The sequence below is a fragment of the Thalassophryne amazonica genome, chromosome 9, assembly GCF_902500255.1.
Source record: "Thalassophryne amazonica chromosome 9, fThaAma1.1, whole genome shotgun sequence".
Taxonomy (NCBI): domain Eukaryota; kingdom Metazoa; phylum Chordata; class Actinopteri; order Batrachoidiformes; family Batrachoididae; genus Thalassophryne; species Thalassophryne amazonica.
The window spans coordinates 74771182-74878815 of record NC_047111.1 but is presented as its reverse complement, the minus strand read 5'-3'; the positions used below and the strand labels follow the sequence as shown (position 1 = coordinate 74878815).

Sequence of the window (107634 nt, the reverse complement as noted above, 5' to 3'; positions counted from 1 at the left end):
GTACAACAGGCTGGGTGCAAAATGACTTCAGCCAACAGGCAAACCAAAGAAACCACAGGCAAACACAAAACAGCTGTGTCCAACATCTGCACACTCAGAGGTAATCACAGGAAACATCACACACGGGAGGTGTTTGCCATTTGTTAAATATCAGTACAGCGGCCACTATCAAACTATGCAGGAATCAAGGAAGAATATTCTTTAAAACAAGTATTTTACTGCTATGTCACAAATACTTTCATTGTTAAGTCACTGAAGGTGCTCAAATAATAAATGATTTATTAAGTTGCTCAATGGAAATGTTCAACCATTTGATAATTGATAATATTAGTAACAATAATATGATTTAATGTTTTTATAAAACTAAATTGCCTATAGGTTTTCAGTTGATGTTTGTACTAAATGACATATTGTCTTGGGTTTTGGTACATTGTAATGGATAAATGTATTTTTACAAAAACTACATCGTTCAATGATTAATTGTGAAAAATAATATAATGTATTTTATTATTATTATTATTATTATCATTATTATTATTATTATTATTATTATTGTCATCATCATTATCATATTAGTAGCAATGCGTTTATACATTAATGATGATCATTGTATAGTACTGTTATACTTTCTGTTATTAATAGTAACAGTAATAACAGTAACAATACTAGTAATAGTCATAGTTGAACAATGATATGATCATTATTACTATTATTATTATTATTAGTAGTAGTAGTAGTAGGACTAATTGTAGTAGTGGTAGCAGTAGTAATCATATGACTAATACTGATCGTCATTTGTTATAGTTTTTACTTTATTTTCATTTATTTCTATTGTTAGTAGCAGCAGTACTAGGAGTAGCAATGCTAGTAGTACTCCTAGTAGTCTACCAATGACAATAACATTACTTATTATTATTATTATTATTATTATTATTATTATTATTATTATTATTAATAATAATAATCATAGTAGTTAGTAGTAGTTAATACAGTATGTAAAAAAGATTATCAGTTTTATATTACTATTTTTTACTGTTATTATTTATTTTAGTAGTAGTAATAGTACTGCGCTAATGTAATTTATATGTATAATAATAATAATAAATGATTACTACGGAGATATCACCACGCGCCAGTAGGAGTCTCCCGTCCCCATAGTAACCAGTCTTGCCGTACAGCAGTGTAGATACGGGTTTGTTCCGTCCAAAAATCTGTTTAATCGCTTTATTTGCATACCTTTTACAGTTTTCTTTAAGCCGTACGTTTTTTAAAGCCAACTACTGTAAAAGAGAACCCGGCGTTTTATTTGAAACAACTGATGTTTTAGGAGACACAGGCGGACAGACACTGCAGCCAAAACCTCTACTGTTCAGTGTCCGGAAGTTCTGAAGAAAAAGTGAGAAAGGCTCGAGGAAACAAAAAAAAGTTAGAAGTACTGAACGTTTCTCTACCAGCAAACTCTAACGCGATATCGTCCTAACAACCTGCCGAGGAGGTAAAACGTTCTTGTTGGTGTATGAATCTGCGTGCATTGATCATTTATCGATGGGTCTGCCGACGCTGGAGTTCACTGATTCGTTCGTGGACAGTCCGGAGTTCAGAGAGCGGCTGCAGTGCCATGAGATAGAACTGGAGCGAACCAACAGGTTTATCAAAGACCTCATCAAAGATGGAAACATGCTCATATCTGCCCTCACAGGTAAGCTGGCACTCGGTCAGCCGTTGTTGTAGAGAAAATTTGCGGGTTATTGAACCATCCTCCTGGCTTGGAGGCCATCCAGACATCATGATCTTAGCACACATGGCTTATTACATCATTATAACGTTTTTTTTGTTTGTTTGTTTCTTTTTTTGCGTGGACGAACACGCACAATACTTACACAAAGAAGGTCCTCAAAATAACTCATTTCGGTCATTTTTCAAAGAAACATTTTAATAGTTTCGAGAGCTTTTACATGACAAATATTGCTGCTTTTCTTGGTTAATTATTACAATGAAATATTTATGGGTTTTGACGTTTGCTTGCAAAAACTAAGTAATCTGTAAACATTATTTTGAGCACCGGGAATGTAATGGATGTAATGGCTGTTTTTAAAATAAATGTTAATGTGTAATACACAATTAGATAATTGATTCATTGTTAAAAATGGACAACAGATTAATAGAAAATGAAGATAAGTTGTAGTTTAGAGCCCTGGTCAGCAGCAAACAGCTAAAAGTGAACAAAACCAAGCCAGGTAGTTTACAGTAGGCCTACTGCTGTCGTGCACTTTGATCATTACACTGTACAAGCATGTGTTTCTCCTCCATCAGCTTATTGATCCATCCATCCATCCTTACATTTACTTCATCTTATCCCATGGTGGGTGGGGTTCCCACACTAGTTGGGGTGAGAACTGTGGGTGAGAGGCAGAGTACATCCTATTTTTAGCTGAGTGAAAATAGTCTTTGTCTCTTGTTTTTAGATTTTTTTTTTCTCTTTTTTATGTGATTGACAGTAGTCACCCTTGAATAAAACAAGGGTGTGTGGCTAATGGTAAAGATGCAAAGGTACCACAAACTGCTTGTGTGTTCGTGAAAAGCTAGCAGTATATAAATAAACTTCTATGGAATAACTGATCCATAAAATGTGAAAAGTGTGGAAAAACCTCGATCAGTGTTATCCAGATCCCAAGATGATGCTTGAAATGTCTTGTTTATCCATAGCCCAAATATATTCACTTTACTGCCAGATAGGAGGAAAGCAGCTAGCAAAATAAACCAGTAAAATTTCACATTTAAGAAGCTGAAATTAAAGAATTAAGACTTTTTTTAAAGACTCAAAATTCTTTTTTAACTCACTATAACTAACCCTACTCCCACCCTAACCTTAACCATAACCTATTCCTACTCCTTCCCCCCACCCTAACCATAACCACCTGACCCCCTCTCTTCACTTTTAATTTCATGCAGCATCATGGAATGAATTACAATGAATTTGTGCTGCCGTGACAAAAATGAGGCGCTTTTTGTCACAATATCACAAACCAATAGATTAATGTGTATTTCTTGCTGCTGAATCACGACTTGCTATGAGACCAGGTTGGTACTAGCACACAGCAGCCATGTAGAATATTGTCCTGGTGTCTGGTGCTACTTCGTTTTCACACAGCTTTGTATGTCAACAAATTCTTTGTCCACCTGATACTTCCAAATTCTACGAGATCACCATGGCAGTCAGTAAACATCCAATAACCATCGTCATGTTTGTGTTGCTTGATTCTTTCATTTTTCCGTCCACAGTCAATAAGCCGGTAAGCATACACATTGCTAAAACGAATGGCTGGTAGCTGTTTCAAGTCCTGTGTCCACATCACAGCTCTCCTGTTGAGATCGAGAACTTAGCTATCCGCCATTGTCACCCGCCATTACTTTCTGTCTTAGTCTTCATGATCACACTTCCCCAAAATCAGACAATTTGTGTGGCTTTCTCTGCGAGACTCACTAGCTCCCAGCATAGTTTTCCAGTGCGGGTAACACGCATTACAGCAAGACATTTTTTCAGCTGCGGGACCATCATATTTATGAAATTTTCACTCTCCTCCATGATGACAGACTTGGAGGTAACACATGTGATGATAACAGTAAACAAACAGTGGGCATAATTGCAAAATAAAGCACATTCGCCAAGCGCTGTGAAAGGAAAACTGTCGCTGTTACTGGAAGTGGGTTTATCTGCTAAAAAATAATTTAAAAACATACTATACAAATTAGACGTTTTTGCACCATACGTGGGTATGCACATATGTGTCTGTTAACGTCCAGGTCAAAGAACAGGTAAGATGGCGTCAGCATGCTACTTCTGAGTTGTGTCCCCACTTCTAGTACATAATTCATTAACATTGGGTCATGTGTATTAACCAACTTTACGAAGGCTGTCCGTAAAGTATAGGTCCTTTTTATTTTTTTCAAAAACTATATGGATTTCATTCATATGTTTTTACGTCAGACATGCTTGAACCCTCGTGCGCATGCGTGAGTTTTTCCATGCCTGTCGGTGACGTCATTCGCCTGTGAGCACTCCTTGTGGGAGGAGTCGTCCAGCCCCTCGTCGGAATTCCTTTGTCTGAGAAGTTGCTGAGAGACTGGCGCTTTGTTTGATCAAAATTTTTTCTAAACCTGTGAGACACATCGAAGTGGACATGGTTCGAAAAATTAAGCTGGTTTTCAGTGAAAATTTTAACAGCTGATGAGAGATTTTGAGGTGATTCTGTCACTTTAAGGACTTTTCACGGTGCGAGACGTCGCGCAACGCTCTCAGGCAGCGTCATCAGCCTGTTTCAAGCTTAAAACCTCCACATTTCAGGCTCTATTGATCCAGGACGTTGTGAGAGAACAGAGACGTTTCAGAAGAAGTCGGTTTCAGCATTTTATCCGGATATTCCACTGTTAAAGGAGATTTTTTTAATGAAAGACGTGCGGACGGGTCCGCGCGTCGGGACGCAGCCGACGCGGCGCGGCGGCACAGGAAAAAACACCTCCGTGTTGATAACCATTTGTTAAAATCCAGTTGGCTTTTGATGGCTTTCAGTGGAGTGAGTATATGAGAAATTGTTTATCAGCTGGAGATGTTCCAACTTGTCCTCAAGGCTTCCAACAGAGGTGTTTTTCCTGTGGCGGAGCGTCGCGGCGGCTGCGAGCCGACGCTGCAATCTGCCCGCACGTCTTTCATTAAAAAAAATCTCCTTTAACAGTGGAATATCCAGATAAAATGCTGAAACTGACTTCTTCTGAAACTTCTCTGTTCTCTCACGATGTCCTGGATCAATAGAGCCTGAAATGTGGAGGTTTTAAGCTTGAAACAGGCTGATGACGCTGCCTGAGAGCGCTGCGCGACGTCTCGCACCGTGAAAAGTCCTTAAAGCGACAGAATCACCTCAAAATCTTTCATCAGCTGTTAAAATTTTCACTGAAGACCAGCTTAATTTTTCGAACCATGTCCACTTCGTGTGTCTCACAGGTTTAGAAAAAATTTTGATCAAACAAAGCGCCAGTCTCTCAGCAACTTCTCAGACAAAGGAATTCCGACGAGGGGCTGGACGACTCCTCCCACAAGGAGTGCTCACAGGCGAATGACGTCACCGACAGGCGTGGAAAAACTCACGCATGCGCACGAGGGTTCAAGCATGTCTGACGTAAAAACATATGAATGAAATCCATATAGTTTTTGAAAAAAATAAAAAGGACCTATACTTTACGGACAGCCCTCGTATGTACATGCTAAGTATTCAGATGCAGGGTAGGTGGTGCATCAGTCAAGTTGAAACCACGTAGTGGTGGGACAAGGTGAAGCATGATGATGAAGTGTAACATTAATAATCAATGGTCATAATAGAGGATAATAAATAAGGACTTATACATTTTATATTTCCAAGCTAAATGAAAAATACATATTTAGCCTGGGCTTCCAGTGACTATGAATTGAAACCAGGTTTACATTTAGGGAAGTGGCGGCCTGGAGGTTAGGGAGGTGGCCTTGTGACCAGATCTGGATCCTCTGTTGGATTCCTCATCAGACAGGAAACTCACTTGCTTCTCTGTTGCAAAGTCCTTAATCGCCAATTTTGAGGATCTGTAACAGATGGAGAAGACCAATAGAAATGCAGTCCATATTGGTACTCTAATACCTATCCCACTGAGATACTAGCTCTGCTAGGATGTGTCTAATTACGTATTCTAATGAATTCAACTTTGAACATGTATAGTTTAATACACTATTATGAATTAATATTGCTTTTTATCTTCAGATATGTGTTGGCAGCATGTTAGCTAATTGGTTAGCACTGTGACCTCACAGCAAGAAGGTCATGGATTTAATTCCCACCTGTGGCCTTTCTGTGTGGCATTTGCATGTTCTCCCCGTGTTTGTGTGGGTTTCCTCCCACATTTAAAGACATGCAGATTAGGTGAATTGGAAATTTTTTAATTGTCCAGGTCTCCTTTGCAAAAGAGGTCTCGACCTCAATAGGGCTAACTTGGTTAAAAAAAGGAGAAACAAAATCCACCATCATTTCTCCTGATCTGCAGGTGCAGATATGTATTGAAGTCATGTTAATGGTTATATTGTTGATGTAAAAAAAAAAACTGCAGTGTGTGTGTGAATTAGTAAAGTATGTTTCACATAGGCAAGCGAATGCAATGGCAAACATTCTCTGGAATACACCTCAATTAAAAGCAAAAGCAAACAAAGTAATTCAAACCACACAAAAATATATCAAAGCTTTCCAAAGACATCCTGTCTTGCACCCGGTGCAAAGCAACTCATATCCCAGGGCACGTGTCATTGCTAGTTTCCATCTGGCAGTTATAATTTTTACACTCTGTGGCCATATCCTCTAAATCACAACTCTTGCTCTCATGTGGGTGTGTTGGTTTGCAAATGAGGTGTGGTCAATGAACAGATGGCATATTTATATTGTCTGTCCCCAGAAAGCAATTGTGCCTTAGACCAGCAAAATATGGTCTAAAGTCCAGCGTTGTCTAGTGTTGGATAGTGCAACGGCCATTCCCGTTACAAAAGGCTCTGTGTCGACATAGTGGGTGATATTTTATTTTATTTTTTCTGAGCTCCAGAATCTTTTTTTTCAATTGCTCTAAATGAAAACACAGCAGCCACCTAGAGAAAAAGCATTGGACCCAGCTGCTTCTCTCAGAGTGCACTGCCTTTTTTTTGTGCAGCTGCTGCAAGTGCTTTAAGTTGAAAATCTGTGAAATTTTCAGAAAGGTGGTGTGTTGTCACTGCATTACATTTCCAAACAGCAATCAGACTGAGCAAAGCACGTCACCCTCATGGAAAGAGCAACTTGTTTTTGCCATGATCTTTGCATTCATCTGATATGCCACACAGTCCATTACAATAGAGGCAGCAGTGATAGTAGATTGTGCAGGTGCTATGTTCCTGCAGAGGGTGAGTGCTTTTATCACAGTACACATTATAAGCTAATTGTTAGCTGTTAATAGAAACAAATTCTATGAGGAGCACCTTTTTTTAAGAAACCGCTGAGATGAAGCATTGCGGTGAGGCACTTCTCAGTGCTCTTCCAGTGTTTTACTGTCAGAAATAAACATTATATGAACACAGGGCCTAGGAAATGTCACAACGCATGTACACTCTGCTTGCCAGCAAATATTGTTGACAGTCACTTTCAGGGATGTAATATGAACATAATAATGACATACTATGGCTAGTGTAAGAAAAGAAGAAAAAAATAGAGGGAGGAGGGTGATAAAGGTTCACATATTATGAGACCTCTCTCTCTCACACACACACACACACACATTCTTTCTCACTCTGTGTCTTAGATGCAGTCAGCACTCTATGCATACAACAACAAATGTGAAATGAAACATCATGGGACGGCGCATGTGATAACAGTGCTGTGAGTCAGTTCATTTGACCATTGTTCATCACATAATATACTGTTTACAGGGTGATTTATGAAAAACAAAATAAATGAACAAAAATGAGTGCACAGTAGTTGTCCATACATACATGTTTCATTTTATTTAGAAATTCAGTTTGTGAACTATTACTTTAAAGTTGCAACAATAAATAGACTGTTTGGCCTATTTAAAGGGCCTGAACCTTGTCTCTCTTTCTCTTTCAGGACTTTCCCTTGCTGTTCAGCGTTTCTCTCAGTCTCTGCAGGAGTTCCAGTTTGAGTGTATTGGTGATGCAGAGACTGATGATGAAATCAGTATAGGTGAGGTGCTAAGCACCATAAAATGGTCACTGTTGTTGATAAATGCTGATATTAAATGACATGACTATTTTAATTACATTTTGTGCCGAAACTATTTCAGAGTTGTGTAACCTCTCTTTTTACAGCTCAGTCTTTAAAGGAATTGTCTCAGCTCTTGAGTGCCATGGAAGAAGAGAGAAAACGACTGGTAAAAATGTATTTTGGTGTGAATGAATTAGTGAGTGAGAGAGAAACATGGAATTGAGGTCCTTGTGATGTATTTTGCTAGAAATACAAAGTGAAATTTCATCTGTGGTGACGTGGTCCTTTGTACAAGTATTGAATTTTTCATGGTGATCTGCCTCAAAAGTTTAAGTGTTGTGTCGCAGACCGAACGGTCCCCACTAAAAATTGGTTCGCCCTGCCTTCAATGCGCATGAGTCATTTGGGACCACGGCAGCATGTCTGAGTCTGACTCTATACACCCAAAGTGATCAAAGGGAATAATGTGATTATTAACCATCAGATGACAAGGTAATACCTCTTAAATCATTTTAAAGTCAGTTTTAAGCAGAAACGAGGCAATAATTGCCTCATTTCGCGACTGATGCACCGAAATTACGTCGTCACAGCAGCACGGCAGATGTCTGACATGCTGTTCTCATTGGTCTGCCATCTTTTATTATGAAATAATGCTGAATTTATGTGGAAACGGTTGTTGTACAAAAGCTTCAGATATCTGTCGCTGAGATAGATGATGACTGGAGTGCAGTTTTAAGCAGAAATGAGGTGACAATCGGTGGATCACAGCTGATGCTTAGAAATGATGATGCTGATGCTCCGAAATGACGCATGTGCAGGGAAGGCAGGGTGGACTGTCTTTTTAGGGGGACCGCTCAGTCTGCGACACTGGTACATACTTCCCCAAAAGGAAAAGAATGTAGTCCAGAAAAAGCCAATTATTTTTCCTTATTTTGTGAAAATTGCTTGTTTTTTTCAGATTTTGTGTCTTTAAATGCCTTTGCAGTCTTTTTTAGATGTACCCAAAATATTTCAATAAATTTATTCCAGGCTGAACCCAAGCTTTTCACAAAGTATTGACAAAATCAGTTCTAGTGCCATTCCCTATTTTGGAATGACTATAGATACATTGAAATGGAGCTTCATCTCCCTGAAAAATTAGAGCGCAAGGTCTGTACGGAGAAAAATCAGACCGACGTGTTGTCAGTACAGTTGCATGTAAAAGTTTGGGCACCCCTGATGATTTGCATGATTTTCCTTTCTACAGTTGTATGCAAAAGTTTGGGCACCCCAGATAATTTTCCTGACTTTCCTTTATAAATTATTGGATGAGATTTCAGTTAAATATATCATATAGCAGACGAACACACTGATATTTGAGAAGTGAAATGAAGTTTCTAGTATTTACAGAAAATGTGCAATATTTATTTAAACAAAATTGGGAACGTGCATAAATTTGGGCACCCTTGTCATTTTATTGATTTGAATAAATTTGGTACTAATTATTGGAACACAAAATTGGTTTGTAAGCTCATTGACCCTTGATCTCCTTACACAGGTGAATCCAATCGTGAGAAAGGGTATTTAAGGTGGCCATTTGCAAATGTTTCCCCTCTTTGCATCTCTTCTAATGAGTGGCAACATAGGAGCCTCTAAACAACTCTCGAATGACCTGAAAACAAAGATTGTTCAACATCATGGTTTAGGGGAAGGATACAAAAAGCTATCTCAGAAATTTCAGCTGTCAGTTTCCACTGTGAGGAACATAGTGAGGAAATGGAAGACCTCAGGCACAGTACTAGTTAAGGCCTGAAGTGGCAGGCCAAGAAATATCTCAGATAAGCTGAAGCAATGGATGGTAAGAACAGTCATAGTCAACCCACAGACCTGCTCCAAAGACCTACAACATGATCTTGCTGCAGATAGTGTTTCTGTGCATCTTTCAACTATACAGTGCACTTTGCACAAGGAGATGCTATATGATGCTGTAATGCAGAGGAAGACTTTTCTGCGTACACGCCACAAACAAGGTCACTTGAGGTATGCTAAAGCACATTTGGACAAGCCAGCTTCATTTTGGAATAAGGTGCTGTGGACTGATGAAACTAAAATTGAGCTATTTGGACACAACAAGGGCCTTCTGCAGAAATAACAGCTTCTAAATGCTTCCTATAGCCCATCTTATGTCACTACGAAATTGGTGAACATGCGACGAAAGTTGCACCTGTGGAGAAGTGATTGACTGACATGTATTGGGGATATAGCTAACATTATGATCTGAGGAGCCAAGATAGACCTGTTTGGATTGTTTATTGCAACATTCTTTAAGGCCCCTTCACACATAGCATGAATGAGGCCGAATGGCGCACGAAGGAAGATTCAGACGACAGTCGTGCAAATTCGTGCTGCACTCGAATGCCTCGTAGAGCAGTCTCACAGCAGTTGGCACATCCATGCGATCAGAACACATGCATTCTACATTCGTGTTAGCTCGCATTGGAAAACAATCGAACGGCAGTTGAGTTGCAGTCGTACGGCAAACTGACTGCAGTCGCAATATTCGTATGGTAAGTTGTACGAAAGTCGAACCATTTGGACTATGGTTGAGAGCAATTGAAAAAAGGGAGAAAATAGGAAACAAAGAGAAAAGACAGAGAAGGGGTGAAAAAAGAGTAAAATGAAAAACAAAGAGAGATAGGGAGTGACACAGAGAGATGGCGAGAATGTGCGTGCGTCAGGGAGGGGATGCGGCCGCTGTGTGATGCTTTGATAACAGAATCAGCTTTATCTGTCCTCTGGATTATGTCTTTGATGATCCACTGTATGGACTGATGTATGTGAACCACGGTCCCATGATTGTGGGTTGACTGTCTGTGATGCACTTCAACACACATTCTGGGTATTCGGATGTCATTTGCCCAGCATTCATACACAGCTGGCCGAATGTCTCCCAACTGCATCTCGAACTTTGCAAATTTTGCCCATTTGGCCTCATTCATGCTATGTGTGAAGGGGCCTTTAGATTTATGATTTTGTCTTCTTCCAAAAATATGTCTTGGGGGAAAAAGAAGGGGGTGGGGTTCGTGCTATCAGGCCCATCTACATGGTTGTGCGTGCGTGTGTGTGTGTGTGTGTTAGGATACTATGTTAGGTTTTCAATAATACATTTTTTATTAACAACCGTGGTAGATGTATGCAATTGTTAAGAAAAGAAAAGCTGTCTGCTTGCATTAAACTTCTTGTTTTATTGGCAGTGCCTGAACATCATGTTGGATTAATCCACCATTACACCCAAAGCTCCTTTTAAAAAAAATTTCTTCACCTTTGATGATGTTTACGTCACCATCTCCATAAATGTATTTTTTATTTTTATTTTTTAAGATTGCAGGAGTTTCTTCTTTCTCAATTATTTCTACAGCACTTTCACTTGTTACGCCTTGATTTTTTCAGTCCAAATTGGATTTTCACAGCAGTGTAATTTAGACATTTGCAGTGTCTGCTCCGTGGTGATTTGGAACATGTCTGTGGTTTACAGACCGTCTATCAAACAGAAGCTTTTGTGTAGTGGTGTCTGGAGTCTGACACAGTCTGTGTGCATGTGAAGTATGTGCTCACTGCTCTGTGTGTGTGTGTGTGTGTGTGTGTGTGTGTGTGTGTGTGTGTGTGTGTGTGTGTGTGTGTGTGTGTGTGTGTGTGTGTGTGTGTGTGTGTGTGTAAGGGACCATGTGGAACCTATTCTGCCAATTCCCTTGTGAAACTGTGAGCTCAAGCAAGACTGTCTGGGAAAGTCCATAAAAGGGTTCAGTGTGTGTGTGTGTGTGTGTGCGCGCGCGCATGTGCGCGTGCCTATGCCAACTTTCTCTCGCTGTTTTGGTGTGGATTTCCACTTACACTCACATGATAGGTTAGAACTCTTAAAACTGCTTTCATTGTTGAGTTAAAGGACATTTCCAGAAACTGTTCCTTTTAAAGATTCCCCGTATTGAGCTCCTCATTCAAGCTGTGAAGACTATTACAAGATAAGAAAATGCCTAAAATGTATTTTAGAAAAACATGAAAGGAATGCAGACCTTCTCAATAGTAGTGGCATAACATTAAATGGATATGAAAGTGAAGTCATAATGGATGGAAGAGAAGCTCTTTGGAGTGTTAAGAAGACATCTGAACACACCTGCTCTTATCCCAAGACATCCAGTGTATAGACTACATTTCTGTAATTATACAGTAACATGATTTTGGAGGGCACTATGGTTGATCTTAACACATAGTAAGTCCCTTCAGCTGCTCCCTTGTTTTGCACTCAGGGTCACCACAGCAAATCCAACGTGGATATCCGTGTGTAATTGGCATATGTTTTATGCCGGATGCCCTTCCTGACGCAACTCCACATTAGATGGAGAAATGTGGCAAGGGTGGGATTTGAACCGTGAACCTTCTGCACTGAAACCAAGCGCATTAACCACTTGGCCACACATATTACAACAAAAATCTGCCCTACACTCGCAAACCAGCCCTCAATCAGGAGCCACCATTTCTCAGCCCCACCAATAACACACACCCATTTTGTGTTACTCTGGTGGCATGTGCAGGATTCTGATACAGGAGACAGATCATTTCATTCAACCAAGATGTCTGATCAAAGTGAGAGAGTTTTAGCCTCCCTAGCAGGGAGAATTCTACAGCTTGAGTCTCATATTAAAGTTGTGAGACACCAAGAAGTTAATGAAGAGGACACTCATGACTTAATAAAGAGACATAAGAACAAGAACACCACCAGGACAACGAAGAGTGATGTGAACTTGTTCACTGAATGGCTGAGTGGAACCAAGGAGAAGAGAGGGCTGCTTGTTCTTTCTCCGGTGGAACTTGACAAATGGAGTTGATGATAATTATATGATTCTTCTTTATTTTTGTTGTAATATGAGATAAATATCTTATTACATGTCTGTTTATGTATCACTCCCTGCATCATGCCACTCATCCTTTATTGTGGGGGTGTCTGGAGTCTGGTACAGTCTGCGTGCATGTGCAAAGTATCATCGGGGCATGATACATAAACAGACGTGATAAGGTGTACATCAGCACCCCATCTATGATTAGCAGCCCTCTTCAAGTGTCAGACTGTTAATGAAATGGAGGACTGATAATCAACCATACATTCTGGAATAAAATCATGTTATTATCATTATCACTTACAGCACACAAGCATATCCATTATCCCTCATCAAACAAAGAACACCCGTTTATCCTATGGTCAGATTAACTACAAATAAGGGTGACAGTTATTAAGCACAGGCTTCAAACAGAAGTGAATCCACAACAACATTCTCCAAACAGATAAAAGTTCAAAAAGGGGCTTAATTCAAAAGTAAACGGGTCCCACATTGTGAGCTGTTTCTTCTTCTTCTTCTTCTGCCTGTTCACTCCTACATGGAGCATAGGCCACTAATGAACGTCTTCCATCCATGTCTGTCTTTTGCTTTTCTTGCTATAGAATGCCAGTTTTCACTAGCTCCTTTGATTTGCTCTTCCAAAGAGCGTTACCAGGTGTTGCGGGATGCCCCTGTTTCTTTTTCCTTGAGGGTTCCATCTGAAAGACTGGCATGTGATATTGGAATCCGCTTTCCTTAATGTGTGGCATAGCCAGTTCCATTTTCTCTTCAGGATTTCTTTTGTTGGCGGCTTATGGTTTGTACACTCCCATAGATCTTTATTGGACATCATGTTTGGCCATCTCACTCGTAAAATTCAGACTCGGAGGAGGAGTGGAGGTGACTTGGGCTCACCTCCATGCACAGCTTGGGCTCTGGTACCCAACTCCTGGAGAGGGGCTGGATGCTCCACTTTTCTGGCGTTGCCCACGGGGAGAGGCGGAGAGCTGGGGTTACATTGCTTATTGCTCCCCAGCTCAGTCGCCATGTATTGGAGTTCACTCCGGTGAACAAGAGGGTCGCGTCCCTACGCCTTCGGGTCAGGGACAGGTCTCTCGCTGTTGTCTCAGCCTACGGGCCGAGCGGCAGTGCAGAGTACCCGACCTTCTTGGAGTCCCTGGGAGGGGTACTAGATAGCGCTCCGACTGGGGACTCCATTGTTCTCCTGGGGGATTTCAACGCCCACGTGGGCGGCGACAATGAGACCTGGAGAGGGGTGATCGGGAAGAACGGCCTCCCCGATCTGAACCCGAGTGGTGTTCAGTTGTTGGACTTCTGTGCTAGTCACAGTTTGTCCATCACGAACACCATGTTCGAGCACAAGGGTGTCCATAAGTGCACGTGGCACCAGGACACCCTGAGCCGGAGGTCGATGATCGACTTTGTAGTCATATCATCTGACCTTCGGCCACGTGTCTCGGACACTCGAGTGAAGAGAGGGGCTGAGCTGTCGACCGATCACCACCTGGTGGTGAGTTGGATCCGCTGGGAGGGGAGGAAGCCAGTCAGACCTGGCAGGCCCAAACGTATCATGAGGGTCTGCTGGGAACGACTGGAAGTAAGGAATGCCGTCAAGCTGAAGAAGGAGTCCTACTTGTCTTTGTTGGTAGGTGGGACCCCGGAGGCAGCTGACAGGTACCGGCAGGCCAAGCGTGCCGCAGCCCGTGCGGTCACAGAGGGAAAAGCTCGGGTCTGGGAGGAGTTCGGGGAGGCCATGAAGGAGGACTATCGGTCAGCCTCAAAGAAATTCTGGCAAACCGTCCGACGTCTCAGGAGGCGGAAGCAGCTCTCCACCAGCACTGTCTACGGTGCGGGTGGGGAGCTGTTGACCCTGACTGGGGATGTTGTCAGGCGGTGGAAGGAATACTTCGAGGATCTCCTCAATCCCATCGTCATGTCTTCCGAAGAGGAAGCAGAGACTGGGGACTCAGAGGCAGACTCATCCATTACTCAGGCTGAAGTCACCGAGGTGGTTAGAAAGCTCCTCGGTGGCAAGGCTCCTGGGGTGGATGAAATCCATCCTGAGTACCTTAAATCTCTGGATGTTGTGGGACTGTCTTGGCTGACACGCCTCTGCAACATCGTGTGGCAGTTGGGGACAGTGCCTCTGGATTGGCAGACCGGGGTGGTGGTCTCTCTGTTTAAGAAGGGGGACAGGAGGGGGTGTTCCAACTACAGGGGGATCACACTCCTCAGCCTCCCCGGTAAGGTCTATTCCAGAGTACTGGAGAGGAGAATTCGGCCGATAGTCGAACCTCGGATTCAGGAGGAGCAGTGTGGTTTTCGTCCTGGTCGCGGCACACTGGACCAGCTCTACACGCTCCATTGGGTGCTCGAGGATTCATGGGAGTTCGCCCAACCAGTCCACGTGCTTTGTGGATATGGAGAAGGCATTTGACCGTGTCCCTCGGGGAACCCTGTGGGGGGGTGCTCCGGGAGTACGGGGTTCGGGGTCCTTTGCTAAGGGCTATCCAGTCCCTGTATGACCGCAGCAGGCGCTTGGTTCGCATTGCCGGTAGTAAGTCAAACCTGTGTCCAGTGCACGTTGGCCTCCACCAGGGCTGCCCTTTGTCACCGGTTCTGTTCATTATCTTTATGGACAGAATTTCTGGGCGCAGCCAGGGTGTAGAGGGGGTCTGGTTTGGGAACCACAGAATCTCGTCTCTGCTGTTTGCAGACGATGTGGTTCTGTTGGCTTCATCAAATCAGGACCTTCAGCGTGCACTGGGGCGGTTTCCAGCCGGGTGTGAAGCGTCCGGGATGAAAATCAGCACCTCCAAATCCGAGGCCATGGTTCTCGACCGGAAAAAGGTGCTTTGCCCTCTTCAGGTCGGTGGAGTGTCCTTGCCTCAAGTGGAGGAGTTTAAGTATCTCGGGGTCTTGTTCACGAGTGAGGGACGGATGGAGCGTGAGATCGACAGACGGATCGGTGCAGCATCTGCAGTGATGCGGTCGCTGTATCGGACCATCGTGGTGAAGAGAGAGCTGAGTAGGGGGGCAAAGCTCTTGATTATCGATCGATCTACGTTCCGATCCTCACCTATGGTCATGAGATTTGGCTCATGACCGAAAGAACGAGATCGTGAGTACAAGCGGCCGAGATGAGTTTCATCCGCAGGGTGGCTGGGCGCTCCCTTAGAGATAGGGTGAGGAGCTCAGTCACTTGGGAGGAGCTCGGAGTCGACCCGCTGCTCCTCCACGTCAAAAGGAGCCAGTTGAGGTGGCTCGGGCATCTTTTTCGGATGCCCCCTGGACGCCTTGCTGGAGAGGTGTTCCGGGCATGTCCCATCGGCAGGAGGACCCGGGGAAGACCCAGGACACGCTGGAGGGACTATGTCTCTCGGCTGGCTTGGGAACGCTTTGGGGTTCTCCTGGAGGAGCTGGGGGAGGTGTGTGTGGATCGGAAGATCTGGGCGGCTTTGCTTGAGCTGCTGCCCCCACGACCCGACTCCGGATAGAGCGGAAGAAAATGGATGGATGGATGGATGTTTGGCCATCTCACTCGTAAAATTCAGCGGAGACATCATTTATCAAGGCCTGCATCTTTGCTTCAAAGCTACGGTGGTTTTCCAAGCTTGCAACCCATAGAGGAATTCTGAACTTTAAATTTGAGTTAAAGATCTTCAGTTTCGTAGGAAGTGCTATTTCTTGAGACTTCCACACTTTGCAGGGGAGGTTAAAAGCAGTTCTTGCCTTTGTATCCAGACTTACATGTCTTCCTCTGTAGCTCCCCCTTGGTTTGCAACACTTCCCAGGTAGGTGATGAATGTAACTTCTTTAATCCCAGAGTTGTTAATCTTGATGGCTTTGTTGCTCTGAGTGTTTGTCTTCATTACTTTTGTCTTACTAGCATTGATCTTGAGTCCCAGTGCACCTGCTGCAGTTTGAAGAGCTGTCACCTTCCTCTGCATCTGTACTTGGTTATGCAAGAGCAGTGCAAGATCGTCGGGAAAATCAAGGTCCTCTAGCTCTTGTGTCGGTGTCCCTTGGATGCCATTTCTTCCTAGTTCTGTGGTAGTTTTCATGCTCCAGTTTGTTGCCAATAGGAAAAGAAAGGGTGATAGCAAGCAGCCTTGTTGAACTCCTCTTTTGATTTTGAAGGAGGTGGAAAGGTTGCTGTAGTGGCCAAAGCCAATGAAGAATGACAAAGTCCTTGTGACAAGTTGAAGATGTTTATTGATGATATGTAATAACAGGGTTACTTGATCAAAGGTTCTCAAGGAGAGTTGAATGTCCTGATATCACATAAATGATCCACAATAATCTGTAGGCAGGTTGACTTGAATAACTGCTTATAGTCCTACTTACAGTTTTGCAGTCTTTAAATCTTCTCTCCAAATAAATATCCTCAAGCATGTACAAAGAATAATGCCTCCTTATAGTCCTTGGGGTACAAAGTCTCCAAAGTGTTGTGAACTGGATGAGAGTGAGGTAGTGAATGATCCCCCCAAGGCTGGAAACTCTTTATATAGGTACCCTCTGGGTGGTGTTCCTGCTAGAACATTCTAGCACAGAACATTGTAGAAAAGCCCAGAAAGGTCCAGGTTTTACCAGAAATATTGTCAGTAGCATGAATTTCTAGAACATTCTATCACATTCCAAAACCTTCTACAGGCTTGTAGATGTTTCTAACTAGTCTTAAGCCCAGGTTACACATAGACGGTTTTGTCGGCGGGTAGTACGTAGACCGAAGTTTGCGGTAGTTCCGGCTGTTTTCGCAGTGGAAAGGGGCGGAGCATTTCGCCGGCGTTTTGAGCGCCGTACTAGCCGCAAATATGAGGATAAAACGCCGCTAAATCCGCCGAATATAAGCGGCGTTTTGACGCCGTAGCATCCGGCACACGTCAGGCAACGGGGGTTAATACCCAGTTCTATCCTTTACAATCGCAGGTTAAGACACGCGTGAGAACGGCAGTGTTCTGCTGCCACCGATAATGCCCTGTGTTCCGGTGGATTTATCCAGGCAAATTCTGCGTTACTCCAGGAACCTTTGCATATAGGCACCGCCCCCAGAGTATAATAGGCTGAAGCAGCTATCACTGCAGGGGGAGGGAGCTCATCCTCACCCTTTATTCTCCTTCCTTTTCCCCTCCTCACGGTTGCTCGTCTCCACCACAGGGCTCTCCTCTGCTTCTGAACCAGACCTCTTGGTAAGTCCTTGCCGCTGCCAGTTTTCTTTTAGGAGGCATACTGGAGCTTCTCTGCAAAAATGTCTGGAGCTGGCCACGAGTGAGAGGCCTGCATGCAGCGTGCTAGCGTTTTTATACTGACTGCCGCCTATCGGCCGTTTGGAACGCCGTTAACCGGGAGGTGGCGTTTAGAACGGCGTACTGTCCGCTAGCGCCGCCGTTTTGTCTTCCTCTGTCGCTGGTTAAAACGCCTTTGAGGACGCCAGTGTGGGCTCTATCGCCGTTTTACACACCGTTGATTAGGGATACAACGCCGGCCGCCAATCACGGTGGTGTAAACTGCGGCACTACAGGGAGGGGCAGGATGAAATGGAGATTAAATAGTGTCAAACGCCGTTGATCGCGTTGTCTCCGTCGTCACGCGAATTCTCCGGGAGTGCTCCCAGAATTATTCGAGATGTTGAAAAAATTTTTCGACGATTCCCGGTAAAGCCGGAACTAAGCCACGCCCCCTAGTGCCGGTGTTAACAACGGCGTGTGATCCTTAAGACGACCAAAAACTCTTCCGGGACGCTTCCGGGAGCTCTTACCGTCTATGTGTAAACGGGGCTTTAGGGACATCTCAGTGAAAACATGTTTACCAATGTACAAGGACCTCTAAACTGTCTACTGAGTTCTGGATTATTCTATTACTTCCTCTTTTATTCTAACACCTTACACTACATTCCCGGCCCTTTAAATGTGAACTGTAATAGTGAACACTTACAACTCTTACACAAGACACATTCGTGAATATACAACCAAATTACAACGCAACACTTTTGGTTTTGCTCCCATTTTGTATGAGATGAACTCAAAGATCTAAAACTTTTTCCACATACACAATATCACCATTTCCCTCAAATATTGTTCACAAACCAGTCTAAATCTGTGATAGTGAGCACTTCTCCTTTGCTGAGATAATCCATCCCACCTCACAGGTGTGCCACACCAAGATGCTGATTAGACACCATGATTAGTGCAACAGTGTGGCCTTAGACTGTCCACAATAAAAGGCCACTCTGAAAGGTGCAGTTTTGTTTCATGGGGGGGGATACCAGTCAGTATCTGGTGTGACCACCATTTGCCTCATGCAGTGCAACACATCTCCTTTGCATCATCCGTGAAGAGAAACACCTCTCCAACGTGCCAAACGCCAGCGAATGTGAGCATTTGCCCACTCAAGTCGGTTTACGATGACGAACTGGAGTCAGGTCGAGACCCCAATGAAGACGACGTGCATGCAGATGAGCTTCCCTGAGACGGTTTCTGACAGTTTGTGCAGAAATTCTTTGGTTATGCAAACCGATGTTCCAGCAGCTGTCCGAGTGGCTGGTCTCAGACGATCTTGGAGGGGACATGCTGGATGTGGAGGTCCTGGGTTGGTGTGGTTACACGTGGTCTGCGGTTGTGAGGCTGGTTGGATGTACTGCAAAATTCTCTGAAACGCCCTTTGGAGACGGCTTATGGTAGAGAAATGAACATTCAATACCGAGCAACAGCTCTGGTTGACATTCCTGCTGTCAGCATGCCAATTGCACGCTCCCTCAAATCTTGTGACATCTGTGGCATTGGCTGTGTGATAAAACTGCATCTTCAGAGTGGCCTTTTATTGTGGGCAGTCTAAGGCACACCTGTGCACTAATCATGGTGTCTATCAGCATCTTGATATGGCACACCTGTGAGGTGGGATGGATTATCTCAGCAAAGGAGAAGTGCTCACTATCACAGATTTAGACTGGTTTGTGAACAATATTTGAGGGAAATGGTGATATTGTGTATGTGGAAAAAGTTTTAGATCTTTGAGTTCATCTCATACAAAATGGGAGCAAAACCAAAAAGTGTTGCGTTTATATTTTTGTTGAGTATATATTACCCAGACAAGTCATATGTATTACAACATTATCCTGTTAATTACAAATACTCAATTTGCAACATATTCATCATATGCAACTAATTAGTAATTTACATATGCAAATCACCTGTGATGGCAATACAGTATGATATCAGAGGTGCAGACTTCAAAGTCTTTATTTACAAAGTCAAGACAATTTAAATTAAGTAGCAGATTCGAGCAGGCATAGTTTATCAGCAGGTCTAACAAGCACATTTGTAGCTGTTTTGAGTTCGACAGAACGAACTAACCCATCCTTTCCTGCAAAGGTCTTAACTACTCGGCCTAGTGGCCAACTATTTCTTGGGAGATTCTCATCCATAACCAAAACAACATCATCATTTCGGACATTTTGGACTTTTTGGTTCTAACCACTTCTGTCTTAGTTGCACTGTAGGAAGATACTCTCTTATCCACCGTTTCCAGAATTGGTCTACCAAGTACTGCACATATTTCCATCTACGACCATAGATATCCTATTTTTGGAAAGTACCAGGTGGAACATCAAAACCTCTGCCCAATAGCAGAAGATCGTTTGGTGTCAAAGGTCTGAAATCCTTTGGGTCATCTGATACTGGGGTGAGTGGTCTGTGAGCTATTGACTGTACCTCACAAAACACTGTGTTCAACCTTTCATCATCTAAGACTTGATCTCTGAGCGTGGCATTTAGCACCTTACGTACTGTCTGAATTTTGCTTTCCCTGACTCCAATCCATATGGGATGCAGCAGGTGGGTTTGAACTCCCATGCACTTGTCTCTTATGAGAGAATCTCCCTTCGTCTTTGTGGTCTTCATTCCATTTTTGTATGGACTCCTGTTGCTCTTTATTTCCTCCAACAAAGTTTGTTCCATTGTCTGATGTGATCTTCTCGGGAACTCCTCACCTGGAAATGAATCTGATGAACGAATTGGTGAATTAATCAGCATCCGTTGAATTGAGCACTTCAAGGTGTATAGCTTTTGTTGTAAGACAAGTGAACAGACATCCATACCTCTTTTCTTGACTCCGGCCCCTCTTCACATAAAACGGCCCACAACAATCCACTCCTGTGTAAGTGAAGGGTGGTTTGTTTGATGTGACTCTGTTCTTGGGTAAATCAGCCATCCTTTGAACTTTTGTCTTTCCTCTCAGCTTCTTGCAGACTACACAATTCCGAAGAACTTTATTTACAAGCGGGCGTCCCTGGGTATCCAGTACTTTTCTCGAACTCTGGAAAGAACATATTTTCTCCCAGAATGCTTCGAAACCACTCATGGACATGCATCACTATGAGTTCTGCAGCATGGTGTTTCCTTGTAGAATTAAAGGATGCTTGGATGAGTCACTGATTGGGGCACCTTCAAGTCTTCCCTGCATACAAAGCATTCCATGTTCATCTTTGAAAGCTCTAACTTGAAGATACTGCTTTTGCGGAGGAAATGCCTTTTACTTGTCTCCATTGCAGAAACTTCATCAGAATAGCATCTTTTTTGGATGTATCGAGCAATGCTTTTCTCTGCATCTTGGAGTTCACTGACAGTAAGCTTATTTATTTAGCTTAGGTTTACGTTGCTTGAGCCATCTTCCAAATCGAAGCAGCCACACCACCGCCGCGACAGGCACCAGAGAACTTGCAACCACAGCTACAAGTGGCCGCATCGACAATGGAGGTGGAGAACATGGTCCACTCCGACTCCATGTCTCCATCCTCCACCGGGATCTGGGAGAAGCTCTCCCGGAGGTGGGAGTTGAAGACCTCACTGACAGAGGGTTCCGCCAGTCATTCCCAGAAGACCCTCACAATACGTTTGGGCCTGCCAGGTCTGACCAACTTCCTCCCCTCCCAGCAGATCCAACTCACCACCAGGTGGTGATCGGTCGACAGCTCAGTCCCTCTCTTCACCCGAGTGTCCAAGACACGTGGCCGAAGGTCAGATGATATGACTACAAAGTCGATCATCGACCTCCAGCTCAGGGTGTCCTGGTGCCATGTGCACTTATGGACACCCTTGTGCTCGAACATGGTGTTCGTGATGGACAAACTGTGGCTAGCACAGACGACCTGAAAGTTTAGCTACAAATTGCCAGAAGGTACATCTGAGATGCAAGCCTGGATCTGATCTGTTTTGGTGAAAGAAAATCCTTCTCTGCTCTACTCCACTATGAAGCTAAGAGTAGTGATGCAAAATGCTCCCATGACCAGTATGAAATCAAGGACCGAGATGTCGCCTGGTACGGTGGAGCTGGAGCCAGGCCTGGGGTTGGGGCTCGCGCACAAGCCTGGTGGTCGGGCCTTAGCCCACGGGGCCCGGCCGGGCCTAACCCAAAAGTGCGACGTGGGCACGCCCTCCTGTGGGTTCACCACCTGCAGAGGAGGCCATGGGGATCGGGTGCAGAGAAGACTGGGTGGCGGTCGAGTGCGGGTGGCCCGGCAGCCCGGTCCGCGCTCACAGCCTCTGGCTGTGGGGACGTGGAATATCACCTCACTGGGGGGGAAGGAGCCTGAGCTTGCGAGGTAGGTTGAGAGGCACCGACTAGAGATAGTCAGGCTCATCTCCATGCTTGGGCTCTGGTACCCAACTCCTGGAGAGGGGCTAGGCGCCCCACTTTTCTGTCGTTGGCCACAGGGAGAGGCGGCGGGCTGGGGTAGCATTGCTTATTGCTCCCCAGCTCGGTCGCCATGTGTTGGAGTTCACCCGGCATGCAAAAGTCGCATCAAAATTCTCCTGCGAATGTGAGCTTGCGAGATTACTCCAGTCAACAACAGAACAAAGAAAAATTACTCCTGTTGTCAAAACGTCTGCATCTTGGAAAATAAAAGCTTTAATATTAAAAGAAAAGGTGAAAATCATTCGATTGAATGAGAAAGGAGAAGGTTCCTGAAAGTTAGCTGTTGATTTCAGTGTTGGTAAATCACAGATCAACAACATTCATACAAACGCTGAAGATGCATTACAGGAAGAAACTCTTGTGTCATGTACTGTGTGTAATGCATGACGTTTCCAAGGTATCAGATGTTGTCAGGCAAGTTAAAGATTTTATGTGTTTAACTGTTTTGTGGACTGATCTTGTTTTGATTTTACATCATTTTAGTGACCTTAAAGGATACAATTCTTGTGCCGTGATGTTTTGAACTTAGACTGAATGGAAGACATGGTTTGTGTATGACTGTAGTCAATAAATCTGTGATGTTTTTCCACATACTTCATGCTTGTAGCAATACGTCATCAAGTACTGTACACATGCTGCATTTTGTCTCCCCCTCAACAAAGGCCACCCCTCTGATGTGGCCACTTTTAGTTTGCAGTACAGGTGGCCTTAATAGAGGGGGACCACTGCACTGCAGTTTGAGGTGGAGGCAAACAATGTGTGATGAGGAGCAGGTAAGCTTGAGTAGGTGGCAGCAAAGTGTAAACTAGGTCAGCCACGCCCAGCCCAGCACACAGACACTGATCAAGAGAGACGGAACACAGGGGGATACAGGGCAGAACCTAACAACAATCAGTTGGCATTTGTCACTTGATGAACGTTCTTGGGGCATGGCAAGCTCATGGTTGCTTGCTGTTACTCTGCACAATGTTTAATTTAGGGAATAACCCTGTTGTGTCTGATGATTTGCGGATGTTCATGTTGGATTTTATGGTTAAAAATTGAGTTTTACTGGCGACGCGTTTGCAACTGTAATCCAGCATGAATGTCCACAAATCATGAGACACAACAGGCTTATTCCCATCCTAATCCAATTCCATCATTTGCACAGTTTATTTTTCTATAAGTAATTCGGTCGGCAGATCATTGTGAAAGGGTGTGGTCGGCTCGTCAAAGCTTACCGTAGCAACAGCATCTTCATGCTAAACTGGAAATTCTGTGAGCAGACCCACAGATTTCTCCATCTCATCAGCTGCATTGAGTTAAATCCACGGTAAATCCATCAATCAATTCAGTTAAATCCATGCATTTCGGCATCATTTGACAGCGCCATTGTAGACACCTGCACAGCAACACGGTCAGGGCGAGGAGTTAGACATCAAATGTGAAACGGTCAAATATTTTGCCACCGTCTACTCGATATTTTACGATCTGAAATCTCGCAGGATTGACCAATCAGATTTGCAGAAAAAAAATGTAATTGCATTAGAATATAGATTATAAAGGACAAAGGACGGGAAACTGGACATGGTCACTATGAGCTTTTACTTTAACAACCCCAAAATTTGATTGATTTGTTTCAGCACAACGTGTGTGATGGTGATGTCTTATAAATCACCTCAGAGGTATTATCTGATGACAGAAACAGGGTATTTAGATTTAAAAGTGTTTATTTCTCACTAATCTTTACTAAGTATAAGAGAAACATGCTAAACATTAGATTAATACAGAAATACAGCTGCCTGGGAACGTATTCTGCCATCTTGAATTATTATGTTCAAGCAACCAACCAACGTACCCCACTCTGTTGTCATGCTGTCGTCATGCTGTTGTTACTTTGCTTTCAGAAATTCATGGGCTGGAGGTCTGATAGGAAGCCTGGCAGGTGCTGCTGAGCGTGGTATTGCCACATTGCGCAACACCCAATCTCACGACATTTCAAGTAAATTAATCTATGGTTTGTAATATTATCACAAAAAGCGCCACATTTTCGTGACAGCAGCAAGAATTCATTTTGTGATGGAAGCACAAAATGTGGGGTGGCGCTAGGAGTCTGTGGGGCTATGGTTAGGGCTAGGGGAAGGGTTAGGCTTAGAAATAGTAAAATTAAAAACCGTGTCACAAAAATGTGACTTATTTTGTGACGGTAGCATGAAAAAAGCGCGAGACTGGGCTATAAAAAACACTCTGTTCCAGCATGTACCAAAGTATTGAGCGGTAAGGACATTAATGGCTTGTCATTCGTTAATGACCCAACTCTTGCAAACCATTATAGAGTATGAATGTCCATGTAAAGTACTGCTAACTTCCAGAAAACACTCTAGTAAGTGATAATAATTACTCTTTATTTCCTGTTTAAATCAAGGGTGCACGTTAACCCTATCAAGTCACTTATATATAGAGTAAACACAACTGCAAGGACAGATCATTGCATGCCTAAACTTAATTGCCCCATCACACTTAGTATGAATGAGCACGAGCCAAGCTGATGCAAGCGGAATGTAAAAAAAACACAATTCATGCCACATCTGGGAGGGAATAATAACTGCAGAGGACAGCCATCCGAATACCCAGACTGTGCTCCGACCTGCCCTGACTGATTTGTGCACATACCGTGCGCACAAGCCTTCGAACGCAGTACAAACATAGGTAGAACACATTAGGATTACTCATAGAACACATTAGGATTACTCATACAGCTGTCGGAATGCAGTGAGAATATGACAAATGCATTAAATTGCTGCACGAGTGAGGTCCGATTGCGGGTGGAGGAAATATATTCCAGCAGCATTCGAGGTGCGCTGGTGTTGTGTTCAGGCACAGTCGTAACATTCGGTCAGGATCTGAAATGGTAGATCATTTCGAACGCGATCAGAATGCTTCAAATGCCATTTTCATGCCGTACGAATATTTAGATTGCAGTGAGATTGCAGTCAGACTGCACTCCGACCGCAGTTCAATATTTTTCCACCTCAACTGTGCCTCAACTGTTTTGCACATGTGCAAAACATTTGGGGCGGCCACAGGAAATTGCCCGACGGTTTAGACTGCTCTCAGAATGCTGTCCGATGTCCTCGAATGCACCTCGCCACTTCCGGAATGGGGGCCGAACTTTCATTCGGAAGGCATTCGGCCTCATTTGGCCTCTAGTGTCATGAAGCCCAATTTTACTGAGCAAATATTATACTTGAATTTTCTTTTTTAAGGGCTCCTGGTGTATGGCTTCTTATAATACAGAAATTATGTTTTATGGCAGTCGCCTTACAATTTAATAGGTCAACCGTGATGGCATTGTAAAATGACACTGTATGTGTGTTATTGTTCAGTCCGATCCCTGTTGAGGGCCACAGACTTGGATATATGTCAACTTGAGGACTGGTCTGGTTTTTTTTTTTTTTCTGTTTTTTTCTTTCTTTCCCTACCAACCGGCACCCACGAGCTGGTATACAAAAATAGGGCTGTTGACAAGCAGAGTTCCTTCTTCTATTGCTGCTTCTGTTGTGGTAGACAATAAGTGCTGTGCTGCATGCTGCTGATAACTCGGTTTCCTGAGTGTGTTTCACAATTCAGATGTTTTGATGTCACAACGGGGGCAGCTTCACAGAAGGTACAGAGTTTTACTGTTACTGTGAAAAGAACAAATTATTAAATTTAACTGCACATAATTGACAATTTTCCTATCTGAATCTTTGGTAATAATTGCAGGAGAGTGTCTGTTCATGTGGGCTTCTGCCCCTGTCCACACATTGAATAGTATCTCAGTCCCTTGTTCTCAAGTGGGGGCAAGGTGTAGTGTGAGATCGATAGATGGATTGGGGCTGCATCTGATGTTTTGCAAATGCTATATTAGACCATCATGGTGAAGAAAGAGCTGAGCCAGAAGCTGAGGCTCTTGCTTTAGAGTAGAGACTCTGCTTCTTACACTGAAAAGATCCAGTTGAGGTGGTTTGGGCATCTGATGAGGATGCCCCCTGGTCATCTCCCAGGGGATGTCTTCCAGGTATGTCCAACTGGGAGAAGCCCCTGAGGAAGACCAGGACACAATGGAATGATTATTTTTCCCATCTGGTTTAATGACACCTCGGAATCACCCAGGAACAGTTAGAGGTCTTGGCCAAGGATAAGGAAGTGTTGGCAGAGCTGTCACACGCACACCCGGACCTGTGTAAGTGGCAGAAAATGCATGATGTGATATAATTATATGACAGGCGCAAATTAATATGAAGTATTGTTAGACAAGATGAACAGATTTTCAAGTTGTTGTAGTTCTTATGAATGATTCAGGATTTTGTGTGTTTGTTTGTTTGTTTGTTTGGGCATTTCAATTGGTTTTGTTAATTGGGGCTGCTTTGAACGTAATTCCAAGGCTGCTGTTGGTTTTCAGTTTGCCCTTTTTTTTTTTACCTGCCTTTTCGGTCCCCACACCACTTCTTCCATCAGTTCTGCTTGTGGTTGGGTTCCTTGAAGTAGAAGGTTTTTCCTCCTGATCTCAATTAGGATTGCCACCATTGATCACATTCATCCCCTTCCAGATGTTTTTGGTTTTGGAAACAGATGGCATAGTACTCTCCATTTATGGTTTGGCCCTTTGGATGGTAGTCTATGACCATGATGCCAAAAGAATTCCAGACAACTGAGGCCATCACCTTCCTCTTAAACCACCTTGGCCTTCTTTGGAGGGAGTGAGGATGTGGGTTTCCATTGCATGGGTATTCTCTTTGATTCTGGCTCAAAGCGATGCATTTGCCTCTCATCTTTGCTGACGAAACTTAAAATTATCTTTGCTGTGTCTGCACCAAATGCTCCAACCTCTTTAAAATGATGAGCATGTTGCATGTTTGATCAGTGGCCAGAAGTCACAGCACCCGCTGAGTACAAACTGAACATTCCAAGTTCTGTATGCAGAAGGCTTTCAACTCTCTCAATGGATAATCTAAAAGGATTACCTATGTGCTTCATAGTCATTTGTCATGTGTTGACTGCAGTCAGCGTATTTCACTGTGGTTGCAGTTTCCAGCTGTCAAGATCTTGCTTCATTCTCTAAATTCATTCTCAAGCATCATCCTCTAATGTAGCAACTCGTTAGACAAGAATGCTCTCAGGAATTAAAACCTCATGCAGGTTGACAAGTTTTTCCATTTTGATGAATATTCACTATACTGACAACTTCTAGTGTTTTGTCAAAATATTAAGATGATCATATCTTTGGGGGGAAGCAATAGATTTAGTGGTCAAAACTATTTAAATTAATTCATGTTAATTTCAACTGATGTTGCATTATGTTTCCATGATCAAAACAAACACATTTATTAATAAAGCAGTCTGAAATAAAGAATTCAAAGTGCTAAGTTTAAAACACATGAACATGCAAGAAATTAAAACACACAAATTAAGCAAAAGAGTGGACAAGCAAACAAGAAAGTGAAAAAAAAATTGAACAGGTGGTGGAGGTGTTAGCATTCATATCTCACTGCTAGAAAGTCCGTGCTTCAAGGCCACCCACTGGCTGCTTACCAAGTCAAGAGGCGTGGCCACAAGAAGTAATACTATTTAAAAAATACTATACTAGAAAGGAGATAGGGCCCTATCTTGATGATCTACAGTGCACTGTGCATACGGCCAATACATTTGGTGTGTGTCCAGCTCTACTTTGCTGTTTACATGACAGGTAATTGAGTGCAATCTATGGCACATCACTTAATTATTCATTAGTGTGTTTAGGGCATAACATATAATAAACCAGTCACAATTATACTTGTCATTGCCTTGACATTGTCACAGCTTTGAAGTTTTTTTTTTTAAACACATTCAGGAAGCTTTGTTGGTAGCAGTTGCTTTACCCCTTTTCACTTTGACTGGAGCAACAATAACTAGCAGAACTGTTTACCTCAGCTGTCTGTTGATTTTCGCTATTTTGACAGGTTGAAAGTGTACTTTTTGAATATTTTAAGCCAAGCAGCCCACCAGAAAAAAACTGGGAGCTGCTGGGTCTGTACAATGGCAAGGTGTTTTATAGGTTAGTGTAGTGTTCTTCCACTATTACTGCCATTAAATATTAAGGAAAAAAAACTGTCCTGAAGAATTCCCTTCTGTGTTTCGTACCTTCATGTATCACCAGAATTAAGTAGAAGGGTCAAGAATTTAGTTTGTGTAAAATGAAACGGTCAGAAAAGATGAGCATTTGCAGAGTGATCAGTTCCAACTAAATGTCTGTTAGTCACAGGCACTTTAAGGCTAATTTAAGTCATTTTTATTTATATAGTCCCAATTCACATAAGACAGTCTTAAGGCATATTACATCTGGTGTGGTGACTTGTTTATAATAAGAGAACTTGGCTTCACCAAAGAAACATTGCGTGAAAAGCAAGTGTTACTCTTGTGTTTGTGTTTTATCTTTCTCAGATTCAAAATGCCGATGATGTGTTGATCTCACCACTGGAGAGGTTCCGTAAGGAACAAATTGGAGCTGTTAAGGTATACCTATGTTGTAACTGTGGAAAGGTAACTTTCTGTTTTCGACTCAGGGTGCTCATATGCCTGAGGCCGCAGCAAATATGTGTTCTCAGTAAATGAGTAGATTTGTTATCATAAATAAACTCAGTCACTTAAATTTTATATTAACCTTTTCTCACAAAAGCACCATTCAAGCATTCAGTGACACTATGATGTGGTTTATCTCACTGTAAGTGTGGCTAATTAAAAAAATCTTTGGTCATTAGTAATCGTACACTGTTGCTGAAGATAGGACAGATCAACCCTCTCTGGTCGGGTCTCAGTTAGATCTAATTTGTTGAATAAACGATGGATCACAATCCATTGTCAGTAGCAAGGTCATGGGAACGGACACTGGAGACCAAGACACAGACATAAAGAGGGTTCAACTCAGTGAGGCTATATAAACACAAAATGACTCTGGTTTCTGGTTTCAGCAGCTGTCTCAAGCCTTTTATAATTCATTTTTCTATTTTTTCTCCTCCCAGACAGGAGACACAGACTCAGTAGTGTCATGTGGTAGCAAGACTTAAATATATGCATGGTTGAAACTAATTCCAAAATTGAGATTGTATTTATATTGTGATCTGGTGACACTGGGGGGATATTGATCCAGAGTAAATAGAAAATAGGAGAAAAAGAGATCTAATAAAAGGAAATAAAATGTTATTTGATACAGTTTTTACCAGATTATTTGCTGGAGAGGCCATTGTCATTTTTGTTAACATTCCAGTCTCATCTAGTCTGATCTTCTGGCAGCCGTTGTGACAAACCCAGCCCAGTCTCACGTTTTTTTTTCATGCTCCCGTCACGAAAATATTAAAATTTTCGTGACACGTTTTTTTTTAACTCACTATTACTAACTCTACTCATACCCCCAACCCTAACCTTGACCATAACCTAACCCTACTCCTTCCCCAAACCCTAACCATAACCACCCCAACCCCCCTGTGCAGTCATCACGGAATGTATTAGAATGAATTTGTGCTGCCGTGACGAAAATGAGGCACTTTTCGTGACAATATCACGAACCAATAGATTAATGTATATTTCGTGCTGTCGAATCACGACTTGCCGTGAGACTGGGTTGGACAAACCCACTATCTGCAGAAAATGTGACAAACATATCTTCATCCTAATGTCATTCACCTGGAAGAAGCAAGAACTAGTTTTAAGCCATTTGGAATGCTGCAGCTGTTAAGCAAAAGAGCTGTACATGCATGCTTTCCTCTCCAATTTGGCAAAATGTTTTTATGTAAGTTAACAATGGAATCATGCATGTCAGTTTATCAAAGTTAAAAGTCCAAAACCTCCCAAATTGTTCTCACTTATAACAGGTCATATACACAGAAGTGGTGTATGCGATTTTTGTGGAATAACCCGAGAGCAAATTCAGTTACATGTTTCTAAGTTTACATTTATCACCGTGTATGCCAATGTTAGTGCAGGATATTGTAGTTGCTTGTGTGTGTGTGTGTGTGTGTGTGTGTGTGTGTGTGTGTGTGTGTGTGTGTGTGTGTGTGTGTGTGTGTGTGTGTGTGTGTGTGTGTGTGTGTGTGTGTGTGTGTGTGTGTGTGTGTGTGTGTCTGCCCGTTTTCAGAATTACTATGAAAGAGATGTATATTCTGTTTCCAGATGGCTAATTTTTGGCAGATTGGCCAATTGTCATAATTCAGTAAAAAAAAACACATTTTAGGGGAGGTGATGGTCTAGTGGTTAAGGTGTTGGCCTTGAGTCCAGAAGATCATGGGCTCATATCCCTGCCTGACTGGAAAATCACTAAGGGCCCTTGGCAAGGCCTTTAATCCCCTATTGCTCCCAGTGTGTAGTGAGCGCCTTGTATGGCAGCACCCTGACATCGGGATGAATGTGAGGCATAATTGTAAAGTGCTTTGAGCGCCTGATGCAGATGGAAAAGCGCTATATAAATGCAGTCCATTTAAAGGATATTTCTGCAACATACACATTCACAGAGTTTTCCCAAAGCCACTCCTTTGATATCTTGGCTGTGTTCATTGTCATGCTGAAAGATGAACCGTCGCCCCAGTCTGAGATCAGGAGCGCTCTGGAGCAGGTTTTTATGCAGGATGTCTCTGTACATTGCTGCATTCATCTTTCCCTCAATCCTGACTAGTCTCCCAGTTCCTGCTGTTGAAAAACATCCCCACAGCTTGATGCTACCACCACCATGCTTCACTGTAGGGATGGTGCCTGGTTTCCTCCAAACGTGACGCTTGGTAGAGTTCAATCTTTGTCTCAGCAGACCACAGAATTTTGTTTCTCATAGTCTGAGAGTTCTTTTGGCAAACTCCAGGCAGGCTGCCTTGTGCCTTTTACTAAGGAGTAGCTTCCATCTGGTCGCTCTATCATACAGACTTGATTGGTGGATTGCTGCAGAGATGGTTGTCCTTCTGGAAGGTTCTCCTCTCTCAACAGAGAATGCTGGTGCTCTGACAGAGTGATCATCAGGTTCTTGGTCACCTCCCTGACTGAGGCCCTTCTCCCTGATCATTCAGTTTAGACGTGCATCCAGCTCTAGGAAGAGTCCTGGTGGATCTGAACCTCTTCCATTTACAAATGATGGAGGCCACTGTGGTCACTGGGAACTTCAAAGCAGCAGAAATGTTTCTGTACCCTTCTCCAGATTTGTGCCTTGAGACAATCCTGTCTCAGAGGTCTATAGACAGTTTTTTTTACTTCATGTTTGGTTTGTGCTCAGACATGCACTGTCAACTGTGGGACCTTATACAACCCCAATTCCAATGAAGTTGGGACGTTGTGTAAAATGTAAATAAAAACAGAATACATTGATTTGCAAAATCTCTTCAACCTATATTCAATTGAAGACACCACAGAGACAAGATATTTAATGTTCAAACTGATAAACTTTATTGTTTTTGTGCAAATATTTGCTCATTTTGAAATGGATGCCTGCAACACATTTCAGAAAAGTTGGGACGGGGCAACAAAAGACTGGGAAAGTTGATGAGTGCTCAGAGAACACCTGTTTGGAAACAAGTGAGTGTCATGATTGGGTATAAAAGGAGCAACCCCAAAAGTCTCAGCTGTTCACAAGCAAAGATGGGTAGAGGATCACCACTTTGTGAACAACTGCCTGAAAAAACAGACCAACAGTTTAAGAACAATTTTTCTCAACGTTCAGTTGCAAGGAATTTAGGGATTCCATCATCTACAGTCCATAATATAATCAGAAGATTCAGAGAATCTGGAGAACTTTCTACACATAAGCAGCAAGGCCGAAAACCAACATTGAATGCCTGTGACCTTTGATCCCTCAGGCGGCACTGCATTAAAAGCTGACATCATTGTGTAAAGGATCTTACCACGTGGGCTCAGGAACACTTCAGAAAACCATTGTCAGTTAACACAGTTTGTCAGTACATCTACAAGTGCAAGTTAAAACTCTACCATGCAAGGCGAAAGCCATACATCAACAACATCCAGAAACGCTGCCACCTTCCCTGGGCCCGAGCTTATTTGAAATGGCCAGACGCAAAGTAGAAAAGTGTGCTGTGGTCTGATCACTCCACATTTCAAATTGTTTTTGGAAATCATGGATGTCGTGTCCTCCGGACAAAAGAGGAAAAAGACCATCCAGATTGTTACCAGCGCAAACTTCAAAAGCCAGCATCTGTGATGGTATGGGGGTGTGTTAGTGCCCATGGCATGGGCAACTTACACATCTGTGATGGCATCATCAATGCTGAAAGGTACATCCAGGTTTTGGAGCAACACATGGCGCCATCCAAGCAACCTCTTTTTCAGGGACGTCCTTGCTTTTTTCAGCAAGACAATGCCAAGCCACATTCTGCATGTGTTACAACAGCGTGGCTTCGTAGTAAAAGAGTGCGGGTACTAGACTGGCCTACCTGCACTCCAGACCTATTGCCCATTGAAAATGTGTGGTGCATTATGAAGTGCAAAATACGACAATGGAGACTCCAGACTGTTGAACAATTGAAGTCGTACATCAAGCAAAAATGGGAAAGAATTCCACCTACAAAGCTTCAACAATTAGTGTCCTCAGTTCCCAAACGCTTATTGAGTGTTGTTTGAAGGAAAGGTGATGTAATACAGTGGTAAACATACCACTGTCCCAGCTTTTTTGAAACATGTTGCAGGCATCCATTTCAAAATGAGCAAATATTTGCACAAAAACAGTAAAGTTTATCAGTTTGAACATTAAATATCTTGTCTTTCTCGTGTATTCAATTGAATATAGGTTGAAGATGATTTGCAAATCATTGTAATCTGTTTTTATTTACATTTTACACAACGTCCCAACTTCATTGGAATTGGGGTTGTATGTAGACAGGTGTATGCCTTTCCAAATCATGTCCAGTCAACTGAATTTACCCCCAAGTGGACTCCAATTAAGCTGTAGAAATATCTCACGGACGATCACTGGAAATAGGATGCACCTGAGTTCAATTTTTAGCTTAATGGCAAAGGCTGTGAATACTTATTTACATGTGATTTTTTTTTTTTTTTTTTTTAAATCAATCAGAATCAAATTTACAAGGAATACAAGGAATTTGATCTGGTATTATTGGTGCATAAACAATAAGAAAAGAAACACAATTCTATAAGAAGTAAAAAGAGTCAAATAGACAAAATTATATTCACTGATAAATAAATAAGTAGAGATGTACAAAAATTTGCAAAAATAATGCCATTATGGGGTATTGTGTCTAGACACACACACAAAAAATTGATCAATTTTGAAAGAAGGCTCAAACATAAAATGTCTTCAGAAAATACAGTGAATCATTTATAATTAAGTTATATGAGTAATGATATGATGATGGGCAGCATAACAGCTTAGTGGTTAGCACTGTTACCTCACAGCATGAAGGTCCTCAGGTCGCTTCCCGTCTGGTCCTTTCTGTGTGAAGCATGTTCTCCCTGTGTTTGCGTGGGTTCCCTCCGCTTCCAAAGATATGTTAGGTGAATTGGACCCACCTACGTGTGTGCGTGTGTGTGTGTGTGAGTGAGTGTGAATGTGAATGAGTTTGTCTGTCTATATGTGGCCCTACGATAGAGTGTTAGTGTAGGATAGGATAGCAGTCATAGCATTAGACTGCTATCCTATAACTACTGAGTTATCCCCCTTAATTGGAGTAGGTGGGTTTAGGTAATGAATAAATCAATGATAAGATGGTTTTACAAAGACATTATGAAGTGATGTCATAATTTTTTTTTTTTAAGGATGTTGTCTGTTATTCAGTACGGCCGCTATGGATGCCACTTGATTTCCTTTTCTGTGCAATAGCTAAGTTTTGTTTCCAAAATACAATGATGCACAAAATCTCAACTCAGCCTCCTTTTAAGTTTCAAAAAAGACTTCTTCAAGGTATAAAATAATTTTGAGAGATATAATAAATGAAAAATAAAATGACACTGAAGTGAGAATCTCACTTTTGTCTCTTGAGTTGCAGAAAAGCTAAATTTGTGCAGTAAAATTTTTCCCTAGAAATGTTTGAATGCAACATACGAGTAATATGGCAGACATGAAACTATGAAATGTAGAAAACTTCAGTTTGTCTTAATTGATTCCTGTCTGCCTTATATCCATGTCAACCTCAGGAGGGAAAAAAACAGTTTGATAAGGAGACAGAGAGATACTACTCTGTTCTGGAGAAACACCTCAGCATGTCTTCTAAAAAGAAGGAATCACACCTACAGGAGGTAAAATGTCCAAATCCTGAAATTCCACAACAGGTTCATCTTACACGATTGATAAGCAAGCATCCTGTGTGTGTGTGTGTGTGTGTGTGTGTGTGTGTGTGTGTGTGTGTGTGTGTGTGTGTGTGTGTGTGTGTGTGTGTGTGTGTGTGTGTGTGTGTGTTGTTTTGGATCCAGGCTGATTCGCAGATGAGTAAAGACAGGCAAGTGTTTTACGATGCATCACTCCAGTATGTCTTCAAGATCCAGGAAGTGCAGGAGAGGAAGAAGTTTGAATTTGTGGAGCCGGTGAGTTGAATTCAGGCCATTTCTGAATTCAGGGGCCGCATCCTTCTAAGGCTGGGTTCTTCGACCTCCTGCATCAGATTAGGTTGCCTCATTTCTTAAGGCTCCTTGAAATGCAGCATTCTTTCCCCTGAAAACGAAGGCTACAACAGGTATATACACTTCACAGCCCCAACAAAGCCAAGCGTCATTGCCCAATTTGTTTTTATTTTCAAGACAAACTGGTTGGTAAATTTAAAAGTCCAAAAGGACAGTTTTGGGCTCCATATTTACAATTATAAAACAGTAATGCTTATAAGTAAATATAGATGTCTTGACAAATGAACACAAAACTATGGGTTACACACACTACGCTAGATTGTCACATGCAGCTGTCAAGATTGTCAGACTGCTTCATTTCAGAATATGGTTCGGCCTCCGCAATATCACAAGGCCAGATCTTTGCAGTATACAGTCTTTGAAGGATGTGGCCACTGAACTGAGACACAGCCATCATGTTGGTTTATATATGCCACTACAATGTAATTTAAACTTGTGTTTTCACACTTGGTTATGCATGCCCCATTTATCATACACTTTCTCTTATGTGGAGTAATTATTAAATGAATCCAGATTTCTTTGGCTACATAATCAAAAAGCAAGAATTGATCGTCACCATCAGTAAAGACAAATAAAGCTGAAGGTCTGTTTTGTGCTGCATATAATCATAGATGTAAACATAAGTTGGAGCAATGAGTGATGTGTATAGGATAGCATCCGATAATCATAGTTTCTGTCTAGTGATAAAAACATTTTAATGATAGTTATCTGTAAAGGCCACTTCCTGTTACTCCAACAGCACTTCCTGCATCGTGAACTTTTCCGCCTGAAAACAGACAAAACTCTTTGCTGTAAAGTAAACAAGTGCAGTAGTCCAAACAAGAGGCAGAGTTCACAGGTTTCTCTCATGTAGAACCTATTGTGATTGACTGAGCAGATGACTGACATTCATTCTGTTGTACTCTTGCCATTAGTTAACGTTTTTCCTGTGGATATATCTCTCTGCTCTTCAGCTATTAGCCTTCCTGCAGGGGTTATTCACATTCTACCACGAAGGCTATGAGCTGGCCAATGAGTTTGAACCTTACAAGCAGCAGCTTCAGTTCAACCTGCAAAACGTAAGTGTCTGCTATAACATACTCAAAAAAAAAAAACTCGAGAAAATAATAATTTAAATACATTTAGATTTTGAGCTGGCTGACCAACCTCTAGACATTTCATTAATGTATTTAAATTTTCTTGCAACTGACACAACCTTCCTTCTTATTTTATTGATAATCTTTGTATGTACAGAATCGCTGAATTATTGGTTAAACACTGAATTATGGGTAAAATAGATTATTTCATCAAAATATTCAACATTAATTCAACATTACATTTTAATGATCCAGTTAATCCTAAAATCTCTTTTTGCTTTTGGGGAGGTGATGGTCTAGTGGTTAAGCAAATCCCAGCCTGACCGGAAAATTACTAAGGGCCCTTGGGCAAGGTCCTTAATCCCCAAGTTGCTCCCGGTGTGTAGTGTGTACCTTGTATGGCAGCACCCTTACATCGGCGTGAATGTGAGGCATTACTGTAAAGCGCTTTGAGCATCTGATGCACATGGAAAAAAAGAAAAATAAATGCAGTCCATTTGCTTTTGATTCAGTTAGATCTGATTCATTTCAGTTAAATTTGTCATGCCCAAAAATTCATTGCAATTCAAGAAATCTATTTACCCATAGAGACCAGTTATTTGTTCAGCAGTAGTACAAATACAACACAGTAGACAACACAGCATGCTCCAAGCACAGCACTAAAATCATAGACTGTAAGATAAAATGTTACAAGTACAACCCCAATTCCAATGAAGTTGGGACGTTGTGTAAAATGTAAATAAAAACAGAATACAATGATTTGCAAATCCTCTTCAACATATATTCAATTGAATACACCACAAAGACAAGATATTTAATGTTCAAACTGATAAACGTTATTGTTTTTGTGCAAACATTTGCTCATGTTGAAATGGATGCCTGCAACACATTTAAAAAAAGTTGACTGGGAAAGTTGATGAATGCTCAAAGAACAGCTTATTGGAAAAAGGTGAGTGTCGTGATTGGGTATAAAAGGAACAACCTTAAAAGGCTCAGCCGTTCATAAGCAGGGTGAGGTTCATAAGGGTGAGGATCACCACTTTGTGAACTGCGTGAAAAAAATAGTCCAACAGTTTAAGAACAATGTTTCTCAACGTTCAGTTGCAAGGAATTTAGGGATTCCATCATCTACAGTCCATAATATAATCAGAGGATTCAGAGAATCTGGAGAACTTTCTACACATAAGCAGCAAGGCCGAAAACCAACATTGAATGCCTGTGACCTTTGATCCCTTAGGTGGCACTGCATTTAAAGCTGACTTCTTTGTGTAAAGGATCTTACCACGTGGGCTCAGGAACACTTCAGAAAACCACTGTCAGTTAACACAGTTCGTCACTACATCTACAAGTGCAAGTTAAAACTCTACCATGCAAGGTGAAAGCCATACATCAACAACATCCAGAAACACTGCTGCCTTCTCTGGGCCCGAGCTCATTTGAAATGGCCAGACGCAAAGTGGAAAAGTGTGCTGTGGTCTGATGAGTCCACATTTCAAATTATTTTTGGAAATCATGGATGTGGAAGGAAAAAGACCATCCAGATTGTTGCCAGCGCAAAGTTCAAGAGCCAGCATATGTGATGGTATGGGGGTGTGTTAGTGCCCATGGCATGGGCAACTTACACATCTGTGATGGCACCATCAATGCTGAAATGTACATCCAGGTTTTGGAGCAACACATGCTGCCATCCAAGCAATGTCTTTTTCAGGGACGTCCCTGCTTATTGCAGCAAGACAATGCCAAGCCACATTCTGCACATGTTGCAACAGCGTGTCCATAGTAAGAGAGTGCGGGTACTAGACTGGCCTGCCTGCAGTCCAGATCTGTCGCCAATTGAAAATGTGTGTGCATTATGAAGTGCAAAATGCTACAACAGAGACCCCGGACTGTTGAACAACTGAAGTCGTACATCAAGCAAGAATGAGAAATAATTCCACCTCCAAAGCGTCAACAATTAGTGTCCTCAGTTCCCAAACATGTCAGACAAAAGCAACAAAAGAGGAAAGTAAGTCACAGAACAAATGTTACGCAATTAGGAAATAATCATACCTAAAATACAGATGTGAGAGAAACAGAATAAACAAATGAAAAAGCAGAAACAGAACAACAGAAAATTAAAGGCTGGATCTAAACTAGAGGAGAACTCAACATGTGGCCAGAGTGTACAGAAAAACCCAAGGGACTAATGTGCTCAAAACAGAGTGACTGAATAACCAGAAAATAAACGACAAAGCCTAAACTAGAACAGAACTCAATAAGTGGCTGAAGTGTAACAGACCCTCAAAACCTAATGTGATAACACAGAATGACTAAAATACCGCGGTTTCACCGTTTCATGGTATTATGTATAGCTTTAAAATGTGCTTTAATAGCATTATGGCTATTTGCATATGAAGCGCGTGTGATTCAGGCACACTAATTGACGCGATGTCTACCGCTACGAGCACTTTACCACTGATAACTTTAGAGAAAATACCAAAATAATAGTCACTATTTTAGACATGTAGCATCCGCCCCGTGGGAAACATGACTTATTTGCTTAGGGAGAAACGTGGCTGGAATAAGGTCTGGAACTCCGGATGCTCAATATTGGCCCAGCTTCATCAACAAAGTGCTTGGAATTTGTATTTGTCCTTCTTGACATGTTTGTGGGAGAAATTTGGTCGACCACAAGCACGACTCGAGTGCACTGCTTGTACTTATCAGTGGTTTCAAAGATGGGATAAAGTTTACTCCTTCCATATAATCCTTTGCGGGTATCTTAAATCGCTCCGTGTCCAACACAGGCCATAGCTACGGTGCTTTGTTGCCACCGTTTTTGCCTTGAAGGGCTATTTTGCAGAAAATAAAACAACAAAAGCTGACTTGGTCCTTTTAGACAAAGGGAAAAGTTCAGTGCAGGCTTCGCCTCCTTCAGTCATGATGCAGAGCTAGCTAACGTTAGCTGCCTGTTTGTAAACAGAGATAGAGGTGCGTGCCAGGGGGAAGGGCGGCAGCAGCTGCCTCCGCTCTGCCTGTCAAGAATTCTCATAACCCGCTCATACCGTAGGAACAGTATAACGGAAAATTTTAGTGGTTTTGATACCGTGAGTTTTTCATACCGTGGTATACCGTGAAACTGGTTATCGGCCCATGTCTACTAGGTAGTAATTCATTTTAATCAGCTCAAAATGGTTCAAATTCAGTAAGGTTCATTTTCCTTTCAGATAATGCCATATCTTAAAAGCCCCGGTGAGACCCAGGACACATTGGAGGGACTACGTCTCCCGGCTGGCTTGGGAACGCCTTGGGGTTCCCCCGGGGGGCTGGGGGAGGTGTGTGTGGATCGGGAGGTCTGGGCTGCTTTGCTTGAGCTGCCGCCCCCGCGACCCGACTCCGGATAAAGCAGAAGAAGACGGATGGATGGATTCATACACTCTCAAATAATGTTTTTAACATTACATGTTGTAGAAGATAGTAGTAGAAGTTTCAGTTTGAGTATTTATTTCTGTCTAACTAAAATGTGGTGTTATTGTCTCTAAAACCAGGATCTCACAGTTAAATTATCGTGAGGCTGCTTTCTTAGTGATTAAGTGAGAAAATGGAGCTTTGTTTGTTTGTTATTTGTTTGTTTGTTTTTTGCTTGTTATGTCTTTTGTGTGGTGTGTGTGTGTGTGGGGGGGAGTGGGGGGGGGTTGGGGGGGGGGGGGGGGGGGGGGGAGATCAGGAAAGTAAAAATCGATCCGCCCTGCCTTCACTGCTCGCAGGCGTCATTTTTGAGCATCACCAGTGATTCACCGATTATCTAGCTTGTTTCTGCTTTAAAACTGCACTCCAGTCATCACCCTATCTCAGAGACAGATATCTGAAGCTTTTGTACAACAATCCTTTCCACATATATTCAGCATTATTCCATAATAAAAGATGGTGGAACCGATTGGAGCTCACAGGAGCTGCTGCTGCACCTACGTCAATATGCGTCAATAACGACTCCACACTGTTATCGCCTCGTTTCTGCTGCAAACAGCCTTGTTTCTGCTTAAAACTGACTTGACTTTAGAATGATTTAAGAGGTTTTATCTTGTCATCTGATAATTAATAATCTCATGAATCCATTTGATCGCTTTAGGTGTAGAGTCAGTCTCAGACGAGCTGCTGTGGTCACAAATGACACGTGCAGTAAAGGCAGGGCGGACCAATTTTTTTGGGGGGGGTTCGGTCTGCGACAAAGAAGTCTGGTGTAGAACTTGTGCCAAATCAAAGTACATCCACTATGGTGACCCAGTCCCAGAGGAAAACGGAGCATCTGGGGAAAAAAATTAAAAAGAAATTCAGTACAGGTGCAGCGTACTATCTTTGATAAATGAAAGTTGAATTTTTATCTGCTGATTTTGGAAGGTTTTGAAAATATCCATTGATAAGACATAACATAAAAGGCATGAACATGAATCAGTGTGTGTCCCTTGTGATATTTTTGTTTGTTAGTTAGTTTATTTTGTTTGTTTTTAACAGATTTCATAAACATGTTAGTTGGGGTGTTGTCTGGGCCTTTTTTCCTTGTCTATACCCTTGCTATGATTTGTTTATGATTGTTGCATTTGCCTTTTGTTTAAATGCTGAACCTACAATATAGTGCTCAGTTTTGATAACGATTATATCCTATGCAAAGTGTGACCTATATACAAAAGTGATTTGTACAGAAGCTGCAAAAATGGACTACGTATCTACCCAGCTCATCCTTTAGCTTTTATAAAAACTGATCACACAAATGATAAATTACAAATTTCCACTTTACCACTGACTGCATTTTTGAACACGCACCACAATCAGCTGTGTGTATGTCTTGTAAAGGCTCGCAACAACTTTGAAAGTACACGTGCAGAGGTTGAGAGGTTGATGAAGAGGATACGTTCTGCTGAAGAGGACTTCAAAGCCCCCAGCAGTTTTACTATGGAGGGATATCTGTATATACAAGAGAAACGTTAGTGACACTCAAATTGTACTTTCTCTTGTCTCAATCCCACTTCTCCCACTTCTTCTTTCTATCAGTTATGTGGTAACTATAAAAGGAAGTTAAACACTCTTATACGAATGTGCATGTGTGAAAATAATTATCTGAGGGTTTTAGGTCCACTGGGCAGTGTGTGGACCAGATACTACTGCACATACGAAAAAAGCTCCAAGATGTTCACCATGAGCAACACTGATGCCAGACCAGCCAACAGACAGGTGACTACAAAAACATGCAATAACTTCACCGTATATATGTAATATAATTATGTCACACTTCACTTTAAAGTTATATGGTATTGCCTAAAATTTATGTAACAGTATAATTTGAAGCACAAATGGTAACGGTATGTACGTATATCACAGTATATTAATTTTTCTTAAAATTTCCAAATAATTGCTCCTGAACTAATAAAGCTGTAATTACTACAACATATGTCACATAGTGTATATGTATTTAAGAATATTTATTTATTTATATTAATTTATTTTAAATAGAAAAAAATTACAGTGACTTCAATCTTCGAAAAACACTTTCAGGAACTATAACAAAAATCAAGCTGCACAGAGTGAAAACATAATGTGATCTGATTTGCTGAGCTACCTTTTTTCTTCCCATCTCTGTTTCATGATTTATCTGATATATGCGGTGGAGGCATTTTTTTTGCATTCCTCACTCCACAACTTGCTTGGATTTGAGGTGACAGAAAAGATTGCCACCACTATGACCCAACAGTTTGCACATTGTTTTCTGCTCATTGTTTGACCTCTTAAATCTGAACCAGGGCCATACAACAAACGGTACACGGGGTTTTTGTCTTTTTTTAGAAACGTCTCTTCATTGTGCATGTCACCTTTTTCTTTGTTTTTTTTTTAACATTGCAAAACAAAGTAGCATAAGCTTTTGCATTTTCCAGAAAATTTGTTTGTGCAGGCTGATAACATCAAAGTCTGCTCTACTGCTTAGTGTGGTATAAATAAAATCCATACCTTAGGAAAAATTCCAGCCAACTCTCACAGTTTCTTTTTTTGTGATACTGTTACAGAATACATCACAAACGTTTTCGTGACATGGTTAAGCTTCTGTGACTATTTTTAGCCATAATGCTAACCCATCCATAACCATACCCCCGGGTGTCACCCCAAATTTTGTGATACCATATTTCGTGATGGTATCACAAACTAACAGATTTTTTGTGACACCATCACAAAGTTGGTGTGAGATCAGGTTGAAAACTTCATACCATTCAGACTGATTCCTACTTTACCTTTTTAGTTTCAACCTTAGTATTGTAGTTGGGAAAAGGAATGTTTTAAAATGTTTGTTTACTGGTGGATTGATGCTGTAATTGCCAAGTGCTTTTATTATTACCTCCGCCACAAAGTTGTGTGAGATTATGTTTTCACCCCGTTTGTTTGTTTGTTTGTTTGTTTGTTTTTGAACAGCCTGGAGCCCACAAATTTCATATATCGTTATGAAATTTTTAATGAAGTTTCATATTCTGAGTGATTAAATTTTCAAGGTCATAGGTCAAAGATTAAAGTCAGGAAAAATCTTGGAACACTTGAAAAATCTCTATCTTTAACATTGCACAAATTTTCAAAAATTCATAACTTTGTTAAAAAAGATCAAATTTCTTTCATAATTGAGAGCATTATGTTGGATGGTATCCTTATCGACCTGAAAACAGTTCAAATCCAGATCTGATCTTGATTAGAGATTTGTGGCCATTTCAATTTAAAATTGAAACCCCATTTAATTTATATTTTACATTATATCTTAATCAAACATGCCCCAATCATTCTCATATTTGAAGTGAGGTGCAGACTGACACTTACTATCACCTGACAAATTTGAGCTGCAGCTGATCCGGATTGTGGATTTTGTGGACATTTGAATTTAATATTGAAAAGCCCATTTAGTGTACATTTTGCATTATATCTCTATCAAAAGTGTCTTAATCATGCTCATTTGTGACAGATCCAAACTGGCACTCTCAGTGAACAGACTAAGTTTGATCCGCATCTAATCCATATTGCAGATTTAGCAAATAATTGATTTTAACACTGAAAAGCCCTTTTGATCTATATTTTGTATTATATTTTAGCTTATGAAATGCTGCTTCTAACAGGACTTTAACCTTGAAAACTTTTTCCAACGTAAAAATTTGTGGAATTGGAAAGTAGTGTTGGTGGAGGTGGTGCTCTAGTTATTGTCATTATTGTTTGGCTTTTTTTATGATCCACAAACACAGCTTGTGAGCACAAAACTGTTAAGCAGCTAATGTTAAACTCTTGAATGTTGAAAGGTTTTCATAACAGTTAAAAAACCTTTAACGAAATGATGCCACTCTGAAAGCAACTATGACAAAATTGTCTGCCAGTAATCTTATTTTAGTAGAAACCAGTGTTTGCTGAAGAATGAACATATAAAACATCTACAAGTTGCATCAAAAGTCCAGTTGCTTTCTAGATTTTGCCTGGGAGGCTCAGAATCTTCATTACTAACAATGTTTCTCTTCCTTTGAGAAATGTTTTACCGTTTCACTGATGCCACAGAAAATGTTCAAACTTTGTGTCTGCTAACAGAATGGAGTGGTGAATGGTGCTCCAGAGATGTTCAGGCTGCGTTCGTGTGTCAGACGGAAGACAGAATCCATCGACAAACGTTTCTGCTTTGACATTGAGGTGGTAGAGAGGTGAGAGAGAAGATCTATGAGAGCTTGATGTACATTTGGGCAAATAGATTGACTGTGGCTATTGTTGGATTGAACGAATCCTTTTACTTGACAGGCACGGTGTTGTCACCCTGCAAGCACTCTCTGAGGCCAACAGGCGCCTGTGGATGGAGGCCATGGATGGGAAAGAACCTGTATGAATACATCCTCGTAGCTACTTTAAAATATCATCAGGAACACAGGCTGGAATTCATAGTGCTTCAGATGGAGCCATTTCTAATTTATTTTTTTATTTTCCTACAGATTTATACTCTGCCATCTTTGCTCAGCAAAAAGGAAGAGAGTAAGAATTCCTAGGTTTTTCAATGCTTCATGACTTTCATAGATGATTGGTTCGATTCAAAAATGTGTATAGTGTCATAAATGTTACTTTACAGCAAGGTTTGTTTGTTTGTTTGTTTTGCAGCATTTCTCAATGAAACAGGCTTCAACTTTGTTAAAAAGTGCATAGAGATAGTGGAAAGCAGAGGTATTCCTCCTTGTTAAAATGTTCCTAACTATATGAAAGTAGTTCTCACAAGTATATTTATCTTGCAGTGATGGTTTATTCAGAAAGTATGTCTAAATGTGTCTTGTGCGGTAATGTAGGCATCAACACCCTGGGCCTGTATAGGACTGGAGGCGTAAACTCCAAAGTGCAGCGGTTGATGACAAGTGTGTTTGGTAAGAAACACACTGCCGTCCTCTATATAGGGTTATTTTCTGCAAGAAAAAAGATTACAACAGCTTATTTTATGGTTCCTTCCAGCTTCCACGGCTCCTTCTGAAGTGCAGCTGGATGCAGATGCTTGGGACAACAAGACGATCACCAGTGGCCTAAAAAATTATTTCAGGTACAGACAGTTCAGTTCCTGAATTTTTGTTCCTGAAAGAGAAACTTTATGTTTTCCATTGTGCTTGCAGGTGTTTAGCGGAGCCACTGTTGACCTACAGACTACATAAAGAATTCATCAAGGCTGCCAGTAAGATCACTGATGTGACTCTATATAAATAGACAAATCCAGTCTGTGTTTAATAGCCAGAAATTATGTAGCATGTCATAGAAACAAGCACGTCTCACCTGTCTGTTAATACTGATTCAGTCTTCCTGCTTCATGCTTGTTTCCCAGAGTCCGATGACCAGAAGTATCGAGTGAGAGCAATTCATGCACTTGTTCACAAGCTACCAGAGAAAAACAGAGCAATGTTGGATTTATTAACTCATCACCTTCTCAAGTATGTACTGTCTATGGTGTACTTGTATTTATCAGTGCTTTAAAGTATGTGCCTTTGACTATTCTTCTTTTTCTTTTGGCTGCTCCCGTTAGGGGCGCCACAGCAGACCAATTGTTTCCATCTCACCCTGTCCTCTGTAGCTTCCTCTGTCACACCAACCACCTGCATGTCCTCCCTCAGCACATCCATAAACCTGCTCTTTGGCCTCCCTCTTCTCCTCCTGCCTGGTGGCTCCATCCTCAGCATCCTTCTCCCTATATACCCTGGGTTCTTCCTCTGCACATGTCCAAACCATCTCAATCTTGCCTCTCTGACTTTGTCTCCAAATCCTCCCACCTGAGCTGTCCCTCTGATATGTTTATTCCTAATCCTGTCCATCCTCGTCACTCCCAAAGAGAATCTCAACTTCTTCAGCTCTGCCACCTCCAGCTCTGCCTCCTGTCTTTTTGTTAGTGCCACCGTCTCTAAGCCGTACAACATAGCTCGTCTCACTACTGTCTTGGAAACTTTCCCCTTCGCTCTTGCTGATATTTTTCGGTCACAAATCACTCCTGCCCCCTTTCTCCGCCCACTCCATCCTGCCTGCACTTTCTTCTTCATCTCTCTACCACACTCTCCATTACTTTGGCCAGCTGACCCAAAGTATTTAAACTCCTACTTTCATCACTTCTAGTCCTTGTAACCTCACTATTTCACCAGGCTCCCTCTCATTCAAACACAAGTACTCAGTCTTGCTCCTACTGACTTTCATTCCCCGTCTCTCCAAAGCATATCTCCACCACTCCAGGCTATACTCAACCTGCTCTCGACTCTCACTACAAATCACAATGTCATCTGCAAACATCATAGTCCATGGAGACTCCTTTCTGATCTCATCTATCAACCTGTTCATCACCACTGCGAACAAGAAAGGACTCAGAGCTGGTCCTTGGTGTAATCCCACCTCCACCTTGAATGAGTCTGTCATTCGTACTGCACATCTCACCTCTGTCACACTATTCTTATACATGTCCTGCACTACCCTAACATACTTCTCTGCCACACCAGAGACTTCCTCATACAATACCATACAATTGTGGTGGAGGGTGGACTTTTTTCTGGTTCCGGAGCACAGCGGTGTTCTGCTGTATCTGTTAGCTGTTTGAACTGAGCTGTTTGAGTTCTTTGAATTAACAGTCTTTTTCAAGACTTTTTTACTTTTTTTTACTTTTTCACCGTGCTCCAACGCCTAAAGAAGACCTCTAACGGTCGAGCATCGCGACGGAGCTCTTTTATCAGCTAACCTTCATCAGCGTTGGCAAGCTAACTAGCTTGCTAACGCTTTCGTTTTTATTTTTATTTTATTTTTAGCACTGTTGTCGTGCTGCTCCACAGCCTGCCTAGTGGATTTTATTTTATTTTAGCACTGTTGTCGTGCGTTACCTGTGCTGCTCCACAGCCTGTCCAGTGGATTTTATTTTATTTTTTAGCACTGTTGTCGTGTGTTACCTGTGCTGCTCCACAGCCTGTTCAGTGGATTTTATTTTATTTTTTAGCACTGTTGTCGTGTGTACCTGTGCTGCTCCACAGCCTGTTCAGTGGATTTTTATTTTATTTTTGGCGCTGTTGTCGGTGCGTTGCCTGTGCTGCTCCACAGCCTGTCCAGTGGATTTTATTTTATTTTTTACCACTGTTGTCGTGTGTTACCTGTGCTGCTCCACAGCCTGTCCAGTGGATTTTTATTTATTTTGTAGCACTGTTGTCGTGCGTTACCTGTGCTGCTCCACAGCCTGTTCAGTGGATTTTTATTTTATTTTTTAGCACTGTTGTCGTGTGCGTTACCTGTGCTGTTCCACAGCCTGTCCAGTGGATTTTTATTTTATTTTTACCACTTGTTGTGGTGTGTTACCTGTGCTGCTGCACAGCCTGTCAGTGGATTTTTGTTTTGTTTTTTGGACACTGTTGTCGTGTGTTACCTGTGCTGCTCCACAGCCTGTCTAGTGGATTTTTATTTTATTTTTTACCACTGTTGTCGTGTGTTACCTGTGCTGCTCCGCAGCCTGTCCAGTGGATTTTTATTTTATTATTATTATTATTTTTTTTATTTTTTTTTAGCACTGTTGTCGTGCGTTACCTGTGCTGCTCCACAGCCTGTCCAGTGGATTTTTATTTTTTTTTTTACCACTGTTGTCGTGCGTACCTGTGCTGCTCACAGCCTGTCCAGTGGATTTTGATTTTGATTTTATTTTTTGGGCGCTGTTGTCGTGCGTTACCTGTGCTGCTCCACAGCCTGTCCAGTGGATTTTATTTAGCGCTGTTGTCGTGCGTTACCTGTGCTGCTCCACAGCCTGTCTAGTGGATTTTTATTTGTTTTAGCACTTGTGTCGTGCGTTGCCTGTGCTGCTCCACAGCCTGTCCGTGGATTTTTATTTTTATTTTATTTTATTTTTTAGCACTGTTGTTGTGCGTTACCTGTGCTGCTCCACAGCCTGTCCAGTGGATTTTTATTTTGTTTAGCACTGTTGTTGTGCGTTACCTGTGCTGCTCCACAGCCTGTCTAGTGATTTTTATTTTGTTTTAGCACTGTTGTCGTGCATTACCTGTGCTGCTCACAGCCTGTCTAGTGGATTTTTATTTTGTTTTAGCACTGTTGTTTGTGCGTTCCTGTGCTGCTCCACAGCCTGTCTAGTGGATTTTTTATTTGTTTTAGCACTGTTGTTGTGCGTTACCTGTGCTGCTCCACAGCCTGTCTAGTGGATTTCTATTTGTTTTAGCACTGTTGTCGTGCGTTACCTGTGCTGCTCCACAGCCTGTCTAGTGGATTTTTTTTTGTTTTAGCACTGTTGTCGTGCGTTGCCTGTGCTGCTCCACAGCCTGTCCAGAGAATTTTTATTTTTATTATTTATTTTTTAGCACTGTGTTGTGCGTTACCTGTGCTGCTCCACAGCCTGTCCAGTGGATGTTTATTTTTATTTATTTATTTTTTAGCACTGTTGTTGTGCGTTACCTGTTGATGCTCCACAGCCCTGTCTAGTGGATTTTTATTTTATTTTAGCACTGTTGTCGTGCGTTACCTGTGCTGCTCCACAGCCTGTCTAGTGGATTTTTATTTTGTTTTAGCACTGTTGTCGTGCGTGCCTGTGCTGCTCCACAGCCTGTTCCAGTGGATTTTGATTTTTATTTTATTTTTTTTTGGCACTGTTGTCGTGTGTTACCTGTGCTGCTCCACAGCCTGTCTAGTGGATTTTTATTTTATTTTTTACCACTGTTGTCGTGTCGTTACCTGTGCTGCTCCGCAGCCTGTCCAGTGGATTTTTATTTTATTTTTTTATTTTTTTATTTTTTATTTTTTATTTTTTATTTTTTTTTTTTAGCACTGTTGTCGTGTGTTACCTGTGCTGCTCCACAGCCTGTCCAGTGGATTTTATTTTATTTTTAGCACTGTTGTCGTGCGTTACTGTGCTGCTCCACAGCCTGTCCAGTGGATTTTTATTTTATTTTTTACCACTGTTGTCGTGCGTTACCTGTGCTGCTCCACAGCCTGTCCAGTGGATTTTGATTTTTATTTATTTTTTTGGGCGCTGTTGTCGTGCGTTACCTGTGCTGCTCCACAGCCTGTCCAGTGGATTTTTATTTAGCGCTGTTGTCCGTGCGTTACCTGTGCTGCTCCACAGCCTGTCTAGTGGATTTTATTTGTTTTAGCACTGTTGTCGTGCGTTGCCTGTGCTGCTCCACAGCCTGTCCAGTGGATTTTTATTTTATTATTTTATTTTTTAGCACTGTTGTTGTGCGTTACCTGTGCTGCTCCACAGCCTGTCCAGTGGATTTTTATTTTGTTTTAGCACTGTTGTTGTGCGTTACCTGTGCTGCTCCACAGCCTGTCTAGTGGATTTTTATTTGTTTTAGCACTGTTGTCGTGCGTTACCTGTGCTGCTCCACAGCCTGTCTAGTGGATTTTTATTTTGTTTTAGCACTGTTGTTGTGCGTTACCTGTGCTGCTCCACAGCCTGTCTAGTGGATTTTTATTTTGTTTTAGCACTGTTGTTGTGCGTTACCTGTGCTGCTCCACAGCCTGTCTAGTGGATTTCTATTTGTTTTAGCACTGTTGTCGTGCGTTACCTGTGCTGCTCCACAGCCTGTCTAGTGGATTTTTATTTTGTTTTAGCACTGTTGTCGTGCGTTGCCTGTGCTGCTCCACAGCCTGTCCAGTGGATTTTATTTTTATTTATTTTATTTTTTAGCACTGTTGTTGTGCGTTACCTGTGCTGCTCCACAGCCTGTCCAGTGGATTTTTATTTTTATTTTATTTTATTTTTTAGCACTGTTGTTGTGCGTTACCTGTGCTGCTCCACAGCCTGTCTAGTGGATTTTTATTTTATTTTAGCACTGTTGTCGTGCATTACCTGTGCTGCTCCACAGCCTGTCTAGTGTCGGATTCCCTGTTTGGGAATCCGCTAGCTTAGCGTAGCTACTAGCTCTTAGCCGTTTTAGCATGGCGGCTTCTCCTGTCTCTCCCGTACTTTTCTGCTCTGGGTGTGAAATGTTTAGTTATTCCTCGGCCTCTTTTAGCAGTAACGGTACATGTAATAAGTGCAGCTTATTCGTAGCTTTGGAGGCCAGGCTGGGCGAATTGGAGGCTCGGCTCCGCACCGTGGAAAATTCTACAGCTAGCCAGGCCCCTGTAGTCGGTGCGGACCAAGGTAGCTTAGCCGCCGTTAGTTCCCCCCTGGCAGACCCCGTGCAGTCGGGAAGGCAGGCTGACTGGGTGACTGTGAGGAGGAAGCGTAGCCCTAAACAGAAGCCCCGTGTACACCGTCAACCCGTTCACATCTCTAACCGTTTTTCCCCACTCGACGATACACTCACCGAGGATCAAACTCTGGTTATTGGCGACTCTGTTTTGAGAAATGTGAAGTTAGCGACACCAGCAACCATTGTCAGTTGTCTTCCGGGGGCCAGAGCAGGCGACATCGAAGGACATGTGAAATTGCTGGCTAAGGCTAAGCGTAAATTTGGCAAGATTGTAATTCACGTCGGCAGTAATGACACTCGGTTACGCCAATCGGAGGTCACTAAAATTAACATTGAATCGGTGTGTAACTTTGCAAAAACAATGTCGGACTCTGTTGTTTTCTCTGGGCCCCTCCCCAATCAGACCGGGAGTGACATGTTTAGCCGCATGTTCTCCTTGAATTGCTGGCTGTCTGAGTGGTGTCCAAAAAATGAGGTGGGCTTCATTGATAATTGGCAAAGCTTCTGGGAAAACCTGGTCTTGTTAGGAGAGACGGCATCCATCCCACTTTAGAGGGAGCAGCTCTCATTTCTAGAAATCTGGCAATTTTTTTGGGATCCTCCAAACTGTGACTGTCTAGCGTTGGGACCAGGAGGCAGAGCTGTGGTCTTATACACCTCTCTGCAGCTTCTCTCCCCCTGCCATCCCCCTATTACCCCATTCCCCGTAGAGACGGTGCCTGCTCCCAGACCACCAATAACTAGCAAAATCTATTTAAGCATAAAAATTCAAAAAGAAAAAATATATAGCACCTTCAATTGCACCACAGACTAAAACAGTTAAATGTGGTCTATTAAACATTAGGTCTCTTTCTTCTAAGTCCCTGTTGGTAAATGATATAATAATTGATCAACGTATTGATTTATTCTGCCTAACAGAAACTTGGTTACAGCAGGATGAATATGTTAGTTTAAATGAGTCAACACCCCCGAGTCACACTAACTGTCAGAATGCTCGTAGCACGGGCCGGGGCGGAGGATTAGCAGCAATCTTCCATTCCAGCTTGTTGATTGGTCAGGAACCTAGACAGAGCTTTAATTCATTTGAAAGCTTGTCTCTTAGTCTTGTCCATCCAAATTGGAAGTCCCAAAAACCAGTTTTATTTGTTATTATCTATCGTCCACCTGGTCGTTACTGTGAGTTTCTCTGTGAATTTTCAGACCTTTTGTCTGACTTAGTGCTTAGCTCAGATAAGATAATTATAGTGGGCGATTTTAACATCCACACAGATGCTGAGAATGACAGCCTCAACACTGCATTTAATCTATTATTAGACTCTATCGGCTTTGCTCAAAAAGTAAATGAGTCCACCCACCACTTTAATCATATTTTAGATCTTGTTCTGACTTATGGTATGGAAATAGAAGACTTAACAGTATTCCCTGAAAACTCCCTTTTGTCTGATCATTTTTTAATAACATTTACATTTACCCTGATGGACTACCCTGCAGTGGGGAATAAGTTTCATTACACTAGAAGTCTTTCAGAAAGTGCTGTAACTAGGTTTAAGGATATGATTCCTTCTTTATGTTCTCTAATGTCATATACCAACACAGAGCAGAGTAGCTACCTAAACTCTGTAAGGGAGTTAGAGTATCTTGTCAATAGTTTTACATCCTCATTGAAGACAACTTGGATGCTGTAGCTCCTCTGAAAAAGAGAGCTTTAAATCAGAAGTGTCTGACTCCGTGGTATAACTCACAACTCGTAGCTTAAAGCAGATAACCCGTAAGTTGGAGAGGAAATGGCGTCTCACTAATTTAGAAGATCTTCACTTAGCCTGGAAAAAGAGTTTGTTGCTCTATAAGAAAGCCCTTCGTGAAGCTAGGACATCTTTCTACTCATCACTAATTGAAGAAAATAAGAACAACCCCAGGTTTCTTTTCAGCACTGTAGCCAGGCTGACAAAGAGTCAGAGCTCTATTGAGCTGAGTATTCCATTAACTTTAACTAGTAATGACTTCATGACTTTCTTTGCTAACAAAATTTTGACTATTAGAGAAAAAATTACTCATAACCATCCCAAAGATGTATCGTTATCTTTGGCTGCTTTCAGTGATGCCGGTATTTGGTTAGACTCTTTCTCTCCGATTGTTCTGTCTGAGTTATTTTCATTAGTTACTTCATCCAAACCATCAACATGCTTATTAGACCCCATTCCTGCCAGGCTGCTCAAGGAAGTCCTACCATTATTTAATGCTTCAATCTTAAATATGATCAATCTATCTTTGTTAGTTGGTTATGTACCACAGGCCTTTAAGGTGGCAGTAATTAAACCATTACTTAAAAAGCCATCACTTGACCCAGCTATCTTAGCTAATTATAGGCCAATCTCCAACCTTCCTTTTCTCTCAAAGATTCTTGAGAGGGTAGTTGTAAAACAGCTAACTGATCACCTGCAGAGGAATGGTCTATTTGAAGAGTTTCAGTCAGGTTTTAGAATTCATCATAGTACAGAAACAGCATTAGTGAAGGTTACAAATGATCTTCTTATGGCTTCGGACAGTGGACTTATCTCTGTGCTTGTTCTGTTGGACCTCAGTGCTGCTTTTGATACTGTTGACCATAAAATTTTATTACAGAGATTAGAGCATGTCATAGGTATTAAAGGCATTGCGCTGCGGTGGTTTGAATCATATTTGTCTAATAGATTACAGTTTGTTCATGTAAATGGGGAATCTTCTTCACAGACTAAAGTTAATTATGGAGTTCCACAAGGTTCTGTGCTAGGACCAATTTTATTCACTTTATACATGCTTCCCTTGGGCAGTATTATTAGACGGTATTGCTTAAATTTTCATTGTTACGCAGATTGATACCCAGCTTTATCTATCCATGAAGCCAGAGGATACGCACCAATTAGCTAAACTGCAGGATTGTCTTACAGACATAAAGACATGGATGACCTCTAATTTCCTGCTTTTAAACTCAGATAAACTGAAGTTATTGTACTTGGCCCCACAAATCTTAGAAGCATGGTGTCTAACCAGATCGTTACTCTGGATGGCATTTCCCTGATCTCTAGTAATACTGTGAGAAATCTTGGAGTTATTTTTGATCAGGATATGTCATTCAAAGCGCATATTAAACAAATATGTAGGACTGCCTTTTTGCATTTACGCAATATCTCTAAAATCAGAAAGGTCTTGTCTCAGAGTGATGCTGAAAAACTAATTCATGCATTTGTTTCCTCTAGGCTGGACTATTGTAATTCATTATTATCAGGTTGTCCTAAAAGTTCCCTAAAAAGCCTTCAGTTGGTTCAGAATGCTGCAGCTAGAGTACTGACGGGGACTAGCAGGAGAGAGCATATCTCACCCGTGTTGGCCTCCCTTCATTGGCTTCCTGTTAATGCTAGAATAGATTTAAAATTCTTCTTCTTACTTATAAGGTTTTGAATAATCAGGTCCCATCTTATCTTAGGGACCTCGTAGTACCATATTACCCCATTAGAGCGCTTCGCTCTCAGACTGCGGGCTTACTTGTAGTTCCTAGGGTTTGTAAGAGTAGAATGGGAGGCAGAGCCTTCAGCTTTCAGGCTCCTCTCCTGTGGAACCAGCTCCCAATTCAGATCAGGGAGACAGATACCCTCTCTACTTTTAAGATTAGGCTTAAAACTTTCCTTTTCGCTAAGGCTTATAGTTAGGGCTGGATCGGGTGACCCTGGACCATCCCTTGGTTATGTTGCTTTAGACGTAGACTGTGTTTCATAATTATTGTATGGCCTTGCCTTGCAATGTGGAGCGCCTTGGGGCAACTGTTTGTTGTGATTTGGCGCTATACAAGAAAAAAGTTGATTGATTGATTGATTGATACCACAACTCTTCTCTTGACACTCTGTCATAAGCATTCTCTAAATCCACAAACACACAATGTAATGCCTTCTGGCCTTCTCTATACTTCTTCATCAGTATTCTCGGCGCAAACGTTGCCTCTGTAGTGCTTTCCCTCAGCATGAAACCATATTGCTGCTCACAGATCTGCACCTGTTTTCTAAGCCTAGCTTCTACTGCTCTTTCCCATAACTTCATGCTGTGGCTGATAAGTTTAATGCCTCTGTAGTTACTGCAGCTCGGCACATCACCCTTGTTCTTAAAAATAGGAACCAGCACACTTCGTCTCCACTGCTCAGGTATCCTCTCACTTTCTAAGATTTTATTAAATAATCTGGTTAGAAACCCCACTGCCATCTCTCCTGGACATTTCCATGCCTCCACTGAAATGTCATCTGGGCCAGCTGTCTATCCACTCTTACTGTTGTGCCTTTGACTATTATAAAACCATATTTCAGTGTTTTGTATGAGGTCTTTTTATCTTTCCCCAATCAAGAGAGGAAGGCAGATGTTGCATGTCCATCGATATCTATCTGTTTACACAATAATTAAATTGCAAAGTTTTGATTTAAGTTAAAATTTGTCAGAGCAGAATTGACTGTATTTTAAGATGTATCTGGATCTGATTTGGAGTATTAACTTTTGCCTTGAACATTATGACTGGGTATTTTGAGAAATTATGACAAGATGTGTCTAAGGTGTGTACATATCCTGCTGACACAGAATTCTGAATTTTATGAGGGTTGGCTGAAAGGTTCTGCCTCCTACGCAGTTAGTTCAATGGCAAGCAAGATACTCACATAGCTGCTTAAAGCTTGGAATGTTCTCTATCAGGCAGTGTCCTTACTTTTCCATGTAAAATAACCTTTCCACACACTTATGTCAATGCTGGACAGGCTTTTGCATCTTAAGAAAAAATGTCTTCTCTCTGCACCAGCGGCACACAGCTGCTTCCACCTCTGCATTTTAGTGTAACGTGTGTTCTTTCAAATTGTGCAAAAAGGAAAAGTTGGAGGATGCAAGATCCTGACTATACGGCGCATGTGATATGATCTTGTGAAATTTGAATGCATCCTGTGTACATCGGTTTGTGTGTGGATGAACATTGTCATGCTCAAGAATTGCTTATTTTCCAGAACAATTCTGTGAATTGTTCTATAATTTATGTCTGTAGCATGACCCAAGCAAAGGGATACCCCTTTGAGTCTGGTCTACTTGAGGTTTCTTCCTCAGAGGTAGTTTTTCCTTACCACTGTTGCTCTGGGGGTTAGTAAGGTTAGACCTTGCTTGTGTGAAACACCTTGAGGCAACTCTGTTGTCATTTTGCGCTATATAAATGAAAATAAATTGAAATTGAAAATTCAAAAAAACAAATCCGCTTCAAACATGTTTGCAGATTTTCCAAATTGTCCACATATCAGTCAGAGTCAAAATTGTTGTACTGTTAGGACTATGTCATCGCACCAGCACTTGATGCTGTGAATCTGTGGATGTTATGGGGCACCCGCTATGGACCTGATCATGCAGACTCTTGTGGTTAGAATTTTGTCCTTCAAACTCCTTGCCCAGCTCCTGACTGTACTGACATCCACACAGGTATTGCCGGAGACACGGCTCATTCATCAGTGAATGTCCACGGGTGCACAACCATCCGGTGTGAGGAATTCACATGTGTTACGTGCATAGGTGATTCTGCACATATCTGAAATTACAGGCAAAAACAGTTTGGTGTAGCGATAAAGATATATAAAGGATTATTCGTCTACCAATTTCACTTCAATATCTCACTTGTTATTGAAATAATCATGTTGGGTGCAGAACTTTTCAGCTGATCCTTGTATTTTAGCCTGCCTGATGATATCATGAGTTTTATTACTTATTTTTATCCAGCACTGTTGTGGTTTTCACACCCAACGCTCATATGTGCACCTGTGGGCATGGTCGTCTAACAATAAGGTATTGTCAGCTGCAGTGCTGGTGCATTATCATTTGGCAGCAGAAAGGCTTTGCACCATAGCCCAAGAAAAACCTGATCTAATGTCCAGTACAGTGTGTTTATGGTGTTGAAAGGGTGCAGTAGTCAGTAGTCACATGACACAGGTCTACACAACGCTTACACTTTGCACACAGGGATGAGCTGTGTGGAGATTAGGGGGACAAACAAGGGGGATTCAGTTTTCACAGAGGATCCAGACTTTAAACAATATTTAAAATGAAAAGGTACACTGCTAATAATATAGTGTGTGCAGAAAGTATTCACAGCGATTCACTTTTCCCACATTGTGTTGTGTTACAGCCTTATTCCAAAATGGAGTAAATTCATTTCTTTCCCTAAAAATTCTATTCACCACATCCCATAATGACAACATTAAAAAGTTTTTTTTAATTTTTGAAAATTTATTAAAAATAATAAACTAAGAAACCACGCGTACATAAGTATTCACACCCTTTGCTCAATACATTGTTGATGCACCTTTGGCAGCAACTATAGCCTCAAGTCTTCTTGGATATGATGCCACAAGCTTGACGCACCTATCTTTGGGCAGTTTTGCCCATTCCTCTTTGCAGCACCTCTCAAGCTCCATCAGGTTGGATGGGGAGCGTCAGTGCACAGCCATTTTCAGATCTCTCCAGAGTTGTTCAATCAGATTAAGGTCTGGGCGCTGGCTGGACCACTCAGGGACATTCACAGAGTTTTCCCAAAGCCACTCATTTGATATCTTGGCTGTGTGCTTAGGGTCATTGTACTGCTGACAGATGAACCATTGCCTCAGTCTCAGGTCAACAGCGCTCTTGAGCAAGTTTTCATCAAGGATGTCTCTGTACATTGCTGAATTCATCTTTCCCTCAAACCTGACTAGTCTCCCAGTTCCTGCTGTTGAAAAATATCCCCACAGCATGATGCTGCCACCACCAAGCTTCACTGTAGGGATGGTGCCTGGTTTTCTCCAAACATGATGCCTGACATTCACACCAAAGAGTTCAATCTTGATCTCATCAGACCAGAGAATTTTGTTTCTCATAGTCTGAGAGTCCTTCAGGTGCCTTTTGGCAAACTCCAGGTGGGCTGCCATGTGACTTTTACTAAGGAGTGGCTTCTGTCTAGCCACACTACCATATAGGCCTGATTGGTGGATTGCTGCAGAGATGGTTGTCCTTCTGGAAGGTCCTACTCTCTTAACAAAGGAATTCTGGAGCTCTGACAAAGTGACCATAAGGTTCTTGGTCAGCTGCCTGTCTAAGGCTCTTCTCCCCCAATCGCTCCTGGTGGATTTTGTAACATAACAAATTGTGGACAAAGTGAAGCACTGTGAATGCTTTCCGGATGCACTGTATATCTTTAAGCTGTGTAACAACCTGTGTTTTGATACAAAAATGCATTCTAAATGTCAAAGACTCCAACATTAACAGAAAATGAGAAGTCACTAAATGCATCTGCATTACAGCATACAGATGCAGTGCATTTCACTCATTTGAAAGTTTTTAACTTCCCTTAAAAAATGGTACATGTGACGTGGTGTCTGTGCTTCCATTGACTTCGGAATGAATGAGTTCCATCTCATAAACCAGATGAAACAGCTGCACCTTATGTGCATCCACATTAGTCAGTGAACAAGCAGTGTGTAGCAGGTGTTAAAATTGACAAATGACATCGCAGTCCCAGCACTTTCAGTATTACGTAATTTTTACCTGCTGATTTCACAAATGCCCAATCCATGATGATTCATTTCTGCCCCCAAACAACCTCTCATTTGCATTTGCTTCCTCAGTACCACAGCACTATGTACCTGGTGTAGTACATTTTAAAGGGAATGTCAGGTGACTGATTTTATGCCATCTGCATTTCTGTGATTAATAAAGAATAGAACTCCAACCCTTTTGCATCAGTGCCCAATTTTGCACTCAGTTTGCCATCTCTGCAAGTAAAGACAAACTTTGAAATCCTTTGTAATCTGCTATAAAATGTGAAAGTTACATGCAACTTGTTTTTCAAACTGTTCACCCAGAGATATTATAATACTGAAGTTTTAGTGTTCATGATAATTCTGATGTTATATAAGTTTATGCTGTTCAGCACAGCCACCCGGCTTTATGTGCATCTGAATCTGTTAGATCTCAAAAGTGGAGCAGAGTACGTCCTGATTAGCACTTGACTGGAAGACCAGTGGCTGTGTGTGTTTCTCCACGTAGAACTGGAGTTACATCAGGATGGGCATCCGGTTTAAATCCCAGTGCAGATCTGTATTTGATCTGTTGTGGTAACCCACAGCATCCGAGAGCAGCCAGGAAGACCAGCAACAACTTTTAAATTTATTCCATTCGCTGTTGTTATAGCTACAGTATTGCACTGTGTGTTTGACCCCTAAAAACCCACAATGAATATAATATTAGAATTTGGAGAAAATGGATGAATGGTTGTAATAGTCTTGCAAATAGTTTCACTGATTGTACGTTGCAAAAAATTTATTCACTTTCATTTGTTACGTCTTTGACAATAAGCATACACAAAAATAATGTGCGTGTGTGTGTGTGTGTGTGTGTGTGTGTGTGTGTGTGTGTGCGTGCGTGCGTGCACAGGGTTTCCTCTCATGATGATCAGAACCTGATGACAGTTTCCAACCTGGAATGATTTTCGGCCCCACACTGATGAGGTCACAGGAAGAGACTGTGGCTGCCATGATGAACATTAAGTTCCAGAACATAGTAGTGGAAATTATTATTGAAAATCATGACAAGGTCAGCTTACAGACACACTCAGCATACACACATACAGTAAAGCCATGAGTGACTGACCCAGTATATGTGACTTTGCCTGTCAGATCTTTGGCGAGGCCCCCGACTTGCCCCTGCCGTTAACTCAGGCTCCATCCTCTCGGTCAACTCCTCGACGGAACAAGGCTATCTGCTTGTCATCTGGAAAGCGGAGGACACGCCTCTACCCTCCTGCTCTGTGCCTGGCAGACAATGACAGTCAGTCTTTTACTCACAGCTGCTTTACACAATGAAATGAAAATAGCAATCCGCATCTCCTTTAATACATTTTTATGTCCTGCTACTATGTATATCTGTTTGTGTGCCTGTCAGTCAAGTGATGAACACTTCATACTGAGTGTAGAATGGATATAAACAGGTGATTATCACTTGGTGGGATCTCTAAATTATTCAACTATGCAATAGGTTATTACTTCTGAGGTCAGATCTGTGATGCTGTGCAATAGAATCAGTCGTACAGTGCATCCAGAAAGTTTTCACAGCACCACATTTTGTTATGTTACAGCCTTATTCCAAAATGGATGAAATTCATTTTTTTCCTCAAAATTCTACAACGCAACACCCCATAATGGCAATGTGAAAATGCTTTTTGAGATTTTTCCAAATGTATAAAAAACTTTTTGTTAAAACAAAAGCTAAGAAATCACCTGTACATAGGTATTCACAACCTTTGCCATGAAGCTCAAAATTGAGCTCAGGTGCATCTTGTTTTCACTGATCTGCCTTGAGATGTTTCTACAGCTTAATTGGAGTTCACCAGGGGTAGTTGATTAGACATGATTTGGAAAGGGACACACCTCTCTACATATAAGGTCTCACAGTTGACAGTGTATGTCAGAGCACAAACCAAGCATGAAGTCAAAGGAATTGTCTATAGACCTCCAAGACAGGATTGTCTCAAGGCACAAATCTAGGGAAGGGTACAGAAACATTTCTGCTGATCTGAAGGTCCCAATGAGCACAGTGGCCTCCATCATTCGTAAATGGAAGACGTTCGGATTCACCAGGACTCTTCCTAGAGCTGGCCACTGGCTAAACTGAGCAATCGGGGGAAGGGCCTTAGTCAGAGAGATGACCAAGAACCGGATGGTCACTCTGTCAGAGTGCCAGCATTCCTCTGTGGAGAGAGGAGAACCTTCCAGAAAAACAAGCATCTCTGCAGCAATCCACCAATCAGGCCTGTATGGTAGAATGGCCAGATGGAAGCCACTCCTTAGTAAAATGCACATAGCAGCCCACCTGGAGTTAGCCAAAAAGCACCTGAAGGACTCTCAGAACATGAGAAACAAAATTCCCTGGTCTGATGAGATCAAGATTGAACTCTTTGATGTGAATGCCAGGCGTCATGTTTGGAGGAAACGAGGCACCATCCCTACAGTGAAGCATTGTGGTGGCAGCATCATACTGTGGGGATGTTTTTCACCAGCTGGAACTGGGAGGCTAGTTAGGATTGAGGGAAAGATGAATGCAGCAGTGTACAGAGACATCCTGGATGAAAACCTGCTCCAGAGCGCTCCTGACCTCAGACTGGGGCAACGGTTCATTTTTCAACATGACAATGACTCTAAGCACACAGCCAAGCTATCAAAGGAGTGGCTTCAGGACAACTCTGAATGTCCTTGAGAGGCCCAGCCAGAGCCCAGATCCGAATCCAATTGAACATCTCTGGAGAGATCTGAAAATGCCTGTGCACCGACGCTCCCCATCCAACCTGATGGAGCTTGAAAGGTGCTGCAAAGAGGAATGGGCAGAACTGTCCAAGCTTGTGGCATCATATTCAAGAAGACTTGAGGCTGTAGTTGCTGCCAAAGGTGCATCAACAAAGTATTAAGCAGTGGGTGTGAATACTTATGTTCATGTGATTTCTTTTTTATTATTATTATTGTAATACATTTTCAAAAATTAAAAAAAAACTTTTTCATGTTGGCATTATGGGATGTGGTGAGTAGAATTTTGAGGGAATAAATAAATTTACTCCATTTTATAATATGGCTGTAACACAACAAAATGTGCAAAAAGTGAAGCGCTGTGAATACTTTCCCCGATGAATCATATTATGGTGTGAATTACAAGTTGGAAATATAATTGCATTAGCTCAATTAGCTGTATTCTCTATTTTGAGAAGACTGCATTCATGTGACGTGGCCAAGCAGCTACTTTGTAAAAATAAGATAATAGTGATTATAAATGTGTGCTTTGGAAACTGCTTGACCATAATATAAAACCAATGGCATAATTCTGTCATCTACAGTGGCCCAGACAGGTAAATATGAATGCTAAAGCCACAACACAAATACAAAAGCAGCAACATTCATGTTGTGGCTTTCCCATTTGCGTTGTCCTGTCTGGGCCTCTGTACTAGCCAGTTTTTCAACATGATGAGTTGCTTCAACTAAGACAGTTTTAGAAAACCAACTGCTATTTAAGTTTAATGAACTCAAATCATCTTATTGGCTATCCCTCAAGATCAAGGGGGATTTTTTTTGTCTGTTGTCATCAGCTATGCTGATGTGTTCAGATGTGGCTGCTGCACACATGTTGCTGCAGTGAGGACAGCTCAAACCACTAAAGCAGAAGGGTTCATGCTATTCTTCTTGCTGTACTTTCTTCCACATGTTTGCTCCTGGATTGTTTGAATTGATACACTTTGTGTAAAATTAATTAATTTCTTTGTAACAGAATTGTTGGAAGTAATTTGCACGGATATCATTTCTAGATATACATATACATACTTTGTGCACTTTCCTTCTTTGCAGATTGTTTATAGTTTTTTCCTTTTGGCCAAGGTCTTTACAGCCAGATGCTCTTTGTCATACTATTCCTCTCCAACTATTAGGACTGGAAGCAATTTTGGGTTTTGTCTTTTGTTCAAGGACACTGTGACGTACAGGAGCAGTCACAAATCAGGCCACTGAGTCTTCGGTTTATTAACAACTGGCTCTACCAGCTGCACCACATTTGCCAGACACAGGTTAATATAGGTACTTAAATTTGCGTTATTTTCTTTTTCTTGTTTAAAATCAAGATGTAGGATACCTTCTGATTCCGAATCAGTAAACCAGAAAACATGTAAAGTAACTCACATAACAAAAATTCCCTGTACTTTACTACATAAAAGTGTAATGACTCAGGCAAAATCAAACAAGTTCAACAACCATCATCACTCTTATGACATTAGTAATGAGAGACCGTGGCTGAAGTGGTAGCACAGGTTATGGGATTGATGCCTGACTACTCCTGTGTGTCAAACTGTCTTAATGCAGAGGACGAGTTTCGTTGTATGTTGTATATATGTACAATGACAATAAAGATTCTATTCTATTCTCAATTTTATTTAATTAAATAATTTTTCAGTGCTTAAATTATTTGACTTTTGAAACATAAATGGTTTAGTCAGTGTTCTCAAGCCTTTTGAATTAAACTAACTCATCATGTTTTATAGTGACTCATCAGTGTCTGAGGATGTCATCTTTGTGTTTCCATTATGTGATTCTTTGTGTTTTCATTTCTCCCATCAGGTGACACATTCAGTAGCAGTCCCAGTACCACTCCCATGGGCAGTCAGGAGTCTCTCTCCTCCCACTCCTCAGAAAAAAAATGGAGTGTCCTCAGGCGTCACCTCCGTCCTCTCCTCCCGTTGAGCCTGTCTCATCCTCCACAGAGGAGGCGTCTCCTCCTGAAGCTTCCTCCTCTTCTCCATCCCACCAAAAAGAAAATGGGATTGAAGACAAGCAGGAGACAGAGAATGTTGCCTCCCGTCAGCTCACACCATCGTCCTCCTGGACATCTCAACAAATCGTAGCCCAGCAAACATCTTCTGAGTGCTCCTCAATGTCTTCATTGCTTTCCGCAGCAGAAAAGAGTTTGCCAATCAAAGGAAGCTTAAGTGTCACCTCCTTATCTTCTGTGAAGGAGGCCAGATCTCCCTCCAGGGCCTCTTCATCTCACACCCCCACCCAGCATGCATCAATGGAGTGCATCTCCTCCCTAAGGGAGGGTCAGCCTGTTCACCGAGTGTCCTCCGCCTGTTCTCTGAAAAGCACTCACTCTGTAGATCAGAGAGCTTCATCATATGGATCCTCTAACACCACAAATGCCAGAAATACAGACTATACGTCTTCTTCTCGGCAGGACAGAGCTGCATATGGGACTGCCTCCTCCTCCTCTTCCTCCTCCTCATCTCTGTTTCCCTACCCACTTTCTATTTCATCCTCTCTCACCTCTCTACACATCTCAGAGGGTAGACACATCAGCTGTTTGTGCATAAATCAATAGTTTATTCAAATGCAAGCATAAAAAGTGTCATGACTGCATGAGAGCTGATTTATAATTTTGTCTTATGTGTTAGATTACAAAAGCTGTCATGGATCAGTACACAGTCTCATGTCACTGGAACCAAAGAGACGGCGCACCCTCGTAAAGTTTCACACATCCGATGTGGCTCTGATTTGAATTCAAAGCAACCTGTAACCAAATCAGCTAACAGTTCCCAGAGACCTGGATCAGTGTAAGTCTTTGAAGTTATTGTTTTTAAACATGTTGGGATGATCCTGTTGAAATGTGTGCCATTTTCTTATCTTAAAGAAATTACACTAACTGAACCCCAAGAATTCTTTCAGAGAAAACCAACATACTTGTAGATATTAGTCCATGAAGCCCATGAACCAAGCAATCTTTTCAGTTCTACCTAAAGTGGCAAAATAACAAACATTTACAATCCAGTCTCAGTGTACCTTGTCCGACCCAAAAATGTATGACGATCTTCCTAGGTTGGGTGGGGTCTATTAAGAATTGCCCAGGCATCAACATTTAAAATGCACCAGTCATGTTGAAAAAGTATACCATATTATTTGTCTGATTATAAAGGTTCCAGAAGGATATAGTTGTCTAAACCCTTAAGTTGTTATGTTTACAGGTTAAAAACAACAAAAATTCTGACAAAGGACAAATGAAGACTTCTGACTATTTTGAATGCTTGGTCAACAAAGTAAAGTTCAAACAAGGTCAATGTTCAACAGCTTCTATTACCTATGACGTATTTTGCCACGTAACAAGATAACCAAACATAACATGGTGCAACCTATTCCTTTTTAAAAATACTTTTTACTCAGCCAACAAGGTGCTTTTCTTTTTTATTAACCAGAATTGGAGCAGCTTAATTTTAGCTCCTGTACAAATTGAAAGAGTAATTTGTCACTTTTTAAATTTATTTATTTATTTGCTGTTTTGCCACAAAACCTAACTAGAATCTCTCTGATAACACAGTCATCCTGCTCTAATTTTCACATATTCTGTGAGCATACAACCATATTTATTTCTGATGGAGTGAACACAACAGAATGGTTAAACTTTTATGGTTCTTCATACAATATAAATGTACCCCCTTAAAATACATAGTTTGATCTATTAAATCTGGATCTTCATAGGGATCTGCACTAAATTAAATATATTGTTGAAATGTCTCATATGTCACTACCTGATTTTTTTCATGATGGTTTGTGTATTAATTTCTGATCAATTTATCTTAAAAAATCCACTAAATGGTCCTTTCTTGCAATGCCAAATGAATACTATAGTTGTATAGTTTCCCTCTTGGCCCGTTACTGAAGGGCAGCACAGTGGCTTAGTGGTTAGTACTGTTACCTCACAGCAAGAAAATCATGAGATTGATTCCCACCTGTGGAGTTTGCATATTGCCCCCGTGTTTGTGTTGATTCCCTCCGGAGGCTCCGTCTTCCTCCCACATCCAAAGATATGCAGGCTAGGTGGGCTGGAAACTTTAAGTTGTCCATTGGTGTGCGTCTGGGTGTGAATATGTTTGTTTGCCTATATGTGTGCCTACAACAGACTCGTGCCTTATGAATGCTGGGATAGGCTCTGTGAACCTTAATTGTAGTAACTGGTTGAAGATGAGTGAGTGAGTAGTATACTGAGGCTGGATTGTAAGTGCTGATTTGCAACCTTTGGTGATACCAATTAGGTATAACCCAATCAAAATTGACTGTGAGCCCATAGACTAGTCCATATTGTTAAAATACTGCTTTTTCAAAATTAATTTTTAAGCAGTGTGCTGGTAGTAACTATTATTTATTTATTTATTTGTTTGTTTGTTTGTTTTACAGATTATCAGTCAGTGCACCACAGCGTGAGAGTGGAGTCTTTTCCTCCGCTTTAGATTTATGTTCTGCCGGAAGGTATGTTCAATTTAGACATAAAAACTGAAAGTCTTAAATCACAAAAGCAGCCATCTCAAAGTGATACACGTAAAGAGTGATGGTGCATCCGCCCCCAGAATTGGGAATTGCAGCATTTTAGCGTTTGATGCGTAACTGGAGATCCCTGAACAGAAAACAACACTCATGGGAAGTTTTACAAAATACTGTTTTACAAAATACTGTGTAATGTGTTGTTTGTCAACTGATGCCGCTAATATTGGCTGACCTGGTAGATGTTGCTAACAACGAGTTGCTACACCACCCTACAAATAAAGCAGCAAATTAAAACAGGAATGTAACTTCTGCATCATCTGTCCTCTTGCATGAGTTTTCTGTGGTGGACCACATATTGTTGTAGCACTCTATACTCCAAAATCTTCAAGGCATCCAGCTTAGTTTCCCACCAAGCAGTGTTGTGTGGAAACTGGAACGCATTTACCTCAGGTGTGACATCATTCCCAGTCACGATTTCTGACTTCCAAGGTAACTGGAAGGCAGCATAAGGTTTAGACATTACCCACCCCATGAGCAAAGAAACAAAGAAAAACATCTGTTTAACCCTCAAGCGACCAAGCTGTTTTAGCAACTAATATGACTGAGTGGGGGTATTTATGACCCCATTGATTTATATTGGAATTTATATTGGAATGATTGTTTTAGGGTTCTTCCTATTTATCTCACTCTCTAATATATTTGTCCATCATCTAAAGTAATAAGTTATGGAATTTGATATTTCTTTTTGCAAAAAGTAGCCAAAAAACATGCACTGATAGAACAATATTACATTTATTTAGACAACTCTTGTCTGTTACATCTTGTAAAATGCCTTACCTTTTTTTTCTTTGCATTTTTTTTCTTAGCATCAAAATGAAAACAATAAATCATAAAAAGTTAAGTTTATTTGAGTAAAATATGTTTTACAACATGGCAGGATAATTATAGCATCAAAATATAGAAGAACCGGTGATGAGCAAATGTGCCAGTATGCCTATATCAGGGTGGTCTCACATCTCAGAGATACGATCTTCACTGTCTGATGCAGACTCTCTCTATCAGTGGAGCTATTTTCATCCTCACTCTGGGCATCAAGAATCAGTCTAAATGCTTGTGCAGCTGTAAGGGCCCCTTCACACATACTACAAATAAGTACAAATCAGGGCGAATCACGGCGGAACAGCTCGTATGGTCAAACCACGAAAACATCGAGCCGACAGGCACGTGTGAACCAAGGGCGCAATTTAGAACTAGAAATTGGGGGGGACAAAGTGCAAGGTCCGCAAGGCCGAAGCCCATAGGCCGGGGGTCTGGGGAAGCCAACGATTTCTAGATATGCTCACATGCATTCTGAGCATCCAGAACAGTAATTTTAATGTTTTGAGAAGACCATAAAGTGGACACCATTTGACTTATACAATTTGAAACTGTGGATATAAGTACTTTATTCTGAGAATAGCCAGCATTGATTTTATTAACATCCTGGTGTAAATAAGGTATCACCACATGTGTAGAACTCAAAAGAATGATAGGTTGAGTTCTCATTTAAAAAACAACTGCAGTGTGGTAAAATGTATTCATAAATATGAAAGAACAGGCTCTTAGTAATTATTAACTATCGCATACTGTATTTTTTTTCTCAAAATTTGTTTTTGCATAAGTTTGAAAAAACAACAGATCATAAATAAATTACTTATCATGAATTTAATTTTCAAAGTGGCATTAATGACAACACATACTGAACATAATTTTGCTTGCATAGACTGATTTTGGAGATCAAGCAATAATTGCAGATGGGCTTTCTGAGGTCCCAGATAGCTTTTCTGATTTCCTTTTCTAATTTTCAGAATTTAGTAAATTAGCATATGTCCCTAGAGGCAACTATTTTTGGTTTCAAATTTAGGCAAATGCAGTCACAGAAAATTCCAAATGTGACAAACAAGAAACAGGTGTTGTAAACAAGTCAATGCTGCTAAAAATACAAACTTGCAGAAACAAAGATACTATTCTGACATGGTTTTGCACATAAGACTGACATGGCATAGCATGTTTCAAGTACACACATATACGAGGTCTATTAGAAACGTATCACACCTTATTATTTTTTTCAAAAACCATATGGATTTGAATCACGTGTGATTGTGTCAGACAAGCTTGAACCCTCGTGCGCATGCGTGAGTTTTTCCACGCCTGTCGGTTGCGTCATTCGCCTGTGAGCAGGCTTTGAGTGAGGAGTGGTCCAGCCCCCTCGTCGGATTTTCATTGTCAGGAAATGGCGGAATGATTTGGGCTTTTTTTCCATCAGAATTTTTTCAGAAAATGTTAGAGACTGGCAGCTGTAAACCATTAGAAAAATTTATCTGGCTTTCGGTGAAAATGTTACAGGCTTGGTAGAGAATAAGGAGTGTTACTGTCGCTTTAAGGATGGCCCCCAGCGGCTGTGGGGCGCGCCGCGCTCCGAAGCCTCTATCGACAGGCTGAACGACCATTTCATTTCTAAACGGATGGCTGTCTGGATCCGTGACCATCGTGTGCCATTTCTCTGGTTATCACAAGAGCTGGACATCAACCATTTTCCGGCAGATTTCACTTTTAATAAGAGATTTTGTCATGGAAAGCCGAGCGGAGGCTTCGCGCCTCACGATGGATTCGCTACTGGAGCGAGACAAAACCACCTCCGTTTTGGTCTCACAGGACGGCTTTGAGATGGCGTTCAGACAGCTGTCGGTGGTTTTTCCATCGAGTGATTATCCGAGAAATTGTGGATGTGCCTGGACATGCCAGAACATGTCCCGTGAGGCTTCATCACAGCGTTGCTGTGCGCCATGCGTAAATGTGTAAATGTAAGTCATTTTTTGTTCAAAAAATCTGACTGCATTTTTTTCAATGCAGGTCTCCTTTAAAGTGACAGTAACACTCCTTATTCTCTACCAAGCCTGTAACATTTTCACCAAAAGCCAGATAAATTTTTCTAATGGTTTACAGCTGCCAGTCTCTAACAGTTTCTGAAAAAATTCTGATGGAAAAAAAGCCCAAATCATTCCGCCATTTCCTGGCAATGAAACAACGACGAGGGGGCTGGACCACTCCTCACTCAAAGCCTGCTCACAGGCGAATGACGCAACCGACAGGCGTGGAAAAACTCACGCATGCGCACGAGGGTTCAAGCTTGTCTGACGCAATAACACGTGATTCAAATCCATATGGTTTTTGAAAATAATAATAAGATAATAGACCTCGTATGTCAGAAGTTGGCGGGGGACATACCATATTCTGTACCCCGTGGTTGAAAAGGTGGGGGGACATGTCCCCCCTATTCCCACCAAATTGCACCCATGGTGTGAACGATCCCACTGCAACGGTTTTGTGCATGCGACGGTGCTCATACTGAACCTTCTTAATGGATAGGGGCCAGCAGTCTGATGTCACCCACCAGTTATCGCCAAGGAGATCTGCCATATTGGATACAAACAAAACCGACATTAAACACTGGATATATAACTGATTACGGCTGAAGGCCATGAATTTGTAATTGATGCATCACAGAAGATGGCCCAGTACTTTGAGTAGCGTGCACTTAACTGTACATTGGAAACAGCACAGGCATTAAGGACTTTGGTAAAGAGCAACTTATTGGGTTTCCTGTCTAATGGAGACTCCTCTGGTCACAGACCCGCCTCTCTAACCTCCAGGCATCATCACCCCACAGTGATGATTTGTGGTAGAAGCTGTTTTTGAGCCTGAAAATGAAGGTCTTTAAAGCCCTACAGCTCTTTTCTGACTCCAGCGGAGAGAGAGAGATTATGAGAACAGCAGAGAGTTACATCCTTCAGAATGCTGTGTTTTGTTCTGTTGACAGGCTGATTTAAAGATGTCTTCCATGGAGGGCAGGGGGAGTCCAATTATTTTCAGGAGTCATTGTACTCAGAGCAACGCCTCAGAAAAGCAGAGCTTCACGAGAAAAAAACCAACAGAATTTGTAATGTGAATGCACTAAACCCAGAGGTGCAAGACTGGAGGTTAGACAGGCAGGCTTGCATCTAACGGGTCCTCAGTTCAGTTCCTCAATAAAAAGGGAGGATGAGGAAATTATTAAAGTGCCCTTGAGCAAGGTCCTAACCACCTTCCAGGGCAGCAGTGTAGATTGGTGAATATGAGGCATCACTGGAAAATGCTACAGAAATGAAGCTACCACAACATGAAATTAAAACACGCTGACACTGAATCTTTAAATACAGGGATTAAAGTCTAGGAAAAGAGAATAATACATCCCAACTAACTGTGGCTTTGAGAGAAAGGATGTGTTTTGGGCCTGGATTTAAGGAACTCAAATGGAATTGGCCTGTCTTCTCAGCAAGAAGGCTATTTCACAGGATACCCGTTATAGCACTCATATTTATTCTCTTTCAGGGAAGCAAAGGCTCTTTATTCCTGTGAGGCAGAACACAGCCACGAACTCAGTTTTCCCCAGGGGGCATTGTTCTCAAACGGTAAGACAAACATTGACAGACTTCATCTTTGGTGCACCAGAGGGCTAATTTGTAAAAATTATTATTATTATTATTATATAGACTCCAGCTCCTCCTCCTCCCCATCCCCCATAACCCTTAACTGGAGTAAGGGTGTATAGAAAATGGTTGAATGGATTATTATTTGTTGTTGTTGTTGTTAGTAGTAGTTTAATATGATGCGTCTTTTAAATTGTTCTTCATGCAGCTCTCATGTTTGAATCTCTTAGTATTATTTCTTGCGTATACTTTTAAGAAAAGCTCTGAACCTGTTTGTAGAACGAAACCAAGAACTTTTGATATTTTGCTAGGAATGAAACCGAAACCACAAACTATATTTTTTATGTTCCGCAAAAGAACAGTGTATTTAAAATAATGGTAACCGGGTAATACTGTTATTTACTTTCTTGAAAAGGTTTTCATTTACAATGACCTGGGCCTTATGTATAAAGATGCGTGGATTTCCCACTGAGAGATGGCATACGCTAAAACCCAGAAACTGTCGTATGCACAAAAATATCCAGATGTATCACAGTGTGCATACGCATGGATCCAAGTACGTTCCATTTGTACATCCCATTCAACATGGAATTGAGTACACATGCAGATATACCAAACTCCTCCCTTTCCACTCCCCTATTTAATATGCAAATTCATGCATATAGGCCCTGGGAGCTGGGATTCCTCATTCTGTCAGATCAGTTAACATGAACACAGAAAATAAATTATTATTTATTATAGTGTGACTACAGATGATGGAAATGAAGTGGAGACACTTAGGGATAGTTTATTTGGTATCCTGTCAAATGAAATAAACATGAAAGGAAAAAAGTTAGTGGGAGGTATGTGTGTGAAGGTGTAAACACTGTGAGCTCAGAGCAGCGCTGGTTTTCATTCGGAACAATAAACTATTTATTCAGCAAGCAGCCATCCATTGTGCACCATGCCAGCCTCTAGCCTGTTTCCAACTCAACCCATGCATTTGCACATCACATATTATTTGAATATTGACAGAATGAAAATGTTTCCTGTTAACAAAAATAAATTCATCATGTGACAGTGCCTTTATAGCAATGTGTGTGCAGTCAATAGCTCTGATTACATTAGGGAAACTGGCTCTCACTGCACATTACGCTTTAATGTTGAAATGTGATGTACCTGGATGACATTTGGATAATGGCGTTCACAGAGCTGGCATGGCTCAGTTCAAGGTTGACTGGCACACTCCTGACCAGTCGGCCAGCTGGAATGCCCCGTTGCCAGGAAGCCCTACGTGGTCAGCACCTGTGTTGGCACAGACAACCCCTGGCTCCTCACCATTTTCCGTTCTAACTCCTTGCATTCCCTCAGTACACGCTCACATTGGATTGCACCATTTACAAGGTCCTCTAACAACGCTAACACAGTCATTGTTGGTACCATTTTCTTCATCACTTTGCACATGCTTTTACTGTATATCCACTCATATATTTGCAAACATGTGGGTGTGTCAATTGCTGATAAGTGTGTCTCTGGTGTGCACATCACTCTGATTACTTTTGATATATCTGAATGTTAGCATGCAGACAGTTGTACACTACATTTTTGTGCATACACAGCCTTTGTACACAAGGCCCCTGGTGAGGACGTCACACTCTATTGATGCTCTACACCCAAACAGTTGGTGGCCGTAATGCATCATGTCAGTTTGTAAACCACCAATAAACTCAACAGAAGAACAAGACTTGATGCGGTTTACTTTTGCCTGTCATTTATTTTGGATGTTGGTGGTGGGACAAAGCATTGTCGTACTGTGTTTCATGCTGAGAAATGCACAAGGAGCAAACAATATTGACGGACTTCTTTAAAAACACTGCATTTTTTCAGGTTATTATTTTGCTTCTTTTTTTCTTTTTTTTTGCCTTGGTGAATCAAATGGGATTTATTTTTTTCGCGAGCAGACCGCTGAACATATGTGAAATGGCTGGTGGAAATATATTTTATCTTTTAAAATAACTTATTTTCTGTTGTTGACTTTGTTGTTGACAAAGCGCTGGAGTTCTCTGGTTGAGGCTGAGAAACACGCCCAGAGCAGACAAACACTGGGGAACCTCTTTCTTCAGTAATTTCCACAATAAGGAATTAAAGTATTTCCCCAGCGTTGTTTTCCAAAACAAGAATGTCTTCTCATCAGGCTGTGGTGATGAATCTGACTGAAATAACCCAACAGGTCAGATTATGACTTTATTTTTACTCAGTATAATAGTTTTAGGAAGTGGCCATTTGTACGTAGCCGCATTAATAACATTGATACGTAGCACAGCCTTGTTATGTTTATGGTTAAGAGTTATTGTTATGGTTATGGTCATGTAAGGACTGTAACTTTTGCTGCTGAGCCAGTCAGTGGGTAGCAAATACCAGCATGTCATGCAAGTGTGCCCCGCCCCCGCACACCACGTGTTGGGGGGGGCGTGACACACGTGCGATACACACCCACGCCACATGTATTGAGGGGAAAGCTGAGACTCTGGCACGCCACGTGTGTTGCTTGGCAACACCGTAGTCATGGGGGCACTTACACAAATTTCACAGCCAGCTCGAAAGTGATTGCCTGCTCACTATTTTCTTGCTGAATGCGTAAATGGCCACACATTTCCTAGGTGCTGGACAAGTGGTATTGGATGTTCGTATGTGTCACCTGGAATTTGGCCAACACCTGCCGTGAGAGGGATCGAATGGGCTCTCACAGGGCTGCTGGTGTGCTCAAATAGTTGTAGCGACACATGTACAAGGCGTGAAGGGGCCCTAAAATACGATTTCTGATCAGAACGAACCAGTTGGGAAAAAATTCTGGTTCAAAACCCTGCTTTTATTGGACCATTGATTATTTCTTATCTGTCATGTGTTCAATATTTATTTTCAGTTTCTGATTAAGGTGCTTCTAAGGTTAATATAAAACATTTTTTTTTACTTTTCAATACTCATTGATTAGGCACATTTAACTCTGTTAATACACCCCCCCCCCCCCCCCACCCCCCGCCGCCGCCAAAACAAACAAAAAATAAAATAATCTCTTTCTTGAAGTTAATACATTCTATCCATTATATTTTGGTCATAAAACAAATTTCTTTTGAACAATTTCTGCAAAATATTTTTGACCAAAATGTATTGCTTTACTTTTATTGTCTCAACATGTACAGCATGGGGTGGGGTGGGAGGTCTTATCCTAAGTATATATAATGAGTTAAAGCACAAAGTCTTTTTAAATTATTTTTCATCAATGATTTTTCATCAGCAATTCTACACATTTCTGGTGCTTTAACCTAATGTTTATGTTTGAAGAAATGTTGATCTGATTACAAAATAAAAGTCTCCATGAAGTCTACATGTCACAGTGACATTATGAGCTTCTGCTTTAAGGCTCAAATTATTTTAAAACCTTGTTATCATACTTACTGAGGTGAGTTGTTTCTGTCTGCAGTATATCCGTCTGTGGAACCCGGCTGGCTTCAAGCAACATACAACGGCAAAACAGGACTCATTCCAGAAAACTACATCACATACATCTGAAAACCTCTGATCTGTTTTTACATACAAGTGAGCTCGAGTGCATAAAGTAATATTCTGTGCTGATGATGGAAGACAAAAATGATCATATAACTGTGACAGTTACCACTGAATAGCATGAACGTCTACTTCAGCTGGATATGAATTAATGTGAAAACTGTATGTATATCTGAACCATCTGAGTTGTTGTTATTATTACGTAACCAACATATAACATGGCAGATGTTAAAATGTGTAAATTTTCCATTTATACATGTTTTTAAAGTTATTATGTAGGATCACTGTACATACACCTACCTGTACCAAGATACACCAGACGAAAATTGACATTTCAGTGAAATATAAATGCTGGTAATTTATGTATTTTTAAAATAATGGGGGAAGCACCAATCAGATGCCAGAGTTGGTTTCCATTATGTTGAAATCAGTAGTCATCTCTGTGTTGAACTGAATAGAACTTATTTTCTTTTTATGTGAAAGGTAAAATGAGGCTGTGACTAAAAATCACATTGTTAGTTGGAAGCCATGACTGTATTAGCCGGCAAAAACATGAGAATTGCAACAAAGAAATGGTATTTATTGTATATTGATCACGTGTGTGTGTGTGTGGCCTGAAAAACTCAGTATTATCATCAATGCATGGTGCTGCTTTTAACATCAGTGCATCCCTGGTGACCTGTCTTGCTTTGCAGATTTTTGTCCCCAATTTCCATTTCAAAATTGAGGAACCGTTTTATTAAAATAAGGGGCAAGTTTTGTATTTCCTACTATTATATGATCGCTTATGAACAAGTATAATGCATGATTGCAGAGTATTGTCTCTTATTGCCAAACACACTCGATTACAGTTGAGTCCCTTATGGGAGTGCTTGTGCACATGCGCACAGTGCTACACCATGCAATTTATGTGCTACTCCCGTGTTATTGCAGTTAACACCAAACTTCTCCACAAAGCAAAAAATGTATCTTTTAACATCTCAGAACTGTCTTCTGTTGAACAGCCCGACTTGTTTTATTATGGGATTTATGTTGCAGAGGAGAATCAGGAGGAGGCTTCTGTTCAGAGAACTATAGGTCCCAATCACTGCATGTTGTACCCAGATGTGCACATCACTTACTTTTGCCATATGCTTTTTTGCCAGTGTGTGAGCACTCCCCCTCTCACAGCTGCTGCATTCCATTCCACTCATTATTGCATCCTGCTCCAGTCAGTTTTCCTCCTGCTCCAGTAAAATCAATCACTGCTCACTCTAAAACAGAAAACAGTCTGCATGTATTTTAATTTTAACTTAAACTATAGTCTGGCATCAAAATAACTGAGCAGACAAATCGATATTCAAGCATAAATTATTTATTTCAAGATGCATTAGCCAGCTGTGAAATTAAAGTCGGATGTATGGCATGAATTGGTTCAGTACCTCTCAAATGGAGTGAGAGATAAGATGATGCTCCATTTTTTCTAATATACCACTCCATGCTCTGAAGTGGTATATACAGTTTTACAGTTTTTAACTGTATTTTGCTCCTTCTTCTTAAATCCTGCTGTCATTCTTTTGCATTTTTGCATTTACTTTCAAATTCTTAAAACCAGTTTGCCTCTTTTTCCTCACTGAACAGGTGTCACAAATTTTCATTGTTAACTAGCATTAATGAAATGTTACATGTTATGTGTGACTGCAGTTCCTGTAAAGAATATTCACCTCCTTTGGGCTTTTTTGTTTTCAGTGTTTTATGACACCATATCAAAATAAAAACAATTCTTTAATTTTCTTAATCTACTAATATAAGCAACAGGTTGGTCGGCGTTGGCAGTGTCCCACAGCAGTCCTGTACTCAAGTTTCTTGAAATGGAGCAACATCCTTCCATCCATTTTTTATACTCCACCTGGTGGACATTTTCCATCAATGCAGATACAAGTGTTCTACCAAGAGCTCTAGTACATTAATGTTACAAATACATGCTCTTTACTCTTGAAAACATGAAGACATATCTACAATATGATCTGCGACAAATTAAATAAAAAATATTTTTAAAAAATTTAAATATGAAAGTATTTAGCAGCCAGGTAGTCTTCCAAGTTTGTTTTGAGTTAATGTCCTGACAGTAAATTAACTTAACATGATTTCTGATTTGGCTTTAAGATCATCATTATTGCTTGTTAAACAAACTTCCCATTTTTCAGGTTTCTTGTAGATGCCATTGGGTTTCATGTGCAATTCATGTGCTTTACTGCTACATTCATGTTACTGTGTATCCTAAGAAGAATCACACAAGAAACAGAGAAGCATCAGCACAGCGTATTGCTGCCAACACCATGCTCCATTGCTGGGATGGTGGCATGCAGCATTTGCTTTTCACCAAACAGGCATTTGGCCTTACATCTAAAATGATGTCATTTGGTCTCATCTGAACTTTCTTCTAGTTGTCTTTATAGTTTCTAACACACCTTCTGGCAAACTCAAGCACAGATTTAATATGTCTTCTTTTAAACAATGGTTCTCCAGTTCCAGTTTTCCACAAAGCCGTAATTGGTGACCAAACCTGGCAACAGCTGGTTGTATGCACAGTCTGTCCAATCACAACCGCTGAAGCTTGTATCCACTTTCTGTTGTGGGTGTTTGGTGGTTTCCCTCTCTAGTCTCTTTGCAGTTACTCAGATTTTGAGGAAAACTTCCTCTATGCAAATTTGCAGCAAGGCCAAACGCTTCCCATTTATTAATGATTGTTTTCACTGACCTCAAAGTTAGAGTTGGTGAGAGATGTTTTCTTGTGTCTGTTCCTGACACATGCTCTTCAGTCACCTTCTGATGGAGTCACCCATGGAGTGTTCTTTTGTGCTCGTGCTCTAGGTTTTCCACAGTATGGACTCATTACAAGTTTACCATCTAGACACAGGTGTAACAGAGCTCATCACCATTTTTACATGTGACCATTATTCCACTAACTGGTATGTGACTTCTAAAGACACTGCTGCAAAAGTGATTATTTAACTGTGTAATATGTTAAAGATATTAACAGGGATAATTGGTATGCATTACAGATTGTGTTTTTACATTTTTGACTTAATTTTGTTCATGTTTTAAATCTTTGTTTCTACTTTGGAGATTAAACAGCATCATTTTCTTTATTGTATGTGCAGGTTTTTGGTATGAGGGAGTGGCTGGGGGGGTGGGGGGGGGGGGGACCAGGGTGGCCATCGTGTTCGTCTGAGTAAACAACAACAACTCCGCACGTGCCGTGATGTCACAAACATATGTAGGATTGGCTGATTACCAAGGTGACATCATTTTGTGGATTTTATTCGTGGTGTGATGAAACTATTACCGGTCCCGTGAAAATATCCCAAGGTTGTATTGCTATTTATTGTTAGTGTTTTATCCAATCATATTGGCGTCTCAGGTATAGGTATATGATAAAGTTTTATACCAAGAAAATATAGGATACAATGTCTAAGTGCTGATGGAGAAGAATAGAGAAGGCCAGAAAGAGTGACATAGTGTGCTTTTGTATTTACAACAAGCTTATGTAGAGTATGTGGCTGAATGGATAAAGAACTGGCCTGCCAAGATCTAGACCTAGGTTAAAATCTTGCCCATGCTATATTTAGCAGGATCCTCGGTTCAAATCCCAGCCAGACCAGACAATCACTTAGGGCTCTTGGGCAGGGTCCTTAATCCCCAAGTTGCTCCCAGTGTGTAGTGAGTACTGGCCTTGTCTGGCTGGGGAGGTAACCTGTGTCAGACTGGTGCCCTGCGGGGATTATGACTAGAGTGCCTTTATTAGAGAGAGTGACATGACGAGTCAAAAAAAAAAAAAAAAAATCAGTCACATGACTCATGGTGCCATCTTATCTTGTTGAGGGTCAAATTAGTCCATAATAAAGCATAAGCTCATCAGCAAGCCACCTGCTGAGTAGAGGTGGGCGGATTGATCCTAATATCGATACCAACGCTGGTATTGATATTGAACGATCCTCGTGTAAAAAGATCGATACTCAAGCGCACGCAGATTCATCAAAGTCTACTCTGTAAGAGCAGCGCTGCGCTGTGTCACACAACACGGAGCAGCGCACCCTTGTATTGTGGTTTGTCAGCCCTCTACCTCAGGAGATTTTAAGTTGTGTTGAGTGATTTAACAAAAATGTTGATTGTGATAAAGTATTTTGTTGTCACGTACAATGTTTGGCGAAATTCTATCCTAGGTCTTTTGAATCCTTTGGATCTATGAAGCTTAAATATGAAAAAGTATCGGTATCAATAACAGCGATACTGGGCCTGTATTTACTTGGTATCAGATCAATACCAAAATTCCCGGTATCGCCCACCTCTACTGCTGAGGTGATTGGTAGTAACGAAAACCTGCAGTGTCTCGGCCCTCGTTGCTCACAATTTCAATTTATTTTCATTTATATATAGCGCCAAATCACAACAGAGTTGCCTCAAAGCGCTTCACACAGGTAAGGTCTAACCTACACCCCCAGAACAACAGTGGTAAGGAAAACTCCCTCTGAGGAAGAAACCTCAAGCAGACCAGACTCAAAGGGGTGACCCTCTGCTTGGGCCATGCTAAAACATAATTTACAGAACAATTCACGGACGAATGTACAAGAAATGCTATTGGCGCACAGGACAGGAGGATCGCCAACACGAATACAACTCCCATCTCGGATGGAGCTGCACTTTAAACAGAGAGAAAAAACAGAATCAGGCATCAGAAAGACAAAAAAAAACAACTATAATTTGCCAGCATTAAACAACAAGAAAAACAGAGAAATACTAAGGTGATCGCCAGCCACTAGCCCTAAACTTCACTAAAAGACCCCAGAATTTAGGTAAAGTTGAGGCCGCAGCCCGCTCCAATTACTAATAAATGAATTAAAAGAGTAAAAAAGCGTAAAACAAAACTGTAACCAGTTGCTAGCCATATGAAAGGGAAAATAAGTGTGTCTTAAGTCTTGACTTGAAAATCTCCACAAAATCTGACTGTTTTATTGATGCAGGGAGATCATTCCACAGAACAGGGGCACGATAAGAGAAAGCTCTGTGACCCGCAGACTTCTTATTCACCTTAGGGACACAAAGTAGTCCTGCACCCTGAGAATGTAATGCCTGGGCCGGTACGTAAGGTTTAATTAGGTCAGCTAGGTAGGGAGGTGCCAGTCCATGAATAATTTTATAGGTTAGTAGCAGAACCTTAAAATCTGATCTCACTGGGACAGGATGCCAGTGAAGGGATGCCAAAATGGATGCAATGTCGAACTTTCTGCTTTGTGTCAAAACTCTGGCTGCAGCATTTTGAACCAATTGGAGACCCCTAATGCTAGACTGCGGTAAACCAGAAAATACAACATTGCAGTAGTTCAATCTAGAAGAGATAAATGCATGGAATCAGGGTCTCAGCATCAGCCATAGACAGGATGGACGACTCTTCGCTATATTTCGCAGGTGGGGAAAAAAGCAGTTCTAGTACTATTCTGATGTGGAGGCCAAAGGACAATGAAGGATCAAAAATTACCCCAAGGTTCCTCACTTTGTCAGTGTGATGTATGACACACGAGCCGAGGCTGAGCGCTAACTGGTCAAATTGATGCCAATGTCTCACTAGACCAAGAACCTCATTTCAGTCTTATCAGAGTTAAAAGTAGGAAGTTTCTAGACATCCAACTTCTCACTGCTGCAAAGCAATCTTCTAAGGATTTTATGTGAACAAGATTACAGCAGGTATCGGCATATATAACTGAGTATCATCTGCATAGCAGGGAAGGTAATCCCAAAACGCCGCAATATGTGCCCAAGGGGTGCTTATAAAGGGAGAAAAGCAGGCGGCCTAAGACAGACCCCTGTGGAACCCCAAATTTCATGTCACTAAGTTAGAGGTAGTGTTACTGTACAAAACACAGAACGACTGCTGGTCAAGTAGACGTCAGCCATGCAAGGGCACTCCCAGTAATCCCAAAATGATTTTCCAGCCTATCAAGTAGAATATGATGATCCATTGTATCAAATGCAGCACTGAGTTCTAACAGCAACAGAACCGTAGTGGTGTCCTAATCCATTGTAAGCAGAAAAGGGGCGGTCCTGGAGGTGGGCCGACCGGGCAGTCACCCGGGGCGGCATCGCGGGGGGGGGCGGCACGACCGTGTGGAAAAAAAAAAATGGTCAAAAAAATGGGGTGGGGGGGTTGTCCTGACGGAGGGGTTCATGGTTACGTTACGTTACGGCAGAGCGGCGCCCCCACCTTCCCGTCCCATGGCGGCTTTCCTCTCACTCATTCCGCAGTTTCACAGTGCTATAAACAGTAGCGAAGCAAAGACTGCAGCGAAACGAGACAGTCATTGGATAAATACTGGGCTTTGTCGCTCAGCGGTGTCTGGGGGTCTATGGGGCAGTGGGCTGGCCTCGGCCGGCCCGGACACTCAGCTTCTGCATGATGATGGGATGATCTGTCTGAGGCTGAATCCCTTTTTGATTGACAGCGAAATGAGCGAGTCAGCAATCTTTTGGTGTAAACATCTGTGGGAGCATTTTCATTCTTCTCTGAGTTGAACCGGAGACTTTCCTAATCCTCTTAGCGGCATTTTCTTTGTTAAAAACGACTAGCGACAAATCAAGCTTCTATTTCTGGTGGGGTTTTTTTTTTTTTTTTGTAGCTGCTGGGTTGGAGACTGACTTCTATCACTCTTTCTAACTTCTATCGCAGTTTCTGTCCCACCGAGCAGCGGTGCTGCTGAGCTCCTCCACCGTCACAAGCACTCACAGGCGGACAAACTTCACACTAGCCTCGCGCCAGTCCAGCTAGCGAGCTAGCTAGGTAGCAAGCTGCACATAATGGCAGACCATTTGAATGTTGTGGGACCGGATTTTGGCGAAGCCATTTGATAGTCTTCCTTACGAAGAAGCCATGGCTGCTGTCATGGCTTCAGCTCTCAATGTTTGCAGGCCAAAGTTAAAGCACTAGCCCCCAGTGCAATGTTTGTGCATTGCTATGCACACAGACTGAATCTAGTTCTGTCTCATTGGGCTAAATGCTTATCTGACGTGCAGATATTTTTTTGTATCACTCTCTGGGTTTGCCACATTTTTCTCAAAATCCACAAAGAGGATGTTCTTTCTTGAGTCTTAGGCTGCTCAAGGTTGCCCAGAAATGCTCCTACTCAATGGAATTTCACATCACGGATAGTGAGCACTGGGGCAAACAATTATGATGCCCTCCTGCAAACTTTTGAGATGATCATTGCAGATAAGTCTATGGATGATGACACATTAGACTGTGCCAATTTCTTTGTGTTTGTTATTTGCAGTAGTCATTAAAACTGGAAATTTGTCTTGAAAATAGCTGTTGTGAGTTAATTGTGGGATTGTGGGTGTTCTGGATGAAGTTAGTGTTTTCATTGGGTGGTGGCCACGTTAGTTGTGCGCGGGGGGGGGGGGGGGGGGGGGGGGGGGGGGGGGGTGCATGCGGGGGGTTTCGCCCGGGGAGTAAATCACTCTAGGACCGCTACTGAAGCAGAAGATCATTCACCACTTTAGTGAGAGCTGTCTCTGTGGAATGATATTTTCTAAAAGCAGACTGCAGTGGCTCAAAGAGATTATTCTCAGTAAGATAGTCTATGAGCTGCTATGACACCACTTTTTCCAGAATTTTAGAGAAAAATTATAGATTTGATATCGGCCGATAGTTTGTCAATACACTAGGGTCAAGATTAGGTTTCTTAAGTAATGGTTTAATCACTGCAGATTTGAAACATTTAGGAACAGATCCAGAAGTTACAGAAAGATTAATAATTTCCAGCACAGTCGGCCCAAGAGTGGGCCACAGGTCCTTAAACAGTTTTGTTGGTATAGGATCAAATAAAGAGGTTGTGCTTTTTGTTGACATTACAAGTTTTGTCAGCATGCCTAGTGAGATACTATCAAATTCTGTAAATCTAGGTAATACCTCAGTAGTGGCGCCAACCTCAATAGCAGGGTGTAGTGGCTGGGTTAAGGCATGCGGGATATGTTTAACCTTGATGCCTTTATTTTTCTTCCCAAGTAATCCAGGAAATCTTGGCTGTCAAGGAAAGCGAACTACAGGTGGTTGTCCATGCACAATTGTTGCCACCGTGTCGAACAAGAACTTTGAGTTATGCTTGTTTTTGTTGATCAAATCAGAGTAGTAAGTCCACTTCGTAGTCGGTAATGCATGCTTATAGTCTAAGATAGCATCACGCCACGAAAGGTGAAATACTTCTAATTTTGAACGATGCCATTTCCGTTCTAGACCTCTTGCTTTATGCTTGAGGTCACACAGATAATCATTGACCAAGGTGACTGTGATTTTGGGGGAGAGCGGTTTTAGCACAGGTGGTGCAATTATGTCGAGTGTAGTTTGGAGCAATGAGTTTAAAACTATCCACTTCTGTCTGTCTACTGACTGGGTATTTGTCAAATGTGAAGCTAAGACATGCAGGCAGTCTAGCTTCGAGTTCAGTCTTAGTTGACAAGTTGATGCATCGCGTAATGATATATAGGTTGTTGTTCCACTAAATATGGCAGTGAAACTGTAAACTTAATGAGTGATCAGACACCACTGATGTAAGAGGCATGATGTCAGTATTCGTGACAGCAATACCACGTGCGAGAACCAGATCCAGGGTATTTCCACTAATGTACGTCGAATACGAATGCATTGCCGAACATCCTAATGCAGCCACAATTTCATAAATGATTTGCAGAGGGGATCAGAAGGCTTATTTCTATCATGTTAAAGTCACCAATGATCAGAATGTATCTACACTAGTTGACAAGTTAGAGATGAATGCACCAAATTCATCTAAGAATTCAGAATATGGGCCAGGAGGGCCTATACGAGGTGTATTAGATAAGAAACTGACACTGTTTTTTTTTAACTATATGATTTGAATGATGTGCGATTACACCAATCATGCTTGAACCTTCGTGCGCATGCGTGAGTTTTTTTCACGCGTTTTTTCCTGTGGGCAGGCCTTGAGTGAGATGTGGTCCAGCCCTCTCGGCTGAATTCCTTTGTTTCACACGCTGCTCGAGACGGCGTGCGTTGCTTTATCAAAATTTTTTCTGGACCTGTGAGGAATATCCGAGTGGGACACTATTCGAGAATTTAAGCTGGTTTTCTGTGAAAAGTTAACGGCTGATGAGAGATTATGGGGTGTTTCTGTCGCTGTAAGGACTTCCCACGGAGCGGGACATCGCGCAGCGCTTCCAGGCGCCGTCGTCGGCCTTTTCAAGCTGAAAACATCCTAATTTAAGGCTTAATTCACCAGGATGTCGTGAGAGAACAGAGAAGATTCAGATGAGGCCGGCATGATGACTTTATGTGGACATTCCACTGTTTAAGGACATTTTGTAATGAAAGACGTGCACGCAAATTCGCCAAGTCGTTTCCGTGACGACTCGGCGAATCTGTGTGTGCCGCGACAGGAAAAACACCTCCGTGTTGAAAACCATTTGTAAAATTAGGCGGCTTTTGATGGCTTTCAACAAGTGAGTAACTGAGAAATTGTTTAACAGCTTGGGCATGTTCCAACTTGCCCGTTAAGGTTTCCAACGGAGGTGTTTTTCCTGTCGCGACCCCCCCGCGGTCGGGTCCGGACCGACATGCGACTCTGCACGCACGTTCTTTCATTACAACAAATGTCCATTAACAATGGAATGTCCGAATAAACTCCTCATGCCGACTTCTTCTGAAAGTTCTCTGTTCTCTGACGACTTCCTGGGTCAACAGAGCCTGAAATGTGGAAGTTTTCAACTTGAAACGGCGAGAGGCTGCTGCCTCAAAGCGCAGATCGCCGTCAGGCGCCGTGGGCCGTCTTTAAAGCGACACTACCAGACCAAAATCTCTCATCAGCCCTTAAAATTTTTACCAAAAACCAGCTGAATTTATCGAATGGTGTCCACTCAGTTGTGCCTTACAGCTTTTGAAAATTTTTTATCAATAGCAGGCAGTCTCTGAGCCATTCTTAAACAATGAAAAATCGACGAGAGGGGTGGGCGGACTCCCTCACTCAAAGACTGCCCACAGGTGGAAATGACGTAACCGACAGGCATGAAAAAAACTCTTGCATGCCCACGAGGGTTCAGCATGTCTGATGTAATCACACGTGATTCAAATCCATATGGTTTTTGAAAAAAATAATAAGGTCAGATACTTTTCTAACAGACCTCGTATACAGTGACAACGTAATACGACTGATTTTTATTCTTCTGACCTTGGCAATGTGTTATATCCTGAGCAGAGCGGAGAATCAGATGCTCAAACGAGTGATATTTGTAACCCCAACAGCTAATAAGCTAAACCTAGATTTTATAAATAAGAGCAACACCCACGCCTTGCTTCGCATCACGAGGGACGTGACTAATATTATAAGCTGGTGGGCAGGCCTCATTTAATGGGAGGACAGCTGTAGGTTTAAGCCAGGTTTCACATAGCCCATCATATCTAAGTGATGATCATAATTAGATATTGATCAACAATGATTTTGAGGACAGTGGATCTTATTGTAGCCCAGGATGAAAGTCCCGGGTCCCAATTGAAAAGACGTTCCCGCTAGCTTGGCTAACGGGGAGTTCCCCTTTGGCTGACCTGGTAGAGGAACAGTCTTTTGTGCGAGCCGCGTTGGTTCGATCCCCACCGTCGTCCCAGCCACGCAAGGTTCTCTGCTGCTTCAATCTTGTGTCACAAAAAGAATGTGGATCACAGAGTATGCTAACATTGCACCTGTGACTTCGGACGAAGTCAAAAATGGTGGGGGAGATGTGTAGCGGGATGAACGTCCCCGGGTCCTCAAATTGAAAAGACATTCCCGCTAGCTTGGCTAACGGGGAGTTCCCCCTTTGGCTGACCTGGTAGAGGAACGGTCTTTTTGTGTGAGCGCGTTAGATTCGATCCACACCGTCGTCCCGGCCACGAAGGTCCTGCTGCTTCATTATGTTAATGAGACCAGTCTAAGGACCTCAGTGGGGTTGACAGTTGAACTGTTTGGGTTTAGGGGTGGTTCCAGAGTAGCATATATAAGATGCCTAGAAGTAGGTTTAGGTTTAAGACATTCCACGGCGCGTTGTAGGTAGCAGGACACGAAATCTTTGCTATTGCTGGAACAACCACTGGGCCATCCTCAATTTCAACATCATCCACTATAGCAGGGGTAGGCAACCTGTTCCAGAAAGAGCCATGAGGGTGCAGGTTTTCTTTGCAGCCACTGACTCCACCAGGTGATTTCACTGATTAACTGATTCCAATCTGCTCAAGTGATATTAATCAGTAAAATCACCTGGTGGAGTCAGTGGCTGCAAAGAAAACCTGCACCCTCATGGCTCTTTCTGGAACAGGTTGCCTACCCCTGCAATATATACTCAACAAAAATATAAACGCAACACTTTTGGTTTTGCTCCCATTTTGTATGAGATGAACTCAAAGATCTAAAACTTTTTTCCACATACACAATATCACCATTTCCCTCAAATATTGTTCACAAACCAGTCTAAATCTGTGATAGTGAGCACTTCTCCTTTGCCGAGATAATCCATCCCACCTCACAGGTGTGCCATACCAAGATGCTGATTAGACACCATGATTAGTGCACAGGTGTGCCTTAGACTGTCCACAATAAAAGGCCACTCTGAAAGGTGCAGTTTTGTTTTATTGGGGGGGGATACCAGTCAGTATCTGGTGTGACCACCATTTGCCTCATGCAGTGCAACACATCTCCTTCGACATAGAGTTGATCAGGTTGTCAATTGTGGCCTGTGGAATGTTGGTCCACTCCTCTTCAATGGCTGTGTGAAGTTGCTGGATATTGGCAGGAACTGGTACACGCTGTCGTATACGCCGGTCCAGAGCATCCCAAACATGCTCAATGAGTGACATGTCCGGTGAGTATGCCGGCCATGCAAGAACTGGGACATTTTCAGCTTCCAAGAATTGTGTACAGATCCTTGCAACATGGGGCCGTGCATTATCCTGCTGCCACATGAGGTGATGTTCTTGGATGTTGGCACAACAATGGGCCTCAGGATCTCGTCACGGTATCTCTGTGCATTCAAATTCCAGCAATAAAATGCACCTGTGTTCTTCGTCCATAACAGACACCTGCCCATACCATAACCCCACCGCCATCATGGGCCACCCGATCAACAACACTGACATCAGGAAAACCGTCTCACCCACACGATGCCACACACGCTGTCTGCCATCTCTGCCCTGGACGGTGTGAACCGGGATTCATCCGTGAAGAGAACACCTCTCCAACATGCCAAACGCCAGCGAATGTGAGCATTTGCCCACTCAAGTCGGTTACGACGACGAACTGGAGTCAGGTCGAGACCCCGATGAGGACGACGATCATGCAGATAAGCTTCCCTGAGACGGTTTCTGACAGTTTGTGCAGAAATTCTTTGGTTATGCAAACCGATTGTTTCAGCAGCTGTCTGAGTGGCTGGTCTCAGACGATCTTGGAGGTGAACATGCTGGATGTGGAAGTCCTGGGCTGGTGTGGTTACACGTGGTCTGCGGTTGTGAGGCTGGTTGGATGTACTGCCAAATTCTCTAAAACGCCTTTGGAGACGGCTTATGGTAGAGAAATGAACATTCAATACACGAGCAACAGCTCTGGTTGACATTCCTGCTGTCAGCATGCCAATTGCACGCCTCCTCAAATCTTGCGACATCTGTGGCATTGTGCTGTGTGATAAAACTGCACCTTCAGAGTGGCCTTTATGGTGGGCGTCTAAGGCACACCTGTGCACTAATCATGGTGTCTAATCAGCATCTTGATATGGCCACACCTGTGACGTGGGATGGATTATCTCAGCAAAGGAGAAGTGCTCACTATCACAGATTTAGACTGGTTTTGTGAACAATATTGAGGGAAATGGTGGTCTTGTGTAGTGGAAAAGTTTAGATCTTTGAGTTCATCTCATACAAAATGGGAGCAAAACCAAAAGTGTTGCGTTTATATTTTTGTTGAGTAGTAATGGGTATCAAGTTTGGAAAGCATATCCCTCTATGATTTTTATGGACACGACTACGGAAGCAGGCCACAGTCTCAACCTGTTGAAATTCCCCTCCCTGGCAAATAAACTGCACTATCACCATAGTGGATTTTCTGCAATAATTCCCCGCTAAGCTAATGGATTCCACACCCACATTTGGCATAAGCCTTGCAGGGTGTCTAATCACCTGCTCCGTGGCCTGCTGTAGATTCCTAATTTTACCCTCCCTGTAGAGCTCTATCTATGTTCGCAGACAAGATGGTGGCGCCTTCCCCAGTAGGGTGGAGGCCGTCCGGCATCAGCAAGCCACGGCGGCCCCAGAACGAAGGCCAGTTATCAATAAAGCTAAAGCCTTGCTGTCTACAAAACTCCGCCAGCCACCTATTTAACAATGTCAGCCTGCTAAACGCCTCATCAGTACCCCGGGAGGGGAGAGGACCAGAGACTATTAATCGATGCCGACACATCTTTCTGGCAAGGTCACAAGTCCTCTCTATGTCCATTTTTGTGACCTCCGAGTGCTTCATCCTGATATCATTGGGTGCCAACGTGGAATAACTATGTGACTATATCTCATGTCATGTTCCTTCATCTATCTCCCTTCTGCAGCGTCAGCACCCTAAGATGAGCTGCAATGTCGGGAGCTCTGGCCCCAGGAATACATTTAACGTCAGCCAGCACCTGTAACCTGGCTTGCGGGTGATAGAATCCCCTATCACTAAAGTCCAGTGTTTCGGCCTGGAGACAGGAGTGGAAGTCACTTGTGGGCTCAGAGAATTCACATCTGGCAAATCCAAGGGGGAGAACCGATTCACAGTTCGCACTGGGGAGTGTGATCGGGGTGCCACAACCGGGCACCAAGCCCTATGGGGCTTCCTCCGCCTAGCCACAGTCAGAAAGCCGACCTCCACAGCCAGCGTTTCTAAGCTGATGCTAATGGGCTCGCTAGCCGGCACGACACTAACCTCACCTGGAGTGCCCATCTAACTCCACTGAGCTAAGAAGCTGCTCTAACTTACGGACACAGCTCTCTAAGACAGCCACCCTATCTTCCAACATCACGCAGGATTTACGGAGGGTGTAAAGTAGAATTAGTAGTGTACTTTGTGCACTAAGAAATTCAAGAATGTAGCCAAGCATACACGAGCTAACCAATAATGGATAAGCTAACCACTCCTAAGGCTCACACAGACGCAAATAAATTTATTAAAATTCACAGCAGTTACAGTGAAAAACTAACAGAAGTATTAAACAGGTAAAAAAGCAGCAGCTATAAAATACACTAAACAGTTAATTAACTAACAGGAGTGTAAAAAAATTAAATGAAAAATGACGGGGGTCCGAAACAGCTAACGCAAGCTAACCGCTACCGAAAATGCTAGCCGCTCCTAAGATTTTACCCAGGAGTAAAATAATTACTTAAAATTCACAGCAGTTCGACTGAAAAATGAACAGAACTATTAAATGGGCAAAAAAGAACAGCTATAAAAAGTAACGACAGAGAGGAGAGGGGAGGGGTCGACCTAGCTAGCCAAAGCTAACCGCTAGCAAATGCTAACTGCTAGCGATTCACAACAGGACTGTTGTTAAATAACGTTCAGAGTAGATACAATTAATAACCAGAAGAGTGCTAAACAGAAATAAAAGAAGCGTATACAACCGTGTGAAGTTCAGAGTGGCGTCACAGCAACAAACAATCCATCAGAAGCAAGTTGCCAGATCTGAAATGTTTCTTTTCCTTCTCCAGATTGGTGCCTCAATACAATCCTGTCTCTGAGGTCTACAGACACCCCTGTCCTAGCCAGTTTCTGGGTATTCTGTGTTAGTATTCTGTGTTACCAGATAATTGTAATAATTCCTGTGAGATAATGAGTATATCTCATCTAAATTAATTCTAAAATTTACCAGTAATAAATTATAAAGCTAACTGAAGAGTGGCCATAATAAACATTTAAGAAACTTAAAGTTTATGAGCAACTTTGCCTGTTATCACTCAAGCACATTGTAAACATTGACACAATGGAGTTTGATGTGGAAGAGTTCAGACAGATACGATTGGAATGTTTTGATTACCATTTACAGTTGGCGATGAAAGACTTGGGTGTTAACTTCATGTTAAAGTCAGAACAAGAAGCTGCAGTGAAAGAGATCTATCTGGGAAGAAACACATTCTGTATGTTGTCGCTCTAACAAGAGCAGCACGCTGAAGAGTCTGGCAAAAGTCGTCTGGCGAGCTCAGTGGGTGAGCTATCCCTCATTGCCAACATAGCAGAGATGTCGTTCCAATGAGAGTGTCACGCTGAGCAGGGTGGAGGTGGGATTGTGTCGAGGATGGGCTTTGAGCCCTTTCTTGTTTATAATGGTGGTGGGCAAGATCAGATAAGAATTTGCAGATTAAATTTCACCAGTACTGAGAGTAGAGAGTAGGTTGAGATGAACATCGAAAAGTGGAGATACGCTCTGGAGAGATGGTGAATGAAGTTCAATAGGAGCGAGCTGGAGTATGTGTGTGAAAGAGGAAGAAGAAGAGGATCATCTTTAACATGGGTAGCCAAAAAAAGTGCGAAGCTTGTTTCCAGAAGGGCCCATGGCATGTGTCTCTCATTCCTCCCCAGCATTGTTGTTGAGAGTCTTGAAAGGGTAGTTGTAAAACAGCTAACTGATCATCTGCAGAGGAATGGTCTATTTGAAGAGTTTCAGTCAGGTTTTAGAATTCATCATAGTGCAGAAACAGCATTAGTGAAGGTTACAAATGATCTTCTTATGGCCTCGGACAGTGGACTCATCTCTGTGCTTGTTCTGTTAGACCTCAGTGCTGCTTTTGATACTGTTGACCATAAAATTTTATTACAGAGATTAGAGCATGCCATAGGTATTAAAGGCACTGCGCTGCGGTGGTTTGAATCATATTTGTCTAATAGATTACAATTTGTTCATGTAAATGGGGAATCTTCTTCACAGACTAAAGTTAATTATGGAGTTCCACTAGGTTCTGTGCTAGGACCAATTTTATTCACTTTATACATGCTTCCCTTAGGCAGTATTATTAGACGGTATTGCTTAAATTTTCATTGTTACGCAGATGATACCCAGCTTTATCTATCCATGAAGCCAGAGGACACACACCAATTAGCTAAACTGCAGGATTGTCTTACAGACATAAAGACATGGATGACCTCTAATTTCCTGCTTTTAAACTCAGATAAATCTGAAGTTATTGTATTTGGCCCCACAAATCTTAGAAACATGGTGTCTAACCAGATCCTTACTCTGGATGGCATTACCCTGACCTCTAGTAATACTGTGAGAAATCTTGGAGTCATTTTTGATCAGGATATGTCATTCAAAGCGCATATTAAACAAATATGTAGGACTGCTTTTTTGCATTTACGCAATATCTCTAAAATCAGAAAGGTCTTGTCTCAGAGTGATGCTGAAAAACTAATTCATGCATTTATTTCCTCTAGGCTGGACTATTGTAATTCATTATTATCAGGTTGTCCTAAAAGTTCCCTAAAAAGCCTTCAGTTAATTCAAAATGCTGCAGCTAGAGTACTGACAGGGACTGGAAGGAGAGAGCATATCTCACCCATATTGGCCTCTCTTCATTGGCTTCCTGTTAATTCTAGAATAGAATTTAAAATTCTTCTTCTTACTTATAAGGTTTTGAATAATCAGGTCCCATCTTATCTTAGGGACCTCGTAGTACCATATCACCCAATAGAGCGCTTCGCTCTCAGACTGCAGGCTTACTTGTAGTTCCTAGGGTTTGTAAGAGTAGAATGGGAGGCAGAGCCTTCAGCTTTCAGGCTCCTCTCCTGTGGAACCAGCTCCCAATTCAGATCAGGGAGACAGACACCCTCTCTACTTTTAAGATTAGGCTTAAAACTTTCCTTTTTGCTAAAGCTTATAGTTAGGGCTGGATCAGGTGACCCTGAACCATCCCTTAGTTATGCTGCTATAGACGTAGACTGCTGGGGGGTTCCCATGATGCACTGTTTCTTTCTCTTTTTGCTCTGTATGCACCACTCTGCATTTAATCATTAGTGATCGATCTCTGCTCCCCTCCACAGCATGTCTTTTTCTGGTTCTCTCCCTCAGCCCCAACCAGTCCCAGCAGAAGACTGCCCCTCCCTGAGCCTGGTTCTGCTGGAGGTTTCTTCCTGTTAAAAGGGAGTTTTTCCTTCCCACTGTAGCCAAGTGCTTGCTCACAGGGGGTCGTTTTGACCGTTGGGGTTTACATAATTATTGTATGGCCTTGCCTTGCAATATGGAGCGCCTTGGGGCAACTGTTTGTTGTGATTTGGCGCTATATAAAAAATTGATTGATTGATTGAAAGTACCACTTTGGAGCATGCTGCTGCAATCGGGAGGCGACCTGGATTGCTGGTGTCCCAGTCCAACATGCAAACCATTACACCACTACCTCCCTGCAATGCTGTTAGACAGAGTGCTGTGGAACGTTAAGGTTGCAAGGAGCAGAGATGGTGATGGTAGATGTGTTTAAATACTCTGGGTCAACTTTTCAAAGTAATGGGAGTTGTAGCAGAGAAGCAAAGAAGATCATTTACAAGGCCAGCCTTGTTGTATGGTATGTAAGAGGTGCTGGTGCTAGTAAAGCGCAGGCAGAACTGAAGATGCTGCACCACTCCTTGGGAGTGACAAAGATGGACAGGGTTCAGAATGAGCATATCAGTAACAATGCAAAGAGGTGAGATTGAGACGGTTTGGTTATTATTATTTATTTACTTACTTAAGTGTTGTTTATTTGCATTGTATGAGTGTGGGGTGTTGCTTGGCCAGGCTAAAAACAGTAAACAAACTGAATTGTGTATATTTCTAATTTTTTGCAGGTTGAAACTTCAATGCAAAATTTTGAAATTACTGTGCGATGTCTACGAGTATATCGTATATATCGTATATCAACTTGTAATAAAATTCTCCTTTAATATAAAAAAAAAATCTTTGAAGTCCGAAGACATGATTGCAGTTAGAATTATTTCACACAATATATTGGCCTTTTTAATTCATTTTAAGTATAATTTAATTTTCATTCACAAATTTCAATACATTATCTCAACTGTACTTTCTTTGTGTTTGGGTCATGGAATGTCTCATGTCATCTCGTCATTTTATACTAGGCCATCTTTCTGATGTCAAATGTGAAGAAGACAAACACCAAAACAACACATATACATCCAGTCAACAACAGACACATTCTTGTTGTATTGTAGTGATGTTATGTCGCTGTTATCTCAGTGACGGCGCAAAGTCACCGAACTCCAACCTAGTGTTCATGTTGAGTTATGAAGGTGTGCTGATTTGCCCCAGTCTCTTCAGCAGTCCATCCAGCGTCTCCATGTTTTGTGCTTTCTCCTCCAAAAGTTCATACCGCAAACTAGAAATGTCCTGCTTGATCTCCTTCAATTCACCTGGAAGCAAGTACAAAAGTTTAAATGACATAAATTTATAGTAATTTTTTTAATTGTATAATAAATACAATTTTAATTAACAATTCAGGAAAAATACTGACGATAATAATGAAAAAAAATTCCATGATTTCTGGTGTACTTCAGCAAAAGTATTGATGGATATATTTGAAGCAGCTTGTTACTGCAGGACTCACCTTCAGTGATTTCATCACTTTCTCTGTCTGCTTGAGCCTTTATGATGTAACGTTTGATCAGTCGCTGTCATGATCTTCTGCAAACAGCAATGCAAAAAACAGTGTCAAAATCTTATGACTACAGGAACTGAAATTTCAGTAAAAAAAAGTTTTTGATACAGCAATGTGTATGAAATATATATATATAAAAAATACACTGACATCTGACTAACTTTTATTGACTGCTACATTATGTAGTAAATCTGTTACTTACAGCAGCAAAAATAAGGGCATAAATATATACCTGGTATCTGGTAGGGCTGTTGAACTACCATATCCTGACTTTTGCCTTCCCCAAGCTAGAAACAAAAATGAAATGAACTGCTTTGAGCAGAATTATTATGAAACATTTCATAGGTTCAATTCTCTCTTCAGTTCTGAAATGATGCAGTTTATAGACATCTGGGAGGAGCTCAGGATACGTTCTGCTACACTACAGGCTGACCTACAATATGAGATGTTTCATGTGGTACCTGATTGAGCTGTGTCTCAGTTTTGTGCTCTCTGTTTCCTGCCTTGATCTGCAAGAGCAAGACTTGAGGCCAGTGGTCAGACCCAACATGGATTTTGGACTGGGGACCAGGTTAAAGGGCACAGGGAGCGTCCTTCCTCTCCTCAAAGTATGAGAACCAAAGTTTGGCTCGAGCAAACTTCCACTCAACGTCAGCATCATCCTAAAAAAAGGAAGGAATAAACAGGTTAAAGAGAAAGAAAGCTGCAGACTGTCCTGATACACAGTTTCTTCTCAAATTAATGCTGTATCATGCTTCTTTCTGCACAAAAACAGAAAATAGCTATTCACTCAGATTTTGTTTTCACTTGTGCTGTTTTATTTGCTTCCTTCCTTGTCAATCATATTACTATAATAATATCATCATCATCATCATCATTTTCATGCTGTTAACTATGGAGGAACACAGTACAGTTTGAATGGATCAAGATTCAGTCTTTTTTCCTTTTTTTACACTTTTTACCATTGGGCCCTAGGTGTTTTTGTTTTTTCTTTTTTGGGAGTTTTTTCGGTTGGCTGGTTGCGTTTTTAGTTTTTCATCTTCTTCAGTTTGCTCAGAGATACTCTCTAGACTTCAATAAAAAGAATGGTACGATCTCTAATGAGTGCCCCTCAAACTGCAAATTATTTGTCTTGTCACAAGTGCAATATTCCAAAAAAACCTGTTCATCCATCCATTTTCTCTACTGTCAGTTAAGGGTTACAGGGGGGCTGGAGTCTATCCAGCATTCGTAGGACATGAGGCGGGATACACCTTGGACAGGACTCCAGTCCATTGCAGGAAACCTGTTCATTTGAGTGACAAACACTGAATTCTCTGTACCATATAGGGACTTACATAGCATCATAGGGACACACCAAGCCCAGGTGCCAGAAAAAAAATATTAAGGGGGGGGGGCGATGAGTTTATCACAGGGGGCGGGGTCACCCCCCTGCCACAAAAAAAGTGCGCACCGGGGGACGTGCCTTTGAGCGTGCGTAATGAATTGGGTGCGCTCCTGGAAAGCTCATGTATTTAGGCTACACCGTTGTAAGAGACTGACTAAGAGTAAAGAGTGATGACAGTATTTTTTTAATTATTATTTGAACGTATAGACCCTCGGTCAAGTGATCTTCTGCATACCACAAAACCAAACCAACAACTGATCTGAGAAACGACAGGAGACAGTAGATTAACCCCACATACAGCCCTCCATCACAAGCGCAACCACAGCGCAATTGGGCATGTTGCGCCCTCCATGGCACGAGCCCCAACTACGCATGCAGTCACAAAGTTCTTCAGAAAAACTGGAGCGATCTGAATTCGGTTGGATGAATATGGTGTGTGTGTGTGGAGACAATTCACCTTCGTTCACAACGTGGCAGAACTTAACGATGCGCTGTTACGCACAATAGCGCGCAACAACATGGAACACTATTCTTGACCGTGCGTAATGGTTCCTGATAATTCTCCAGCAACACGTGCCATTAATCGTAACGTGTGGTAACAAGTTGCAGCAGTTCCTGAGGACACCTGACGCCTCTGCCCCGAATCATCACATTCGTGATAAGCGGCCAAGAATGTGTACTTTGTGGCATTTGTGACTTGTCATCGTTATGTGTAAATGCAGCATTAACACCCTCCCCAAGTGCTGCATGATCTGCCTTTTGCTTGGTGGACTTGACGAATCCCAGGAACTTCAGCTCTGACACTGCTTGAATAATCGAGCATGCTTTAATTCGTCCACCTTGCCATAATCGCTGGACTCAGGATCCTTGCCCTCTGCCGCACTGACAAGCGCAACCCTCAACCTATCAAATCGCTTGAACACAGACACACCATATCCGTTTGTTTTAAAATTAATTACTTTAGTTATTATTTTGGTTTATTTGTTAAATACGTGATATTATTGAATAACTAATATTTTGCTATATTTTCCAGTATTTCTTTTTCTTTCTTTTTTATTTTAATTTTTTGATAACTCTCACATCCGAGGGTGCGGGGTTGATGACGTGAGGGGGCATCGCCCCCAAACGCCCCCTTGTGGCACCGGGTCTGGAGCATACTATTGGTTTTTGTCTGAATTTCCAAGGTTTGCCAACCAACTATATCCGGCTCCGGCTCCTTTGCTTTGAAACCCATGGTTTATAACCCACCCTGCCCGTCTCATCACTATGGGGTACAGAGCATTCAGCTGTTCTGTTCCCCAGCTCTGGAACTCATTCCCACCTATCCTCAGAAATATAAACTCTCTCCCAATTTTCAAATGCAACTCAAAACCCAACTGTTTAAGACTGCTTTTTCTATCTGAACAATTACACTACCTAATTCTAATCTTTTTATTTGTTTATATATTTTATATTTTATTGTTGTTTTATTTTTTTATTCCTGTGCGGTGTCCTTGAGTGTTGTGAAAGATGCCTATAAAAAATGCATTATTATTATTCAGAAAACAAAAAGTATGTCTAAATAATGTTGGATAACCACAAATAAAGCAGTAATAACTGCATACTCTGAAACACCTGCATCCCACTGATTTTACTTCTCCTGCCTTCGCACACAGCAACCATGCAGAAAATCAGCCAAGTCTCACATTTTATTTTTTTGTGACAGTCACTTTTTCATAATGCGATCAAGGTTCAATCACTATTTTTAACCCTAATCCTAACCTTAACCATAACCCTAACTATAGCCCCAATTCTTCGCCCCACCCCCACCCCCCACCGTATCACTCCAAATTCCATGATACCATCACAAAATAATTTCGTGATAGTGTTACAAAATGTGTTACATTTTGGTGATGGTATCACCATCACCATGGTCATATTAAATCCCTTTTCCTGATGCCATAACAAACTTGATGTGTGATCCGGTGTTGCAGACCAAACGGTCCGCCCCTGAAAATTGGTCTGCCCTGACTCCACTGCGCATGCGTCATTTCAGAGCTCAGCAGCTTGTCTGAGACAGAGTCTCTTCACCCAAAGCAATCAAAGGGAATAATGTGTTTATTAACCATCAGATGACAAGGTAAAACCTCCTAAATCATTCTGAAGTCATTTTTAAGCAGAAACGAGGTCGTTTTAAGCAGAAACGAGGCGATAATCTGTGACGTTTTGAAATGACAGATTTGAACGCATCAGCTAGAAGCTCGTGAAGCCGCAGTGCTCTGATCACTTCCTCTGTCTTTTATGATTGAAATGATTGTTGTCCAAAAGCTTCAGATATCTGTTGCCGAGACAGATGATGACTGGTGTGCAGTTTTAAGCAGAAACAAGGTGATAATTGGTGAACCGCGGCTGATGACGCATGCGCAGTGAAGGCAGGGCAGACTGATTTTTAGGGGGGACCGTTCGGTCGGCGACACCAGGTTGAGAATATTGTTCTGCTGTCTGGCACTGCTCCAGTTCCACATGGTTTTATATGTAAACAAAGTCATTGTATCCTTCAATACTTCCAAATTCTACAAGTTCCCCATTGTCACCTTCATGTTGTTTGAATCTTTCATTTCTCCAGAATCACTGAAACAGTAATCATATACATCAATAACAAGAACAGGTGGTAGCCGTTTAAAGTACCATGTCCATGTCACAGAGCCCATTGAGTATGGTGACTATATTTTGATTACCGAAAACCAACCAGGACACTCAGCCCCGCAATGAGATACTCAAATGATACTTGAATGCCGATCAATTTAATGGCCCAATGTAAAACAATGAAAAGTGGGACATTGTCATCACTTTCTAAAAAACAACCCAGGATGGCCAGGACAGGACGTGAAAACAGGACATATCCTGGGAAAACAGGACGTTTGGTCACCCTACCATTGATATCCCGAACACAGCCGTCCACCGACGTCACCCACCACTGTTTTCTCTGCGACTCTTTGTGGCCACACTTATCCAAAATCAGATAAATTCACTCCTGGTGTAGATTTCCACTGCAGGGAACATTCCTCAGCAAGACATTTTTTCACCTGCGGGGCCGTCATATTCCTGAAATTTTCCTGCTCCGTGACAACAGATTTGAAGATAACGCATGGGAAAGTAACAGTAAACAAGCACTGAAGCACAAGCACTTTTATCTATTACACAAGGTCTGTTAGAAAACTATCCGACCTTTTATTTTTTGCAAAAACTATATGGATTTGAATCATGTGCGCTTGCATCAGCCAAGCTTGACCTTCGTGCGCATGCGTGAGTTTTTTCACGCCTGTTGGTTGCGTCATTCGCCTGTGAGCACGCTTTGGGTGAGCAGTGGTCCACCCCCATCATCGGATTTTCATTGTGAGGAAAATGTCTGAATGATTTGGAGCTTTGCTGCATCAAATTTTTCCAGAAACTGTGAGAGACAGCCAGGTGGACACCATTCGGAAGATTCAGACTGCTTTCAGGGACGATTCTATGGGGATCACACAGATTAAGGAGTGTTACAACCGGTTTAAAGACGATGCACAATGGCAGAGGCTGCACCACACTCCGAGCAGCGATCGACAGGCTGAAACGACCAGATCATTTCCAAAGTGAACGCTGTGTTTGTTGGGAAGTGTCGTGACACGGACCCACAACAGGGGGCGTTAATGAACGGACAATGGAATAGCCAAAAAGTAACAATTTAATGTTGTGAAGTGCACAACAAGTACAGACAATAAAAATTGCAGAATGTCAATTATACACCAGGTGACGTGTGGCAGGCTCGAAGATAGAAGACGTCTGGTGCGAGAAGAGCCGGATCCCACACAGCTTCCACCACCAACGGATCTGAAGAACACCGGAGCCGCAAAGCCCTGCGCCCCAGGTGGCCACTGTCTTCAGCAGTCAGACCCGGTACTGCTGGCAGAGAACAGAAACAGTTTTTGATGATGTGAGTTTGCACACTCAGTAATCCCACAGTCTGTGTTCAATTAGGAGGGAGAACCTCCACCTCCGATAACACACTCGGACAGCTCCTGAGACAACCACTTATCTGGGTGGGGTGGGAGGCGAAGCCGTGCAGTCCACACCAAACTCCAACACAGCAGACAAGGACTCCGTCACAGGAAAACGGCTGCAAAAGAGATCAGACTAATGTTCGATTTAGATTCAGCAGAGAATTACCTGTATGGTAGCTGATTTCTCAGCGGGGAGGTGGAGTTGCAGTCCGGCTTTTATGGAGGTTGACGTAGATGAGTGACAGCTGGTGGTGATGATGTGACAGCTGTCACTCCACTGGTTCCGGCGCCCTCTCGTGCTTGAAGCCCGCACTCCAAGCAGGGCGCATCTGGTGGGTGGGCCAGCGTACCTCCTCTTCAGCGGCCCACACAACCAGTGTTGATCCGGGAGTCGTCTGACTACTACAGAAATGGCAGAAGATGTGGACATAGCACTTTTTCGGCACATTCCACTGTTACAGGAGTTTTTGTCATGGAAAGAGGAGCGGAGGAATTCGCCACGGAGCCGCTAATGGCGCAGGACAAAAGCACCTCAGTGTTGGTCTCACAGGACATGTTGTAACATGCCCAGCTCTTGCACCATTCGGAAGATTCAGACAGCTTTCGATGGCTTTTCAGTCATGTGACTATCCGAGAAATTGTGGATGACCTGGACATGCCACAACATGTCCTGTGAGGCTTCATCACAGCGTTGCTTTTTGTCCCACGCCATTAGCAGCTCCGTCCCGACGCGCAAATTCCTCCGCACATCTTTTCATGACAAAAACTCCTGTAACAGTGGAATGTGCAGAAAAAGTGCTATGCCCACATCTTCTGCCATTTCTGTAGTAGTCAGACGACATCCCAGATCAACACAGCGTTCACTTTGGAAATGATCTGGTCATTTCAGCCTGTCGATCGCCGCTCGGAGCGCGGCGCACCCTCCGCCATTGTGCGCCGTCTTTAAACCGATTATAACACCTTAATCTGTGTGATCCCCATAGAATCGTCCCTGAAAGCCGTCTGAATCTTCTGAATGGTTTCCACCTGGCTGTCTCTCACAGTTTCTCAAAAAATTTGATGCAGCAAAGCTCCAAATCGTTCAGACATTTTCCTCACAGTGAAAATCCAACGAGGGGGGTGGACCACTGCTCACTCAAAGCGTGCTCACAGGCGAATGACGCAACTGACAGGCGTGAAAAAACTCATGCATGCGCACGAAGGTTCAAGCTTGGCTGATGCAAGCGCACATGATTCAAATCCATATGGTTTTTGCAAAAAATAAAAGGTCGGATAGTTTTCTAACAGACCTCTATATATATGTATGTATGATTTTCCTTTATAAATCATTGGTTGTCTGGATCAGAAATTTCAGTTAAATATATCATATAGCAGATGAACACACTGATATTTGAGAAGTGAAATGAAGTCAATAGGATTTACAGAAACTGTGCAATAATTCTTTAAACAAAATGAGACAAGTGCATAAATTTGGGCAACCCAACAGAAAAAAATACATCAAAATTTAGTAGATCCTCCTTTTGCAGAAATAACAGCCTCTAAACACTTCCTATATCTTCCAATGAGAGTCTGGATTCTGGTTGAAGGTATTTTGGACCATTCTTCTTTACAAAACATCTCAGGTTTGTTGGTTTCTGAGCATGGACAGTCCGCTTAAAATCACACCACAGATTTTCAATAATATTCAGGTCTGGGGACTGAGATGGCCATTCCAGAACATTGTACTTGTTCCTCTGCATGAATGCCTTAGTAGATTTTAAGCAGTGTTTAGGGTTGTTGTCTTGTTGAAAGATCCAGCCCCGGTGCAACTTCAACTTTGTCACTGATTCATGAACATTGTTCTCAAGAATCTGCTGATATTGACTGGAATGCATGTGACCCTCAACTTTAACAAGATTCCCGGTACCTGCACTGGCCACACAGCCCCACAGCATGATGGAACCACCTCCAAATTTTACTGTAGGTAGCAAGTGTTTTTCTTGGAATGCTGTGTTCTTTTTCAGCCATGCATACCGCCCCTTGTTATGTCCAAAAAACTCAGTTTTAGTTTCATCAGTCCACAGCACCTTACTCCAAAATGAAGCTGGCTTGTCCAAATGTGCTTTAGCATACCTCAAGCGACTCTGTTTGTGGCGTATACGCAGAAAAGGCTTCCTGTGCATTATAGCATCATACAGCATCTCCTTGTGCAAAGCACGCTGTAAAGTTGAACGATGCATAGAGACACTATTTGCAGCAAGATCATGTTATACAGTGAGGAAAATAAGTATTTGAACAACCTGCGATTTTGCAAGTTCTTCCACTTAGGGTCTGAAATTTTCATCTTAGGTGCATGTCCACTGTGAGAGATATAATCTAAAAAAAACATCTGGAAATCACAATGTATGATTTTTTTAATAATTTATTTGTATGTTACTGCTGCAAATAAGTATTTGATCCACCAACCAGCAAGAATTCTGGCTCACACAGACCTGTTAATTTTTCTTTAAGAAGCCCTCTTATTCTGCACCTGTTTGAACTTGCTACCTGTATAAAAGACACCTGTTCACACACTCAATCAATCACACTCCAACCTGTCCACCATAGCCAAGACCAAATAGCTGAGAAAGTGGAAGAAACACAAGATGACTGTCAATCTCCCTCGGTCTGGGATTCCATGCAAGATCTCACATTGTGGGGTAAGGATGATTCTGAGAAATTTCAGAACTACACAGGAGGACCTGGTCAATGACCTGAAGAGAGCTGGGACCACAGTCACAAAGATTACATTAGTAACACATGATGCTGTCATGGTTTAAAATCCTGCAGGGCAGCAAGGTCCCCCCTGCTCAAGCCAGCACATGTCCAGGCCCGTTTGAAGCTCACCAGTGACCATATGGATGAGCCAGAGGAGGCATGGGAGAAGGTCATGTGGTCACATGAGACCAGAATGAAGCTTTTTGGAATCAACTCCACTTACCATGTTTAGAGGATGAGAACAACCCCAAGAAAACCATCCCAACCGTGAAGCATGGGGGTGGAAACATCATACTCTGGGGGTGCTCTTCTGCAAAGGGGACAGGACAACTGCACCGTATTGAAGGGAGGATGGATGGGGTCATGTATTGCGAGAAACAAACAACCTCCTTCCCTCAGTAAGAGCATTGAAGATGGTTCATGGCTGGGTCTTCCAGCATGATAATGACCCCAAACACACAGCCAGGGCAACTAAGGAGGGGCTCCGTAAGAAGCATTTTAAGGTCCTGGAGTGGCCTGGCAGGTCTCCAGACCTGAACTCAATAGAAAATCTTTGGAGAGAGTTGAAACTCCAAACCTGAAAGATCCAGAGATGATCTGTATGGAGGAGTGGACAAAATCCCTGCTGCAGTGTGTGCAAACGTCGTGGAAAACCACAGGAAACGGTTGACCTCTGTAATTGCAAACAAAGGCTACTGTACCAAATATTAACATTGATTTTCACAGTGTTCAAAACTTATTTGCAGCAGAAACATACAAATAAATTATTTAAAAAATCATACATTGTGATTTCTGGATTTTTTTTTTTTTAGATTATGTCTCTCACAGTGGACATACACCTAAGATGAAAATTTCAGACCCATCCATGATTTCTAAGTGGAAGAACTTGCAAAATCGCAGGGTATTCAAATACTTATTTTGGGGGGGGGGTGCGCGCAGGGGGGCATGCAGGGGGTTTCGCCGGGGAGTAATCACTCTAGGACCGCTACTGAAGCAGAAGATCATCTCACACTTTAGTGAGAGCTGTCTCTGTGGAATGATATTTTCTAAAAGCAGACTGCAGTGGCTCAAAGGATTATTCAGTAAGATAGTCTATGAGCTGCTATGACACCACTTTTTCCAGAATTTTAGAGAAAAATTATAGATTTGATATCGGCCGAGTTTGTCAATACACTAGGGTCAAGATTAGGTTTAAGTAATGGTTTAATCACTGCAGATTTGAAAACATTTAGGAACAGATCCAGAATTACAGAAAGATTAATAATTTCCAGCACAGTCGGCCCAGAGGGGCCACAGGTCCTTAAACAGTTTTGTTGGTATAGGATCAAATAAAGAGGTTGTGCTTTTTGTTGACATTACAAGTTTTGTCAGCATGCCTAGTGAGATATATCAAATTCTGTAAATCTAGGTAATACCTCAGTAGTGGCGCCAACCTCAATAGCAGGGTGTAGTGGCTGGGTTAAGGCATGCCGGGATATGTTTAACCTGATGCTTCTATTTTCTTCCCAAAGTAATCCAGGAATCTTGTGCTGTAAAAGGAAAGCGAATACAGGTGGTTGTCCATGCACATTGTTGCCACCGTGTCGAACAAGAACTTTGAGTATGCTTGTTTTGTTGATCAAATCAGAGTAGTAAGTCCACTTCGTAGTCGGTAATGCATGCTTATAGTCTAAGATAGCATCACACGCCACGAAAGGTGAAATACTTCTAATTTTGAACGATGCCATTTCCGTTCTAGACCTCTTGCTTTATGCTTGAGGTCACACAGATAATCATTGAACCAAGGTGACTGTGATTTGGGGGAGAGCGGTTTTAGCACAGGTGGTGCAATTATGTCGAGTGTAGTTTTGAGCAATGAGTTTAAACTATCCACTGTCTGTCTGTCTACTGACTGGGTATTTGTCAAATGTGAAGCTAAGACATCAGGCAGTCTAGCTTCGAGTTCAGTCTTAGTTGACAAGTTGATGCATCGCCGTAATGATATATAAGGTTGTTGTTCCACTAAATATGGCAGTGAAACTGTAAACTTAATGAGTGATCAGACACCACTGATGTAAGAGGCATGATGTCAGTATTCGTGACAGCAATACCACGTGCGAGAACCAGATCCAGGCGTATTTCCACTATGTACGCGAATCCCGAATGCATTGCCGAAATCCTAATGCAGCCACAATTTCCATAAATGATTTGCAGAGGGGATCAGAAGGCTTATTCTATCAATGTTAAAGTCACCAATGATCAGAATGTTATCTACACTAGTTGACAAGTTAGAGATGAATGCACCAAATTCATCTAAGAATTCAGAATATGGGCCAGGAGGCCTATACGAGGTGTATTAGATAAGAAACTGACACTTTTTTTTTAACTATATGGATTTGAATGATGTGCGATTACACCAATCATGCTTGAACCTTCGTGCGCATGCGTGAGTTTTTTCACGCGTTTTTTCCCGTGGGCAGGCCTTGAGTGAGATGGGTCCAGCCCTCGGCTGAATTCCTTTGTTTCACACGCTGCTCGAGACGGCGTGCGTTTGCTTTATCAAAATTTTTTCTGGACCTGTGAGGAATATCCGAGTGGACATATTCGAGAAATTTAGCTGGTTTTCTGTGAAAAGTTTAACGGCTGATGAGAGATTATGGGGGGTTTCTGTCGCTGTAGGACTTCCCACGGAGCGGGACATCGCGCAGCGCTTCCAGGCGCCGTCGTCGGCCTGTTTCAAGCTGAAAACATCCTAATTTAAGGCTTATTCACCAGGATGTCGTGAGAGAACAGAGAAGATTCGATGAGGCCGGCATGATGACTTTATGTGGACATCCACTGTTTAAGGACATTTTGTAATGAAAGACGTGCACGCAAATTCGCCAAGGTCGTTTCCGTGACGACTCGGCGAATCTGTGTGTGCCGCACAGGAAAAACACCTCCGTGTTGAAAACCATTTGTAAATTCAGGCGGCTTTTGATGGCTTTCAACAAGTGAGTAACTGAGAATTGTTTAACAGCTTGGGCATGTTCCAACTTGCCCGTTAAGGTTTCCAACGGAGGTGTTTTTCCTGTCGCGACCCCCCGCGGTGGTCCGGCCCGACATGCGACTTGCCGCACGTTCTTTCATTACAAAATGTCCATTAACAATGGAATGTCCGAATAAACTCTCATGCCGACTTCTTCTGAAAGTTCTCTGTTCTCTGACGACTTCCTGGGTCAACAGAGCCTGAATGTGGAAGTTTCAACTTGAAACGGCGAGAGGCTGCTGCCTCAAAGCGCAGAGCAGATCGCCGTCAGGCGCCGTGGGCCGTCTTTAAGCGACACTACCAGACCAAAATCTCTCATCGCCCTTAAAATTTTACCAAAAACCAGCTGAATTATCGAATGGTGTCCACTCAGTTGTGCCTTACAGCTTTTGAAAAATTTTTTATCAAAGCAGCAGTCTCTGAGCCATTCTTAAACAATGAAAAATCGACGAGAGGGTGGGCGACTCCTCACTCAAAGACTGCCCACAGGTGAATGACGTAACCGACAGGCATGAAAAAACTCTTGCATGCCCACGAGGGTTCAAGCATGTCTGATGTATCACACGTGATTAAATCCATATGGTTTTTGAAAAAAATAATAAGGTCAGATATTTTCTAAAGACCTCGTATACAGTGACAACGTAATACGACTGATTTTTTATTCTTCTGACCTTGGCAATGTGTTATATCCTGAGCAGAGCGGAGAATCAGATGCTCAAACGAGTGATATTTGTAACCCCCAACAGCTAATAAGCTAAACCTAGATTTATAAATAAGAGCAACACCCCCGCCTTGCTTCGCATCACGAGGGACGTGACTAAATATATAAGCTGGTGGGCAGGCCTCATTTAGGGGAGGACAGCTGTAGGTTTAAGCCAGGTTTCACATAGCCCAATCATATCTAAGTGATGATCAATAATTAGATAATTGATCAACAATGATTTTGAGGACAGTGATCTTATTGTAGCAGGATGAAAGTCCCGGGTCCCAATTGAAAAGACGTTCCCGCTAGCTTGGCTAACGGGGAGTTCCCCTTTGGCTGACCTGGTAGAGGAACAGTCTTTTGTGCGAGCCGCGTTGGTTCGATCCCCCCGTCGTCCCAGCCACGAAGGTCCTGCTGCTTCAATCTTGTGTCACAAAAAGAATGTGGATCACAGAGTATGCTAACATGCACCTGTGACTTCGGGACGAAGTCAAAAATGGTGGGGAGATGTGTAGCGGGATGAAAGTCCCGGGTCTCAATTGAAAAGACATTCCGCTAGCTTGGCTAACGGGGAGTTCCCCTTTGGCTGACCTGGTAGAGGAACGGTCTTTTGTGTGAGCTGCGTAGATTCGATCCCCACCGTCGTCCCGGCCACGAAGGTCCTGCTGCTTCATTATGTTAATGAGACCCAGTCTAAGGACCTCAGTGGGGTTGACAGTTGAACTGTTTGGGTTTAGGGGTGGTTCCAGAGTAGCATATATAAGATGCCTAGAAGTAGGTTTAGGTTTAAGACATTCCACGCGCGTTGTAGGTAGCAGACACGAAATCTTTGCTATTGCTGGAACAACCACTGGGCCATCCTCAATTTCAACATCATCCAATATAGCAGGGGTAGGCAACCTGTTCCAGAAAGAGCCATGAGGGTGCAGGTTTTCTTTGCAGCCACTGACTCCACCAGGTGATTTCACTGATTAACTGATTCCATCTGCTCAAAGTGATATTAATCAGTAAAATCACCTGGTGGAGTCAGTGGCTGCAAAGAAAACCTGCACCCTCATGGCTCTTTCTGGAACAGGTTGCCTACCCCTGCAATATATACTCAACAAAAATATAAACGCAACACTTTTGGTTTTGCTCCCATTTTGTATGAGATGAACTCAAAGATCTAAAACTTTTTCCACATACACAATATCACCATTTCCCTCAAATATTGTTCACAAACCAGTCTAAATCTGTGATAGTGAGCACTTCTCCTTTGCCGAGATAATCCATCCCACCTCACAGGTGTGCCATACCAGATGCTGATTAGACACCATGATTAGTGCACAGGTGTGCCTTAGACTGTCCACAATAAAAGGCCACTCTGAAAGGTGCAGTTTTGTTTTATTGGGGGGGGATACCAGTCAGTATCTGGTGTGACCACCATTTGCCTCATGCAGTGCAACACATCTCCTTCGCATAGAGTTGATCAGGTTGTCAATTGTGGCCTGTGGAATGTTGGTCCACTCCTCTTCAGGCTGTGTGAAGTTGCTGGATATTGGCAGGAACTGGTACACGCTGTCGTATACGCCGGTCCAGAGCATCCCAAACATGCTCAATGAGTGACATGTCCGTGAGATGCCGGCCATGCAAGAACTGGGACATTTTCAGCTTCCAAGAATTGTGTACAGATCCTTGCAACATGGGGCCGTGCATTATCCTGCTGCACATGAGGTGATGTTCTTGGATGTTGGCACAACAATGGGCCTCAGGATCTCGTCACGGTATCTCTGTGCATTCAAAATTCCATCAATAAAATGCACCTGTGTTCTTCGTCCATAACAGACACCTGCCCATACCATAACCCCACCGCCATCATGGGCCACCCGATCAACAACACTGACATCAGAAAACCGCTCACCCACACGATGCCACACACGCTGTCTGCCATCTGCCCTGGACAGTGTGAACCGGGATTCATCCGTGAAGAGAACACCTCTCAACATGCCAAACGCAGCGAATGTGAGCATTTGCCCCACTCAAGTCGGTTACGACGACGAACTGGAGTCAGGTCGAGACCCCGTATGAGGACGACGACTCATGCAGTAAGCTTCCCTGAGACGGTTTCTGACAGTTTGTGCAGAAATTCTTTGGTTATGCAAACCGATGTTTCAGCAGCTGTCTGAGTGGCTGGTCTCAGACGATCTGGAGGTGAAACATGTGGATGTGGAAGTACTGGGCTGGTGTGGTTACACGTTGGTCTGCGGTTGTGAGGCTGGTTGGATGTACTGACAAATTCTCTAAACGCCTTGGAGACGGCTTATGGTAGAGAAATGAACATTCAATACACGAGAACAGCTCTGGTTGACATTCATGCTGTCAGCATGCCAATTGCACGCTCCCTCAAATCTTGCGACATCTGTGGCATTGTGCTGTGTGATAAAACTGCACCTTTCAGGTGGCCTTTATTGTGGGCAGTCTAAGGCACACCTGTGCACTAATTCATGGTGTCTAATCAGCATCTGATATGGCACACCTGGACGTGGGATGGATTATCTCAGCAAGGAGAAGTGCTCACTATCACAGATTTAGGACTGGTTTTGTGAACAATATTTGAGGGGGAAATGGTGGTATTGTGTATGTGGAAAAAGTTTTTAGATCTTTAGGTCATCTCATACAAAATGGGTAGCAAAACCAAAAGTGTTGCGTTATATTTTTGTTGAGTAGTAATGGTATCAAGTTTGGAAAGCATATACCTCTATGATTTTTATGGACACGACTACGGAAGCAGGCCACAGGTCTCACCTGTTGGAAATTCCCTCCCTGGCAAATAAACTGCACTATCACCATAGTGGATTTTCTGCAATAAATTCCCCGCTAAGCTAATGGATTCCACACCCCACATTTGGCATAAGCCTTGCAGGGTGTCTAATCACCTGCTCCGTGGCCTGCTGTAGATTCCTAATTTTACCCTCCCTGTAGAGCTCTATCTATGTTCGCAGACAAGATGGTGGCGCCTTCCCCAGTAGGGTGGAGGCCGTCCGGCATCAGCAAGCCACGGCGGCCCCAGAACGAAGGCCAGTTATCAATAAAGCTAAAGCCTTGCTGTCTACAAAACTCCGCCAGCCACCTATTTAACAATGTCAGCCTGCTAAACGCCTCATCAGTACCCCGGGAGGGGAGAGGACCAGAGACTATTAATCGATGCCGACACATCTTTCTGGCAAGGTCACAAGTCCTCTCTATGTCCATTTTTGTGACCTCCGAGTGCTTCATCCTGATATCATTGGTGCCAACGTGAATAACTATGTGACTATATCTCATGTCATGTTCCTTCATCTATCTTCCCTTCTGCAGCGTCAGCACCCTAAGATGAGCTGCAATGTCGGGAGCTCTGGCCCCAGGAATACATTTAACGTCAGCCAGCACCTGTAACCTGGCTTTGCGGGTGATAGAATCCCCTATCACTAAAGTCCAGTGTTTCGGCCTGGAGACAGGAGTGGAAGTCACTTGTGGGCTCAGAGAATTCACATCTGGCAAATCCAAGGGGGAGAACCGATTCACAGTTCGCACTGGGGAGTGTGATCGGGGTGCCACAACCGGGCACCAAGCCCTATGGGGCTTCCTCCGCCTAGCCACAGTCAGAAAGCCGACCTCCACAGCCAGCGTTTCTAAGCTGATGCTAATGGGCTCGCTAGCCGGCACGACACTAACCTCACCTGGAGTGCCCATCTAACTCCACTGAGCTAAGAAGCTGCTCTAACTTACGGACACAGCTCTCTAAGACAGCCACCCTATCTTCCAACATCACGCAGGATTTACGGGGGTGTAAAGTAGAATTAGTAGTGTACTTTGTGCACTAAGAAATTCAAGAATGTAGCCAAGCATACACGAGCTAACCATAATGGATAAGCTAACCACTCCTAAGGCTCACACAGACGCAAATAAATTTATTAAAATTCACAGCAGTTACAGTGAAAACTAACAGAAGTATTAAACAGGTAAAAAAGCAGCAGCTATAAATACACTAAACAGTTAATTAACTAACAGGAGTGTAAAAAAATTAAATGAAAAATTGACGGGGGGTCCGAAACAGCTAACGCAAGCTAACCGCTACCGAAAATGCTAGCCGCTCCTAAGATTTTACCCAGGAGTAAAATAATTACTTAAAATTCACAGCAGTTCGACTGAAAAATGAACAGAACTATTAAATGGGCAAAAAAAGAACAGCTATAAAAAGTAACGACAGAGAGGAGAGGGGAGGGGTCGACCTAGCTAGCCAAAGCTAACCGCTAGCAAATGCTAACTGCTAGCGATTCACAACAGGACTGTTGTTAAATAACGTTCAGAGTAGATACAATTAATAACCAGAAGAGTGCTAAACAGAAATAAAAGAAGCGTATACAACCGTGTGAAGTTCAGAGTGGCGTCACAGCAACAAACAATCCATCAGAAGCAAGTTGCCAGATCTGAAATGTTTCTTTTCCCTTCTCCAGATTGGTGCCTCAA

The 107634-nt window shown here is 42.2% G+C and overlaps 1 protein-coding gene across 1 annotated transcript; it reads left to right on the top strand.

Annotated features, from left to right (window-relative positions):
* The first annotated feature begins 1153 nt into the window (after positions 1-1153).
* On the top strand, positions 1154-75732 carry LOC117517395 (rho GTPase-activating protein 42-like). The gene is given in 28 exon segments (XM_034178399.1): positions 1154-1699; positions 7647-7742; positions 7868-7929; positions 28769-28840; positions 34466-34567; positions 34742-34852; positions 35902-36006; positions 40855-40984; positions 41132-41232; positions 43603-43712; positions 43807-43885; positions 43995-44034; positions 44158-44220; positions 44340-44414; positions 44500-44584; positions 44655-44713; positions 44861-44966; positions 58149-58189; positions 58192-58307; positions 58391-58541; positions 61862-61941; positions 61944-62583; positions 62692-62739; positions 62742-62850; positions 64466-64537; positions 68963-69042; positions 72521-75456; positions 75497-75732. Coding segments are annotated over 27 exon segments (2976 nt in total). The 5' UTR covers positions 1154-1545; the 3' UTR covers positions 72610-75456; positions 75497-75732.
* Positions 75733-107634: the final 31902 nt, after the last annotated feature.